Source organism: Anser anser (genome assembly GCF_964211835.1).
Source record: "Anser anser genome assembly, chromosome: 9".
Lineage (NCBI taxonomy): Eukaryota > Metazoa > Chordata > Aves > Anseriformes > Anatidae > Anser > Anser anser.
The window spans coordinates 2,755,208-2,899,386 of NC_139729.1; the positions used below are offsets into that span (position 1 = coordinate 2,755,208).

Sequence of the window (144,179 nt, forward strand, 5' to 3'; positions counted from 1 at the left end):
GGTTGTTCAGTCTGGAAAAGAGAAGGCTCCAGAAAGGCCTTACAGTAGCATTCCATCCTGTAAAGGGGAACCATAAGAAAACTGGAGAGGGACTCTTTGTCAGGGAGTACAGTGATAGCACAAGGGGGAATGGCTTTAAACTAAAAGAGGGTAGATTTAGGTTAGATATAAGGAAGAAATTCTTTACTCAGAGAGTGGTGAGTCACTGGAACAGGTTGTCCAGCGAAGTTGTGGATGCCCCATACCTGAACGTGTTCAAGGCCAGGTTGGATGGGGCTTTCAGCAACTTAGTCTAGTGGCAGTGGCCAGGTTGGAATTAGATGATATCTAAGGTCCCTGCCAACCCAAGACATTGTATGATTCTGTGATTCGATGATAAGGAAACCAAAGCAGTAAGGTGATTTTAACCCTAGGGCAGCCCCCAGGAATACAGCCAGATATTATCAAATGTGTGTAGATGGTAAGATAACTCTCTAAACCCCACAAAGATCAACAAACTACATAACTAGCATACTGCAGCTGAGTATTTTTTAAGGAAAAAAAATGAAGGACAGGGCTACTCTAACAAGTCAGATATTAAACAATCTTTATAGAAACTCCACTGCTGATTTTAATGTAAATGTGGCAGTATAACAGAGAACATCTTAGGCCAGCTTTTGCAAACTTTCTCTGTTTCAGGTCTTCAGAAGATAGAAATTGTGGTTTTTTAAACTGTATATCGATTACTCAAAATAAAAGCTGGCTTTGCCAACATTTCAGTTTAAAACATCACCCTAAAAACAGTTTCAACTATACTTGCTAAAGTATAGTTGAAGCGTTTACACTTGGAAATGTTGTATATTTAATATTAGTTTTCCATTTTCTCCAAATTTCTATGAATCAATCCTCTGCCTTATTCTGTCATTAATTGAACATAACTCAGCTTAGACATTTTTGAAGACCTTATGATTAGCATAACTTACAATGGAGGGGATGAAGCTTTCCAGCTATTGAGAAGATAAATTTAGGTAACATGATATTACGAAAATTTCACTACACCTGGTGTAGGCTGTGAAATAGAAAGCCAAAGGTTAAGTACCCTTCCCTATGGTTACAGTAATGATATTATACTTTTGTCAGGATGATTCAGATTAGTTTATTGGATGAAAAAAATAAGAGTGGTTAACCTTCACCACCTCAGCTCCACCCCCTTCAAATAAGCAATGTAGTGTGAATGGAAAAAAAATAAAATATTTTTGGTGGTTTCACAAACTTCCAGTCTCTTGAAAAACTAATATTAACATTCCATCGTCTGTAAAGACTGCACCATGCTGTGCTAGGTTTGTTTTTGTCACATCCCACCTTAGACTGTAAACCTTCTTTGAAAGCAGCCTTGCTAATTTGTTTTCAGCAGGTCAGCTAGGGCCAGAGCAGGACTTGGCTTTTGCTTCTGAAAATTATATGTGAATATAATGTCATACAAACAATGAAAAATGTAAATGCTCTCCATTCACTGGAATATCCCCAGGTCAACCAAACTCTTGCTGCTCTGTGATTAGTGGCCTATTAATAAGCACTGTGGCTATATCATCTTTCTTTCCCATGGTGACATTATAGGCCTATTAAATGACTAAGAATATATGTAAGTGTTGGGGATGGAGGTGGAAAGCATTAAAACATAAGGAGAATTGATTTCTTTTTTGTTTTTTGCTCTTGTTTTTAATGACAGTGCCTTTTTAGTTCTCACTGTAGCTCATGTCCCTCAACCTTCAGTAACTTCTCCAGGCAGTCAGAACAAGCATCCACTGCAGCATAGGATCCTCTCTTTATAAAGCTTATTGAAGACTCATGTGTTGGTCTGACTACACTTTCTGGTCAGAGGACCACTTGTTATCAGAAGGGAGGGAGAAGGAAGTCTTTGCGATAAGCTTCAGAAAACTCTTCTTTTTTTTTCCCCTTCCATGCAGCACCAAACTGATCTCCTGGATAAGCAGATAATGTTGGATTCTGATCTGCACTTCCATGCCATTGTGCCATGCCATCATGTTCATGTGCTATCACATCCATCATGCATCTTCTAAACTCAGCAGCAAGGCCTAGTGTAAATCCTTTCTGGCTTTGCTGGACTGTGCATACAGCAAGATGGCTGACAAGATGGGCAGCACTCCAAGCTGGTGGTCTGCCATAACCTCGTATCAGAGGCTAGAGACTTCTTTGAGTTGATTAAAGGAGGCACCATCCACCCCCTCACCATGACTGGTTGGCCTGCTACCATGATGACACCCTCACTGACCTCTCTTCTCTTCCTGTCCCTCAGACTCTCACCCAGCCTGCTGCTCAGCGCTGCTCCATCCATCTGAGCTGTTCCTTCATACACAGGCAACCCTTTGGCCTGCTCTTCTGTTCCTGCCTCTCCTGAAGCGCTAGTGTCCATCCACCACAGCACTCCACCCACACAACTCTCCCACCAAGTCTCAGTTATTCCAACAATACTGAAGTTCTGTGACTGCACACACAGATCTGGTTCCTCCAACTTGATCAATAACCTCTCTTGCCACTAAGTTTCTACTTGAAAGCACTCTTCAGTTTACCAGTTCTGTGATTTTTCTATTGGGTTTCACTGTAAATCACTTATTTAGGCCTAAGGGTTTATTGCTGGATAGTAGGCAATGCAGCAGAGGGAGGCATCATTCAGACCACTCTTCCTCGTGTTTCTCCAGGAAAACTCATTTTGTGCCACAAGCAAAGTTCAAAGCTTCCATCCCAAGAAAGAACCCTGGCAGGGTGGTGCTTGCAAAATAACCGTGCCTCTCTTTGCTGTTTTGGCAAATATCTAAGGGGTAGTTTTCTCTGTGTCTCTGGGAGGGAAACAAACTAAGCATGCAAATAGAAACCAGAATATGATCACTGCTAATTTATGAAATATGAGTTATTATAAACAATGCACATTTCCCATTAATCTCATACAAAATCTGTTTTGTGTTAGGAAAGTAAAGTAATTCGTAGTTTCTGGGGTGGCAAGTTTACGAAATTGAAATATAATTTGAATTCCTGTAGGTTTTATCAGATATAATTTACACAAGTTACTTAGTTAAAGTCACATTTTCTTGTTTTTACTCTCTTATTAGATGACTAAATTATGATGTATAACAAATTAACCTTTAATCAGTAAAAGCTGTGTTCTGACACTATACTACTCTGCCTGGCAAATGGTAGCAAGGAAGAAGAGCTTTCTTGTTAGCTGGGGCTTTCATGCAGAAGGCTTTGTCCACAGCAGCAGCTTGCTGTTCGTTTTAGGCAAGCAAGGGTTTCTCCTTATATAGGCTTGGAAATACCTAAATACAGCATTGTGCTATGAGTCCTTGTGAAAGAGGAACCTCAAACTCCTGATTTGGAAATCCTGACTTCCATCTGTCATATCCTGTTAAAAGCAGGCATCTTTTCAGGCTCTCCTTTCCGTAATATGAAAGGTATTTATTGTATTTTTCAGAACTAATCCAGCCCAGAGCTGGTTTAATTGTGGTTTAATTGTGTCATATTCTGCTAATTACACAGTCTTAACATTCGATGTTCCTGGCTGTGAAATCTACCCAGTCTCAACATCTCCGTTTGATGGACTTATTTGATGTTTTGGCTGCTGATGCTCAGACCCACCTGTTTGAATGGCTTTATGCCCACTCATCAATTGGTTGGACCTTTTCATTACAATATAGATGTCTATCATTTATGAGTTTATGTTAGTTCTCCAGCTACCAATCAACTCAACAGTCATGTAATGTATTATGGAAAACAAAAGATGCACATACTGACACGAAAAATGAAATCTGGTTTAATTAATGATGCAGGTAATACATTTAAGAGAGGGAGATTTACATTATTCACTGTGAACAATATATCGGCTATATTTAGTCCCTTTTCTTTCTGTTAAAAAAAAAAAAAAAAAAAAATGTACAAGCATTTTTTTCCGTAGCCTATTCTTCACTGAGTCAGCAATAATATATATATATAAACAACAACATGGCTTTCAAAGTTCAGTCTGTAGGTATTTGTATGTTTTTCACTATATATTTATCTGAATTCACATTCTCCTGTTTGTTCAGACAGTGAAAGAAGAGAAATTAAAAAAAAAATGCATAAATAATGAATGTCTAATAATGAGTAATTGGTTACAAGACATCATGTTAAGGCAAGTATGTGAGAATTTGGGCCTTCGGCTAGAGAATATTTGTTCCTGAATGTTACCTCTAGCTAAATCCCTCCTGAACAAGTATTCACAGACAAAAAGAGGGATGAATGTAGTCAAACTACACAGCCACTTGGGACTTTAATTCAAGTTTATGAACTTCATTAAAGACACTTTACACCATCCGTGGATCTACTCAGTGTTTTTGCAGAATTCATTTTACTTTATTTAAAACTAGTCCCTGTTTTTCTAAATGGAAGATTGAAATTGTATATCAACATCATGTGTTATGTTAAGTGCTAAACAAATATAAATCTTAAGACAAAATGGTGATGTGGAATAAACTAATAATAGAAAAGCAACCAGACAAGAGGTAATATTACTGAGGTTATTTTAGATGATCCCCCACTATCTTCTGTAATGACATAATTCAAAAGCCTTTAAATAGCCGGTTTTCTCCCTTTTTTTGGTTACCTCTCAAAATAGCAGCACCAGGAAAGGAATTTCAGACTGACAGTGTTTGTGTTGTATCACAAACATAACAAAATCATTTCAAGCATGTTTTAAGATAGGTGTCCCTGCTCGAAGGTTTTTTTTGAGGAAATGGCAAAGGATAGATGAGGAAAGCTATATATAAAATTATTAAATGAGGCAGGAAAAAAGACTTCTGAAAAGTGATCCAGATCCTTCCAGGTTTGCCAACAGCAGTGTGTTAGCATTTTGTTTGCTTAGTTTTTGGAATCTGATTTTACTCCTGATGTTCATGGAGAAATCCAGCAACTCAGCAACTCAGCTTAACAGCTCCCATGTCAACAGATAGGCCTGCTTATAACCAATTCTCTAGTCTTATCCTTCTTTCTTTCTTTCTTTCTTTCTTTCTTTCTTTCTTTCTTTCTTTCTTTCTTTCTTTCTGTCTTTCTGTCTGTCTTTTTCTGTCTTTCTTTCTCTCTTTCTTTCTTTCTTTCTTTCTTTCTTTTCTCCCACGTGAAACACATGTAATGTATTTTAGCCATTCAGCACTTCGTTGGGAAGTTTTTATTAAATGTTCCATAACACATGCTACAGTGATGGGTAAAAGCCAGCCAGAGGCGCTCGGCGCAGGGGTAGCACATTGCCACGTGCAATGCTAGGTACACCCAGCTCTCTGGGGAGCGAGTGGTGGTGTCCGTCCTCCCATGGCAAAGTCACGCAGGGCCCAATCGATGTGCTTTCGGGTACTTGTGATTGCAGCTTGTCAGATACTGTCAGCTGCTATCTCATGCGTGCTTGTCATGAGTAATGAACACTCTCATTTTGCTCTTTCTCCCCCAGTGCAGGCATGGGGAGGATACAGGCTATTGTTTGCTGTTCCTCCCTAGGAGCTATGTCAACATGCACTGAAACTATTTCATGAGTGGTTATAGAGTGATTTTCAGACTGTGGAACTGGGGAATTCTTTGGCCAAGGGTATATTTTGTGGACTACAGCCAGGAAATTATCATTCCCCCAGTTAGAAAGTCAGTCTTGAGCTGCCACAGAAGTCCAGTAATGCTGGTTTTGGGGAACAGTCTGTCTAAAAGTGATGACACTGTCTCCTCTGGAAAGTCCCCTCTGTGCTGAGATACTACTGAAGAAGGAACACTAATTTCTTGCTTATACTTAATCAGACTTGCTGACATTTAAATGGAGGGGGAAAAAAAGCAGCCCTGAATACATTAATAGTGTAGAAAAGAAAGATATAGATTACATGGACCTTCTATATAAGCAAACCTTGCATGAAATTCTTGTCATTTGATTAATAACTCAAATCAAAAGTCTTACCACATTGCAATCTGGGAATCAAGCCAGCTTAGAAACTAAAACATATATTTGCAGTATAACTGTGTTCCTAATGACAGGACCACATGGTCACAGCTTCAAATTAAATAAAATCTTTTTATTAGTGTCCTATTTCTAGGACACCAGGCAGCACCTTTAGAAACAAAACAAACTACATCAGCTTGTAGGAAGAAAGGTTGTCCTTGAGGAAGCTGGTCATGGAGTCCCGTACAGTGCTGGAATCAGGAGTACAGTAAGGCTCCTTTGGGATTTCCTACCTGGTGGGGCAGGGAAAGAGTAATTTCCACTAAATTTCCAGTTTTGTAAATCTTGAATCACCTTTTCTTCACCATTGTTTTGAGTAGATGCATGCTAGACTGTCCTGGCTGTCCTACTGGCAAAAAGGAGTCTCATCAACTCATCATGTGTCTATATAACACCAGGTGGTTGCTTAACACCCCACCTCTAACTGCTCACCTGCATATCTGCTGCAGTTACTACAGCTTTGTTTTCTGTTTCCCAAAACAAAACATGCCCTCTACAGCCACAAACACTCCTATTTTAGAAAACATTTCTTTATATAGCAAGCCTCATGAACTTTGACACAGATGACGATGAACTTATTTCAGACTGCCCTAGGCAAAACAAATCTCTGCCTGCTCTCTCCCTGTGCACACGCTCCAGCACCAGGAGCCTCCCCAGCAGCATTGTTTCTGGACAGCACAGGATCCTGCATTGCATGCCGAGGTTTGTGCTGAGGCTGCTCAGACACGGAGAGCTGGTCCTTTCTGCAAAGCACTTATTATCTTGCTCCTAATCACAGTAAACTTAGAATATATTTCACGTTTCTGTAGTAGTATTTATCTTTAGGAAGAATTAGTTTAGGAACTCAGAAAGCTGTATGGAGGACCACAAGGTGCATTTGAAACACCAAAGTCTTTTTCTAATTTTAAAATATTTTGCAAATATCTGACTATGTCTGGAAAAATATATATATATTGTTTTAAAATAAATATTGCAAAGAGAAAAATCTGGATATTATAGGATTGTTTTGCTTGTTTAACATTATATAAAGTATGAAAATTAATGTGACGTGGGTAACGTGTTTTCTCCAGAACGTGCTTTGCAAGTCATAGATTCTATATGATGTTGCTGTTGCTATAGTAACTCTTTTTTACAGCAGAGCAAATACTCATACAAAACCTTTTGACTTTTAGTAAGGAAATTTGCATTCTCAAAATGTTTTCAAGTAAAGTTTATGACCTAAAAATAATAGATTCATTGTTTTTCCCATCCCCCAGATCTCTCAGCTAGATGTAAACAATTAAAAATATGCTTCCTTGATCAAAGACTCATCCTGTGATCTAAAAAGAGATTTCATCCCATGGCTACATTTTATGAAACCCAGCAACTTAGAATAAAATCAAATGAGGCTTCCTATGTTAGCTACTGTAATAGATTTCCCTCTTTCTCTCTCTCTCTCTTTTTTTTTTTTTTTGTTTAAAGGTGATTAATTACTCAAATGCAGTGTGAATCATTCACTTAATACATGGTGTGTAAGCTCAGTCCTTTTTATCTTCTCTGTTTTGAACACCCAACTGGCCAGTTTTACCCCACTGAACTAATGCAAAACAAAAAAAAAAATCAATGGCACACACTTTGGATAAATACCTCTACACTGTACATTAGCCAAGAGAGCTTCTAAGATCAGCTCTGTAAATGTCATGATCCTTAATGCTATTGTGATATAACTGAAGAGCGTTCCTTGAGCCCATTTGGCTAGGCTGACTAGCGCACTTTGTTTTCCCGGGAGAAGAAAGCAGAGTAGTAAACCATTTTTGCAGAATGTCATTCTCCCACAACAGTTTATGAAAGAAACATCTGTGACAAGAATCTTTAATGCTTTTCTCAAAGGCAAGCTGACAGTAAAAGAGCATTGCTAAAAGTGGCAAATCAATCCCATTCCATTCCTTCTAGAGCAGGACACCTAATTTGCTATGTATCACATGTATTTTCTTCGCATGTGCTGAGAGGCTGTGACATTGATGTGGTGGCTGTCGTCCAAGCTTCTGTTGAATAAACACTTTGGCCATATAGCAGGCAAGCTGGCATGTTTAGCAATGTCTGCTGTCCGGTGCAAGTTTACTTCACCTCAGGGAAAGGTTTGTTTAGATTACAGATTGCAATTTTGGGATATAAACCATATCTTTGAAGGCTGATTTGAAAAAAAAAAAAAAACTAAGTCATCACATTGAGTGCACTCGGTAGTTTTGTGGGTTTGGTTTTTGCTTTTTTTATTATTATTATTTTTCAGTTTACTTACTGTAGTGTGAGGGGTTTTGTACTACCTGGAAACACAGACAGATCAAGCAGAAGATAGTAACAGCAAATACAGTTCAACAACTAAAATCTATTTCATTCCTGGTTTTGTGTTGCTTGTTTTATAAAAATAAGGTGACTTAGCTGAAATCAACCTCACAAACTGTATCTGGATTCAGAGAGATTAATTCATATATTTAATTACATAAAATATCTGAAAGCTTTTACTGGCATTGGACAGTTAATCAAAGTCCTGATCAATGGTGTGATGAGGAAATAGAGAGCTCTGCTGTGAATCAGAATGATTACTGTTATTTTTAAGAAGATGTAACTCTCCTGAAAGTTTTTCTTATCCCAAATTAAAGCAAACTGTTAAATAAACTTCTGATGCCTGGAACATTTAATGAATCTATTTTGAAGTTTTCACAGAAGAAAGGAAAGTAGAAAGGGGACTCCTGCTTTTGGAATGGACCCTACATTCAATAGCATTCCTCTTTCCTGTTGTTAAATATAATGCTTCTCTTGTAATTCTTCCTGGCACAAGCACGTGGGCCAAGCAAGCTGTGTAGTTTTTCAGCACTATCAGCGCTCCTACTGAATCCTGTGGGAGTCTTGGCTGAGCTGGAGTACTCAGTGTAATGAAATTGATCTAGATAGCAAATTAATAGTTCCAAGGGCATTCACTGGCAAAGACATGGGTATCCACAGCTCTAAAAGATGAGTGAGATTAAAGAACGATTCTATGTGGGCTACTATGTACACAGACATAGCGAACAGCAATGGTGGATGGGTAGTACCTCATTCATTGCGGGGAACACCAGTGAGAGTCCTGGGACAGATACCTAGAAACTAAATTTTACACTTAAAATAAGGAAATGCTATAATGGGTAGCCATAGGAACATCTTCAGAAACACAGGGGTTTCTGAATTCGGGCTACAGCATTCAGGCTGTTGTGTGTTACAGAGTGAGAAAGTTCTCAGTTCCAAGGAAAGCAAGTCTATTTATTCCATTAGTTGCCATGGATAACACTTGTTTTTATACATCTTAGAGCCAAAGGAGTGGAATTGCATAAACAGTGGGGCTGGAATTCAGAATACTTTCCAAACAGATGTAACTGGCATCTCCATAGCTGCTCAATTAGTGGCACTTGATCAGATAATCAAGTTCCTCTGAGTCCTCCTGAATCACTCCATGATTGTAAATCAAGTCAGTGACCTGTGGGCAGAGTCAGAAGGTGTGAAGCAAACTCCATCACTAATGATATTTAGTGACAAATCACAGCTACTAAGTAACACAGCAGACCGAAGACAGAGTCATCTCGATATTGTGTGAATCACAAGGAAGGGTTGTTTTGCAACCAAAACATGGACCTGAAAGATTTTATGTCAATGAGAACCAGCTACCACAAACTCTGTTCTGCCACATGCATTTCCTCCTCACTTCTCTTACCACCCACGTTACGGAGAATGGTAGGATCTAGCATTTTCAGGAGGCAAAAGATTCAGCTTTACACTTTTTTTTGTTTTTCAGGAACAAAGACCTTCCACACAGTGGAGAGAAATATCCCTTGCACTTTGCAAGCTCATCTGAACTTGAGAATCCTCTGATTTGACTTCAATGGGACAATTCTCTGGTAGGATGTGCTTGGCTGAAGTGGATCCTCAGTGAGAAAACCACTGTCTGCAACCACCTCTCTGTTGCTGTTCTCCTTTCTGCATATTCAGCTCTTTGAGGCTATGACCCTATTTCTGTGCCTGAACGCAGTCTGTCCTGATGGAAGTGTGGGGCTCACAAGCACTACCCAAAACAAGTGAATTTTTGGAAATGTAGCAATAGCTGCAGTAATAGGCAAATAAACAAATCCTCACCAGGTCAACCCTGAGCCCTGAATTTGCCTAGAGTATAATATGAGCAGGTAGTTTGCACACTGCTGGGATTTTTGAAGGAAATTAATATGGTGCAATATGCACTAAACTGGTTTGCTTTGGTTTGGGTTTTTTTTCCTTGCTCTTTGCTTCCTGTTGTGTGGCTCTGCTCCCATATAGTAGATACTCAAAACATCAAAACACAATTTCATTTTATTTTTCAAAGTTCATTTACTTACACTTGAAGGCTTTTGTTACAAAGAACAAAGCACATGTGTCGAGCAGTTTGACCCTTCCTCTATCCTTCCCTAGGGGCTGCAATTAAACTTTATTTAAGTAGTCATTTGTTATGTGGGATACTATGCTAAAATATTTTGAGTTGCTGGTTTTCCAGCTGAGTAAGGCCTCCAGCTGCTCTATCCACAGCACCCAGTAATACTTCTGAACAGATTGGAAAGACTTTGCTAACACTGCGTATGCTTGGGAGGCCTGATTATTTAGACAGAAGAAATGAAAATAGAGAAAGGATTCCTTTTAGGGAAAGGCACTGACTGCAAAAGACAACTGGAGTGTGTATTATGTGCCTATCCATTTCTTGCCCATCACTTTGTTTCTGCCATGGGAATACATCAAAATATTGGCTTCCTGTGAATAAGGCGCTTATTCATGTCTTAGGACCTTGTAAATTCCATATGTGATTGTGTTAAAACGTCCTTATGTTTCCCATGCTCATACTAGATTTTTATGTGTGCCAGCACGTTCTCCTCACCCCTCCTCCTGTACCGCGGTACATGCACAGAAATGGAAAATCGGGCTTCCTGACCGGATTTGTGCAGCAATCCTAAAAAAAAAAAAAAAAAAAAAAAAAAAAAAGCTGATTGATATGAAAAGAGAGAAGGGGTCAGAAAGTCCCTTATTCCTAACTATACCAGCTCTTCTTTTCTCTCCTTGTCTTTGTCATTCTTTTTCCACATTTTGGAGGAAACAGTTAAATTTCTTACTGAGGGGTTTCAGAGTTTTTTCCCTCTGCCTTGCCCCCAGTTTTGATGTTTTTCTTCCTCATCTAATTCATTTCCTTGGAAGCATTCACAACAGAGAAGCTTCATTCACCAGTCGATGGTTGCCAAACAGATTCCTTTGGAGGAAACGAAGTCTAAAGCCGAGCTTCAGCATGAAAGTGGTACTCGTGTCTAAACCAGAAGGAGGCTGCACCATTAGCAAGTTTTCCAGTGCACAACTAATACATTCCTTTCAGCATGTTTTACATCCCATGTGCAGTGGCGACATACAACCTAGAGGTCCAAACTCTACTTAATTAAAAATAAATACTCTAAACCACATGAAATGGAGTTGTAAGGAGCCGAAGCACGTATTGGTCTGGTCTACAACTTCTGTTTCTATAACACTGGATTGTAAGATAATGTGAGGTATATATTACATGCAACGTCTGCCAAGTCTGCGGCCTCCCTCTCAGATGAATCACTAAGACTCTCTGTCCTCTACAAGGCTATTTTCACAAAGAATATAGGAAGTTTGAGACTTCTTTCCCTACAGGTTCACAATTTCTGGACGGACAAAAACACTGATACTTTTATATAAGCTGCGCTTCCTTAGAAAGCTAGCTAAAAACTCCTGGCGCTTATGTTGAGATATAAGTCCATGTCTGAATAGTGGTATCAATAACAGTTCTCCATAATTATGCCAAAATGTTTTTCCATGAAGATGTTGTAGCTGTCGGTTCATATGTTTCCACCAAATGTGCACCACAGGACTAAACTGAAACTCTGAGTTCGCAATTTCCTAAACTTTCAGGGGCAGGAAGGAGTCATTTGAATCTTGTATGTGCATTTCATGAAGGGCTTAATCAAAACTCAATCAATTCCCACCTCACCAACTTTAGAAAGGGATTGAAATCCAGTACCAGATTTGGATCTGAATGTTGTGCCTGGGGGCTCATTTCTGTTATCAATTAGTAGTTGCTCTTGTGATGTATCAAAAGGCAGTAGTGTATAGGCTGTTGTTTAGAGGTGTACATAATGTAGCTTTAAATTTCATTGGGAAACTAAACAAAACCTCTGGCCTTAGGGCTGCATGTTCAAATACTACAGTCCCATAGTGCATTACACCAGTCAACACTTCTTTTCAAATACCACCCGCATAACAATTAACCTCACTTCAACCTTGAGGTCTCTGATTAGTGATGGCCTATTGTTTAAGTTCCATTAACATAGCCCCTGTGTTGCCCTATTCTCACTCAAATGGACTAATCAAATCAGTCACCAAGGACTTAAGCTGAGTCCAACTTCTTTAGTAAGCAGCGATTTTCAATTTAAGTAGAATGGTGGATGTCATCAACACAGTCACAATTAGTATAGCTCTGGCATGGAAACATTCTTAATGATCCCCAATTTGTGAAATATCAAGGGCCCCAGCAACTTGCAATATGAGAATTTCTATGTATACTAGAAAAATTACAATATCAATAGGGTAGTCATTAATGCATTACCTTGTTCCAGACTAGTCTCTGAAAGGACAGAACCTCAACTGGATTCCATTTAATTTCAGGAAGCAAATGCTGTTTTGAACTAGTAGAAATAAAAACATGTTACAGCATTTTTTAAATGTTATTTTTCACTACCCACACCACATTTGTTATGTAAAAAGGAAAGTGTTGTTTATTTTTCCAAATATAGTTGCAGAGTTGTTATTCTTGATATTCTTCTTTGGATTACACAACTCTGTTTTCATTCACATTAGCTGATACTTGCTGTTTCAGTCACTTGTAATTAAAAATTGTGTAGTGTTACTTCTTTGGATTATTTTTAATACTGTCTTCTGTTTCTGTCAAGGTAATTGATGATTCAAATCTTCAAATAGGCAATACACATGTGAGGAGAGTTATTTATCGGCATAGATACCCACTGTGCACAGGCAACAAATTTTACTATTTTCATGCACATGCCATTGCTGCATGAGCCGCATATGCATTTTCCAGCCATTCAGATCTTGCCTCCCATTGAAAATGCAGCAGAGTCAAAGTGGGAGTCACTGGTCATTGAGCAGGATCTTGAGGACACTGAGAATTTTCAAAATGGAGCCTGTGTGACAGATAAGAATTTACAGTGATTGTTAATTCCTACATAATGAAAAATAAATTTTTATTTTTTTCTTGTCTTGTTTTCTTGCCAAACTGTATCCACTTTCACAGTCAAATACTTTTTCAGAGACTGCAGCAGAATCATACTCTTATCTCCTCTGAATATGATGAAGTTTCTAGATAATGTTCACACATAGCTTTTCTTTTATGATTAGCTAGAACATTGTGCACAGAATAAACATTGCCAGATAAATTAAATGTTTTATTTCTATGCTTCAGAGAATTAAATTTGGCAGAAATATTCCCTAATTTAAATCCAGCTTTTGTCTGCCTCATTGCTTTACACACCATGCAGTGAAAGAACTGGCTTCAGACTGCTCCCACACCACCAGTCCATCTGACTGACAATAGATCCAATCTGCATTACACGGGAGGCCATGTGAGTGCTCCATTCTGCTCCTCCATCTCCACCGACAGCTGGAACTGGACTTCGAGTAAATGCCAAGGGAATTTGCATGATAGTCCATTTGGAGCACACATGCTATAAATTCACCATTGCTGCAAAATGGAAAGCCATAGGCCTCGTCTACACAGAAGTTACATGAATTTAAATTAAAACCAATTTAGTCTAAACCAGAATGAACTTCTGTGTGAACACTTGTAATAGTTTAAAATCATCTCATTTCTGTTATCTGGCACTGATGGTGGCTCCCAACAGACAGTTAACCAAGAGCAAGAGAAGCACAGATATTATTGAGCAGTCTCTATCTTTAATTAAAATCTCTTTGAGGCCCAACTCTAGCCCCTTTGCTAGAGGCTCTGCTGAAGTGGTTGGGGCTATTCATACCTGTCATTCAGAGCCAGATTCTCCTGCAGTCCTTCTTTTCTTGTTTGCCACACTCAATCATTTCCTCTTTCTTGGAGGACTCCAGAAGTGGCATCAACACATTGCCCAGCCTTGGATCGGGTTTGATCCTTCCAGCTCACCAGTGAACGCACTGGGGCAGTAGATCCTGGAGTGGCAAAAGCTGCACATTCTCCAGCCATTGTTTTGGCGAGTTACCCCTGGGCACAGACCCCCCGCCTGCACTGCCTCCTGTTGCTCTTTTGTTCAAGAGGAAACTTGTCATTTAGAGGCTGATTATTAGTTTTCTTTTCTCTTCTCCCCCTTCCCCAAAGTCCCCCTTTAACTGGATCATCACCAGTTTTAGAAGAGTTGCCCCTTTCTAAAGAAAACAAAACAGAATAAACAACCTCTTCCCAGTCCCTGTCAGAGCTCTCTTCTTTTCACCAACATCCATTTTCTCCCCAGCAAAATGAAAAGACAGGGAGAAAAAGACAGCTTCTTCCCTCTCCCCACAATGAAACAACAAAGAGCACAAACAAAATTAAAATTAGGCATTTAAGCTGATTTTCACCACTTAACTTTTGACATGTTTTTGCAAATTTCCTTCAAGTCCCCTCTGAAGACTCAACCAATGAAACCCACTGCATCAAGTGGTGTTTCTAAGCCTTTTTGCACAACTTCTGTGAAACAACCCACATGTTGTTTGGAGCAGCAAAGGCACCTTTCTGCTCATCGTAAAATTGGGAGGATACAACAGAACAAAGTATCTGTCCCTTTAGAGAGAAATCAAGAGTGAATGCATAATTTTTCAACTTTATGTAACTTTGGAAATATTTAGTGTCTGAGACATCCAAACTCAGTCTGCAAAAAGTCTTTCCAGGTGGGAGATTTATTAGAAGTTAAAGCCATTGCCCGAAAGTTCTGTTCTATCTTATGCCCATGTAGCGTCTGTTCAGCTCCATTTTCTAGCTTTGAGAAGTAATTGTTTTTCTCCCCAGAAATATATTTTTCTTCCAGTAAGTCTGCATCATATTCATCATCTGGAATGCATTGGGAGCGCTGCACTGGGCTGAGCTTGCAGCTGCTCCTAATCATAACTGATGTGCTCAGAGCAGACCTGCAAAATACTTGGCAGGCAAGGATGGGACTGCCTGCCCTGGTACTGCTCCTCCTCCCCACAGTTGTGCCCGTGCTCCAGAGACTTTGCTGCTCTCCACTCCATTTCCAGGTGTAATTCAAAATGGCATTTTTGATCCACAAAGCCATTCATGGTTTAAGAGCTTGTATTTCTTGAAGACTGCTTCTCTGTTTCAACATCATGTTTCAGCTGGCAGCTAAGATTGGCTGCAGTTGCAAGAAACGAATAGCAACGTTGACTCTGTAAAATACAGAGTTTGCGGAATGACAGGCCATTCTCCTTGGATATATAGCATAGGAGCAATGGAAAGAGGAAGACTGTATCATTTCATAGAGGAAAAAAGAAAGAAAGGTTTCTTTTCATTTGAAAAAAATTTAATTATTTTTTATTAAAAAAAAAAAAATACAAAGAATGGAACCACTCCCCTGCAAATATTCTGTATTCTTTTAAAATTGCTGAGAACTGGGTGTATGATTTATGTCCATATTTACATTGTGGGTTATGCCAGCAGTAGTAGCTTTCCCTTAGAAGCTAGTAGGTGCTTTAATTGTACTATCTAGATTTGGAGTGAATTTGGAAAATCTGGGGGGAAAAATTACATATAAGCAAAAATCATGAGGTATTACCAGCCCAGGATATCATGTAAATGGAATCTTGGTTTCTGGTGGCAGAAGATTAGAATCTTGTGTAATATGTTTAATACAACCAAAAGAGAGTGTATAGGAGTGCTAGGCAGGTGGCTGCACATTTCTGCACTGAGACCTCTTCCCTAGGTCTAGAAGAAACCTTATGCTCTTTATTATATTATTATATATATATATCCATATTATGAGATGATAGTATGACTCCATGACTGCAATTGTCCAGCTTCTCCTGGGGTTAGTCTCTGCTTTATTAGCCTACCTGACCGAGGCAAAACTCAGAAGTTGTTATAGTGCACTTAAGAAATTCCTCCTTCTGTGCAACACCCAGTGTCTGTTGCCTCCAACCAAAATTCCATTTGAAGAAGCCGCCATGTGCCCTCATTCCTTCTCTTCCTTCTCACCTTGAGGTCTCTCATCGTTCTTTGCTGATGTTGCAGCCAGACAAGGATCTTCTTTAAACTAGGAGAAAAGTATTTTTCTCAATCAAATTAACTGCTTTGAGTTAATTTAGCAGCCTGAGTTATAATATACACAATATTGCCAATGGTTTTGATTTCACTGCAGGTTGAGCAATATTATGTGGTTTCTCTAAAGGTGGAAGGTCTTCATCACTCCATCTTCTTATCATAAAAGGAAATGTTTCATGCTTATGCTTGCAATGAAAAGGTTGAGTAGAGGACTTAAAGCATTTCAGAAACAGAAGACAAATGGAAAATTAGGATTTTTTTTCTTTTTTTTTTTTAACATAAACCCTTTTAAAAATCAATTTTTATGCTCAGTATGGTGGCAACAAGCTGTCACATTACTTTTTTTTTATTTTTGGGACTGGCAAAACTGCCCATAGCACTGTGTAGGCTACAATTCAACCTCCTGTATTTTGCACTATGTTCATTGCAGTAGTTTCAGTTGCATTAAGCCAGCTCAGTAAAGATAACTGAAGAAAACACAATTTTTCTTCTCTTAGACAAGACTCGAGTGGAAAGGGATCATGAACACTTAGCACTACGTACAGCAAGGGGATAGGAAAACGTCTGCTCCACCGCTGCCAGCTTCTCTGAGCCTAGGGACATGAGAGATGCCCCAGGCTCCTCAGCAGCAGTTGCTAAGGAAACATTTTAGGGAACCTTTTTCATAAATTCATAGTAATCTCCATTTCTCAAATGTCAAGGCTAATGACTCACCCTTTGATTGCAAATGGGATTTACTACCACAGAATTGCTGGCAGCCTTCAAAGATAAATTGTATTTGTCAGCATTTGAAGACTTTTAGTACGTTGGTTACCACTGCTCCCCTTGAGTGAGCAGAAAATGTAGATACATGATTATCTGGCAGAATTCCTCAGAAATATTCCAACCCTTCTTCCTAAGTTTCCACACAGGAAAGAAGATGGGGACTGGTGTCCCTGGGGCTGGCTGCAGTGGGAATCCCCACAGTGGAGCCTGGATCTTTGGGGTTTCGGGCACATGGCCTCCCTGGGTGGAGAAAGTCAGGACCAGCCTCAGCTGTGCCTGGGGACAAGCAGTGGAGACACACAGCCCTCCTTCTCTTCTGGAGGTCAGTTCAACTTGCAGTCAGCTGGACGTGCTCGTGGACTTTGTGCAAGTTACACATGAATCAGTCTGGGCTTTCCTCTGATTAACCACTGTGTAATCTAACAAAGCAGGTCTACCACTCATATGTTTGGGATATCACCTGCAACCAGACCAAGAGCCTGATGCTCCATTGCTTTGTGCCTTCACAATCTTCTTTCTGAAAGTGCCAAGTTTCCAAATGCACCCTGAGACTTCCTTCTTTAAAGTATTTGACAAGACCAGACTTTAGGAATGGTATCGATTGCTTTTATGGCAATACATATTTACAAGAAAGATTCTCTCTCAAGTAATACAGACTTAATAGCTTATAGGTTGGAATATAATTTAAAGATCTAAATTTATTTAGAGACATAAAAAGTCCTCAAAAGAATTGTGGACCTAATTGCAAAGTTTCTATAAATGATTTTATGTAAACATTTCATATATATATATAAACGCATATTATAAACTAATTTGAATATTGGTATGTAGTGTACTTACTAAATCTCCATTTAGTATAAATTTTACAAATATAATGCAATTTGAATGGATTCAATTATAAATCATTATGAATTTATGGAAAACTTTTCTCCCTGGAATTGCTGGTCACTGATATGTGGAAAGTATCACTGATGAGACCAAAGCCATTGTTGTATGTAGCACTGGACGGTTAGGTGGTGTGTTCCATGACACAATAGCAGTATGGGCCCTTTTAAGAATCTGTATCTAAAACAGGTGGGAATGGCTGCAGAAGCACATTTACAGCTAATTTTGAAATGTCTCCTGGTCGCTTTGAACACTATTGATAAAAGCAGGCAGGCGGAGGAAAACACTTATCCAACTTTTGCTTTCTCTGCCTATGGAAAATATATCCCTCAACCATATTGTGTACCAGTCTGCCTAGAGACAGATAATTTTGCTTTCCTGTTGTGTCTAGCTGCCAGATTTCACAGAGCAGATTTACTCATTTTTCCACTGGTATATTCAGCCAAATTGCCAGAAAATACATATCCTTCCCTAGATCCAGGTGCTCGGAGAAGTCTCCGCTGTAGAATTGGTTTTGCCTAGAATATGAAGAGAGGAATGACTTCTGAGATGATAACACTGGTATTTCTAAGGCCATTTTTCTTTCTCCATTGATTGGCTTCTACTTCTATATTATCTCATAGAATTTTACTTTTAGTAATACTGTAAAAAAGAAGTACTGAAAGTGCAGAAATGGTTTAAGGCAGTTACCCTCTTTCTTAGTTTCCAGCTGGCTGTATCTAAACTAATAGTAAAAAATACACTTAGCTCAGAAAATATCTCCAAAACTTGACTGAAAACATGTGGCTCCAAAATGTAGGAGAAAAATGAACAAACGTCTGCATTATCATCCTCTTTACTATATGTTAAAAACAACATACAGTCTATGCAGTATTTCCTCTCTGTAACCAAAAAGTTTTTCCTGGTTATTAGACAATTTAGCAAAAAAACTGATATCAATATATTTCCATCACATTGGGTCTTATTCATCTAATGATTATTGACATCATTTTCTGAATAAATAAATAAATAAATAAATAAATAAATAAAAATTATAGTATGGCTAGACGGTTCTGTCTTCTTCCAATTTTAGATTCATCGCTACCTGTAGCTTTTTCAACTATATGCCTTATATCATGTGAAAGGAAGTGCCATGTGTACTGTATCATGTGCCAGGGTATATCTGAATCATTTGGGCTGATCCTTACTGGCATCAGCTCCTTTATTTGTATATACTGAGGTGGGACCTGCACACTTAGAAGCAAGGACAGTTGCATGGGCACAAGTATACACATGATTGTGCTTTCAATATTTTAAAAGACTTGGGCTGTTGGTTCTATTAGAAAATGAAGGTACTGTTTCTGGGAGGTTACGACCAATTTTATTCCCTTACCTGAAATGCTGAGGACTTTGGTGCATTCTGTAATTCAAGCAAAGTTTTATTATTTCCTGAAATGCAGCAACTGATAGAAAATCATCTAGGTGGATTAACACTTTGCTGTCTTCCTTGTTAGAGCACTAACAACTTGTTTTACAAGCACAGTAGATGTTGCTAATGCTCCCTGTGCAGTTGAAGTAGGGAATTTCCTCTAATTTTGGCAAACAATATGCTGAAAAAAATGTTACTTACCTTACTACACAGCTGTAAATCTGCTTTGTAAATCTTGCACTTTTTGGGGTAGCTTACTGCTAAAAGTTTTGCTTCAGAAGCACATTTAAAGGTTTTATATTTAATAAGGTTAAAAACCATCTGAGTATTTTGAGACTACAAAGGAATAATATATCTGTAGTGTCCCTTGCGATAGATTAGAGACAGGACTTGGTTGCAGTAATGAATATAAATGGGAGTCTTTATTAAAGCCACTGGACACAGGCAGGACTGCAGCTAGCTGCTCTCCAGCTCCCAGGCTAACTGCACACAACCTATGCTTTCTAATAGCACCACGCAGGTCTGCCTCAAGTCCTGGCCTAGATCGAGCAGTCTTGGAAGGGATTGCCAACCTCTGCAAAACCTAGCCACCTAAATCGTTCAGCAGTGGGAACAACGTCCAGAGCATCTACTGCCAATGCTTGCACAATCCCTAAATTTGCATGCATGCGAATTAAACAATGAAAAAATTGTTGGTTCTGCAGCTGGGAATAGAAATATCCTCTGCACAAAAATCTCCCTTTTCTTTTCAAGTTTGTGGATAGAAAGAGATGGAAAGAAGATGTGGAGTTGGATACCTAGGGTGGTTTTATTTTGTATGTTTTGTTTTGTTTTGTTTTTAGTGCCTCTTTAATTACAAAACTGACTTGGACAGTCCATGTAAAAATACAGTGAAGAGGGGCAACCCCCACTCTGTAATCTGTAGCCAACTTGATGGTCTTTATACTGTACTGAGTCCAGAGCAAGCTCAAGGCAGAGGTGAAATAGGTGAAACCTAATCATCTGCTTTGCTTGGGCCAAGGCAGAAAGGAGCAGTGCAGTCTATCTTCACTGGCACACTGCAGCCCCTGTTTCAGGTGCTCTGCCACCTCTGAGGCACCAAACCTGGAGGTGCGAATCCCCTTTGAGATATGTTCATGATGCTGTTATCAGCCCTTGCTATTAAGGATGCTTTTAGCTGAGAAGCAGCAAACATGGGGACTTTCCCTCATTTGCTGAGGAGTGATGAAGAATGTTTTCACTGCTCCTCACTCACAGATGTAGACAAGCCACCTGGGTCCCACCCAGCCTGAGCAGTATCAGCCAGAAACACTGCGATCCCTCAGAAAACACACCACTAGGGTCAGACATGTCCAGCTCAGCTTTGGGAACAGGGGCAGATTTTTAGGCTGTGGCACAAGTTCTCTCAATGGGATTATGCCTCCCTGGTGCACATGCACACACAGACCAAGCCACCTTCCTGGGACAGCCCCCATGTGCCCCACTCAGCAGAGTTACCCCGATAAGCAGGAGAGGGCTGTGTAGGTGTGGGCTCTCAGGATATCAAGAGGTGGAAGGGTGACAGTGCTTTCTGATTTGAAGAGCCAACTTGAGGAAAGCCTCTGATCACATCAGTGGGCCACATGTACCAAGTGAGTGTTGCACATGTTAATATATTAAACATATGTGTTTCTTATTTCCTATGTTGAAGGAATACAGCTTGCAAGCATCAGGGTGCATAGTTATTTCAAATGCATGGTAAATGTGGATTAAGGGCACCAAAAGATTCCCATGGTCCAAAGACTATGAACACCTGCAACATTCAACTTTGTTTTTAAATTTTCCTGTCACCTTTAAAGTGTCTGCCTTGCCACACTGGTGTAGAAACAGGGTTCATTTTAAAGGCTCTTGGAAATGGCCAGGGCAACAGGAACAATAACAGCGTCCTTTTAGGAAAATACAGGAAATCTTTCCAGCCAGATGTACTGCAGCACTGGGGCCACCATGAAAGTCTCGCAGTTAAAGAAACCTCACAACAGCTTCTAGGCAAAAGCCAAAGGGGATCATCACGTCTACCAACACTTTGTCTTGCATTAGAAATAATTCTTGCTCGAGGAAGAAAAAAAGAGCCAATAAAATGTTTAAACTTCATTCCTTTATTGGCTTTTTGTTGCTTTATGTTATTAATAAGAATTTACAACCTTATTTACAGTGCAAATTTTTAGCATTGACTGTGCTTGTATATAATTTGAATTTTAAAAATCCTCAGGGCATCATGAATTTAATAAAATCTTTTAAGAATTAATGGAGTGTTGTCCAGAGACAGGTTTTTCAAAAATGCTCTCAAACTGGACCTCCTTATTTTTGTGTGAGAGGAAGTAGAGTCTCCTGGGCACCTTATGATTGGGGACTTGGATATGAAAATATGGGATTTGCATGTTGCAAACATTGCTCGTGACAAAGTGCAGGTGCAGAGCGAAGGGCCAGCTTGCAGCCACTTTGAAGAAGACTTCCTGAATGTGCTTTTAAACGCCAATTGGATGGGTGGGGGTGCTGGAGGGATGCTCTGAGGTTTTAATATCACAAAACAGTGGCATAATCACTTTGTTACTTATTTGACCGAGAGATAAAGACTATTGAAGCAGTGAGTGTAGTCATAAACATTCAGAAGCCTTCTCTGACTTGTACAGTGTTGAAAATTGGTAGGGTTATCCTACCAAACAAACAAGCAGCCAAAATCTGAGGCTCCTAAATTAGAGAATACACACTAAAATGTTGGCCGGAGGCTTCTGATTTGTATATTCCCATCCCCCCCTCCCTCTCTCTCTTTCCTCTCCAATACCAGTGCTGTATTGAGTTGGAAATGTATAAATGTTACATGTAAGATGCAGCCTTACTGTTGCATCTTTATTCAACATCAACTTCCAGATGGGAACTATTTTTCATGGTTCATAAAGCCAAATCCAGCTGCTACATTTGGACCTACATAAGGAATCCACATTTTATTGCCTTAGCAGTGCATATAAAACAATTGCTGTTGTTTCTTTAGTACTGGTGCACCTCACATTTCTCAATACATTTTAGATATTTAAATTTTAAAAACTGTATTTTATAGTTGCTCATTTAGCTGTGCACTATAACAAGATCCTGCTTTTACAACATTTTCCAGATATCTAACGTAACTGAAAGAAATACAATCTTGGACACACAGTATTCGGTATAGCAGCCATCTATTCAGTTACTTACTAAGACTGTTCAGACAATTTCCTATGTAAACCACAATGATATTAAATACTTCTGGAATCTCAGCTTTATTAACAGACAGGAAGTGCAAACTCAGGAGCCTTTCCCCTCCCCCTGCGCTAATCTGACTCTTTGATAGTCATGTGTTAGGAATAACCATGGAGTTTCTCCTAACGTAAAATATTCCCACAGCTAAGAGAAATTAACCCTTGCGAAGCCTCAAAAGAGAGAGTGGAGTCCATGTGTTCGCAGAGAGAGAGAAAAAAAAATCATTAGGAGGAAGTTTGTATCAGCAGCAGGTCTACCCAACACTGCCAGCTATTATATTCAGGCATAATTCATTTGCATTTTAGATGGTATTGTCAAAGCAATTACAGCACATCCATTGCAGAGGAGAATTATCCAGCCTTGCAAAATTAGCCATCTTTGTGCCTTTATCACTAGCCACGAATGGGAAGCACACTGCATTCACTCAGCCGTGTGTGCTGGGGGTTTTCTCCTCAACTCCCAACTAGCAGATATCAGTCCAATTGCTAGAAAGCAGACAAATCCCCACAAAAAGTGATGAGGTGGGACAGAGAGAGTTAATGCATGCGTATGACAGGGAAGCAAGTTTGCTGTGAATTGGGAAGCACAAACTATAGTAATCCCCACCCTGCTGAGTGGCTTCCCCAGAGGTCTGATACAGTGCCAAAGCCTCTTACGCATACTGAGACAAAGCTTATTTCAAGCAGAATTCAGCTCCTGAAGCCACCATACTGCTTCCTGACAGCCTCCAATTGCACTGCCTCTGTATTTGTGTTTCCTGCTGTTTATATTTACTTGTTCCCAGAGCCACAACAGCTACAAAAACAAATAGTTGCTATTTGCAGGGCTCCGTATCAACACAGGTAAAGTGTTCTGCTTCCCTTTTAGTTTTACAAAGATTGTGCAAATAGGCTTTTAATACCTCAGAGAGATTAATTTGGTGATTATAAACCAGTTTAGGAACACATGCTAAACAATTGGTCATATAATCAGCATCCTTGTTTCAGAGCATTAGTGTGGCTGAGGCAAAAGGTTTTTAAATTACAGTTTAAAAGGGATACACAAACAAAAAGTTTAAAGGGATACACAAACACTCCCTTGATTATATCGCTATTATTTCACCATTCCACCGAGACATGAGCTTGAAATATTACTTTTTTGTTTGTAAAGTCCCTGTGGATACTCTCTGGATCTGTGCTTCTGTCTCTTTGGCTTTCTGTACAGCTATTGTGATGGTGTCTGATTTGGGTAATGGAGATCTTGCTTGATACACTTGTTTAAAGGATCAGCTTAAGGAAGCTTAAGAGCCATCAATTCTCTTAATTAACTGCAGAGAAATGATTAATGCTATAAATATGGAATTGATCAGGAAAAAAATATAGTACAGAGGATTTAATACGAGTTGTTTGACTAATATTTAAGATATTCAATATGATAAATCTGGTCCTGGGTAAAGTGCTTATAAGTACTGAAGTGATTTATGCACCTCAGAAAATTCCCACCACAAGACACTAGGGCTGCCTAAACAGAGCTGGGCAATGTTTTTCAGGTAGACAAAAAAACTCCTTTAGGAATGCATCGAGCACTGCACTTCTTCAACAAAACAGAGCAGAAAAGTTTCAAAGCATTTTATTCTGTCCTTGTCTGAAAAGAATATTTTCATTTCAAAACAGTGCCATTTAAAATTCATATTCTTTCATGCACATTGATGTCATTGTAAATAATGCAGAAGCTTCCCTTATAAGGAAATTAAAAAAAAAAAAAAAAAAAAACGATTTTGATCCAGGCCAGAAGATAGGTCTCCAAGCCTTTCCTTTTAGAAACACCAACCAGGAAACCCAAGTGGTTGTTGTTCCCCATCCTTCAATGTCTATCTATGAACTGAATTAAAAGCTGAGGCAACAAACCTAGTGAGACAGCAATATTCCTGACTTTTGTACACATTTAGAAATCAGTACTTTGAGAGCTCAAGCATGAGGCATAAGAAGAGATGAATTTATTTATTTATTTGCTTTTTATAATAGCTACCCTCAGATATTCTCCCCTCTCCTCTTCCCCTAGTCCCTAAGGATGAGAGTTATGGAAATAACATCTCCTGAGACCCTTTCCCAAGAACTCTGTGCCTCGGTCCACAGAAATTCAGTGCCAGATCCACCCACATCCAAGCAAGACATCCTGAAGTACAGCTTTTGGAGGGGATATTGGAGAGACAGAAATGTCGCTGCATTCATGGACAGAGCGTAGATCCACCCACAGAGGACTAACCTCCGTCCCTAGGGAGTCCGCCTGAACTCTGCCCAGCCTCAGCTCCCCATTTACTCTTCCCTCAGGATTATTCACTGCCCAACATAGGCTGGGAGGAGATGTCAGAGATCAACCTCCCTCCGGACAGCCACACTTAGCACAGGGATTCTCAGAGCCTGTCTGTGACCTGCTCAGCCATTGCTGCAGCCCCAGCATGGGCAGAACACACAGAGGAACCACCAAGAGAGGTCACACAACAGGTAGAAGGGACTCACAGCTTCAGGGACAATGGTACCACACCTAACTGGCATGAAATGAAAATAAGGGAATCTAAGGAACACTCTGTCAGCCTATAATGTGATAGATCTCCACAGAACTTAGGGGAGACGTGCATTGGCTGGTGGCATGAACCTTCCTCTTGAAGAAGCGAGCTCTCGAACTTGGGAAGTAGCTGAGGACACAAGGGCAATTACAGACCATCAGGTCACCTGAGCTTCTAAATGGGGCATATAATGATTGTAAATGCAAGGTGTGTTAAACAGCAACACAAGTTACACATTGCATGGGGGGGCAGATTGTATCACTGAACACTCAAAATCCATCTAAACCCCACACTTAAATTTGTCTGAATACAGGCATCCAAGAGTTATAGACATGGAGTAAGACCGTCTTCAGAAAACTGCAGAACTACGACTCCCAGTGTTAACAGACCTCTCAGCTGCCACCATACTGTGAGCAAAAAGCTGCATACTGGGGATTGCTGTCTATAATGTGTCCCTTTCTGTGACCTCCCATGCTATGGGACTGAGAAGGGACGATGAACAGTGGCAGCAGGGTGCAGGGGCAGTAGTACAATGCCTTTCAGTAGCCCCTGAAATTGAGGGGCTCAAGAACTGATTTTTCAATTGGATCCTCAGGCTTGTTATAATTTCAGGGATGAGACCAATTTAATTTTTATAGAGATGTGTAATCCGCCATTTCAACACACTAATTGAAATAGGCTGACATGCAGCTATGTGCCCTACGAGTCTTCCAAAGCACATATCTTGGCAGTTTCCACTAGAGGGTAAATGACATGACTAGAAAACCATACCAGATCCTCTGTGTTAACAGGGCTCTGCTTCTACATTATTATTGTGATTGCTGGCTTTACCAACAAACATCCAAGTGGCAAAATCCACTTGGAGAAAATAACAGAAAGCAGAGCTGAAAAAGATTTTAGGAGGTCAAAAATCAACTATAGCTATGCTATTTTTGACAGATGTTTATTCAACTAGTTTCTAAAGTCCTTCAGCATTAAAAATGCACACATTTTTCCCAGTGCAATCAGATCTATTCTTTAATCATGACTTTTATAATGGCTAACCTAGATTTCTCTGGGAGTTCTTCAAGTCTGTATTTTCTTACAAATGCAGAGAGAAAGTGTTAAACAGTTCATTACTTTCTTCACTGCAGCAACTTTGTGCATATTTGAAGGCCATTAGGTTCCCTCTTTGTATACCCTAGACAGCCCCTGTTCTTCCAGTTTCCTTGTCAGCCATTCCGACCACTTAGCTCAAGATTCTCTTTTGCCCCACATCCTTTTTGGAAAGTAATACCATATTTATTTATTTTTTCATGCTGAGCAAGCTAGAAAAACACCTGCACGTGTCTTCCAGGTTATGCTCATTAAAAAATAAATAAATAAAAATAAATCAGTAATACACCTGTCTTTTTCACAACATCCTTTTGTTGAAGTCTTACATAGAGGTTGAGCCCATCATAACCTCTCCATCCTTTTGTTTAGAATCAAATATTTTCCTTTCCATCCAGCAATTCTGCAGCTGATTTTTCCTGTATATATAGTAAATGCATATTTCTTTCTCTCCCTGTTCAATAAGGTTCTTTCCAGTCATTTCACCAACATGATTTCCAGTTCTACCCTCCTTAAAAAGCAGCAACTTGAGTTCTAACTCAAACTTTGCTCCTCATTATGTGAGCTTGTCAGGGACACTGGGACATGATTCATGTGATTTTCCTCCTATTTCCATCCCACCTTTCAGGGAAACTCATAACAGCCAAATTTATGAATAACCTTCAAGATGTTTTTGCAGAGACTGTGCATTTGTTTGGAACTTCACAACACAACTAATAAAATCATGAATAGATTTCATAATATTTGCTTAACATTAAGCTATGTTTAAAAATAATAAAAGAAGAACTACCTGTCCACTTACGCAGTAGGAAAAGACAGTAATTTCATTAGGAAAATTCTTACACTTCTCAGAAAGCCAACACTGGACAAATGGTTGAACTTATGTTTAATGAGCAGTATAAACTGTGTACATTGGGAAATAAATTAGAGTTCAGTAACTAATGTGAGTTGTAAAATCTTGTTTTACTCAATGATAGCAATTACCATTAAAATTTTTTTTTATTCACATTTAAAATACTGGCAATTTGACAGGCCTTTAAAACATCTATTTTGGTTGCTAGTTTAATTATCTTTTCAGCTGATACAGTCATTTGTTTCACAAATTAAAAAAGAAGAGTTTACAGAGGAAAAAGCACAGTAGCATATTAGTGAATGTTCTTGGGTTTATCCTCAGCCAACAAATTTCTGTTCATCGCTCAAGCTGTCAACCAATCTCAGATATGGGATTCCAGTTTCACGTATTTTATTTCTGAGGAGTCATCCATGAACTCCAGATCCAGATGTTAGTTTGGTTTCTGTAGGGTCAGGCTACACAGTACTCCCATTCAGGCTGCAAAACATTTCTAGGAGAACTGATTTAAGTCACGTAGAGAAAATGAAGACAAGAATCCACGACGACACCTCATTCAGAACAGCAGCTATGCCCTTCCAGCTCCTGGGTCATTTTCTTGGCCCTTCATTTCAGAAAGAATCAATATCGTACTTTTTCCTGTTTTTCATCCTTTCATCACACAACCTTTTTGTCTTCTCTTGTGTTTTGATCCACATTTCCCTGATGATCTCATTTACCTTGTCCGCTCAGAGGCACAAACATACCTTGTATCAAGTTCTTCTATATTTTCAGAATGACCCATTTTCTTTCCTCAAATTAATCTGGTAGTAAGTGAAAGAGATTATCAGCTACACCTTGTCAATTTGATACGTGATAGCACATAAAAAGTGTCTGTATGAATTCACAGAAGAATGAAAGCAAGTAAAACGCTATCTACATAATAGCTCCATGAGTGGAAATAAAGGCCTTATTTTACCATAATGCTTCTTTAACCCTGCTTTCCTCCACAATTTTAATTTCATTTGAGTTCTTCAATATATCTTGCATTCCTATATGTCTCTTGCTGTCAAGAAAGCCTTCTTTGCAAAGAGAAGTGCATGCCTGAAACATTCTTTTCTCTCCACTGGGGATCCACCAAAGTACATTCATTACCTTAAATTAAAAGGAAACACTCTAAAATAACGTATTCAGGAATGTGTCTGCAGCAGTTCAGGGTGGCAGATCGATTTGAACCTGAATGTGCAATATTTCTATACATGAAAGATGCGATGGTCCAGTGGAGCAAGCACACTGCCAAAAGCATGAAGGACATCATGTCAGCTACACAGAAAACTCATGTCAGTGTCAAGAGGAGCAACTTGCAGAGGGGTGCGCACCATGGGCCAGGGCTGACCAGCTCTCTGTTCTGCCTCCCATTGCAGAGGGCACACCAGGGGGCATGCCAGAGTGTGCTGGGAAGAGAAGAAAGCAGAAAAGGAGAGAAGAGGTATTCAGACCATTTGTAAAAAGGGTGGGATTGATCAATATCCATCTACTAGCCATAAGTATTGTATGATTTACTGAAATAAATGTTGCTTTCTTTTATGAAAAAAATGTAGATCTAGATGAATGTGAAATAACAATCAAAAACTAACAGCTGAAAGTGAAAGGCACGACAGGGTCAAAAACACTGAGCGGCACCAAAAATTTGTTTTAATTCCTACAGTTTGTGATTTTGGCCTCAGCACTTCATTCATCCTATGTGAGTGTTTCAGCTAAGATGGACTCCGCAGTGAGCCACGCAGCCAGGCTCACAACACCTGGCTGCATGGGCGGGCACACACCATCGCAACAGACACCCAGAACAAAAACAAGCTTCCCCCTGCAAAGAAAAGTCCAATTGTCCTACAGCCCAGCACAGTAATAGCACAAATAAACATCCACAACAGCCCTCCATCTTCTGCTTTAAATGAAATAAAGGAAAGACCTTTATGAGGCTTTTAGGGAGACAGAGAAGAAGGGCAGAGCAGCTTTCCTCTCCCTCCTCTGACTGATGTCACAGTTCCTGTGGCCAAAACATGTTTGTTGCTAAGCAACTATGTATATATTACACCCTTCTGCTTCCATTTGGGATTTAACATATGCATTTTCACTTTCATCTCTGATGCATAGTTACATTTGTTTGCAGTGGGTGCCGGAGTGAATGGAAGCTGTCCAGTACGGGATATGCATAAGAACTGAAAGGCACACACAGTGATTTACCAATGTGCATCTTTGTTTCGCAGCACAGTTCAATGGGAAACCTACTGAGTGCCATTCACCAGTGGTTGGGCCAATTTTTTCGTTCAGGAGTGATGCTGGTTGCTATATAGCAGCTATTGGCTCAAGAAGTGCAGCCATTCTCAGATGTCACGAAGTAACATAGCCTGCAGATAGCCTGACTGGTAATTATTGCAGATGGATTCTTTCTACAGTGATAAAAGAGGTCCGTTCTTTCATCTAGAGTTTTACGTTTTATGCATAAATCCACTTTTTCCTACACCTCTCCCACTTACTTGGCAGGCAATGAAAAAAATCACCTTTTCCTTTTGAATTGCGTACAGATGACCCAAATCAGTGGCACACATCGCTTGCATTTTCCTATGAATCAAATCTAAAAAGAAATGAAAAGAGGGTAAGGAGAAAAAGAAGGCAGGATGTGAGTTCATTTATATTATAAACACTCTGTAATAAAAGAAAAAAATCAGTTTTATAAACCACATGTCTATTACCCTGTAATGAAGTTATAAGAGAATGCTATTAGTCATGTCTGTACGTTTATTCACATTGTGAGTTCAATAATTAAATTAGAAGATCTGACATGGAGTTTACTAAACAAAAATCCATGCTATAACAAAAAAAAAAAAGAAAAAGAACAGGATATTAGCTTCCTTTTGGGTTTAGCATTGTCTCTATTAATAAGCATTAAAGAATAAAACACTGGAGGAATTCTTGCAGTCTAGATAATTTGGGTTTTGTTATGCTTTTCAGTTTAGCTTAATTTCCCACTGGAAGCTTCCCTCTAAGTGCAGACCTAGGATTATTATCGCAAGGATAACAAATATCTTCAGCTCAGTTTGCTGCTTTCTGCTACTTTCTTCTCCCTAGAACCCCAGACAGGAGAGGGAGCACAGAGAGGGGGAAGGGCAGCCTCTAAACCAGCCACAGTGGGTACACAACTTCGAGGAAAAACGGACATTTTTTTTCTTTCCCGTGAAGCTCTAGAAAAATGAGTTTATGAAAAGAGATATTGTATGAAAGCAACTTGCCCATTCTCATATACATTGTTTCAGGGAAGTTCAGATTCACAGCTGAAAGAAAAAGTTTGCTCTGGGTGTGCATTGGCACAGTGAGTTAGGGTATGGTAACTCTCGTGGCCTCTTCCTCCACAGAAGAGGGATAATTCAGTCAGCGGTATTTGATGAGCTGGCCCCTTTTGCTCTGGGAGTTTCGTGCACCTCGGGACCACATCAGGGCCATGGGAGGGTGTGTGCCGAGCCCCTGGTGGGAGCAGCGGCCCCAAATCCCCACACGGGGAGCTCCTGCTGCACTGCTGGACCGGAGAACAGCAGGCTCAGCTTTCAGCAAGAATCAGGCCCAGCAGTTAAAAACAAGATTTGCTTTATAACAGCCATAATCAATTTAAAGCAACAACCAATCGTCCTGCACCTTTAAACTGGCCTTAGTTAAGGACCAGCTGCTGTCTGAACACTGCCTTCAAGCAGGACAGGATGCATTTGGCACTTCCCTACTGATCTCAGTGCCACATACACAGCTATTCAGCTGGCAGAAACTGTGACATGTGGAGGTTCACCTCGAGCTCACACTTGCACAAGTTAAACTGCTACCAGGAGCCTCAGAGATGCACATGCTCACCCTGCCACCGCGCACACAATTTGAAATTCACTGCACAGCCAAAGGACTGACAGCAACTTCACATTTAACTTTTGATCTCAGGATATTTTGCCACCCTTCAAAAAGCACTGCTTTTCTAATTCACATTCCCAGGGCATTTGAGTCTACCCAATATTAAAAGAATGTGGCTTAGAGGATGGTTTATGATAATAGATATATCTATATTTCTGCCACAATCTCTAAGATGATCAGTAGACCATTTATTAAAATATACTCTTGATCTCATTTTTTTATTCCTGAATCTTGTTTAAAATACAATAAACAAGTAACTGAAGTCTCTCATATGATTCTGTGGTTATTTTTTAGCCAGCTGAGCTGTGTCTTAGAAAGCAAATTAAGTTGGTATCCACAGTGACATAACCAGCTCACAAGAACAGCATCTTTGTTCGGCAGCTGAAGCAGCTACCCCAGGGTGATTCTAGAGACATCAAAAACTACCACCCATGCTTAGTGAACGTGTTCCCCCTCTTCTCCAAATTAGCACATCACCTCCTAATAAAATACAACAGTAACATTTATAGAACTGATACTATACTGGTACTATATCTTCCATTTCAGAAGTCATCCTGAAGTGTTCAGATGAAGAAATGATTTTTCATTGTTTTCCCGCAGAGTCTACATTTGGAGAATATTATGGAAAACTGAAGCTAACACGGATGCACACATTCCAGGGATTCAAGAAATGTCCTGCCACTGCAAGTCTGACCAAGGCAAGGAACCTTTGTGGACCATCCAAGAAGCTTATGAATTTTGTTGCCAAGTTCAAACAGCTCTAAAATACATAAGGAAATGAGATCCCATGGTATTCATACAGATTCCCATGTCAGACATAAATGAATACCTTTGTCTACTGTCCAACAAAAAAACAAACTTCCATGAATGTTTCCCAAATGTAAAAGTGGTTATATCATTACAGTGCTAAATCTGGCAAAAAGTACATGAAATATCTATACGGAAACATGGGGGGGGGGAATGTTGCACTGTATTTTTGCTCTATCTGTGGTTAACTTCATTTATATATTTTATATAAATATATGTAAGATAGTCACATACAATTAATAATCATACTATTCTAATATTAGTTGTAATTCAGCAAATATGCAGAATAGAATAGTTTTTTGTTTTATTGTGCTTAACTCTAAAAAAAAAAAAAAACATTCCCAACAATTCATCCTGCCTTTAGGAAAATATGCATGAAGCAAAACTGGCAATAGAAAAATAATTATTTGAAAAACATTATATGAGGTGAGTTGTCGCTTCCCTACTGGATGCCAGTTTAAATTGAGCTAATTTGTTTTACCAGTAGCTTAAGAAAACCCCAGCACAGCAGCATGACAATTATATCCAGGTGCAAGAACTTAATTCAACAAATTCTAGGTGGATCCTTCCAGTCAGCTCTGTGGGCCCCATCCTCAGCTGTGGCTGAGAACAGATGCCCTTGAAAAAACTCTGTAATCATGATCCATTCAATCCTTGAATAGTGAAGCTGAAATGTCTGAAAAAAAAATATAGAACTAATATTTCTATATCCAGAATATGAATTGAAACACGACAAAAAACATTTGAGGTAAGTAAACCCAAGTAAAAGTTTAGATGCCTTTTAGTACAATTATTACATTATACATTTAAAACAATAGCTTGTCTGCAAGATATAAGAGTTTCACCAGTTCTCTAAGGTTTAGAAATGACACCGGAAAAAATCATAATCCTAAATCTCGTGTTCCTAATTTGAAGTCTATATTAATAAAGGGAATCAAATTGCAGTTTGCTGTTTTAATTGGTCTATGTTTCAACATAAAAGTTAAAACATTATCTTGAAAGGCAAGAATTTAGGGAAGAATTACAGATAAACGAGCACTTTTTTAGGTATAAATTGTAATAAAAAGTTTAGATTTGTACAAGTTTTTGATCTTTTGGAGCCACACAAGTATAGTAATTAAGCTCCATTTTTCCCCCCACAATCTGCAGTAAGGTTCTAACGGTGTTTCTGACTCAGGCAAGCCTACATTGATTTCAAATGAAGATACTTCTATAATACTTTGTTTGCATATCATTACATATGTTGAATCTAAGAAACAACTTATGTCTAGATGCAACCAAAAGCATCACATGATTATTTGGTAATTTCTGAAATACAGATGTGTACACTTGTATTTTTTTAACCAGTTTGTGCACAAAGTACAGTTACAGGCAATTATTAGGCTATCAGGACCAACAATTAAAGTTCATAAATGAATTTATATCTACACATTGTGTATATGTATGCATGCTTAAATGGATAAAGATTGTTTTTCATGACATTTGTTAGGAACTTAGCCTCAATTTGTTACCATCGTGTTATTGTCATAACTTTTGTATTCCAATTTTTGAGTAATATTGCAAAAAGATTTTCCCTCCTACAATTTTACATTCAGGAGTTTACTAAATACATTCCAAATATGCACCATTTTATGTTATTATGAACTTCAACTTTAACTAACACTAATTAGAGATGTACCAGATGACTCTGATTAAACTAGTGGGTAGTGCTTATTCAGATTTAATGTGAGCAGTCTGGACATTTTGAAAAACAGCCAAGCTGGGCTCAAATAAAAACCTGCCACAAATCCAAAGTCTGAATTCAGCCAGGCATGTAAGACTGGTTCCCATGAACATTAAAAATAAAATTAAAATCAGTTGGAAGTCTTGGTTTCCTTCAAACAAGAGAACATCCTCCCTATACCCTAAAGAAATATTTCTGCCTTATACATACAGCCCTTTCAAAGCCACCTCTCAGCACCCAAAACAAGATGAGGAAGATGAACCAACAAGGTAGTGTTTGTATCAGCTCTTATGTCACTGGATACTGGTTTGTTGGTGAGGGTGGAGTAAAACAGGAAGAGGGCAGCTGCCATTTGAAACACGTTTTCCAAGACTGTCATCCAGAAATCAAGAGACGTGTTTTTCACTAGCTTTTAATTTAAAACACACTTTACAGAGACATATCTTATTCATCTGAACCTTTGAACATCTGATGTAAGGTGAGACTTAGGAATCAAATATAGTGGGGGCTCAGTTTTCTGGTGGTGTAAGATGACATGACCACTTCAGATAACAGACTTGTGGCTGCTTATACCCACATTTGGATTTTATAGATTTCCCACACACACTACCATTTGTTCACTTGTGATGCATGTTTTCTATTTACACTGGTGTTAACTTGGACGGAAAAATCAGAATCTTACCCAGTGTGAGATACTGTATCTTAATAAGACCCCAAGTAGAGTTAAATCCATCAATATGGATAAGTAAGCAACATTCGGGTCTCGGGTCAAAATTCAAATGGCAATCATCTTTTTTTTTTTTTCCACATATACCTCCAGATGCCATGGTTTGAAAGAGAACATTAAAGACTTAATGAAATGGCTACTTTTACACTGTCCATTGCTGCATAGTGCAAAACTCCTCTAGGTGAGCTTATTTTCAAAAGTTAAATTTCCTTAAATCAAGATGTTCAGAGAATGGTAAGGACAGTATAGATGTTAACCCAAACTACCCTGCATATTAAGGTTTGCTAAAGTGAAAGTGTGCTTTGTAAGGCCAAAGGGTCAAATATTTAAGATGTTTAAGATGTCTAACTCCTGTTAGGAACAACCAGATTACGGGGTTTCTGGAATACTTTCCCTAAACTACATTGTTTGAAAAAAATCATGTTTTTTGAAAAAAATCATGTTGTTAATTTAGTTTTTTGAAAGTTACTGGATTTTTTTAATATATATTTTTTTTAAAAGAAATTGTTACCCTAAACAAAAGGTAGGGTCTTGCTTCATTAAATGTGAAACTAAAAAGATTGTGCATGTTTTATGCAAAACATGTTGGCCTCCTGGAGACTCACCACCATTAAACCTGTTGGTTCTGTATGCAAAAGCCACCCCAAAACTGTGCAGATACGGGTGTCTTTTTTCATCTGCACTATTGTTTTACAAAGTAAAATTGGCCAAAAAGGTTTGAATTTGAGCTTCTCAAAAACTCATGCTTATAAGTTCTAATTCTGGTTTGAAAATTCACTTGCAAAATAAGAACATTTAACAATATACTGTAACATACTTAAAGTAGATTTCTTCAAAAATAATCATAGAATGTGTAGGCTTTCTTTTTCACGTATCAGCCTGTTGAAAAAAGTGTTTTGGAAATAAAAAAGAAAAATGACTAACATTAATGTATGATTAGAAGAGAACTCACTATGTTTTTCTGATCAACTGCTAAAATAATTTTAGCATTGTTTAACAGTACATTTTCTTCAGTGTTGTTTATTTTAAGCTTCCAACACTTCTTAATATCTGTTTTTGCTTATATTTCACAATGGATAATTACATCTATAATTGTTATTGGTCATTGGTCATTAATTTATTTCAGAGTATGTACCTCTGTGGGCAGCAATTACTGCACAGCCTTCAAAAAGATATTAACAAAATGAGAACAGAAAATACATTAATTACTGTAAATGTTCTACTGATTTCTCCCTGAAAAAAGCAAGCATTGAGATTAAGATCACACTTTGTCCACAGACAATGTCATGTAGCGAAATAAGAAAAATAATTTTACATGACCAGGAATGCAGACTTTTCCTGGCAGTTCCAAATTTCATTTTAAAAGCTTACAATAATGTTCATGAATCAAAATTAAATATATATATTTCATTGAGTCATATTTCTAATACTTTCAGTAAAACTCCTTTTATGTCAAAATGCTGTAAAAGTGAGAATTTTTAAATACTTGTGCACTTAGATTCAGTTTTGTATTTGCAAATTTGAATCATATGTGTTTGTGCACCCTCCACTACTGAACCCATCCATGTATATTTTCACCTATAACAAATGAAAGCAGCTTGAAGGTTAGCCAACAATATGGGCATCTGTAGGACATTTTCTACAGGTAGAAGTCTTTGGTGAAAGCTATATATCTACATATCCTACAGGGAAAGTCCTGTTTGCCTGAACACAGTAAAAACAGATTCCAGACAGAACTTCCCAGTGAACACTAAAATATGATGAAAAAATCATTTGCATTTGCTATGTGAAGCTTTGCTATCACATAGCTTGTTTTTCAGAGTTGGCTGCTTTTAAAAGGGTCAGGGCAGGTTTTGGAGAAAGAAAAAAAACTGAGGTGATTACAATTTCTGACTCATTCTTAAATGGAAGATCTCCTAGACTATCAATACAGGAAGACAGGGAATATATTTTTCCCTAAGATGCCATGATGGTTATGTTTCCATTTCTTCAGGAACACTGTCTGAAATAGCATGTTAGAGAAACCCTGATTTAAATCAGAGCCTCTCCAAGACAAACACATTTACAAGCCACAATCTAAAGATGTATTTTTTCTTCAAGAGCAAGAAATGACATGAACTGCAAGGTAGGCACTTCTGTGCCACCAGTGCCCTGCACATGCTCATTGTTTATAGCCTAGTTCACAGACTTGCATGCTCATAACCTACGAGGCAAAAACTCTGCCTACTGAAAATGCGTGAATGTGCATGGTAAGAAAGAGTGCCAAGAGGGAAAACATTTTCAGAGATTTGACTATAGAACTCTCCAGGCTTCCCCAGGAAGATATTTTATTTGAAATTGTCTTGGGGAGGGGGGAAGGAGCACAGAGACAAAAAAGGCAGAGGGTGACTTTGAATCTACAACACCCAAATGAAAGCTACAGTCATTCCAGATTTACATCCATGGGACTACACAGAAACTGGATGTGTGAATGTCTGTGGAAAATAGGCAAAGAAAGCCTAATGATTGCTGACATGGATATGCAGGATTTATCTGAACAGAGATTTGCCAATGTAGTTTTTGAAGTATATACCCAGCTCTGTATGAGACACCACTGAATGAACTAAACTTAAAAAAAAAAAAAAAAAATCCCATATGGCAAAAAAAATACTACATGGATATCTGACTAGCCATTGTGACTCCCTTAATGCCCTTAAATTCATAAATTGGCTACTTAACTGTAACTGAGATAGATCAAAAATTTAACTTCATACTAAGAGTCCAAGTTCCCTTCAAACTGAGCAGATTAAGCACCATCCACCGGTGTCCTTTCTGACAGCTCCACACTTGAGTGGATCATATTGACTGAACATCACAGGCTAGACAAATTCTTAGCTTTTGAAATAACTTCAGCTCAGTTTTTAAGCTCTGACATTGCAGTCAAAACTCAGCTGAAATGATTTACAGTGAAATTAAACATGAAAACATCATTAAAATAACTGTGATAAGGTTAAGACCTAATGCGCGCATGCTTTCTAAAGGCAGCCACAGATGTAAGCACTTTGGTCTGGGTGCCCAGTCAGCACAGAAACAGAACCATGTACACTGTGCTTATGCAGCATGTATGAGTTACAGGCTTTCAATATTTTATAAAATATTCCCTTTCTTCAGCTTGACTCTGTTTACCATTTTCACAATTATTCATGCACTATACGTTGATGTTTTATTTTAAATGTAAAGCTCCACTATTTTTTCTGTGCCATTTCTTCAAGTAACATTGCAAGAGAGATAATCAGTATTTTGATTTTTAGAGTACAGTATAGACAATAAAATCAGTCTATTTATTAGGAGTGATAGCACAGTATTGATTGCAAAATGGCTTTTTTATTTTTCATGAAAGAAGAAACAAACATGTTTCCCTAACAAACATTTTCTTCCAAACAAATGTTTATCAAAATGTGAATGAAACACTAAATTCTGCTATAATCACACATGTCCAGCCACCTGGTTTATGATCAAGACAACCAGTAGAATAACATTGATAATTCAGATATAGTTTTAATGGTCCAAAATCCTTTTAAAATATATAATTGACCTCAAGATACTCATCTCTTCTCAGAAAGACTACTCAAAAAGCAAGAGATTTTAATACACATATACTGTCAGAAATTATCTTTTCACTAATATCTCAACAATACCTTGGCTTATATCCTATGCATCTGGTGAAAATATGTCCTTTCTCCCATTATTCTTTCTCAAAAAGTCCAGTTCTTTGTATATCATTATCAAGGAGGAATGACAAGATTTAGAAATAAATTGCTTCTTCCTTCCTTCTACCTCAAATCTTTGCCCATTTTCAATAGGTAAAGTGGAACATCCTGGAACACTCATGGATATTGTCAGATGGAAAAATCTGTAATAATAATAAAATGCTAATTTCTTGCATGCATTCTTCATCAAAGGATTTCACAGGTGGTGTCATCCTTCCCACTTCCTCTAACAGAGGAACCAAGATGCGGATATGGTAAAGATGACATGCTTACAGGTCTACATCAATGTACAATAGCTGAGAATCTCAGGTACCCTTTAACTTTTCTAACTAAAAGCATAACTCAGAATCATCAAACAACAATGAGTGCTAAGACAAGCTCCACACATATAAAACTTGAGCTAATTATCACAAAGGAAATGACTGAAGTCAGGGAAGGCTTTCCTGGAGAAAGAGAGCATCTTCCATGAGGTTCTTTTAATGAGTGGTGAAGATGAGGACCAGCCCTGATCTACCCTCAGTGTGAGGAAGACAGATGACAGCTCACTACAACTCTCCCAGAAATACTGACAGATGTTTTCTGACTCCACAAGTAGTGTCCAGCTCATTGGACAGACTTCCTAAAATCCCTGTCTTTTCTAGCAGTTGATGTTTTGCAGGTCTCTTCAGATTTCCATAGCTGAATCTAAGCACCAGACCTTTCAGCATTAATATCACAGTAACATTTAAGGACCCCACACAATGATAGGCAGTATGTTAATTTTGCATTTTTATACTCTTCTCTGTGCTATGGAAGACTTGGAAAATACCTGAAAAATTATCCTAAATCTGCTTCCTTCCTGGTCAAACTAAGAAGTATTGCATAATCTTTCCCCACTTCTCAGCATACATTTTCCCCTTCGAGTTCCTTCAATGGCTTCCCCTTCACCTTTTGTATCATATTCCAGTATTTCATCTTCACTTCAAGGCACTGCACTCCACCAGTCCTTCCTGTGTGTCAACCCTCCTTTCCTCATAGTAAATCTCCCACTGGCTGTGCTCTTCTCATACTGTTCTTCCTAATGCTTCTTCATAACCTCCTCTCATGATTTCTCTTAAATGCTGCCACTTTTACACAGAAAATCTGTTCCAGTTCTTAAGCACCAACTACTCCTTTTCACTGAATTATTTCCATAAAAAAAAAAAAAATCATTTTCAAAGCTTAGGGAAAAAAAACTTAAATGTAGAAAAATAGGGTGGGGTTTTTTGTATGCATGTTTGTGAGAACTGGGCTTGATAGGCAGTTGAAAACAAATATGGACCTACTGAACTTATGAAATAAGCTGAAAACGAAAGACAAAGAATGAATGTCAGGATGATATTTCAGGAAAAGTAACCAATAACTGGGGAGGAGGCGGTGAACACGACTGCATTACTAATATGGCAGTCCAAGATAAAGTAATGCGATTAAGATAAAGTAATATGTGTTGTGAAAAATGTGTTTGCTCCATATATAAAACAACTGGTTCTGAGCTAGTGACTTTCATATAGACATCACAACTAGGAATTATTATATTTCCATGAGAATATCAGCTTGATAATAGTTTTAAAGGTCATTCTAATGTTGGAAATAATTAAGAATGGGACTGGAAAAAAAAATAAACATACTATTTTACTGTTCAAACCCATGCTTCTACACTTTGTAAACCATGTTTGTTTCTAAGTCCCACACCTCAAGAAGTGTCTTTAGACTAGGAAATATTCAGAGAAAGGCAGTGAAGATGAATGGATTCCATACAAGGAAAGACTGAGTAGGCTAAGACAATTCATCCTGGAAAAGGGATCACTTAATGGGGAAAAAAAACAATGGAGGTCTGCAAAACCATGAGTGACCAAGACAACAGTGCAGAGATTCATTGCACATTGCCTCCTTCAATACAGGAAATAAGGGCCATCAAGGGAAGCTAGCTGATCCAAGTTCAAAACAAACAAGCTGTTCTTCATTCATATGTAGCAGAATTTTGTAAATCCTTGCCAAAAAAAAAAAAATGTAACAAACAAAACTTTACTGGGTTCAAGGACAGGCTCAATAAGAATTTGAAAAAAAGAGCTAGGGAGTGTTAGTAAATGGACAAGCCACAGTAGGATCAGAGTCAGAATAGCTAGAGACTAGAATACTCAGCAGAAAGATTTTATTCATTTGCCTCATTCATACTGTATGATCTTCCTTCAGCATCTAATCCTGGCCACTGCCGGAAAAAGAATAAAGCTAGACAAGCCCTCTGCCTGAACTACTGGAGTTTCTCTTAGGAATAATTTCTGAGCATTATAACAAAAATACACAGGACAGTTCATGTTTCTGAGCAATGTCATCTCTTGAAAAAGTGTAATCACAAGAGGAGAGAGGGTGATGCTTAATTGGGCTGTGCTATGATCCAAGGGCAACTAAGATTTTAATAGCAGGAGGCAAACTCGGGATATAAGTCGGTTTAGAGGTAATCTCACATGTACAAGACTGCTTATCTAAACCATTTCTGTATGTTACATCCAATTTGGGTTTTATACAGTTTAAGGCTGACTGGCACTCTCTCAATTTTATAATGGATTATGCCTGGGCTCATTCAGAAACACACTGAATCTAGGTGAACTATCCCTTGGCTCTGAGGGGAAGCTGAAGGGCTGTGAGCCTGTTTACCCCATGTCCTCAAACATACCCTGGAGACTGCAGCGTAACGAGATGCTGTCAATCACCTCTTTGAAAATCTCAGTCAATAAAAAAATATAGGTCTCTATCAACAGCCATGTCACTTCTCCATGTTCTGTTTGCCACTTAAGTGAACAAGTACCATCTCCTTTCTTGTCTCATACACCAGCAGGGCACCCTGTCAGGGATTAATAAAGAATAATCCAGTGATAAATTATAGGCAGAAAATCTGGAACAGATTTCATGAGATGAAACTTTGGCTAGCATACAGCACTCACAACACTTGGAACATCTTCTGTGTCAATGATTAACACTTTGCTGAGCATTCTGAATACATAGGATATTTCACATGCAATCACTGACCTTAATGAGAGCAAAGGTAAGATTTTCCAATCTTAGGGAGAAAAAAAAATGATCAAGAAGCTTTCAACCATAAAAATATCCTGAGTCAACACACAGACTCTGTAGAAGCAGGACTTCTGCAAAAAATTGCTTGTGAAAAGTTTCAGAATACCACCAGCTGCAAACTTATATCCCTTCTTGACACACTACCCGTAGTTAGAGAAGTCTTGAAGTGGGTGTTACTGTGGGTAGACAAACACATCCAAGCATAATCCACACTCCAGTAAGTTAGGGGAACAGACCTGCAGTGCTAAAGGTGGTGCTAACCGGAAGCTGTTCCAATATGACACATTGCAGCAACCTCTGAATGTCTTGCAGAACATACAGGTGATGCTTATGTTTTTTTCCTAGACTTGTGCAAAGCATCCCAGAGACCCTTGTTACTTATACAAGGAATGCAATACGAACTTATACAAAAAACGCTAGAATGAGGTGCTAAACAGGAATGGAATTAACTATGAGGAATCCTTCCTCAGGTACATGCTATTTAGACAGACATTGATGAATGAAGCCTGTGACATCCTCTCTCTGGAGCACAGTAAAGAGATGATTCACATTTCAACAACAGGAAAGTCATTGCCAGAAGAGGAATGAGTGGATGTAAATAATGGCTGAAATATGCAGACCGTTTCTAAAGTACAGTCAGAGCAGAATACGTAGCAAGTAAACATACTTTGATATTTAAAACAAGGTGCTGGCATTGGTATTTTACATTTATGCAGAACTTCTTACCCTAACCAAATCCCATTTCTTCAGGTAAATTATGCTGAAACCTGGAAAATCCTGAGGCAGATAAAAGCAACCCACCAAGCATGAATGGGGGAAACACAATGATGCTCAAATCAATGTAGTCAAAACTAGTTCTTAAAGAAGGTGCTACAACACCATCGCTGTCCCTGTAAAACAAGCTGCACAGATTTCTGACAAGAATATTCTTATTCAGAGATAGAGACAGAGGAGGGAAACCCACCCTGAGGGTAAGCCAGACACTGATAAATCCTGTTGTTAAAACCATTCAAGTATCCAAGGAAAGCAAGCAATCCCTCTACCATCTGCAAATCACATTCAATTGAAAAACATGATAAAAGGATGTACATTGCAGATCTGAAAGCCAGGTATCCTTAATAGATTGTGATGCTCGCCCTCATATATATAAAGAGATTTCCTCTAGCACCCCCAACACTGTTTTTTCCCACTCCCATCCACTCCCATCCACCACTCTTCAACTGGTGTTGGCTGAACCATGCCTTCCATCCACTGATCTCCCTTCAGCCCAGCTACATAGCTGTCCTGGCTTTACAACTGAACATCAGACAAGAGGTTCCATTAAAAGTTGGAAAAATAAAATAGAACAAACAGAAATAGCAACCTCTTTCCTCAAAGAAACGCAAAAGATCTTTATTTCCTCACTTGACACCCAGAAGAACACAAGAATATTAATTATTTATTCCTTCCAACTAGTCTTTCCCACCTAGGTCTTCTCACAGCTACGATAACCTACCCCCCCAAATTACCTCCTCCTCCCTGAATCACGACAGGATTTAGAGCTACCCTGTGGTACCCCTCTTTACAGACTGGTGGGTGAATCAATTAAATTCCCACAGCTGGCTACCCTGAAAATCCCTGCACTCTGTTCAGGCAGCTGTGGCCCTTCCTCTAGCAAAAGGGAGAAGATTAACTCCTTCCCTACCATCCCCTGGTCTTAGTTTATGTAACCCATTTCATACAGCATAACCACCAAACAGGCACTCAAAGCCCTTAAAGCCTGAATAAAATGAAACCTGAAAAAATATTCCAACCACTATGTTGCATCTGTGCCAGGAAAGTGCCAGGAAAGCTCATGGAGCAGATTATCTTGAGGGTCATCACGCGGCACTTGCAGGGCAAGCAGGCGATCAGGCCCAGTCAGCATGGGTTTATGAAAAGCAGGTCCTGCTTGACGAACCTGATCTCCTTCTATGACCAAGTGACGCGCTTGGTGGATGAGGGAAAGGCTGTGGATGTGGTTTACCTTGATCTCAGTAAGGCTTTTGACACAGTTCCCCACAACATTCTCCTCAAGAAACTGGCTGCTCGGGGCTTGGACTGGTGTACGCTTCGTTGGGTTAGAAACTGGCTGGATAGCCGGGCCCAGAGAGTTGTGGTGAATGGAGTCAAATCTGGTTGGAGGCCGGTCACTAGTGGAGTCCCCCAGGGCTCGGTACTGGGGCCGGTCCTCTTTAATATCTTTATCGATGATCTGGATGAGGGCGTCCAGTGCACCCTCAGTAAGTTTGCAGATGACACCAAGCTAAGTGCGTGTGTCGATCTGCTCAAGGGCAGGAAGGCTCTGCAGGAGGATCTGGATAGGCTGGAGCGATGGGCTGAGGTCAACTGTATGAAGTTCAACAAGGCCAAGTGCCGGGTCCTGCACCTGGGGCGCAACAACCCCAAGCAGAGCTACAGGCTGGGAGATGAGTGGCTGGAAAGCTGCCTGGCCGAGAGGGACCTGGGAGTATTGGTTGATAGTTGGCTGAATATGAGCCAGCAGTGTGCCCAGGTGGCCAAGAAGGCCAACAGCATCCTGGCCTGCATAAGAAGCAGTGTGGCCAGCAGGTCTAGGGAAGTGATTGTGCCCCTGTACTCGGCTCTGGTGAGGCCGCACCTCGAGTACTGTGTTCAGTTTTGGGCCCCTCGCTACAGGAAGGACATGGATGTGCTCGAGCGAGTCCAGAGAAGGGCGACCAAGCTGGTGGGGGGTCTGGAGAACAAGTCTTACGAGGAGCGGCTGAGGGAGCTGGGCTTGTTCAGCCTGGAGAAGAGGAGGCTCAGGGGCGACCTTATCGCTCTCTACAGTTACCTTAAAGGAGGCTGTAAAGAGGTGGGGGTTGGTCTGTTCTCCTACGTGCCTGGTGACAGGACGAGGGGGAATGGGCGAAAGTTGCGACAGGGGAGTTTTAGGTTGGATGTTAGGAAGTACTTCTTTACCGAAAGGGTTATTAAGCATTGGAATGGGCTGCCCAGGGAGGTGGTGGAGTCACCATCCCTGGAGGTCTTTAAAAGACGTTTAGATGTAGAGCTTAGCGATATGGTTTAGTGGAGTACTTAGTGTTAGGTCGGAGGTTGGACTCGATGATCTTGAGGTCTCTTCCAACCTAGAAATCTGTGATACTGTGATACTGTGATCTGATTTTTTTTTTGATTTTTTTTTTACTGCAGAGACCTAGTCCATTAATTTCCATTAAGAAACTAAATTTGATAAATAGATAATATTATAAAAAGAAAATGTAATTAGCATGTAGCCTTGGTAGATGTAAACTTACTAGTACCCAGGAGTAATAGCAGTTTATGTGAAAACTAGAATATTACTATAATTATGAAAATGAATGTATAATTTATGCACAGAAGATGGAAAATATGCAAGGTGTGTAAAGGATATGATTATATTTTCTTGTTTCTATTGATAGCTGATAAATCTTTAGAATATGTTGAAACGATGCATTATTCTGCATGAATTTTGGATGGCCGTGATTTCTGATAAAGTTTTTTTTTCTTTTGTTTTTAATTAAACTCCATTTTACAACAGCAGCCCTTCCCCTGCTTTGTTATGCCAAAGAAGCATATGGAAATATAAACTCTGAGATGTTACTGATTTATTTTGATGTTGGAGCATTTTGCTCTTGTGTAAACATTTTTTGTGACATGAATATGGATAGTTTCAAATCTTAGAAGAGTTCATTACTAAAGGTAGCATATGTTTTTGACTCCTGAACCATGAGGGAAATGAGAACACCCAGCTTGCCAAACAGTAAATTGTAAACAGTTGGTACACCCCTAAGCAAAAGACTGAAATGATTCCTGTATCTGTGTTTTAGAGTAGCCAGCTCATTTTTATGTCTCATTTTTGTTTGTTTGTTTGTTTTTTCATTTTGCTGATTTAATGTTTTTTTTCTGCTAGGTTTGTAGATGCAGTCTAAACATATACTTTGGGCCTGCAGCATCGTGATTCTACGCATACAGATGTCAGTGTGGATTCATGGATTCCTGGATACCCTACGACCATGTATAAAAGCCTGTGCTGAAGGAGTCAGTCATCTGTTTCACTTCCAGACCTACTCATAAAATACGTTTGTTTGTGTTTTTTTTTTTTAACCTGGACTCCATGTTGCAAGGTACCAGGCTTCTCTAGTCCATCAAGGGATTTTGAATACTTTCACCACTTTGAATATCATGAGAAACTGAGGCCAGTAACTATTCTGGCACACTTACACAGAGCTTGGCCAGAGCTGAATGACATGAATGGTTATTTTATGTGTCATCTGTAAATTCTCACTGAGTTTTTCCAAGGAGTCTGGCATCCTCATGCCCCCGCCCCTCGTGGAGCTGCCCTTCCACATGGTTCAACTCGTGATAGGATTGTTCCTGGTGCTATGGCAGCAAGGTCCAAGGCTGTGCTCTGCTGTCCTTGGGGATACCTCCACACACACAAATACTGCCTTGGAGAGTGTCCCCTTCTCTTTATGAACCAGCAAAAAACACAGAGCTGGATGGACATACAGAGATACATCGATAAATATGTTAGATATTTAGATATATGTATAGATTTTCAGAGATACATAGGCTTTTAACAGTAAGCTCACATTCCCCTTCTTACCCTGCCATGTTTTATTGTTCCTGCTGAAAATTAGGCTCCCAACCTTGTCCTCAGGGCAGGGAGGAGTGGGGTGGGGGACTGCACACACCAGTTTGAACATGGAGGTTAACAGATGAGATTTGGGTATATTTGCTATCTGCTTTGGTGTGCCTGCTTGGACTTGGCCATAAATGCTCTTCTGTGGCCAGGTTCCTATGCTTGATTTTCCTTCTCCTCAGCAGTCCCCCATATTTTTCCATATGCACAGCAGAGTTCTTGGTGCCCTCTGCTACATTATTTAAGGATTTGAATGGAGCTGAAATGGTGGACATAGATGAAGCACAGATACAGCTTTAAAAGTAGGAGAGAAAGCTGTCCAGGCACCCAGCTGCAACCTTATCATATGATAGCTTATGAGTTGCATTCAGCACTCCAGATAAATCTGTCCTGGATGTCAGCATTTAAAGATCTTAGGTGTTTATCTATCTTTGGGAATCTGGGTCAAAGGATTTGCCTTGGTCCAAGCAGCAGGTTGATAACACAGTTAGGATTAGGAATCCTGGGTCCTGAGTCATAGGTTAGTGCTCTTTCTAGTGCCAGATACACAACCAATCACACCAGATTCACACTTGGTGTTGGCTGGAGTCAGGACTTGAGTTTATGAACCACTACACTGTATGTAATACCATAACCACGTATAGGTGCATAAGGTTAAAAAGAACAAGAAAAAAAAAAAAAAAAAGGCAAGACACTTCTTTATGTGTTCCCCTTTCCTGGGGAAAAGGAATGAAAGAACAACATGCTAAAGATGTGACTGACATTGTTTAACATATTAATGGGTGACAGTCAGGCATTATGGTAAAGAGAACAGGGAGAGACACCACACAGCCTTGCATGCCCTCCATCTCCTGGTCAGTGCCACTGCTCGCTCAGCACCCAAAAACCCACAGAGTCAAGCAGCTCCACCTCACAGGCATCCACTGAATGCTCCTCTTGACATACATGTGCATGGATTTACCCAACTTTGTTACATTAGAACTGTCAAGAAGAAGCACTTCCCAGGAGCATGTATAGCATTATACACCATCAGCACAAGCATAAGCAAATCACTTTTTCTTAATACCGGGCTCAGTGGTCTAACACCTGGGCCTGGTGTCACATTAAATACTGTTGAAGAAAGGCAAATGAGCTCTAACATTCAAGTTTGTATCAATACACTATGTCAGGCATGCATCATAAACCTTTAACAAATCTCCAGAAATTCCTTTTGTCCCCACAAGAGTTATATATTTGGCAAATTCATCTCTTGTGTAACGTTATTGTCTTCCGGTGTAGTTACATGAAGGATGAATTAATCCTGTTACAAAAAAGATTTTTTACAAACAAATAATTGAGGTTAACTGAATGAGAAATAAATAGACTCTGCTATTTAAAAGCCAAAGTGAGACAAAAACTGCTTCCCCTGTTAACTCCTTTAAATCTCTGCAAAAAAAAAAAGTGTCAAAGGTCAGGAAATATAACACAACCCTGAACTGCAACGTTGCATGCTCTTTCAGCAAAAGGAGGAGCTCAAGTACTAGTGAAGGACAAGGAACTGATCAAGCAGCAACAAGTTCATTCTTCCAACATATAAAGAGTAGAACATAGCTCCTTTGTTCCACATTTGTTCCATGCAGTTATCAACCAGCATTTACTTAGGGTTTCATTCAATGTCATTGTATGGACTCATTCAAAGTGTATGAACAGAGTGGTGGCACAGAGATAACGGCCCCATTTTTCTCTCTCTCATCCCCACATTTCATGGACTCTGTTAAGCTTGATCCACCTTGGGCTTTTAGGTAAAACAAAATGTAAAGCAGAAGTGAAGAGCGAAGAAAAGGTTCAAGAGAAATAAGAAGGGTGTCAAATGTCAGAAGTACAGATTAGCAAATGCAGGCCTAGCTTAGGCAATGGCAGTTTGAAAACTTGGAAAAGATCTGACATGTTCATGACTGATGTTGAAGTTATGTGACTATAGCAGATTTCATGTTGCTAGGTAGCATTTAGATGACAGCTGAGGCTAAAATCTGTTGTAATGAATGGGTACAGCACAGGTATAGCTTAAGGAGTGCTCTTAAGAGAGATTGCTCTTCACCGAATGCTTGCTGATGTTTATTTCTTTGGTCATGAATCCTTCACTCTGCTTTAGCTCTTTTACTCTAGCTGCAAGTTTTGGTATCACCTACCAATCATTTTAAGATCTTACAGCAGAAAGCCATTTCATTTGGTTCATACGACTTGCAAAATACATGGTAAAACTTACATCACTATTTACTATTTTACAAAGATATACCCGAGACAGCTGACAGTGTTCTCTGCCAGCACATGGAAAATGCATTGTGGAGAAAGATGGTAAAAGCTGGCATCGCACAGGCTACATTTGGCTCAGTGTTTGTGGTAAGCTTTTCCTCCAGTTAGAACAAGTTATCTGTCCAGCTCCCTTGTTTCTGACTTGAAGGAAGTTTTCATCTTCATTAAAATTCATTGTTCCCTATTCTCCCTCCAGGGTTTCTTATTGTTAATTCTATCTTCACTATCGTTATACATACTATAAATACCCTAGATCTGCTTGTCCTCCCCTTTGTACTCTCTCTGTTGGCTTGGTCACAGCCACTTCCTACTACTTGTGTTTTGCTACTAAATAATTTGCCAATCAATTTTAAAGAACACTACAACATTTGATCTCACGGGGAAGATCTACAGGACTGTGGCCACATCCTACTTTCATTGACCTCCATGCAGCTGCTCCACAGTCCTTTCAAGCATTTTCTCTCAGAAGCCTCTTGCATCCAGACCCTCATACCTCACCTTCTGCTTTCCATTTTACAGGTAAGAAACTCCAGAGAGACCAGGAGCACACAAACAGCTGTACCCAGGTTTTCCAGATCCTTGGCTGGTTAACTACAAACTAAGCCACTCTTCTTTCCTTTGTGATTTCCCACACCACATGGATGTTCTTTCTGTTTCTTATACTCCTGCATTATCTCCCTCTCTTGGAAATGTTTTTGTTCTTAAATCTCATCTGAAAACTTTCCATTTCCCTTTCCATTTTTTTGTTTTTACATAACTCATTTCCTTTTTTTCTTTTCTCTTCTCTTTTTCCCTTCTACTCTAGCCCCGAGATCTATGTTTAGAGAATAATTGTGTTGCTATTTTTTCTTTATTTCTGATTTCCTTATGTTCATGCTACTCTATCCTCAGAGATTGTTTTTCATTTTTGCCTCTTTGAGAGTCACTGTGGCAATCTGCGTGAACACTCCTTTTTTTCTTTATCTCTCTGCAAAGCATTTTGTGCTATTTTTTTATTTTTTTTATTTTATCGAGGATGCTTTTATATAAATACATTAGATTCTGATTGTACGGAAAATGAAAAGGCTATAGTAAGCATGCTCTGAGGACACTGGAAGTATTACAAGTAGCAAAATTTATTCTTTAGCCATCCTTATTAAAAAAAAATAAAAGCAGAGATAACATACTTAAAAATTTTGGTACACAAGATGTAATTTGTGTATCCTCATAATAGTTGGTGTAAATTCAGTTTTGTACCTAGGTAGCCCACTTTGGGAAAACACTCAAAGCAAGTCCTTAAAGAAAGAAAGTCTCAGAGAGAGAGAGTCTTATCTGTAGTTAAAATCCAAGTCTGCACTTTCAGGGACTGCAGTGGTTTTCCTCATCCTCATTTTCACTTCCATGTTGTGCCTCATTACATTCTGTTTTTAATATATAACCTCTCCAGTATAGGTATTTTTTTGCATCAATGTCACCAACAGGAAAAGAAAATAATACTTAAATCTATAACAGCTGCATAAGCTTCCCCCGAAACTTAACACACTGTAGATGTGTGAGCCTTCACTATTAAATATTTTCAGCTGCTTATGTGATATACACATGTGGGAATTTAGCAAAGCGTTAGCTTGCAATGCTTCCAGCCAATCATATATCTTTTGTCTCCATGTGTTGTTGTCTTCTATCTCTTGCACATCAATATAATCTTTACTACCTATCTTCACTTTTTATAATGCACCTAATATAAATCTACCTGAGTGTTTGCATAATCAAGAAAAATATGTACCTTAATACGGAGAGTTAGACAATTAGATGCAGAAATCATTTTTATGAAATTTCAACAGTCTTCAATGTAAAATGGTAGATGGGCTCAATTTGGTTATGGAAAAAAAATGGAAGATTTCAGTTGCTTACGATGAATTCTGGTATTTCAGAAATAAGACAGTCCCATCAGCTCTTGTACATACACAGAAAAATGCTCACATGACTCTGGACCTCAAAAGCTGCTCACCCTGCCTGCATCATGTCAGGTGAGGAAGGGTGATGGACTGCTCAAGATAGACAGGACTCTTCCACCATTTAGGCAAACCTTACGCCATGCTCCCTTCTGCAGTGTATGGATCAGGTCTGTTACTGAGGAGCATCACATGGGGCCACCATCATGCCTGCTTTACACCTTCCAATCATTTTCCAGAGAAAATGGAGGTTGTACTGGATGGAGACTTGTAACCTTGACTCCAGAAACAGAAACATCCACAGATGTCCACAGAATTAATGCTGCAAAAGCCATTTGTGCTGCTCTTCTCACCAGCCACGCAGGAGCAGCCCACCCTTTCTGTTATACAGCACCTGCAGCAATACAGTGGGTTAGCATGGTGGTTTAAGGATATAAACAATGAAAAATAAGGACAGAAATTCTCTTCCTGTCAATTTAACACAACATTTGATAAAGGCGGACAAGCCCCTGGCACGCAAGCCTTTTACGGATCATGCAGGTGAACTGAACCCCCAAGTTTTTCCTGACACTGTCACTGAGTCTAATAGGTCATAATACTTTCTGCAAACCTGGTTTCAATAATTTATGGCTCTAATACGTTAAAAAAAAAAAAAAAAAGTTTCAAACACCAGTATCCCTTGCACGCAAAGATCCGTCAGAAATGATCACAGCGCTTTGGTAGTTGTGAAGGCAGTGAGTGGCTGGAGACTTTCACTCGGGGGCCAGTCTGCTCACAGAGCTGATGACATGGTTGCATTGGCCTATCCTATTGCTTCTTGCCTATTAGCACTCGCAGAACGGATTGTTTCCTGTCACAGCTCAGCTATTATCAAGTTCTGCTCTTCATATGTGGACCACAGTGAATTTGAACCAACTCCAGCAAAACATAAAGAGAGTTAGTTTGGATTCCCATATGTGTTGGGATATAATTTGACCTGTGTGGGTCACAGCTCTTACTCCTTAATCATGAAAATCCCTTGCAAAAAAAACAACATATAAAGCTGCAGGTAGACTCATTAAGATTTTGCCCATGGTATTATAACACTAGGAAAATCAGACACTGTCTTCAAGATTACAGCTAATTGAAATACAGGGTGTCCTGTTGATAGTAACTTGTATAATTTCATATATTACTCTAGCCAGAAAAAATTACAGCTCCCTGTGAGAAGACCTCAGGTTAGCCAGAGCACTGAGGTCATTTTTTCTAGACCTACTTTTTATATTGACCTCTCCAAATAAGATTAAACTTTTTAAATGCAAAAACCAGGCTTTGTTACAATGTAAATTAGAAAACTTAACTTTTCAAATGGAGAAACATGAAACTAAACACAATTATAGACACCCCAAGTCATAAGTCTATTATATCCAAATTTAGGCTTCTAAACAAAATTACTTGATTATTCACAGGCTGTGACCAACTAGAAGCTCTGACTTCAACAATTATGAGTATTATGTACACAGCCATGCATAGTTAGGAAACCTAATGCCACTTTAGGACCAAATTTTAATCTTAAACATTTGAAAATTTTAGTCAACGTGTGAATGTACTAGCTGTGCATGTAAGGTTTTGCTCCAGTGTGTCCAAATACGTCTTCAACAATTCTGCGAAAATGTAAATTCAGCTAGGCCTCCCTAGTGGCTTACCATGTTTCTACTGTTAGTGGCAAATGTTTTTAAGAGTTACCCATATGTTTTTTGTCAATCTTCAGCTTTCTAGGATTACCTGTGTACCATGTCTCAAATGACAGAAATATCATGATCTCATAATTTATACATTGTTGAGTCACTATGTACTGTGCCCGTGTGAAACACCTTAAAAACTGATATTTATGTTTTAAATCAAAGCAGATTTATCTTGTGCCTTTCCCCAGATGTAGCGACCTGAAGGGAGATGGCAGTATTAGTACAGCTGTATGACAAAGGAGCAAGGCTGCGAGCAGAAAAAGTCACAATTGTGTCTCAGTTACAGCTGCTGACCCAAGCACATTGGCATTGTACCATTCAGAATGGACTTTCTGTTGCCTATTCCTTAGATACTACCATTTCTTATAACAGCATTTAAATTTACAGATTCAGTAAAATCATAAAAGCAGGACAGATAGTGACGAGATAACATTCACCTTCTTGCCTGTTAATTCAGTCAGTGTTTCTTCTTCAAAGAAGATGTAGTCATAAATGTGAAATTAGTATGCATTTCAGGAGTCTTGCAAGCACATTGCTCCATGTTTAAGAGTCACAAGAATGTTCTCTCTCTTACCCGTTATTGCTTTAACTAAATATCTTCCATTCATTTCCAAGAGGACTTTTCTGTGATGTATATCAATAGGTAATGTTCAATGTCAAAACACAGGGCCATTGTCCAGGAATGAGAAGATTATGTAAATATTTCTTTTATTTACACAACACTAAAAATATTCTACAGAGATATTATATTTTTACTATAGATTACAGAGGTATTATATTATTATTGTTATATTCATATATGATCCAGATTTATGTCATATTTTACCAACATTCACTGCAAACCTAGGCCAACATTTTCAGAAGTGACTAGTCCTTATAAGTCATTTTTCACCAACAGAAGAGACTTAAAAATTGCCTGTTCCCAATGTCCTTAAATAGATCCTAGCTTGGTCACCCCAGAACTTCAGGATGCTGAAGCTAATCCCTCTTTGCAATCTTGGGAAAAGTGACATGATTACGAGCCAGTTCGGGCTTTTTGAAACATATTTACTCTTCTTAGCATTCATAAGCACCAGTGCTAAGGGTTTTGTATGTGGCCTATTGACTGCACACAGAGGTTTTACACTGGTCATATTCACTGCCAGCTTTCGGTGAGGAGGGACCCAATTCACACAGCATCACCTCTGCCCCGTGACTGGCCAATTAAAACCTTTTTGAAGAGGTGGGAATCAGTTGGTCCATACAGAGTGAGGAATGTATACTAAAAGCTTTATATGTATTTTCAGACACCACCAATACCATTTTTGAAACATTTGGATTTCACATAAGCCTTCACAAATATTGGCAGATTGTGGAAATATCCAGTACAATGATTAAAATAACCCCCAAATTATACTGGGCCAGTCCAGCATTATTTGCAATTAAATTCTTCTTTCCTTCGATTTTTTTTTTCCACCTGATATCATTAGAAATAATTATTACTCTTCCAAGTTACAGTCAGGATCAAAGTTTCATTGTGCTAAGTGCTGAATATTCAGAAGACAGTCCCTGCTCCAAGGAGGCTGCTAGCTTAAGAGACCAAAAAAAAAAAAAAAAAAAGAGAATCCAGATGGGGAAATGCGATATAACATACAAGCACAGCGGTTAAGGTGATGATAGCTTCACATCTTAGCCAAGAGCCTGCAAACTGAACAGAAATGGTTGATATCCACACCCATACAGTAACCCATTGATTCCAGTGGGGCTCTGACAGGTAGCTAGAGCTTCCCTTAAAGCTCTAACACTGAAATGGGGGTATATTAATACCTCCACGAAGGTTTTTTTTCCTTCTATTTTATTAATTCTATTTGTCTTATTGCTACTTTTTACTACTTTCATTTTTACCCTCTGTCTATACTCTTGATCAGACTAGGTTGCTTCTGGTTTCATATAGCTAAAACTATTTTATTTTACTTTTGCTTTTTAATTAAAAAATAAACTAGCCATTTTCAATTTTAATTTTCAAAGCTCCCTTTCATTCTTTCAATTAATCCATTTTCAGCTAGTTATGCCCTTTACAGTTGTCTGCTTTTACTGTTTAATTACACTGCTTCCTCCTCCCCCAGTCTCAGAGTTACTTTGAACTTTTAGTTCTGGTTCCCTCCCCCTCGCCAAATTCTCAAAGAATCAAATTACTTCTTCTACAGTCAGTGCAATGTCTTGATTATCATTAAGTTGTCTAATTTAATCTTTACTAACCCATTCAGCAATATGAATTCCAAAATAAAGTACTATATGAAAAATAGTGTGAAAATAAACTATCTAGTAATGATTAGAACTCCTGCTGATTGCCTGGCTTTATGTGAAATGATGGCAATCACATGTTCAAAGCATGCCAACTGAAGTGTGGCTACCATACTTAGCAGTTCAGTTTCTTATGTGACAGTAGTATGAAATACAGAAAATAACCTTTCCGGGGCTCTAATGTTTTATATAGTGCTTAAAGAGGAAACTGTGTCAGAACTGGGAGAGAAGATGAATCTTTAACATAACAACACAGAGGCTAAGCAATGTCAGAAGAAAAGGTTTTGTGGTGGAAAAAAAATGCTGTTTGTTACTTTAAGAATGTTTGCTATTGAATGAGGACCGGTTAAACTAGACTGCTCCTCAAACTAGACTTATTGTGTATCAGTCCAAGCCTGGAAGGGTCAGATATTTCTTCAATGATGAGTTAACAAAATGTAAGTTGAAGAAATTAAATGTCTTTCTGTTTAAAAGATGAATCTGTATCAAGTTGACCACAGATACCGCAAAGGGAAAAGTTAAAGTATCAGGTATCAGTGGCATTATTTTGGGTCCTCCTGCTCTGTATAAATTTTACCACAGCCCTTCTTACCATAACATTCAAGGATCTTTGAGTGGTTCTGACTGGAGCATGATTCTCATTAGCTGCCTCCTCTGCTCTGCATCCCTCTTCCCCCATGGGGAAAGAGATGTCAGAAGGGCAGGACTTGGAGTTGAGGGCTTTTGCTTTTCTCTGGTTTTAAATGGGCAAACGTGGTCTTAAGTGTTTATGGCAACAAAGACTACATAAAAGATGCATTTGCTCTTGGACGGGGAGGTAAGTTTTCAGATGCTCCCTACTTCCAGTAGAAGCATACAGGACAGGTGTCACTTTAGTTGTTATATCTGAGACAGAAGTCGTGATTTTGATGGTATGATGGTATAGTAAGAGCAAACATTCCTACTGTCAAAAATGTCCTTTTGTCAGCATAGTTTTCTACTTGGGGAACTAGTACAAACTACGCCAGCAGAAGGACATTTCTGCAGGTCTACAGTGAATCTACCTTAGGAAGGTCTGCTAATAAAGCTACTCTAACAAACATAGTACAGGTAGACAACGCCTCAAGCTGATTCTCATGAAATTTCTGCCTTTTGCAGAAATGAGTTTCTTTTCCTAGTAGGCACTTCTGTTGCTCTTTAGGAGACACAGTAGATATAAATTTCATCCCAGGAATTAAAATGAGTGTAACTGAACACAGTATTCGTACTTATTACAAAAGATCTAAGGGGTGAGTGGATTTCAAAGTCTCTACAGCATAGTCAGGAATCAAGAAATGTATAAAAAAACTCATGATATAGATGACTGTAATGTGTTTCTATATTGATAGTAAAGTACCATATACTGCACTTGACATTGTCCCTGTACAAACCATAGTCTGTTCCTGTGTGTATAATAAGCCTCAGAAGTTGCCTTTTTTGCATGTAGAGGCCCAATTAAATTCTCCAGAATCCACTTTCACAGCAGCTGATCATGCAATGAACTGCAGGATCAGAGCCTAAGAATATCAGTAGGAATCTGTATTCTCACAATGTTTTATAGCTCTTACTAGCTATTTCAGGGATAACCTATTTCTAAAGCAAGTGTAAATCTCATGGTATAGCCAAAAAAAAAAAAAAAAAAGTGACAGAGGAAACATTTTATATATGCTGTATTGAAAGATTATTCAAACCTTCTGAAATTTGAGTTTATTTTATTGGTATAATTAAACATTCTTGACCATTGGCTTATATCATACTTAAAACCAATTTTATAGTTTCTGTATTAGAATACTGCAGCTTACTTATGGGTAGGGAAAGACACAACATCTAACCCATCACCTCTAACTTACAACTGTCGAGTCAATGCTCTAGTTGCTAGCATAATTATTGGTTCCATGCAAAGACCTTCAACAGCAAACTAGGCTTTAGCCATGTAACTCTCATTAAAAGCAGCTGGGAGAGTAAATCCTTGTGTGACTAAAGTGCAGCAATACATGTTTGCTAGTAATATGCCTCTCAGTCTTTGTGACTAATAAATCTCATCTATGATAGCATGATACAGGTAAATCTGGTGGACACACTTTCATTTTATTTATACATTTATACAGTTCATTAAGCTGTAAATCAGTCACCTTTTGGAAACTGACAGTATCATTTTGGCATATGAGTGCTACCTCAGAGGTCTGCAAGGTCACACACTGCAGCCTCATTTTGCACAGTTTATAGATGGTCTTAACCATCTTGCGGCTCTTCCCACACTCAGAGGATGAAAAACAGATAGAGGATGAAAAACAGATATAAGTTTTGCTGAGAACACTGTACCAATATATTTTTTCAAATGTAATAATCCTACTGTTGGATGTTCATATCTATTTGTGTCCTCTGCTGGCCATTTTTTCCCAGGGTGTACATTTATAACCTTAGGTTATAAATAATTAATACAATTTAATTTTCAATACTAATGAAAAGGATATAGTTGCTGTATCTTTAATAAAGTATGTTACCACAAAATGAACATGTGAGCTTTGAATGAACAGAAGGCTAAGATGACCTGTGATATTTTCCAAATGTCAAAAAAATATACTGGTTTGCTAGTTAGTGTTGCATGATGTAGCTATTAATTTCAATGGGATTAAGCCACAATAGAATCAGAGAATATCCCAAGTTAGAAGGGACCCACAAGGATCATCGAGTTCAACTTCTGGCTCCACACAGGACCACCCAAAAAATCAAGCCCTATGTCTGAGAGCATTGTCCAAACACTCCTTGAACTCTAGCAGGCACGGTGCCATGACCACTTCGCTGGGTGGTGTTCCAATGCCTGACCACCCTCTCAGTGAAGAATCTTTTGTTAATATCTGACCTGATCCTCCCCTGTCACAGCTCCGTGCCCTTCCCTCGGTTCTATCCCTGTCCACTGAGAGCAGAGTTCAGCGCCTGCCCCTTCGCTCCCCTCACGAGGAAGCTGCAGGCCGCCATGAGGCCTCCCTTCAGCCTGTTCTGCTTGGGGCTGAACAAACCAAGGGACCTCAGCTCCTCCTCATACATCTTGCCCTCTAGACCCTTCACCATCTTCATAGCCCTCCTTTGGACACTCTGATAGTTTTATGTCCTTGTTTGATCATACAAACTTATCTGAGGCACCCAAAATTGGGGAATATGAATGTACACTTAAATATGTGTGCGTGTATACACACATCTATAACTGTGTATGTGACATATATGCATACTACGTATATTGTTATTGTATGTATATATAGTACTTATGTATATATTATATATGTAGTATAGTGTGCAATGATTACATACATATAAACATTGCAATCTTCTCAATAGTTTTAAATATATTTGCAAAAATTGACCCCAGCAGCTGAGAGAATTAATCATATTTTTCTCCTACAAAATCTAGTCCAAAATTAATTTCTGCACACAATTTATTTTACTAATCAAAATTCTTAGTTTAGATGTAGAGATATGAATATTTACATATAGATTTCCGTTTGCAATTTCCAGTGTATAAAGTCAAATATATAAAAGTATGGCTGATACAATTTGGGTAGTTTCATCAAGATCAATAGTTATGCTGATTAACACCAGCTGAGGATCTGGCCCAACAAATAACTAACTATATAATGAGTAAAATAATCCACTCTGCTATTAATTTAAAAAAAGAGCTAATAAATACTTAATCCAAATGTTGGGGTTTCCAGAGAGCGTTCCAAAGCACGTAGGCAGTTGCGGGCAATTTGGGAGTGGATCAATGTGTCAAGCTGTGGAGTTCCCACATTTCTCTGTTCTCGGCTGTAAACCCTTTGCATATTTTGGGAGTAAAGAAGGAGTCTACATTTTTTGCAGATGCTGAAAGCATGCCAAATCCCCCTATTACAAATATTTCTACATACTGCCAAATGCTCCCATTGGGCATACTCCTTGTATCCCCTACAACTACTGGTTTTGCTCAGTCCATTATTCAATAAAACTAATCACCAGTCCAGCTGGAATAGTCTGGTCAGAGAAAAAGGGTACCAGAAATTCAGACACATCTAGCTGAAGAAACGGGGCTGTTAATAAATCCAGCCAGCTGAGATTTATTACATAATTTTTGCTTTAGAAGAAAATATAAAGCACTGTCTCACAGGTGCAAATACGTTTCACTAAAGATCATGTAATGACATGACTTGAAATGATAGCAGTATTTAAAAGTATGATGTGAGAGAAATGATCTAGTGATAATAGATATAAATTTCTCTTAGACCCGTATTTTCCACTCATTCATCTATCACTGACTTCTGTAGGGCCAAGAGTTCAATCCTGATGAAATCCTAATGATTTGGGAAAAACTGAAAGTATCTGAGCTTTAAAAAACTTTATTTTCCACCTATAAGCAGTACTTGAGATCAAGTATGTTTTCCCTGGTGAATCTGAAAAGAAGAGAATTCATGTATTTGCTACCTTCTACTTTCTACATGCAATTTTTCTATTTTCTTATCATTCTGTAACAATGAAAGATGCCACATTAGTGCATACAGCCTTAATCTTAACCTGTCAGGTGCATTCATTCCTTTCACTATAAAAAATTGCATTTCACATTTTCTTTTCTTAGACCCCAAATTTACAAACACTTAAGCAAGTGCTTAATATTAAGTCTCATTTGGTACAGAATGGGAAAGCAATGGACTATACTTAAGAGGCATCAGTGCTCTACAAAAATATTGTATAGCTGTTTTTCTAGACTACATTTAATTATTTTAATACCAAATTGAACTGTTTCATCTCATCAGCAATATACCACAGAAATCTTGATGCTGCTCTTTAGGCTTCTTTTGATCTGGTGAATATTTTCTGTTTTTGAGAATTCTTCGAACAACCCAATGATTTAATTGCAGCTCCTTTTCCTCCAGCCTAGCAATTAAGCCAGAGCTATCCCACATTAAAGGCAATGAAAATAGACTAGACAGATTTACAATAAAAATATTTATTTTTAATATTAGTATTTCTATAGTAGGTCACTAAAGGAATAATAAAAATGGTAGGCTGTTGTTACTGCTTTTAAAAAAGGGGATTTTTATTTAAGCAAATCATGTCAGTGTCTGAAGCCTACTGGATTATCTTCTAACATATGGTAAGTATTGGTTATGTGGTGTGCTGGCTTGCATTTCATTGTTGGAAAAGCATAGAAAACTGATTTTAGTATGCCTTTGCTCTTAGCAGCAGGGTATAATCATTTTTAAAAGAAATTATGGAATCAAGCATTAGCATACTGTGTAAATTTAGGATTTATGGAAGGATGTCATATATCACACACATATATTGCTTTGGGATGCTTAGGAAATCTTCAGTACCACATGTCACTGTTTTGTAGTTGTTTAAAATGATAACTAAGCACATGCAAAAAGATAGCAATTCTAGGATAAATTCTTCTAAAAAATTACTTTGTTAAGTATTTAATAAACATACTGAAACATTAATATATTATCCATTTTACAGCCACTGAACTTTCAAGTATTTTCTTCTGCTAATGCGTCAGTTATCATTATCCCTGAGGGTATTAGTTAAGGCCCAGGTATTAGCACCTTGCAGCCTTGCCACTTTTACAGGATTTTGTTTGGTTGCCCGAAGGTGGGAGGTTGCACAGGGGTGGAAGTAGAGTTCCTGGCACCCACAGGAGAGAAAATCATCCCCTTGAGAAGAACGATGGGCCAACTCCTGCTCTTTTCTACATGCACTGGGAACAAATGTAGTGCCAGCAGGTGACACAGTCTTGCTGGCCACCCCCACATACATCCTGATGGACAAAGGATGAATGCACAAGATTTTTACACAGCAAAACCCTGTGAAACAAGCCGTGCTCCAACACTTGCAGCTGTCAGGCCGATCTTTTCAAACAACCTGTACCTTTTCACTCCAAATGGGAAACCAAAACTGTAATTAAAAGGTGAGAGCATGGCACACATTATGTACTTGCTAGCTCACACTTGTTATGGATAGTAGACTTGACTTGATCCTTAAGATTTCAGGGGCTTAATTAATCTACTAATGTCAAAAGGAAAATAACCTGTTCTAAGCATTTATTCTAAATGCTTGACGCTTTGAAACTTCATTTCAAAATCGATCTCTCCTCCAACAAAATTCAGAGACGAGAAGACTCCTGTCCTGGGACCCTCCACTGCTGTCACTTTTGTTCCACCAGTTCTCTGTAACTTACCACCTCTCATTTGATCATTGCTATTTCTTCTGCACTTGTGTTTAAATAAGGCTGTATGTTATTCATCCACACAGTGACAGCCAAGCCACAAAAACCCAAAATTAAGAGGATTTAAGGGTATTGCCTGTTACAGGCCAGTTTTGCTGGATTCTGGCTATATGGGGTTTGTAGTGAAGCCACTGTGGTGGTGAGTCCTGGCAGCAGGCTATGAAGAGAGGGCACAAAGTCAGGATAACCCACCCTTTTTCATTGCACCATGTCCCATGCTTTACTAGTGGCAATGGGCTGCCTGTCATAGATGCTCAGCAGAGAGTGACCAAAGTCCTTTTGAGATATGGGACCAACACATGTTGTGGGTGTCGAGTGTCAGGCAGAAAATGACACTGCATGAAAAATGAACGTTGCTAGTTCCTGGAGACAGCCAAGGTGAGAGAAGAGGGGATTTGGACTGCAGAAGGCTGTTCCATTTAGAGGCCAAAAAGCCTATAATGATGGAAGCTGCTCTTGGTGTAAATGATGGTTAATAGACATGTCGTGGTCATATAACAACTGTTCAAATGTGATTGCTTAAGTATACTACATCCTGACATTTCATTAGGTGCCAGCCCTGGTCTTCTGCCTTCAGCTAGGTTCTTGCTTGGCGGGAGATAGAAAAGTAAATCAAGACTCAACAATACTGACGCATTGGATGTCTTAAACTTTAAACCGCTAACTGTTCATAGGAGAAACAGACACAGCCAGAAGCAAAGCAATATAAATTATTTAATATTATATCTTTAGAAAAAAAATGGTTAATCTGTAATAATCTAAAGGAATCCCAATTTTTGCTGTTGCTCCATGTCCTGCCAGTGCCACAGCCAGGTTCCTGGGTCAGCCAGGCTCTCCACATTTAGCACTTGAATAGACCATGAGGTAATTTGCCTCTGTGCAAGAAAGGGGATATGTGGTAAAATCACAGGAAAAACACCTTTGCTGTCAGATGTGAGCCTCCAAGTTCTGCCCTGCTAGAGAAGTTTTCTTTCTCCTTTTTTCCCTGACCTGGCCCCTCATTCCACGCTGGTGTCCTGCAAAGCCTGGGGACGTGGGGGGAGAGCTGACTGCCTCTGCCCAGGTGTCCAGGAGAGCAGTGCCAGAGAATGGTTCTCTGACCCATTAAATCATTTTGAAAATGCAATTATAACTAATTAGTGTTTAGCATTAGCTGTCTTTAGTGTTTACATTGGTTTGTTTCCATGAAGTGAGATTTCTGGGTTATTTATTACTGCTAATATTTTATGCCCTGCTTTGACAGTCACCTTATGTTCAGTCAGTTGTTGTTTTGTGTTGTAGTGGTGTTATTTTTTTTTCAATTATCCTGATTTCATGTACAATTCCTGATCTTTATTTGACCTTTCTCTTCAATGAGTCCTCTCAGACCAGAAGTTTGTCCTTGTTGCAGTTGGATTGTAAGGGCTGGACTGTAGAATGACTGCACAAGAAGTAAGGAATTTGTTTACAAACAGTTTGTCAGGGTAAGTTTGCCCAAGCATTCAAGCTATCCAAATTTCACAGAAAATACACCTCTTACACTGAAGGAGAGTAAACAAAAGCTGTGGTTCGTGGTTGGTTTTATATTTGCATTTTCCATCAAGGGGGTTATTTCATCATCTCTGCAGGGAGTATTTACTTGAAAGATGGGTCTCAGCCACAAAGTGTAAATTCCATTTCACCCTTCCAAAAAATTTGGGGTTATTCAGAACTCCCAAGTTTTGATCCTCGTCCATTCCAAACTTAGTCTGTGGAACATGAGCTACCTCCCTTTACATTTCAGCTGTCTTTTTAATATACACTTCTCTCTTTCACACTTGATAATTTCTCAGCCTCTTGCTCAAATATGACAATGTCAACTCAAGCATATGCAACAAACTCATAATTCAAAACCACTTGGGTCTGCAACACAAGATAATCTTAAGGAACAACTGCAAATTAAATGCTGTAATACAACATTCACATATATGTTATCTGATAATGTACACTGTGATTTAAATCCTACTACTGTCAAATTCTTTGAATCATTAAATGCACAATACTCTATGGACAGTATATTCATTCTAGAAATGTTTTGACATTTTGGATCAAAACACTTTTTAGTATGGCTAGCTAACTTTCTTAGCAATTGTTCTCTGGTGTGCTGCATAAACTAAGAACACTTTATCAGTTATGGTGAATTAACATTTTTATCTCAGGACTATGGATGTTTCTAAAAACTCACATATTCAACAGTGGGTGCTCTCTAGAGAAGGATAACATTTATGACTCATTAAGAACTAATGGCTGTTGTGTCTTGATGTTATGGAGGGCTGGGATACTATGAACCCAAACTTCCACCAGTAAGATATTTTCTTTTACATTGAAAGAAAGTAAACAACAACATTTAAAAAAATAAAAGTAAAAACACCACCAACAAAAAAAGTGTACAGAGATTTGACTTCCTGAAGCCACCAAGGTTGCTGGCATTTCAGTGCTATGAGCTATGCAGCTGGATTAGATCAATTAGTCCCAAAACGGAACATTAAATAATCTTTTACTAATATTAGTTTATGCAGTCGCATTCTGTTACAAAAGCAATATTTTAAGGGTGAGCAGCAATACGTTTTCAATTTCCTTATAGGCACTGAGTACAAAGTCAGAATCTGGAGAGTAATGCATTTAGAAGTGTAACAGTTCATCCTGCTTATTTTCCTGAAAGCTCTAATAACATTTTATTTTTACTTTTCTGTATCCCTACCTAGTAATGGTTGTTTAACTGCTGTTACATCATCTACAGCAAACACTTCAAAGAGGTGAGGGGAGAAGAGAAGGGATGTGTTAAAAAATGCAGTTACATCACTGTTGTGTAGGTCTTGTGTGGCCTTTATATTAAAACATGCTAATGGTTCAAACATGCATTCAACCCTATGTTGAGTTTACAACAACTTCCCTGAAAAGCTATTTTTGTTTAACCATAGACTCCTGGGGCCAGCTGTGGCCCAAGCCCTGTACCCCACTCCTGTCCACTTTTGAATGGGACCAAGCACCATGATCTGTGCCTTGTTTTCTTTGAAGGCAAGTGAGAGCTACCTCAGATGTATGCGGGAGCAGAACTGGTGTCACTGGGAACTGCCAAGAAGAGCACAGGGCTCCTGCAAGGCAAGCAGAGGTGACATCTCCCAGTGACAAAGAGGTGTGCGGGCACGGCGCTTCTGAGAGGTGCACTCTGATTTCCACCACACTGCCGATGTCTAATAGTCTCCTTCTGCCTTGGCACCAGGGAGGTGTTTGTTTGCACGTAGATTGCAAGACTAAAGATTTTAATGTTAAATGTTGTTTTGCAGAAAATCAGTCAACACTGATGATGTTTTCCAGGATCGCTTTTTTTTTTCCATATATATTAACATTGTGCCTCACATTTCAGTGACTTTTATTCAAACTTCCTTCAGCTGAGTTGCAAAATGTTGTCTTTGTCCTTAAGACCACGACAGAGAACTTTATCTGCATTCAGATGCCTACTGGTTTGTGGTACTTCAATAATAAAACAGCAGGATTGAAGGCTCATGATGAGAAATCTGACTAATTACCTGTTAGATGATAGATGGTTGTAACTCGGCAGTGCCAGTCACTGAAAACAAAACACTTCTAGATATCAATCAGCTTCCCGACAAATTCAATTTCCATCACATTCAGTGGACAATAAATGTGAATTTTATCTCAGCAGCTATATAGCTTTGACTTTTAACTTTCTAATATGCATAATGATATTTTAATAAAGTAGAGATTTTTTAAAGTAAATTAGTATTTAAATACCTGATATATTCATATTTCAGGCTTAAAGCTGGTGGAAATAATTAATACTGTAAATCTGTCTTGTGTTCTACTGCAGACAGCAAAGGTGCACTTAATAGCAGTTTTCCTGTTTTCTCCATATATTTTTATTTAAGACCAATTATTTACAACACTTGTAACAGAGCTATTCACCCTCTTTTTCCGTCACCTTCTTCATCCATATGTCAATGAGTTGGGTGCAGATTCTACATATGATTCAAAAAAAACAAAATGTCCAATTGTCACCATGACATATCAGCATGTGGGCAAAGTTAAAACTAAGAGGGATTGAAGCGTGGAAATTGAATATGGGCTTGAAGAAACACCTCTCTTTCTTTCCACATAGGGAACAATTGCATTGTCAACATCTGGAAGTTGTGGATAAGCTTGTCCAACTGAGAATGAATCTGAGTCCACTTACTCTGTTATAAATCAGGAGAGGTCAATCACAGTGTCTTTAATATCCAGATCAACTGTGTGAGATGAGAATTAGGCTCTAGAGGTCATCACCTTTTGTCACATTGGACACAATAAAAAGGAAGCTAAGAGGAAACGTTAGCATTGCCCCCGCACTGTTATTCGTGTCCTGATATTGCGGCAACAAATCACCCCAATGAACGACCCACTGCCCCATGCAACATACATGCCTGCAACAGCCATAGCAGGCTCCGTCCCAAACATCTGAAATCTTCATATATTGTGGGATACAAATTCAGATAAAATCATTGTCTGTGCTTAATGACTGGTGGCATCAATAAAACAGAAAGGAAGGGCAGCAAATAATACATGGTTTATAGTTGTAGTTAAAACGTGGTTTAGAGCACTGTGGCTTTCCCATTCTATTTTACTGCATCAAAAATAAATAAATAAATGAATATTTTAAATGGCCCTTAGTAAAGTTGTCCTTCTTGGAGGTGGGAACACTAGGTGCAGCCATTTCACTGAGCCCCATCAGCTGCCCATGGTGAAGCAGAGCTCTGAGGAGCAGCCATCCACCCTTGGTGCAGGAGCTGCGGGAGCTTTGTCCTTGGGAAATGGGATAATCATTAAGCAAGTAACATCTGGGACCTGCTTCTCTCAAAGAACGTCAGGGAAGGACAACTGTGTTAGTGTAAATGACGGTCGAGGGTTTGCAGGGCTGGCTGCTGGCCTGTGTGTTCAATGTGATTGATTGGCGGATGCTGGGAGAAGCCCTGTGTGCTCATTTCTCCAGACCAGAAAGAGCCTCAAACTTTATCCAGAGCTGCCCTCAGGATCCCCCACTCCACAGTGGGTCTCCAGGCAGCTGCTGGACCAGGGATGGGCAGAAGACACCTGGGGACCACCTTGCCCCAGGTGTGAATCCGGCATCCCATGGAAGGGCATGGTGGCTTGGGGAAGCCTGTGCTGGAGGTGAGCCTTACCACAAGGTGCAAAGAGGTGTGCGGGATGAAAGGGCTGAGAAAATTTCACTGGAGTAAGAGTTTAGCCAAGAGAATGGCACAGCCATTTCTCCTGAATGTGGGTTTATTTCTTTCCAGGTCCCACCTCGCCATCTTACAGCAAGCGTTCTGGGAACAGCTGTCCGAGCACACACCACAGTGTGCAGGGCTCCCAGGGCACTGCAGGTTGCACACGTACGGATCAGATTTGGCTGCCTGGTGTTATAAACATAAATGGTTTTACAATGGAAGCTGTGGCCAACTTGCCCTCCAAACCACATTCCTTGCATTTTGCAAGTACCTGTTATTTTCCAGTTTGCAGCAATACATGTCACTGTTTCTGAATTTTCACAAATTATTTCTACTTTGTGTTAACAAGGATCTTTTTTTACTACTACTGGGGTTTGTCTCTTGCTTTGTACACAGTCAGGCTATCACTGTAAAAGGCACCAATATATCTGTGAAATAATAGCTTTAGTAAAGCAGTGAAAAATGATATTCTTAAAAACAGGTTATTAAAGATTATGTCAAACTGCATGCGTGTATGTACATATATATACACACATATACATACATATATGCAGGTAATCAGATGAGAACAGTTTATATTACATCTTTTGGAAGACAATGATGGTTGTAACAACAAATTCTTCAGTTTCTGATACCAGCAATAAATGACCAGTCTCACATCTATATACTATATGTAATTACATATGTATTGAAGACTTTATAATGATTTATTTCTTAATCAAACCACTATAGTGTAGGTCTACTTAGGCTTTTCTTAAAGCTGCCTGATATCAAAAGATTTCAAAGGACAAATGTCACCTTTAAAAGCTAACATACTATTTATGATTTTTAATGGCAGAGGTATGATTTAGCCTGCTTTATTACAGATGTTATAAATGATGTTTCATATAAGAATATTATTCTCTCATGGCTTTCTAGGTAGAGTTTCCACTGGCTTCATTACAAGCGCTGAATGTAAAACAGCTGCAAAACCATGAATTGGGTCCTGGCTAGTGAATTTTTTTTATTTTTTTTTTTTTAATCACTTGACATGGTAGCATGGCAGCTATTTAATTACAGTCATACAAGAACAATAAATAAAATTCACATGACCTTATCTTTCAATAAAATAAAATCCACTTATTCTTTTTAACTAAAATGTCATTTCCCATTTATTTTCCTGTGATGTGGTTGCCAGTGCCAAAGTTTTAGGCTCAGTGCACAACAGTGATAAGGTCAAAACCTGAGACAGGGTGATGTGATTAGCCCTTTCCTAGGCTACCTCATAAAAATGTCTGCCACAGCAGATGCTCTATCATGCAAGAAAAATTGTTTACCAAAGGGTTCAACAGAACAGAGAGTTATATGAAGATGCAGAAGATGCTACCCTCACTTTTTACAGTCTCCTCTCAACCAATTTGTACAAGGGAGGTGTAGGAGGAAAAAAATAAAATAAAAGTAAAAATAAAAATAAGAGAGAGATTTTAAAATGGGTAAATAGAAAATAAAAGTAGGCTCTCTAAAAAAAATCAAAAATTGAGGTGGGTGGTCTGACAACTCAAATAACTGTCGCAGATGACCTTATGAAGTAGAGGTGTGATTCATCAGCCCCATAATACTTGCAATATGAGATATTCTCCCAGCTTCAGAACAGGCACCAGCCCAAACAAAACCTGACCTGACGAGGTTTGGTTCACAGAGGTCTCCTCTCTCCATGAGAATAGGTGGGGTTACAAGCATCAGTACCGAGCACTAATATGGCACCATAGACAGAGTCTTTATTTATCATGCAGGAAGTGAAAACAAAGCTTTCTAATAGATTTATTAGTAAAAGGGAACAGAAGAATCTAGTATGGACAAACTGCATGTTCCCCACGTCTCAGCTGCAAGGACTTCCTGCCCTCAGGCTTAGATATATTTATCTGGTTATAATTCAGTAAAGTTGTGTGATTTCAAGCCATTCCAAACAAACAATGCATCTAGGATATCATTCAAGGATGTCCTGACAATGCAATATTTCACATTTCAGTTTAAAATAAAAGATGGAGATGCTAATTAAATGCTTTCACAAAGATAAGTTGTTCTTCTCAGAAATTGTTTTTATTAATTTTATTTTTTAAATGGTTTAAGGACTGTAAAAATTAAAATGATGACAGTTTTATCTGTATGAAATTACTACAACATGTACATCACTGGGAGAGAGAGAAAAGCATATGGAATATATATATATATATTCAGAGACTGATTGTGCTGTTTCTTTGTATTCAAAGGCCTCTTTGACTTCACTGGAAATTTTACATATGTGGCAGTTGCAGAAATAAGTCCTCAAATTGTAGAGAAATCAAATTTCCATGTTAAAGAGACCCTGTTTCTAATTTCACTCAGAAAAATCACAGTTTTTTGTATGTTCCCCCCCCCCCATCTTATTATTTTCCAGCCTTTCTAACATTGGAACTTTTTATAAGTGAGGGATACTGATTTTAAAAAATAATAATAAAAATAAAATATAATGAAAGAAAGGAAGGAAGAAAGACTCTGTCTCTACCAGGGGAAAAATGTGCCACTGGAAAAAGTGTTTGGTGTCAAGTGCGCTGTCAGGAGTAGAGAGAAACATGGGTAATACTATTTGCACCCCAGTGCTCAAAATAAAATATTAATGGCAGCATTTCCTGAGAAATTAAATTACTAGGAAAAAAAAATCCAAAAAATATGCAATTCCACTGCCTTGTTGAAAACCCTCACACAAATTATGGTAAAATTAATGTCCTTTTGTATTCGGCACACATGCTTTATGACCTTGAGGGATGCTCCCATGTAAATGTCTGAGGTTTTCTTATTTAGAAATAGTCATATTTTACATGTACTCAGTGGCCAAGGAGAAGAGCACAACCAGTAGCTAGGTTCGAGTGGGTGAAAGTTGGTATGTTTGCAGCAGTCGTGAGATGATGTGGCATCTATTCAGTCCCCACTTAAACCTCCAAAATGATTCATCTTTACTGAATCTTGAAGTGACACAAGTGCACAGACGCCAAAGCTTTAAGTCTGGTTTAAGCTAAGCCAGTTTTTCTCCATCTCCACTGACAGACAGTTGGTAGGACTTAGCACATGAGGAGGGTTCCCTTTTTGTTGCATACTCAGCCATTAGCCGTGACTCACTGGCAGTTGGGTAACTTCCATTCTCACTAACCTGAAAATAAAAAGAATCAAGGCCCATTCTAACACTGGCCCTCCATACGTGATAAATCTGTCTACTATACCTCTAAGAAGAATATGACCGTCTTAAATATAATTCCACAAGTTTCTGATGCACATCAATGTGAGTTAAACAAAGAAAAATAAAAAGTTTTCTAGATTACTACTGTTTCAAAAAGCCAGTCATGATGCGAAGGATGGAAACATGATGGCTCATGTCTGTTGATTTTTTATAACTTATATTTAATTCTATCTGGAAAACCAAATACAAAAATTTCAATGACCTGCCAGCAAATTAAAAATGCTAACACATTTTACACACATTAAAATTATATTTCAAGGCATTTAATAACATCCCACCAACCTCATAAGCAGTAACAGACGTAGCCCTCATTCGCTGCCCTGGATGACCGAGGAGCAGGCTTGTTCCCACTGAGACTAAAAGGGGGCTAAAACTTTCCTTTCTCTGACAATAAGGTCACCAAGAAACACAGATATTTGGTACATAAACCTGCAATTGGTTGGATAATGTCAAATCTGTGTGTTTAGCATCTTGTAAAACACCAGTGCACTCAAGTAGGGTCAGAGAAGCATCTGCCTCCTACTCCTACCTTTACAAGAAGAACCTCTCTAACACTGTTACTAATAAAAAGCTATAAATAAATATCTTTCTCAGTCATAAATATTTTTTCCAGCAAGCTTTTTAACTGTTTTCTCCCATATTCAGTTATAATTCACTCTGCTAAATTTGAAGGACAGTTTTGCAGAACTGATGTAAACATGGTTAAATCTAGATCCCACAACAGTATAATAAATATTTATCAATATTGCATTACCCTTTATGCACTTCCCAAGATTAAAAAAAGAATAGCTAAATGAAACAAATTTGTTATAGTGGCAACAGCAACACAATTATGGTTAGTGGCCTGTCCCTGCTAGCATCCAAACTTCAGCTCACAATAATATAAAACTCTTGACAGGCCATTCATGTCTCAAACTTAAAGAAAAAAGAGAAATGGTTTTAAAGATTGAAAGTTTATGGAACTACCAAATAACAGATGAACTTGTGGAAAAGAAAACCAAACGTACAGTGAGAAATTTTTTTAAAAAAAAAAAAAAAGTACACTTTTTTAAGGAATGGAAAGAAATGAAGAGCCTGAGGGGATGTTCTCCTCCAAGTCAAGAGTCCAAGCTGAGCTCAGGAGAGACAAAGTCCGTCCCGCGGACATGAAATGCATGATTACTGCTGGGTGGCAAGCAGTGCCTGATGCTAGCAATGGACATTTCGGGGGGATCCATTGCCTTCCTTGCAGGGAACTGTCCCCTAGTAGAGAAGCTCTCACTCCCTGATTTGTTACGAGGCTCTTCACCAGAAACAAAATGAGTAAAAGACACTGTTTGGTGTTATTCGTGCCACTGCTTTTAGTGCTCTGGCCTGACTGGGCGTGCTCCATGGAGTGGGGAAGGAGGAAGAAGGGGAGAGAAAGAGGAGAAGAGAGGTTTTCTTCGGCAAGTGGTTGAAAGCAACCAAGCAAGGTCCTCCTCCAACCTGCCAGGATGAGTTTCTGTCTCTTCATCGTCTAAAGAGCTGAGGAAGAAGACAACACAGCAGACGCCTGGCTGCGACGACCTTCCCAAGGAGCTGCAAACCCCGCCCCAGCCTCTCCACCAGCCTGGACTGGGCTGGCCCCAGGGACTCTGGGATGTTCTTAGGGATTATCTCTGAAATGAGGTCATTCACTCAAGGAAGAAGCACTCGCTCATCTTCTCACAAAGGATTGCATCTCTGAGTGCTACAATGGGGTCTTTGGTTACTAAAACTTAATTTTTTTGAAAAACACATTCCATATCTCCATGTGCTAGCAGCCAATGAATTACTAACATAAATAATTAAAACTAATATATGGTTGTAAAAATAAATGAATAAGTATCCTTGATTTTTATGGTGTTTGATTACTCACTAATTTGCAAAATATGGTAATCTGCAGTATGCATCCCAGTCATTAGTGAAATCATACTGTACTTTAGTCAACAGGCTGATGAACTGACATGTTGCACCAGCAGTCAGTGCCCCTCCTAGAAAAGAAGAAACAAATTAGAGGGCCTGATTCCTGTTTTTATAAAAGCCAGTTTGCACTCAGGCAATGAAGGGTAACCACTGCTGCAGAGGCCTTTAGTATAGTATGGTGATACAAGTGACCATCAAAGAAAATAATAGTCTGACCAAAGACACTCTGGTTTTTGGTTTTTTTTGCACATATTTTATCTTCTGGTATCTCTGATTAAAACTGGTGAAAATATTTAGGTGTCACCCAGAGGATAAATATAACACAGTATGGATCAACAGCATAAGTTCCAACACCCATTTTGAGAAACATATGTTCTCCTGCACAGATATATGGGTGTTATCATTGGCACTGCTATAAATAAATGTTAAATCCTCTTCAGTCAAAATATGAAGTACTCCAAGGTTTCACTTTCATCAGATAACAATAACACCTCTGGAAAAACATTGTCTAAATAATAGCATATTTATTATTTGACAAAAACTATCTTACAAAATATTTTGTTTTAATTCCTGGATGATTTACATAATAGATTACAACAGCTGCTATAACAATCCCACAGTTGGATTCTTTTTCTTTTTTTTTTTTCTGAGAAGTCTTTGAATCTTCTAACACTATAAATGTTTTTCCAGGTCTTATTTTTTTTTAATTAGCATGTCATGAGAAAGTAGCTGCACTTATTTTCCTAGAACCACACTGGCTATTGATCTCAGCTCAGCAAAACTGGAAGAACTCATAGGTCATTTCAAAGTCACCTGTTGAACTAAGGTTCAAAGAAGAAATATTCTGTCTTCACCAGCCCAGAACCTGTGCAGCCTGGAGGGCAGTGAAAAGGTTTTCCAGGGCATGGACATACGCAGTGCACAGCCAGAGCATGGCTCCTGTCCTATCTCCATAGCTGTATTTCAGCATTTTAATCAGAGCCCTGAAATAAATGGTTCTATCCTGAGTTGCTTCTCAGGCAAAACTCCTCCTGAAGCAGCATTGGGCCCTTTGTTTAATTTCTATACACGAGCAAATTTTTTTGGGGGATGAGCAAACAATTAGTGTATTAAAATATTTCATGGGACATTCTGAAAGTTGCTGTGAAAAATTATTGTCAGTGCGGAGCTGAGATGCTGCTTTATAGAATTATCTCATAAAATAGTATCATGTGTAATTGCCTTCATGTTGTCAATGTCTCTTTGCAAATCTCTAGAGATTTACAGCACCACACATTGGAGCAAGACTATCTAATATTTATAAAGTTTCATTATTTTCATCTACTTGGAAAAAAAACTATAGACTTACATGAAATCCAACATGATGTGTCAGAAATAGTAGTGTCCACTTGCGGGATTTATAGCAGTACACAAAATGCAGGCAGACACAATATCACAGTAATTGCAAGCTACCAAACAGCTGCATGGCATTTACTCAAAATACTTTATGCATTTAGCACACTTATTGAGCAGAACTTGAAATAGGCTCATTGTTTATTTGGGCATGTCAGAGGGGAAATTTTGTTTCTTTACTAGACCTACAGAATATAAACAGATCTGAATTATAAAACCCTTTCATCATCCTTCTACAGGTAAAAATAATATTTTAACTAATGACAGTTATGGCTGGGGAAAAGTTAAAAGACAGCAGAACTTTCCCTACAGTTTAAGTCCTGCTTGGAGGAGGACAGTCAAATGGCTCTTGCATAGATTTCATATCAGAAGTGTGTTGTTTACAGCCTTTTGAAATGTTTTGGATTTCATATTAATATTTCCTAATTTATGACCATTAAAAACTATGAGAAGGCAGCTTTCAGACTGTTACTGTCAGCCTGCATGCAAACTCTGCACTAATAGTAAAACAACTTCCTTGTAATCAGTGTGGCCTTAAAGTATGTGTCCGAGCTTCGTAAAGAACATAGTGCTGATGTCAATGGGAATTTTGCCAGATTAAGAAAAGAAGAATTTGGCCCTTTCTCTGTGACTTCTGACAACACTGCATAATTTCGTGTCATTAGGATTTTTAATTAAATGTGTTGCTGTTCAGTACACAATAGAACTTGAAAGCAGAAAGCATCTAAATATGAAACAAAGTTTGTAAAGGAGTCTGGAAGGACTTTGCGACTGAGGGGAGAAAATTAAAAATTCCACTGATAGTGAGCCTTGCTAGATAAGCAAGTTCATATATTTCTTAAAGGGGTGGGGTGTTTTGAATAGCTGGCCTTTTTGCTACAGTCAATAAATATCATGAGAAGGAGAAATATGATATTAAGCAGGATCTGATCCTAAATTTATGGCTCCAGTGGGAGCAGACTAAAAACCATTTATAGCATATCCCAACAGAAACACTCCATTTGCTATAGCAGTGCTTACTGCAACTGAATTCTCCTAGCAGAAAACAGCATTTTCACAGTCAAGTTCCAATATCAGCAGGGAATTAATTATTACGTTATATTTGTAGAACGGGGCGGGGGGGGGGGGGGGGGGGGGATTGCCCCTTCATTTCTGTTACTCCTTGGCAAACAAGATGACAGAGCTGGTAATCTGGTCAAATTTCAACTTGTAGCCATGTGTCTGAAAGAAAAGATTTACTGGAGAGGACCAGACCAGTTCTCTTAGGAAGCTGCTGCATTCATACAAAAGTACATCTTCATGTAAAACAACAGGAGTTTATGAAATACCCTAAAAGGAATCAAGACAAGGTGAATCTTGTGTGAAATTTCCACCAACTCTGCAATACCAATCTGACCTTACTATGGGTACTTACGTCCAAACACAAGTCTTTTTACCCGAGAGATGAATCAATAAATTTTAAGCCAGATCAAGAATATTACCTGCTAATAATGTGCAGGAAACCAAAGCAAAACTGGAAAGAGATGAAAAATGCTGTACCTGTACAGTCGTTTATACCGAGCCTGAAGCCTGTTCCAATTCGTCAGGACTCTCCCATTGATTTCAGTGTGTTTTGGTTCAGTCCCTTATTCCAGATCTCCTGTGTCTCACCAGCTTAATGTAGTTACACCTCCTGGTAGCCTCTCTCCCCTGCTTCTTAGAGGAACATTTAACAATTTGCTATATGATAAAAAATATTTGGGGATGCATGAACCATTTTGTATATTGATCAAACATACAGACTAAGCAACTCCTACAAATACCACAGCAGAAAACTAATCAGCATAGAAAAACATTTTCCTTTTAGTTTTTAAAAATATCCCAAGCATCTTAAACAAACTAATCAGGTAATTCTAAGTGATCGTGTTAGGGATATTCACTTCAGTGAAAGTCCTACTGCAAGTGGTAATGGTAAATAAAAATAAATAACTGAATTTACTTGGATCAAAAAATCTGACTGATACTAAAATTGCCAAAAGCAAATAACCTGCTTCACTCACCTGCATGAAAGATAATGATTTTGATTCAAACAGAGACACTTGCATTAGCTATGTAATTGCGTTGTAAATCCACTTCTTAAACCAAACATGCCAGTAATAAAGAGTTGAAGGGGTCAACAGCTTCCAGTAAAACAAAAAGTCACAAGGCAAACTGGAATAATTAAACAGACATATTTATAAATATGAAAAAATATCTTAAGTGTTGTGACACGGCATTTACAAATTACTGATTTATCAATAACATGATATTTGCTGTGTTTCCTGGTTTATATTGCAGAGTTGATGGAAATGTGTTTCTATTTGGCACTTGCATTACCTACCAGGTGAATATTTTCCGAGTATTTTCTAGATGATATTTCTTTTAGATAATAAGCAAAAACTACACTTGCTCTGTTCAGATATTTTTTCTGATGTACAATACTTTAAAACCTAAAATTTCACTGTAACCACCCTCCATTACAATGTTTCATGCTGACTTCGGTGTAAATCTTCACAATTCAAGCATCAAAGAAAGGTGAAATTTTAAATGGAAAATAATATGTATTTGCAGGAAAAAAAAATGTTGTTTCAGAAATATTACGTCTAGTCCAAGTTTATTTCTAACATTCAAGCTTGTTGATCTCTCTTGGCCTGCAACCTGCTAAGGTATCTTATCAGGGTAGCTGTTCCTTTATTTATTTATGTATTTATTTCTGTGAATTTTTAGTAAAATCTACTAGAAATAAAATGGAGGAAGAAATATAAAGCAGGGTCTATGTGGGCTTTTTATCAGCTTCTGAGGTGACCATTTTACATTCTGACTGTAAAATATTCACCAAAAAAAAATGGGCCCGAGAAGGAATTTGGAAGCTTACAGCATTCAGTTTATATTTTTTGGATAGAAGCGAAGTGTCTGGCACATCATTCATTTGCTCCTGGAAGGTGAAGATTTGAGGACATGTTCAACCCTGCTCTAAGTTTAGAAAGTTTCAGTATAAAAAGGAACCCAAAGTCCCTGCCCTCTAGCCTCTCTTTTAGATAATGGAAGATTCTGAAAGCATTGCTCAACACAGACCAACTGAGGAGGAAAAAAAAGGGGGGGTGGGGGGCAGGAAAATGACAGAAAAGCATATGCTTTTGCATTTCTTCTTCGTTTGTTCAGAATTATATCCATCTGGGTGAAACAGCTAGCTCCCCAGCAAATTAATGGTCTGATGATTCAGGGAAATGTCGAGCTAGGTTCTTAGTTGTAAAATGCATGTAAATGAAGAAAGGGGTGCAAGGAGGTGAATCTAGTTTGGTAGGATGCACATTTTTCATAGATTAAGTATTAATTTAGAAACAATAAGCTCCTAATAAGACGCCAGCGTTACGGCAGTTTTATTAAAACACATCTTCAAATAAAGGATCGGACTCTCTCGGACTCAGCTGCAGACCGCTGAGGAACCTGAGCAGATGCATCATTTATTAGCAGAGGCGACTCATTAGAGGGGGAGATTACTGTCGGCTTGAACTCGCTCCTGCTTCAGGGGGAAGTTTTGCCCAAGCAGCTCGGGATCGGCCCCTCCGCCGTGCCCCTTCCCCTTTCCGCCCCCGCTGCAGGGAGGGAATGGCTCTCACCTCTTCCAGCGGGGAAAAAAGGACTTTAGGCTGCACTTGGAAAACGCTCCGTTGTCTCTAAAACAGCAATCCCCTGGCAAGTCTGCATGAGCAGAGCAACAGTGTCCGCAGATGCTCAACAAATGATCGGTTAAAACCCGGAACGCGGTTTCCTTCTTTTCTTTTTTTTTCTTTTTCTTTTCTTTTTTTTTTTTTTTTTTGGACAGCAACTTCTGGGGATCAAGCCCTCTCCAGAGTTTACCATGCCTTGTCATGTGAGTAACGTCCTGCCCAGCTTCACGCCACCAATCCCGCCAAGCTCCCTGCCCCGGCATCCCGGGGGCCCGCGGAGCCGAGCCCCGCTCCCGGACCCGCGCGGGCGGAGGAGCCGCGGAGCGCCCCCGCCTCCCCTCTCCCCGCGGCCGCGCAGCTCCGGCCCCGCCACCCCTGCGCTCCCGCGGCCCCTTGCGCGGTGCGGGGATGCCGGGTGTGGGGCTTCGGGGAACGGCCGTCGGGCCGCGTTCTCGGGGGCGAGCCCTGAACTTGGAGGTGCCCCCCCGCCCCCGAGCCCCTCTGGCGGCCTCTCGCCGCCGCCCCGGCTGCGGGGCAGCCCCCGGCCGGCTCCTTGCGGAGGGAGCCGGCCGCCGAGTCTCGGTTCGCCCGGAGAACTAGAGGGGCTAATGGATCCGGTCCTCTTTTGCGAGAGGTCTTCTGCTAAATTATGTCAGCCAAAGGTCAGCCGGACTCTGCGGTCCTCTTCATTTTCTTAATTAAAAAAAAAAAAAAAGGAGGGGGAGGGTGATGGGGGAGGGCGGGGAAGAGAAACCATCAAGTTATTCAAATTCAACCTCATCTGAATAATCGCGAATTTGATCCAGTCAGAGCTGCAGACTGTACATTAAAAATAAATGTCCAGGAGGCATTCACTGTAGTTGATTTTTTTTTTTTTTTTAATATAGAGGTTCTGAAAATACAACGTCTCTCCAACCCCTCCCCCCAAAGATGGAGTGAGTTTTCAGGTATTGCACAAACCTCGCGGAGTGGTATCAGTGTGCTTGCAACACTTACGTTGAATGCATGAACCCCCAATCATAATTGTATGTTCACAAAACACATATGGCAGCTGCATTCTCTGTATAGTTTGTTATGGTCTGGTGTGTAATGTAAATATAAAGATCAGACCCAAAACACAGGTTCATTCTCCCAACAACAATCAAAAAACATCAACAACAACAACAACAAAAGTTGCTTTGCGAACTTAAAAAGAATGACTTTCGTGCCATGCTACTGTCTGAGCCAGCAATGATTATTTGGTCTGTTTGCTCCCATTCAGAGTTAATACACGACAATAGTTTTACTCCGTGCTGCTTGACGTGAAACCACTGGGGTTGGGCAATTCTGTTCCAAACAAATACAGCTTCTACACCCATCCCTGCGACAGCGAGCCGAGAGCTGAGCGAGTTGTGCAACGGAGAAAAGCAACACTTACCACGGCGGGGATCTAGATCTCGGCAAATGCTGCCAGTAGGTCTGAGAAGTGAAAAACTGGAAGGGAAGCGCAAAAGGCAGAAAGTTGGAAAGGGGATTTGTGTGTGCGTGCGTGTGTGTGTGTGTGTGTGTTTAAGCCAGAGGGAAATGCGAGCACAGCGCTCCCTGCTCTCCCTGGTCGCCACCAAAACAAAGATCCAGGCGTTAAGGGAGCAAAGCTGTGCCAGATCTATGCACACAGCTCCTCGGGGCCAAACCTCAGCTTCTCACTCACTCCAGCTAGTGACAAGGGTTAATGCTCCAGAGGGATAGTCTAGCCGGCCCCTGCCACCATTGGCTAGGACAGAAAGCAGGTTTAAGGTAAATTCACTGGCGCTTTGGAAGTTACAACGGGATAAATTTAATTTGGATAATAATAATAATAATAATAATAATAATAATGGTAATAGAGCCCATCTTGGTTCAGTTGGCTAAAAAGTGCCAGGGCTGCCTCCTCCCCTGCCTCGGCACCAAACGCTCCCGTCCTGTCCCGACAGCATCCCTGTACCCGCCCGAGCCCCGGGGGTACCTGGGGAGCTCTGGAAATACAAAATCGGGACGAATTCGGGAAAAGGGACGGGGGGGTGGGGAGGGAGCGTCGCAGCCATGAGCACTGAGTGCAGAGGTTCAGCCTGGCACTTCGAGGAGATCAACAGTTTTCTGAGGAGTTAAAGGATGGAGAGGGTTCCCATGTGGCTCAGGTGTGCGCCACTGTCCCCCTGAACGCCCTCCGCGGCCCCTGCAGATACCGGGGAGCTTCCCCTTTGGCCAAGGGGGAGAAAATGGAAGAAAGAAAAAAGCTTGGTTGTTGGTTGGAAGAAAAAAAAAAAAAAACACAAATCGTGTCTCTATGCGTTCACACGCATCTGTGTAAAGGTTGGAGTAAGCGGTGCCCACAGCGCGAGCCCGAAGCAAGCTTCCACTTGGGGAACTGAGGTTAGGAAGCGCCCTCTTTGAAATGAGCAGGCGACATGATGGACATCGGCTTTCTTGTCGCCTCTTGTAGTTGGCTGGGGCGAGCGGCGAGCCTCGGCCGGCGGGCAGGGGGGCAGAGGCGCTCCAGGTGTTGCTCCGAGACGCTCGCCGGGCACCCACCGCCGGGCGCGCAGCTCCAGGCGGCGCTGGGCGAGGAGGAACGAGGGGGCGATGGAGAGGGTGGGCTGGGGCGGAGGGGGAGCAGGAGCGAGAGACAGCCGACAGGCAATTGTCGCCGGGCGATTGCCAGCCACCCGGCAGGGCCCCGCCGGGAACTTGCGAGGTGCCGGCTCGGGCTGCACGGCCGCGGCCGTGCCCAGGTGCGCCCGGGAGGGAGCTCCCGGCTCTGTCCTGCATGCTGCGCCCGGCTCTGGGGGGCAAAGCAAAACCCACCTCGTTAGCAAGACTGAGAAGCATATTTCTGATAACACGGGATGTAATTTCGCCACTTTACAAATGGCTTTACAATCACTTTGTGCCGCCGAACAATGAGTGCTGGGAATTATTACTATTTGTTTAAAAAATCCCGCAGCCTGCAAACGGAATAAACGCCAAGCCTGTGTGTTTGTTACTCGGATCTATCATGTAATGTCAATATATCAGCAATAAAATACGATGGGCCGGACGGGATAATGAGATGTTACCAAGAGGAGAGAGGCAGAAAGGAATCCATCACAATAACCTCTCTCCCTTCCCACGAGCCCCTACTTTTCTGGCAAACGCGCCACTTAGGGTTTCCCACGCAAGCCCACGGAAGGCAGCAGCTCGGCCCGCGGCCACCGGAGCGCAGAGCTGCCGGGAGGGCCGGTGGTCTCCTAAAGTGTCCCTCAAATTACGGGGGTCGCCCTTGCCCTGCGTGCCAGGGAGGGGAAAGACGGGGCGAGCACCTTCCTGGGCACCCCAGTGAGGGCAGGTGGAGGAGAAAGCAGGGCAGGAGCAGCTCCAGCCGGGCCGGGATGAGCAGCGCGGCGGCTCCGCTCCCTTGTGCGGGCGCGGTTACCTTCCGCGGGCAGGGGGGCGGTGGGGAGGGTCATAAATATTCAACAGCACGTGGAGCCCGGCCGCGGGGCCGCGCATGCGCCGCCGGGCTTGCCGCCGGGGTGCGCGCACACCCCGCCAGTGCGCGCACACGCACAGACCCCGCGCACGGCCGCGATTTCTAGGAACCGGCCCCGGCCCCGCAGCCCTGAAGCCGGCCTCTGCCCCCGGGACCCCTCCGAAAGGGGCAGCCTAAAACACGTGTCCGGGCACTTTGGGGAGGGGGTGTCTGGCTGATGTCCTTTTTTATATATATATAATTATTATTTTTTGTTCTTCAGCCTTCTGCTATGTTCTTCATGGGATTTGGGAAGGGAGAATGATAGGAAAATATCTGAAAGTTCTGACCCCGGCCAACAGCCAACTTTCCGATTTCGCTGAGGAAAGCCCTGCCCACGGGTGGCGAACAGGCAAGAGTGGACATGGGCTTGAGTGAGCACCGCTGCTCGTGTGCTCTGCCTGGCTCCAGCTACCCCAGACAGCTAATGCTGTGTTTGGGTCCCAAGATGTAAACACATGCACAATCACACATGCACACACAGCGCATTTTTTAATAGCAATTTCATAGAGAGGTAGTATGATCGTATATATCTAAAAGGTAATTAATTTGATTTATTATACTTGAAAAATCCTGTCTGCATTACGGGCGTCATCTGGAAACTTCATGCTATTTTATACTATCGTTCTAAAGCCGAAATAAATGTTACGAATTGATGACAGCTTCCAGCTGCATGATAAAAATAGCCCCTTCGCTTCACAGGATCGTGTTTCTTGTTATCGAAGATGAACCAAACCTGACCCATAGAGGTTAGCAGCGAAAAAAATATTTTGGTATAAAATCAAAACCTTGGCTATATTTAAGATACAATGAACCCTAAAACGCCGCCTGGTTGTGCTGAACCCACCTTAATACGCCCAGCAAGTGGAAGAAATCTACCCTGCGCCTAGCTCAAAATAAGAATCTCTATTATTAATCTCCCCGGATTGGTTTGGAGAATATGCCCATTTTGTTAGGAACGCGATCCATTACACGTAGACGTTCGCCTGAAATAATAGAGCCTTCCCTTAAAGCCTTCAAAACTACACCTCCGCGTAAACACACGAACCCGTGTCTTTCTAGAAACATCACCGTTTCCCTCGGTACAAATGCAGAGAGGTGGCCAGCGGTGCCTATTCCTTGGGGTATATTTGTAATCCAAACAGGACCGCGAACGGTGGTCCCGGGGAGCGGGTGTGCATCTGCAGCACTGCCCGCGTGTCCCGTGGGTCGTGCCAACAGCAGACTGTGCATCGCTCGTGGGTTGTGCCCACAGTAAACCGTGCATCACCCGTGGGTCGTGCCCGCACCGTGCGCCTGGCTGCGGGCTGCGCCGTGCCGCGGAGCTGGATGCTGCGGGGCCGCGCTGCGGGCTGCCCTCTGTCTCCCGCTCCTCGGGCCGGGCCTCCCGGTGCCGCCCGGCCTCTCGCCGGCAGCAACCCCCCTCTCAGGGGAGAATGGCCCCGTTTGGACGAAATCGCAAGGGTTTCCCACAGAAACGCCGCGCTCGGGGCGCCACGCCGCGGGGACCGCTGGCTGATATGGAGGTGCTCAGCGCGCACGTGTGCGCGGGTGCAGAGCCGCGGTGCGGGTGTGAGCGGGGTGCCCGTGTGTGCACACGCACATGGACGTTTTGTAACCGTGCCACGTAACACGTCCAATAAAACAGAGTGCCCCCGTCCGTGGGGAGAGCGCTCGCAAAATCATTTTTTCCGTCAGAGCTCTAGCGGTAAAACGCACACCGACTCCTCCAGTCAGCAGGTCACTCGAAATACTCTGCCTCGTACCAGCAGCATGATCCGGAGGGGGGTCTTTCGGCCCCCTCCTGCCTGCAGAAAGTGGGCTCCGCGCCGGGGCTGCAGCCGAGCAGGGCGCGCTCCGGGCTCCCTGCGCTCCAGGCGGCCCTGGGCCGCGGCCGTACTCGCGTTTGCACCTCTTGCTCCCGAAGGAGCAAGAGCCCTGGACGTGGGGAAACTTACAAAGTCGAGGCCGTTTAGCAGTGCTGCCAGGAGAGCAGTAAATAAAAAGTCTCAGCGTTTCGTGCGGCAGTCCAGGGGCTGCCACTTACTTACAGCTTTAAAAATAATAATAAATAAAGGGAGATAAGCAGTGGAGTCCAGCGCGGAGCGTGCGTCCCCATTTCACACAGCGTCTGCTTTAAAGAAGCTAACATTGTCTCATGAATGCCGGGCTCGCCTTTTAAAAAATTCAAGCGATCATTCACAAGCCATTAAAGCGACCTGAAAGGCGACTCTTTCGGGGGGGAAATGGAAGCATCCGATCCTTGTTTTATATTTAACTTTCGGCGGGCGAACGGCACAAGCACGGCCAGGGGCTGCCGTGCGCGCCCCTCGGGCACCTCACCCGAGCGGGGACGAGGCAAACACACCCAACGCACCGCAAAAACGCACCTCCTGCTCCCTCCCGGGAGCCCTGCTGCACTGCCCTGCCTCGCTCCGGGAGCTTCCCTCGGCGCCGGGAGCCTCCACACGTCGGGCCTCGGTGGAGAGGCTGCGCGGAGCGGGGCCGGCTGCCGGCACGGCCTGCCGCGGGGACAGCCCTCTTGCCTCCAAAGCCACCGGGCCACGGAGGAGGAGAGCACCCCGACATCATCTCAAGAGCCAGGCTTTAAAGGCAGAAAGGAAATAACGAAGCCCGTCGAGGCTGGAGAGCTGGGGGTCGTGTTTCTCCCCGCAAGCCTTCGCGAGGAAATCCGCACAGGGCGAGCTGCTGGAGGAAAGTTGGCTCTGGCGAGCAAAACAGCGCAGAAACAGCCACCAGTCGCCTCGCAACCTTTCTGCCTGCAAAATACCCCTCTCTCTGCCGGGGATTTCAAAGCACTGCTCCCCTCTCCAGAGTCAAGAGCACAGCACAAGCATGGCGTGGACTCGAATTCTGCATCAGCAACTGCAGCCTCAGCGATCCTCGCTAATTCAGAACATATATGGGACGGCGATCAACCAGCATTGCCCCCTCCGACCGTCCCCCCCACATATAAAACAACACCAGCAGCAGCAACAACAGTAAAAGGCTCCTTCATGCTGTAGGACGCTCAAGCAAACCTCAGACCAAAAGTTTAAAAGAATGCTCATTACCCAAGTGCTCAGATACACACAAGTACAGATCTGTGCTAAGCGACCACTAGGGACCCTACACAAGTTCAAAGAAACTTGCAATACGCATCTTTAAAATACATCGCCCACACCACGTCTCTCCTGGTTTATTTTACAGTGGGATGGCTATCACTATCTCTAAGATTTTTTTTTTTATTTTCTAGCAAAACTCAGGTTATTTTTCAAAAACTCCTGCCTGGTCTCGCAGGCGGGACATTTTACCCGAGAGCTTTGCAGAGAGCAACGTTTTCGGCGCGTTAGACAATTTTTCCTGCCTTTTTTTACCCACTGGCTTACATTTCCTCAAGCACCAGCACTTTCTGCCTAGGTCCCACCGGTCTCGAACTTTTCCTATCTCGCCAAACCCTGCAAGGTGGCGCTCTTTTCATTGAAAACTGATATTGGGCTTATAATAATAACATTTTGCAGAAAGTAAAGTTAAACCGAAGCCTTCCCCCGGGTGCTGCAGAGAGCAGACGGCGATGCCGAGGGGACAGCAGAGGGGCTCGTCCCAGCAGCACAAACGTTTTTTGTTTTTTTTTTTGGGGGGGGGGGGCGGCAGAGGGGGGCTTTGGGGGGGCGAAAAATCGCCAAGGGACGGCCGAAAATTTTCCGGACAAAGCAAAATACTTGTATGGTTTTGCCGTAAGACAGCCGGGCTACGCTCTGGCTGGTTTACAGACAGAGCTAGGAAGCGGCTGCATGAATATGAACACAGCCCCGCTTCCTCCGCCGCCCCCTCCCCCCCACTAGCGGTTAATATGCCTATTGACTCACTGTACACATAATATTTCTTTAAAGAAGCTGTTAAAGTGTCATCTTGGTCTACTGGAAGGTCAGTTCGTGCAATTCACTCTATGACATATCACAAGCACTCACAGCTTTAGCCAACCTCATGATTTGTGTTGTCTGTTGATATGTTGTCTGCTTAATGGGGCGATCATGCAAGCTACAACCAGGAACAAAGCCCAACAGTTCCAACAACCGTAGCTAAGTTAGTGGAAGCAGTACAGCTTGCAAATCTATCAAACTAAACTGCAAGAAAGACAATCTGATTTAGAGAAAAGGCGTTCTGCTACAGTCATTAAGCACAAGTAATTTAGATTTTTTATATTGTCTTCTCATTTACAAATTTACTGTATCAACGCCAGCCAATGGAACGAATTTCTTAAGTAAATGAGAAATAAATAAAAGAGATAGAAAGATAATCAAATTACATAAAATAATTCTTATCCCCTAGATTTATTTTTTAGAAAGCTATTAACACTGGCAAAATTATAGTAATAATAACATAACATAAGAAGTAATTGATTTAAATTAACATCACGTTTTAAGGAATATCAGCAAAAAGAAAGAAAGAAAAAAGACTAAAAAGAAAAGGAAAAGAAAAAAATATACCCAACAACAACAACGGCCTTCATGAAACAGTGCTGTACTTCTTGGAGTAAAGGGCCCAAGGAAAGTCATGAATCCACTGCCTGAGAATTAGTTATGGTCATAAGTGCTTTAAATTAAAATAGCAACCAAAATCTCCTCTGTTTTAAATCTCCTAATATATGTTAGCCGAATTAATTTAATTTAGAGACCCGATCTATGCAGATTCATGGGCAGTGCTGGGGTGGAGTGAAGCACTTCTCGTGTAACAATTCCCCACATTAATATTTATGTAGCATATGCAATCTATTTCTGTTATTTTTATGGTTGTTATTCTATGTCTGCAAAGGTCATTTAAATTATACTGCGGCCGAAAATTTGTTTCATAAATTTTGATATAAATACTAATTACACACTATAGTAATACCAGCAGGGATCCTTTCATTTATCACATTTATATCACCTTCGCTGCTTTAGTGATAACATAATGGAAAGCAGTGAAAAACTGGGACAGTTTTATTCTAATATCCTAAAGCTAGTTGGAGTTGCAGCAGGTTGACTGAGCGAATAAGAATTCCTACCACAAATCATGGGATTTAAGAATCTTTAATAAGGTATGAAATGTTACCAAACAGTTCTGTAAACTAAATTTTACATACCAATTCTTCTAGCCATAAATATTGAATATCTTGTAACATGTATAACCGGACCTTTACATGCGGATAAATATGGAAATTAGGATTTATATACATTATGTTCTTGTATTTGCCAAAAGCAATGGACAGATATAGTTTATATCTTTTTTTTTTTTTAATATCACTTTACATAAACAAATGTAACAGTTTGACACGCAGATCCAGGCTTTCACTATACGAATTTCTTGACAGGACGTGTAACAACATTTTACTGCACTACTTAGACTGGACTTTGGGACGAAATGTTGCACTTTATACAAAAAAGCACATTAATACCAATAATATTCTGTTAGATCGACGTTTAGACTGTAATAATACAAAGTAATTCACATTTTGGTACACATTTACTAGAACATTCTTGCCATTCAGTACAAATAGTTGAATTTCTACCTCTTCCCTCGGCCCCCCCACCTCCGCCCCACCCGCCGCCGCTCCCGCCCGCCCGCCCCTCCCCTCCCCCCACATATATGCAAAGACCACAACTCCACACATCCCCGTAGTCAACTGGCGATATAACTATGTACAAAATCAAACAGTACATTTCTGTTTTCTTTTTTTTTATGGGTTTTGTTTCCTTTTCTTTTTTTTTCTTTTTTTTTCTTTTTTTTTTTTTTTTCCCGAAGCTAATAATTCTGTATATACAAGGGGACGGGGAAGGCCGCTGCCCGAGCAGACATGCAGTTGGAGAGCTCTAATCAGTGGTTTCCAGTAAAGCCCTACACGGTTGGCATTTGCCCTGGTAACCTTGTCTTCTTTAGGCATTCTACTAACCCCTTTCGCCTACCAAGCCTCAGAGCAGAGCGGAACAGTCCGAAAGTGGAAAAAAAAAAAATAAAAAATAAGACAATAAAAAAAGAAAGGAAGAAAAACAAACAAACAAAAAAAATGAGTATTCATTTTACTCAGTCCTGGGTCTACTGGCAGCATTTTGTTTTTGTTTGCCTTTTTTTTTTTTTTAATCTGATTTCAAAGTGTTCGTTATTTTTGGAGTCTTTTAAATAGAGTACTGGTTTGCTCGCTTGGGGCTTTTTTTTTGTTTTGTTTCGGTTTGGGTTTTCTTATTGTTTCGCTTTAGCGTTTTAAACGTACCATTCGTTAAAATTTGATGTAAGCGTGCTGTGGCTGGACGTGTGGTGGACTGCGGACGAGGAAGGGGATAAGGAGCTGGTGGTCTGGTTTTCTGTGGATGGCGACACGATGGTTGGAGGGGTGGAGGACTCGTAGCCTGAGCTGGCGGCGGGAGAAGGCTGAGACCCCTGCGAGGATGATTCATGGACCTGCAAGAGGAAAAATAAAATAAAATAAAAATAAAAATAAAAACAAATCAGGCAGAAAATCAGGAGCAGAGGCTGCCGGAGTCCCCGGCGGAGGTGGCTCCGAGCCCAGCACGGGCTCCCGGGGCCCGGGCACCCCTCGGGGGCTCCCCGTGGCCTCTCCCCGGCTTCACGGGCAGCACTCGGGGGGGCTTCGCGCATCGACCCCCTCCCTCCCCACGAAAGGCGCTGCCCCAAGGGCTGGGGTTACAAGGCCCGGCCTGGCCCTGAGCTACCGGGGGAGGCTCCAGACCGGGTCCCCCGCCGCCGCCGGCCGGGCTCCGGGGCCGCTCTGTTCCCCCAGGGCCCGGCAGCTCCCGGTGCCCCCGGCGGCCGTGCCCGCTGCCCTCCGCCCCGGCCGGGCCCGAAGAGGGGTCCGAGCCCTCGCGGGGCCAGAGCCCCCCAAGTTTCCATGCAGCGCCCTCCCTCCATTTACCTTCATGTGCTTTCTGAGGGAGCTGGGGTGCGTGTAGGACTTGTCACACATTTTGCAGAGATAGGGCTTGTCGGAAGTGTGCACATGCATGTGCTTTTTGCGGTCGCTGCTGTTTGCAAAGCGCCTGTCACAGCCCTCAAATTCACACTTAAATGGTTTTTCACCTATTGCAGAGGGAAGCGGGGGGGGGGGGGGGGGGGTGGAAAACGGATCTGATTAAGCAGGGCCGGCCGGCTCCCTCATTGTCCCCATCGCCCCGCCGGACGGGAGCCCAGGGCTCCATTTCAAACACTTGCAACTTTCTAAGTTCAACGAGGCTCGGAGCTCAAAATCCTTCCTCTCTTCCCTGTCCCATCCGCGCTCCTGACCCCTCTCAGCACCCTTTCCGCAGGGGCGGGGGGCCTGGGGGGGCGAAGGGAGTGCAAACAACTTTTCCTCTCTCTCTCTCTGGCTGCAGGGGCGAGTTTCATTCGCAGCTCCAAGCCCCGGGCACGTCTCCCTCCTTGAAAGGCTCGCAGAGCAGGCGTGCTGGCATTTCCACACCATCCTCAGCGCCTAGTTTCCGTTTTTATAGCCCATTCTCGTGATATTTTACGCTCCCACCCACCCCAGCCCCCTCCCTCGTATTTTCTCGCAATCTCGAAAATTATCGGGCCGGGGAATACAATGCGAGGGCAGCTCCACAAACCCTCGGCGAACCCACTCGGGAAAGCGATGCTGGCTTTCGGCGCTCGGGGGTGGGAGCTGGGGGAGCGGGGCTCTGCGAGCCGGGGGCAGCGTCGCCACCTCCCGCGGCTGGGTAAAGTTCGCCGGGATCCCGCCGCCCGCCTCCCGCACAACAATGCCACGCTACGGCGCCGGCCTCGGTGCATTTCCAATCGCTCCTCGGAATTAAATATTTACCAGCCCCCCGGATCGCAGAGGGGAGACGGATGAGCTGCCTGGAATATTTTTGCACGATTTCTCTTCGCGCCGCGGTCCAAACCGCCGAAGAACTATTAATTAAAACCTATAAATTTACCAGGACATGTCGCTGCGATTTTTTTCCCCCCTGCCATCCCGATCCCGGCAGCAAATCGCCTTTCTCCCCCTCCGCCTCGTCAGGGATAATCGGTTTTTGTTGTTGCTGCCGGCGCGGCTGTGACCGAGCTTGCTTCGCGGCGGAGCTCCGAGCCTGCCGCTCCGGGAAAAACCCAGGGTGGCCCCGGAGCGTCCCTGGCCCCGACCCGCAGCAAAGCAGCGCCCTGGCCCCTCCATCCCGGCCCCGCGTCCCGCTCCTGCCCCGGCGCTCGGCGCTTCCACTCGCAGGCAGAAAAGCTACAGAGAAGGTTACCGTACCTGTATGAGTTCTTTTGTGTATTTTGAGATTCTCTGATCTGGCAAACACTTTACCACAGCCTGGGAAAGGACAGGGGAAAGGTTTTTCACCTGTGTGGACTCTGATGTGATTTACAAGTTTGTATTTGGCCTTGAAAGGCTTCCCTTCTCTTGGACACTCTTCCCAGAAACATATGTGATTGGACTGCTCGGGTCCTCCAACGTGCTCCACGGTGACATGAGTCACCAGCTCGTGCATCGTGCTGAAAGTTTTGTTGCAGGACTTTTTGGGGTTTGACAATTGCTCGGGCTCAATCCACTTACAGATGAGTTCCTGTTTGATGGGCTGCCTCATGTAACGAAAGAAGGCCCCTGCCCCGTGGTGGGCTGCCATGTTCATGTTCATGTGGCCGTAGCCGTGCAGCTGGGTCGAGGCATAGTGCTCGGAGCGGGGGCTGGTGACCTGGCCGTACTGGTCGGGTCTGCCGTACATGTCTCCGGAGAAGCCCAGGCGCATCTGCCCGTTCACCACGTTGGGTGAAGCGTGGCTGGCGGCTTGCTCGTGAAGCCCGGGGAAAAGTATATGTCCCGCGGCATCGCTGTGTCCGTGGGGGCCGGCGAAGCTGCCGGCGGCGGAGGCGAAGAGGCTGTGCTGGGCACTGGCGGCCGCCGCCTCCCCGAAGCCGCGGTTGCGGAACAGAAAGTCCCGAGTGGAGTTGAACGCGGCGCTGGAGTAGGAGCTGACGTGGGTCGGGTGGTGGTGGTGCCCCAGGGCCGCTGCCGCGTAGCCGGGAGCCTGCGAGGTGAAGGCGGTCTGGCCGGCCGAGGCCAGCTCATGGGTGCTGGGGTTGATTTTGAAAGCGCCCATGCCGTCGGCGAAGGGGTTGATCCCCAGCCCCACTTCTCTGTCCGTGACATCGGCCGTGGAGTGGTGGCGAGACGATCCGAAGGTAGTGACTCCTATGGCGGGATACTGCGGTCCAGCATCCAGAAGCATCTTCCCAGCGTCGATGCAGCAACCAAAAAAAAAGCACGCGCGCACACACACAACGCGGAGAGAAGCAGCAGCAGCAGCAGCGGCGGCGAAAACACCCTGTTTGGAAAGTCAGCGACGATCACCACCAAAGCAACCACATCAAAAACACCCCCTTCGGCATCAGCGCAGGGAAAAAAAAGGGGGGGGGGGGAAGAAGGGAAAAAAAAAAAAAAAACGGAGGCTGGTGGAAAAGGGGGGAAGAGATCTTCGCAGTCGCAAATAATAATAATAAAAATGTGCCCCAAAAAATATTCCCTGTCTCTCTGCTTTGACTTTTCAGGGAGGTTTAAATGGGGGGGGAGGGTTGGGTGGGCTCAAAAATAAACTGACTGCAAATAACAATAAAGGAGAGAGATCAACGCGGGCAGCAAAAAAAAAAAAAAAAAAAAAAAGGCAAAACAAAAAAGGAACTTCCTTCAGTGATTTTTTTGGCTATAGGAATGTTGCGAAGTGGCCGAGAGATTGTTTCTCTCTCCTCTTCGAGCTTCCCCACACTCTCCCCGATTTTTTTTTTGGCCTTTTTTTTTTTCTCGCTCTGCAAAAAAAAAAAAAAAAGGCGCAAATCATGCACAATATTGTCTTTTGCGGTTTATCTTCCTGGGGAGAAACTTTCACCTCCTCAGCCGGGCGGTGAACGCGAGACTGATAGCGGCAATCATTCCTGCAGATAAATGAATTGAAAAGACGACACCGGCCCCCCCCCTTGATGAATGGGAGCCGGGGGCGGGGCGACGTGCGGGGCGACGTGGCCGCTCATTGGCCGCCGCCGGCTCCCCCTTCCCCGCGTAACTCCCCCCGGCCCCGCCAACGAGGGGCGCGCACGGCCGCCTCCCGCCGCCCATTGGCCCCTGTGCCTCATCAATCGCAGGTATTGTGAGCGCCCTGACAGCCCCGGGGACGAGCAGGGCTTCCAGGAGTAGCAACTTTTTTTTAAGGAAAAAAAAACCTTTTTTTTTTTCACGAAAATATTTCCAACGCATCTTTTTGTGTGCATACGTGCAAGGAAAAAAAAAAAAAAAAGTCTTCCATCGTTGTCCCGGTTCCTCTCCATCCCCGTCCCTCTGTCCCTGGTAGTGGTGGTGAGGGGGATGTCGTGGCGGGGCAGGATTTTTAAGATCGCTGAGCAACTTTGTAGGCTTTGAAAAGGGGAGCCCTGTCGTGGCTCGCTCCATTTTAAGTTGTTGTTTTCCTCTTGCTTAAAACTGCAGCTCTCCGAGAGTAGGTGCTGGGTGCGCTTGATTTGATTTTTAAACATCAGGCGTGATTTCTCTGGGTAGCTGACTCTGTCCCTCCACCAGTTTTCTGAAATAAATCTTGTTTTCTGCACCCATCAAAACGCAGGTGGGTGAGAACTCTTAACTTTCTACTTTTGTTGTTGTTGTTTCGCCTCTTTTTTGTTATTTTCTTTCTCCTTTCTCTCTCGCTCTGCCTTTCCCTCGCTCTCTCTTTTTACGGGGACTCTTTCATTCAGGTAAAACTGTAAATTTCCCAAACCTACATTGTGTCTCTTCCTGCAGCATGAAAGTCCCAGATAGCTTTTTTTTAATTATTTTGAAAAAATATATATATTTAAAATCCTCGATAGGAGCAATGTAAATTTTCTGACATTCAAACCTTTTCTAGTTCACAAATCAGTCACCCTTGTCACAGATATTGAAATTCCTCAACTTGCCACACCAGGACGGTGGAAAAAGCAGGCGGTGTCTTTGTTGCTGACCAGGCTTTTGATCGCCAGAGAAAATTTACTTACCTTCAGATGAGTGAGCAGAAAAAGAAATAACACTCCCTTTGATTTAGTTAGAAAAATGTAGACACTTGGATTCAGTGCAAACATACAACACTTGGTTGTTTTCTAGATGCAACCCTCGATTAACCTGTCTTTCCCCAGCTCAAAGTCTATTGAAAAACTGCGGATAGTTCTTTTTTGTTCTCGCCACAAAGAGCCATTGACTATATATTAAAATGATTGTTGAAGTGTAGAAGTATGGTATTTAAAAGCAGAAAACCTTTGTGGCTTAATCAATTAAGCTAAGCAACATTTGTACCATATTTTAAACGATGCTTCGGCACCGAAAAAAAAGGTCTCACGAAACTTTAAAATATATGTGTTTGCATACGTATGTACACATACACTTACGTATGTGCACACGTGTATGTGCGCCTATATAAAACCGGCGAATTATTTATTTATTCGGTCGCCTGCATATTAATTAGGTCTAATTATTTTCTAGTAACGAAAACACAAAAAGCTCGCTAAGAGTCGGAATCCTTCAATTTCGCCTTTGTTCAGCCCTTCACTTGGCTTATTCGCAACTAAATCTGAGCCCCTCAAATTCGTGGTGGCAAACAAAGAAACTTTAAACTCATCCTGTGGGCTGAAAGGCGCTGGGAAGCAATCCGCAGCGCAGGTACTGGGCGATCAGATAAGCAGCGACACTGCGCAAGCACTTCTCGCTTGAGAACTGCATAATTTCAGGAGCCATTAAAATGGCCATTGCCTAGAATACAAACAAACAAGCAAATAAGCAAACAACAACAAATAAACTTGGATATGCCTTGAAGGAGCATTTCGCTGCACTTTATCTGCAGATGCAGTTTGCCTGTGCTCAATGCATGCAGCTCGCTTTCAAAGCAAATGCATTATGTAATTTCCCTTGGATCTTGGGAGGCTTTACAGCTTTTCAGGATAATGATGGGCTAAATCTACACGTTTGCATTTATTCTGCAAAATCCACTCGGAGGAATTGCAGTAGCTTATAGCAACAGGTATACCCGCTCTACGTACGCACCTCAGTGGGGACATGGTCTTTAGGCGGACGTTACATTATTCTCTGTGTATGTTTCTAAAATTAACCTGGGCAAAGGACAAAGTAGGCAGCATAACTGTGAAATCTGCAGGGTGATGGCATTAGGAGATCCTGAAAGTTAGGTAGTCCAGTGCTAGGCTTCCTCCAAGTGCAGGGGGGGGACCCAGTGATCATTCCAGGTCCGTACAAAATATAGGAGAAGGCAGACGACAGGGTACTTTTAGGAAGCGTATCTAAATATACAGTGTAAGAGTGAATGTAAAAAAAAAAAAAAAAAGTGTTGTGGGTTGTAGAAGTTATCAAGTGGGATTTGTGGCGCGCTCTCTGCAGGAAACGAAAGCTGCTCCAGTTCAAAGCCACATGCACCAACGTGACATATAAGCCATTAAAATATCATCCTGACGGCTCATTTCTGCTTCATCATACATTCCCTAACTGCTTCCAGAAAGCAAGAAAAGAAGAAATGAAGGATGACCGCCTCGATGGAAGCGCCAAAGAGGTGGTGGGTTCTTACGGGGGGGGGGGGTATTGTTTTCTTCTTTCATTCTTTCTTCCTTTCTTCTCCCTCCCCTCCCCCGCAGCCCCCCCACACCCCACACCCGCACCCCCTCCCAACGTTAATTTTTGCCTGTTCAGAAATGAGGAGAAACCTTCAACAGGTCGAAGGGGTAAGTGCCTGGGAGGAGGGGGGACCTTGGCAGCCCGGGCACCAGGCTTCCCCCATCGCCTTCCCCGACACCTTGGGCGACAGCTCCCTGCCCCCGGGGGGGCGGGACACGGGCAGGAGGAGGCTCGGCCACCCCGGGGGAGGAGGGCAGGAGTCCTGCGGTGCCGAGGGGCAGTGCCTCGGCGCCCCCTCGCCCACGTGGGGCCAGTCCCCGGGGCGGGCGGAGGGAGAAGCCCCCGGGAGCCGTCGAGGGGGGCACCGGCACCCTCCGACAGCTGCACGCCCTCCCTCCCGCTCCCCCCTCGGCCCCGAGGGGGCGGCCCGGCCCGGCACACTGCGCAAGGACGGGCGGCGGGGGGCCGCGGAGCGGGGCGTGGGTGCTCCCAGCCCTAAGCGGGGTCTCGGCAGCCCCGACGGCGGCCGGGCTCGGCGGGGAAGGGCAGGCGGCGGGGCCGACAGGGTCCTGCGGCCGACCAGGAGGGACCGGTGGGGCCCGGGGCGGAGGGCAGAGGGCGAGGAGCGCTGACAATAGCGAGCCCCGTGGGGAGGCGTCCCGGGGGATGCGCACCCCGCCCAGCGCCTCGCCCACCGCCGCGCCCGGTGCCACGGGGACACGCCGGGGGAGCCGGCGCTCCGGCCCCGCTCTCCCTTTTTTATAGGCGGCTGCAGGAGGGACGGAGCTCGGCCGGCCCTCTCCAACACCCCCTACCTTCCCACCCCCCGCGGGCAGGGCCGGGGGAGCTGCCAAGGAGCTGGGCGCTGCCGCCAGCTTCCCACAGCGCCCTCGGAGGGGCTGGGACCCCGGCCCCAAGGGCTGCCTGGGATAGGGGAGAAGCCCCCACGTCGCCACCCAGGGTGACCTCTGACCCGAGCCCGGCTCTGCGTGCCAGCCCCGTGCACCGGGGGTTCCTCGCTTCGTCAGGCACGGCCCCCAGCACCAGGCAGCACGGCCGGGGGCGAGCAGTGCCGCTGTCCCCTCTCCGGGAGCCCGATCGTTGGGGTGGGCTCGGGGCTTTCTCCACCCGGTGTCGAGGAACTTAATTTGTGCACCGAGCACTCCCTCCTGCCCGTCACCCCGAGCAGCACAGGTTGCTTGCCCAGCCGGGCACACGCCGCCTGCCTGCCACCCGCTCCGCCCGAGTCGCGCACCCCGGGGCAGCACCGCCGAACCGGGCACCGGGGCTCCCACGGGGGCTGCGCGCTCCCGGCCCCGCGCAGCCGGGGGGCCGCGCACCTCTGGCCGCTAGTCTGGGGAAGGGGGGCCGGGTCTCGCCTGCACCCAGCCAGAGGCTGCCCCGCGGGAGCCCCGAGCCCCCCGGTACCAGCTAGGGCCCCCGCGGGGGTCCCGCACCCCGCACCGGAGCCCCCGGGCTCGGCCCGGCCGGGAGCCTGCGGAGCAAGACGGGGCCATCCTGCCCGGGCACTGGGCGCCCTCCGCGCCCCTGCTGCACCAGAGGCACTCCGCGGATCACAGAGGCTGCGAGGTCGAGGCAGAGTTCTAGCCAATATTTACTCTCAAATCCACAACTGTTTTGCCTTCTTTTTTGTCATCTGGTAACCATTTGAAATATCAAATGCAGCGATTTTTTTTTTGTCCAGTTTCAACAAGTTTTTGGCGAACGCTTAGGAGCTGAGCACTCCTAACTCCTCCAGCCTCCCATCCTAACCAATAAAGCACAAGTCCTGCAAAACTCTCGCTAGCAGGACACTGTTTGCTGCTCTGGCTTCATAAACTTGTGAGCATGAATGGAAGTCGACTCGCAAAAATAATTCCTAAGGGCTTCCTATAGTTCTTTTTATTTCGGCAGTAATTTTCGTCACAGCGGTGAAAATATTGAGGGCATCAAATTATTTGTGATGGAGTATGCCTGTGATACTCTGATGAAGTTTCATAATTAATCCCATCAATTATTTGTGTTAGTATAGATTTTTATTTCCCAGCCCTGGAGTCCCAATAATAATAGTAGCAACTGCAATAGTAATAATAATGTCCTTAGAAAAAAAAACACGTGTGAGATTCTCTTCTGCTTTTCTGTAGTGCAAAATACCTGAGAATTTCAACAGTATCTGCAAAAATTCGGACTCGGTCATTGTATCAAACCCCCGATCTGCATTCGGGGTTATTGCTGCCGCTCAAAGAGAGATGTGCCAAGTTCTGCCTGCAGCAGTGACAGTGCTCTGCCTTGCGGAGTGCAAAGAGCAAGCTGAAAATTATAGGCAGGGAAAAGTGCTAGGGTGGTACTATACTAATCCTTGCTGAGACAACAACTTGTGTTGGAGGCTCGCAGAGAGTCCGAAATTTAATTTAGGGAAGGAAGGATCTGTAAACAATATAGTCGAGTTGATAAAAACCCGCCTCACAACAGCCTGCCAGAAGGTGAATGTCAGATCAAAGGAGAATTTGGAAATATGTCCTTTCATAATTTTTTTCCCTTAATCAGCCATGGAAACTTCATGAGTCCATAAAACATGTGCCGGTTTGCTGAGGAGACAGCCTCCAGTTTCCCTTCGGAGCAAGCCTGTCTCTCCCCCAACCCTCGCTGCTTAACACTTGGGTTTTGGTTTTTTTTTTTGCTTTTCTTTTGTTTCCTTCTTCTTTTTGAACCCACGATGCCCGAGACATATAGCGCCGTCCTCTTTTTATATCACACACACAAATGTTTTTGGTCTTAACTTTCCACCCCTCTTCCCAAACAGGAACAAAGTCAGGAAATGAGGCACAAGACTCCCCTTGTAATGAGGAAAAGAAAACGACTTTACAGAAACATCCTGGAAAAGTCAAGTAAGTTAAAATATGGCCTTTTTTCAGTTCAAAGGAGACAATATTTTTTTCAGCTTAGTACTTGCATAAACACAAATCAGCGACAGAACGCCCCACCAGCAGCTGCCTAATCCTGCTCAATGCCTATTCATTTGGAGGTTCTAGAATTAATATTTGACGACTCTCTCATTGAAACAACAACCCCTGACCCCATGTGATTGCACTGTCACATTATTCTATGACATATTCATCTTGAATTCATTTACGGATGATTTGATTGGAATGAGGTTTGACATGTATTGGATCCTATTAAAGAAGAAGACTTTGATCTTGTTGATGGGGTTTACATGATATGTATCATCTTTACCAGGGATACCAGGCTTCTACAATGTGTTGTCTAAGTAGCTAGTGACTGACAGCTTATCTGACAGGAATACCTTAATCTTGAGGTACTGAATTAAATATTCTATTTAAAATAAGCATATGATTTGCCTGTCGTAGGGTAGCTCTAGGTTACAAAAAGTGAGAGACGAACCTAGGCACCAGCCCTAGCTCGTCTGATGGCTGAATTCCCCTTAGTCGGGAACCCTGAAATAAGTCCCCGTGAGCGGAGATGGAGCAAGGAAACAGAAACAAAGGAGTACGATGATCCCAAGCCAGTCGGTGCCCTTCTCTCCGAGGAGATGCTGAGCTTGCTGAGAGGCTCCCCTGACCCACCTCCTCCTGGGCAGCAGTGCCTTCTGCCGGGGCTGCCAGAGGCTCGGGCTCCGCTCCTGCTCCCTGCCCCTGTGCCAGCCTCTGCCTCCCTTCTGCCTCCCGGCCAAAGGCGACTTCGATGGCTATGGAACCGCGCAGGATGACTGCTCGGTCCTCTCTTTCTCTTCCTCTTTCTCTCTCTCTCTCTCTTTTTTTTTTTTTTTTTTTTTTTTGTGCTTCCTTTGAGTAACTATTAGGATTTTCATATTAATCCGTTCCTCTCGTCCGGGAGTTGAAACCTAATGAAACCCCCTGGAAGCTGCTGTATGGAGGTCTCAGGGCAGCCCCTCCCAGCCCGGGGCACCGGCCGGAAAGTTGCCGGCAGCTCATCGGGGAGGGGAAATGTTCACAGAGGCAGGGTTGGGAGGGCACAGCCAGGGGGCTGGAGGTCAGCTTTTGCTCTTGGCCACGCTTCCCAGGGCAGGAGCCGGCCCTTGCGCTGAGCACCTCTCAGGGGTGAGCGGGTTTTGGCCCCAATTCAAGGAGCACAAACACGAGCAGCTCCTGCTTTCCTGGGACTTCTGTATCACCTTCCAGCAAGCCCTGTCTCCAGCCAAGGTAGCAATACTGATCGGCGCCTTGCTGCTTGGGTAGATGTCTACCAAACACAAGGCAAACCACTGTGGGTCAGTAAAGCAGCTCCGCGCAGCTGGGGTGGCACCCATCCCCAGGGCTGTGCGGCTGCTTTTCGGTCCCCTAGGCCATGGCAGGCGCAGGTTGCGGTGTAGGGGTGCGGGCAGGATGGACCCGAGGCGTGGGCAGGAGCTACAGGGCTGGGGCCAGTTGGAGCCCTGGGTCCCGCAGGGAAGGGGCAGAAAGCAGGAAAGGTGCCTGGGACTCGACTTACAGGAGGAAATCCGGGTGCTCATCCCTGCCACTTGTCACCTTTCTAAAGCAGACCCCCAACACAGGCGGGATTTGGGGCCGGGGACTGCGGTTGGGGTCGCGGTTACTAGCAAAATCGTACTGGGCACCAAGCTGCCCTTCTACACACGTTGATTCCCCCTGGGTCAGGCACCAAAGAGAGCACCATGGTCCCTCTGAGTGTACTCTAGCACCGGACCTGCCCTGGTGTCTGAGTTGCGGCTTTAGCTCAGGATGTTTCTGCTTTGCTATTTGAGCGTTCTCGCTTTCTGCCTGGAAAAGTTCAGCTCGTCCAGCTCAGGAATCCCAGGGGAGTCCCGAAGGGGATGCCCTTACCGTAAGCAGGTGGGTTGGAAAAGAAACTTAAAAAAAAAAAAAAATCTTGGCCCTGCACAGGCTGATGTTGATACATTTGAGAATGTGCCGAGAGCCTGGCTTATCTGGTCCAATACGGCTCAGATCGCTGCCAAGAAGCGGGAGACCTTGGTCACTCCTCAAGTGGCAGCCGGACGAGCTGAAGCTGCCAAAGGGCCACGTAAACAGGCAGGCAACTTCTCCCAACGCCCTGCGAGCTGAGCAGCCTGCAGCTGCCGGCTGGCTTCGGCCCCGCTCCCCTCCTCTCGCCGTCTCCCCGCCTCCCCGCCGCCAAGTGGCGGCCCGCGCCCGCACCGCGCCGCTCCCCACGCGTGGAGCTCCCGCTGAGGAGGGCACCCAGCACCTTCACCTGCCGGGGAGGGACCCCCAGCACCTACACCTGCCGGGGAGGGTCCCCCCGGACCGGGGGCTCTCTCCCTGTCCGCAAACGGGAGTGGGAGGATGCCCGGAATGAGGGACGAGCCGAGAGCCATTAGTGTCTGGCGAGAAAGCATTGCAATATCTTCAGGGAGCGTAGGGCAAAAGCGGTTATAACATTTTTTTAATTGATAAACTGTTCCAGATGTTTCCTCCCTTGACTGGGAAGTGTCAGAATCGGTGGATAACAAGTATGTAGAGATGAAGGGTTTTAAGGAGGTAGGAGGAAAGCAGCTTTATTAGGAATGCACACTCTCAGTACATTTGTAAGTAACAGATTCATACTTACTAACGTTTGTCTCTTCCGTGCACTCCTGTTGAGATGGTCATGAATGGGACTGTCAAATCCATTCTGTAGAGCAAGTAGATTTGAAAGTTAAGTTATTGTGAGGATGGTGTGTGGTGTAAAATGCCTGCGTAAACATGTTATGTAAGGCTGGAGAGCTAATTGCATCATTTGCCACTTTTCATCATCTCCACTCAGAAAGATGTACACGAGGATGTATCTACAGCTAGCTACCTAAATATTAGATTTGTGTTACAGGGGAAATAGGGTGAAAGCCAACCAGAGCCAAAATATTTAACTGCAGCCAGCCGCAGTATAGGGAACTGTGATAAAACGTCCCCTGTGCAGTTATGTATGTCCTAGGCTTTAATCTTACAATTTTCTATCGTTTGCTGGTAGCTTCTGTTATGAGAGTAGGTGGGCTGAGAATGCCAGGCGTTTTCTTGCTTTGCTACTTGTCGTAAAGCCAATCAATTGCCGATACTGTTAAACTTTTCTGGAAATCCAGACTTCTGGGCGGGGAGCTTCACCTGGTGTGTGTGCGAGGGAGCATCCCTTGGGAAGGTAACACTAAGGTGGTGGACCCAAACGCTGGGAGTTTGTCCGACGGTTAGAGAACTAATTGCTGCTCTATTTGCTCTATATGCCACTCAGAGTTTATTGGTGGACTCACCTCTATGTCAGGACCCGAGCTCTGGGGTAATGCTGTGGGCAGATATTTACAGTTGTGTTTTTCTTTCTCGAAACGGAAGCCCTCTTTCTTCCGTCTTTTCCCAGTTTTCATTGCCTTTTTTTTTAAGTTCACAACCCTATTCTTAAAAACTTAAACCCTTATTCTTAAAAACTTAAAAAAGTAGGAGCTTTCTTCTGGGCAGAAGCCCTAAGCTTTTCTAAACCTACAAGGCCTCGCCGTGAAGCCGCCTGAAGCCCCGACCCGCACTTTCATCATTAGCAACGCAAATCCCACACACCGCGCTCACTCCTCCAGGTGAGGAGCATCAGCAGCGAGGCGTTCACGAACGTATCGCGATGCTTTTTCCTCGAGCCAAGGATGGGGATTTTACGTGGAAGTCCCCTGCAAGTGCTAGAGAGCGAGCCGGCAAGGGAGAGAGACTCCCTCTTCTGGGTTAAACCCTCCGATTCAGTCTGGGCATGCCGGTTTCTCGCATCGCCCCGGCAGCCAGCCCCCAGATAACCCTACAACCTGCCGGGGGCCGGCGGCGGGAGCTCCCCGAGCCCTTTGTGCGGCCCCGCGCCTGCCCCTCGCCGCCTGCCCCCGACCCCCGCCCGCCTGCCCGCGAGTGCCGCGGCCCTCCTGGGGGAGCCCCGACGGGCAGGGCGCCCCCGGCCAACAAAGGCGGAGGCCGGTATATGGATGGGGAGCAGTCGGTGCGCTCCCTCCCGGCCTCACCCCGCCCGCCGCGACTTTGTTCCCGCGACGGCGGCAGCCCCGGGGGAACCGGGCCCGTGCCCGATGGCGGGGAGCGGGGGCAGCCCCCCGTTTGGACCCCAGCCCCGAGCAGGGCTGCGGTGCCGTGCCGTGCCGTGCCGTGCCATGCCCCCGGACCGGGCCGTGCCGCCTCCAGGGGCTCGGCGGGGCGGGGCAGGGGTGAGGGGGAGGGAGGCCGGCGGAGGCGCATGCGCAGTGCCCCTCCCGCCGCTCAGCCCCCCACCCGGGCCGGGCGCTAACCCTTTCGGTCGGCGGCGGGATCTGTCATCGGTGACGTCACAGCAGCGGCAGCCAATGGGAGGGCGCGGCGATTGTTTGCCCGCCGGGTCCGGCGCTGCGGCCCGGAGGCGGCGTGCGGCCGCCCGCGCCCTGTCCTGACCCGTTCGGTCCCGTCCCGTCCCGACCCGACCCGACCCGTCCCGTCCCGACCCGTTCCTCTCCGTCCCGTCCCGTCCCGCACCGCGTGGGGCTGCCCGGCCCCGGGAGGAGGCCGGGCTCCGCGTGGGGACCTCCCCGTCCCGCCGCCGCCAAAAGCCGAGCCCCCGCCGCCCCCCCAGCGCAGCCCACCCGCTGGCAGCGCCGCCGCCCGTGCGCGCCGCCGGCGGGGGCAGCGGGACGGGGAAACTTTTTTTTTTTTTTGGGGGGGGGGTAAGAAAGAAAGGAAAACAGTTGTGGGTTTGTTTTTTTTTTTCCTGTTTTTCCCCCTTTCTCTCTCTCCTCCCCGCCGTCAGGTGACTTTTTAGCATTAGAAGCTAATGAGCGTGGATGCTTTGGGGATCCCAGTGATGGACCCTGCTGCACTCTCCCGGCGGAGCACGGCGCTGAGCTTAGTAGACTTGGCGGGGGCTCCTCGCCCCCAGCTCCACCACCGCCCCCCTCCGAGCATGCCGGCCTTCCCGGCCTTCGCCGGGCACCCCCACGCCACGGCACCCACGCCGCCGGGGGAGCACGCCGCCGAGTCCCGCCTTGGGCCAGAACACATGGGGCACCGCCACCATCCTCCTCCTCAGCCTCCTCCTCAGCATCGCCCCGCGGCCCTTAAGCTCAGCCCTGCCCCTCAGCCCCGCCACCAGCTCCACCACCACCACCACCACCATCATCATCATCATCATCCTCATCATCCGGCAGGCCAAGCCCAGGTGGTCTCTAGTCAAACAGGAGCGTTTGGCCCGGCGCAGTCACCAGCACTCCCCTACCCCGTCTCTCACACAGCCCAGGCTCTGGCAGCAGGTAGGGACTTTTTCATACGCAGAGACCTGCCGGCCCCACTCATGCCAGGGCTGACCGAGCAGCACCCCGCTGCAAGTTCTCACCACGGACTGTTTGTCTCAACAACAGGTAGCTACCCCGGACACCATGGTCACCACCAGCACCACCACTCAGAAGCTGGGAATCCCTCTCTGTTCACTGGACTCCATGAGCAGCCTCCCCATGCAGCTCCAGGTGGCCATCTAAACGGACAGATAAGACTGGGGTTACCTGGAGAAATGTACGCCAGGTCTGAACATTTCACTCAAGTACCAGCCTCCAGGACAGATCCTTTTGCTGCTTCTTCACTTCATAGCTACGGTGGCATGAATCTGAACGTGAACCTGGCTCCACACCACGGCCCGGGTGCCTTCTTTCGTTACATGAGGCAGCCCATCAAACAGGAACTCATCTGTAAGTGGATTGAGTTGGACCAGACTCCCAAAAAATTATGCTCGAAAACTTTCAGCACGATGCACGAGCTGGTGACTCATGTCACCGTGGAGCACGTTGGAGGACCCGAGCAGTCCAATCACATATGTTTCTGGGAAGAGTGTCCAAGAGAAGGGAAGCCTTTCAAGGCCAAATACAAACTTGTAAATCACATCAGAGTCCACACAGGTGAAAAACCTTTCCCCTGTCCTTTCCCAGGCTGTGGTAAAGTGTTTGCCAGATCAGAGAATCTCAAAATACACAAAAGAACTCATACAGGTCAGTATGTAAAGCTCTCTTTACTCTCTGTGTTATTCAGCATACGGTTTTGCTTTATTTTGTTTTAATGTATCCTTTGCGTTGTTATTGAATGCACGCCAAGTACTTCTGGAAAATAAATTCTCAGATTTGTTTGCTTCTTTACCGCTTGGAGGGAGGGGGGAGAAATGAAAAAAAAAAGGGGGGGGGAGGTGAGCGAGAACAAATCTCAGAATTCTCGTCCGTATTTTTGCTGCTTGTGCGGAGAGTGCTGTACCGTGTATGCGGGTAGATCTGTGAAAATACCGAGTGACATGGCTACAATTTCTGTTTCTTCACACATGCGAGAATTTTTTTTTTTTTGGCAGTTTAAAGTAGTTGGAGAAAAAAATGAAATTATTGTGTAAGCTCACAAATTAAATGCGAACAATAGGAGTTACAACTTGTCTAGTCAGTTTTGACTGATGTCGCTGAGATGCTGCTGCTCTAACATTGTGAGAATAACACAGCTGCGACCTTTTCGTTCAACAGTTTTGTTTTGGTCAGAGGGAGTTTCAAATGTTTGATCTGAATAACACTGACATTTTTAATGAGCATCGCCAGCCGAGGACTCCTTGCGTTCGCAGATATGGGGAGTTGCGAGTTCTGATTCTCGGGAGGGAAAAAGAGGAGAAGAAAACCCGGTATTGTTTCGGCCCGTACGTTTTGAAATGTCATTTGCAGATCTGTGAAGCGAAATTGGGACATGTGTCAGAAACGTCTGGTAGTTCTAGCTAAGAGAAAATAAAGTAACTCGCTGGACGATCTCGCAAAACTGTGTTTGAACTCTTCCGGGCAGGAAAGCATTTATAATTAATGAAATTACACGTAGAAAGTTTTCACACTTCCAGAAGCAGCTTGTGAAGTTGTATTAATTATTTTAGCAGACGGTGTTCGTAGTCTGTAGCGCTGGCTTTTTTTTTTTTTTTTTTTTTTATCTGAGGAAGAAGATAAGAAATAAGTCCTTTTTTGGAAAATGTAATCAGTTCTAGTGTAAGGTTTTCCACCTCCCACCCCCTCCTGTACAGCCTTATGCACTGCGAGGGGAACTACATAATCCTATTGTAAGACCTGCTTACAGCCAAACGATTTTTTTCGCCCTCCAGTTCATAAAACTCCCCTTCTCCCACGCCCGGTGCGGTTTGACCTTCGAGGAGTTGCATTTTTATGCTATAACTCGACGTAGTATAATATGCATGACATATATACTAATTTCGTATCGCTGTCGTCTAAGGATAGCACGGAGATTTTACAGCAAGCATCACTCGTCACCTAATTATTTTTCCATCGCTCTGTGAGTAGCTCATCTGTGCGGAGGGGGGGCAACAGCGAAGTTGGGTTCCTCTGCTGCCTTCTCAGCCCCCTTTTCGAGAAGAAAGGAGTATCCCCGGGTCACATAACTTGTATCCGAGCTAGCTCCTTGGCGGATCAGAACAGGTACAGCCATTAACCGGGAGAGCTCATCCCTTAATGACGGTGTTTTTCTTAAGTAAACAAACTTTTACTGCTCTTTAACGGCCTCACAGTTTGAAGTATCTGAAGCAGAAAATGGTTAAATTCTTGGGGAAAGTGACCTACATCGGAGAGGCAGGTTCAGGGCAAACCCGAGATCGGAGCCTTGCGTTTATTAAACATAATTCCGTGCGTCTGTACTTTTCACTTTAACTTTCCCGGTGATTAATTGCTGTATTGTGAAAACTCCTGCAGGGCCTTTATGGTTCCACCGTTTCTGTTAAACACCCAGAAGTTGTCAAAAGCGAAATGTTTCTGAAACCCTAATAGAACTCGCTACAAATTATTCATGAAGACAGTCCTAGGTTCAACAGGAAAATTATTGCCTCCTCAAATATTCATGACTTCGGATTTCTCCCAGGCCGGGGAGCAAGCGGAGGGCTTGCTGGCGACGGCCGAGCTCTCCCCGCTCGGGGCTGGCCCCGAAGCCGGCAGCGGGCCGAGGGGCGCGACCGGGCCCCCCCCTGCGCCTTCCCAGCGGGGCCGGGAACAATGGGGCGAGGCGGGCGCCGCAGCCCTCGCCCTGCAGGCCGCCCCCCGCGCCTCGCCTGCAGCCCCGGGGCCACCACCGCCGGCCTCCCACCCCCTGGAGAAGTTGGTAAATACCTTAATCCACTCCCGGAGCCGGGGGATTATGCCCCGGTTTCGCAGCCGAATTGCACCGACCGCTTTGGCACCAGCTACAAGTGGGGGGTTAAAATGGCGGGGTTGGGCTCCTGCGCTCCTTCCATCGCCCGGGGAACTTTCTGCGTGGCTGCATCGCCGCACCTCGGTGCCCGGGCTGTAACGTGGCCTCTCCCTCGCGGGTAGGGATTTCCACGTAAGAAAAAGCCGCTCTCGCGAAAGGAATACTTGCAAAAGGCTCGGCTGGCTCCTCTTTAGCGAGGCGAGGCGTTCAGAGAATGCAGAGCAGACGGCTGCGAAAACGCTGCCCTCTTCCCCGTCGCTGTCTGAGCGCACGGAGGGGCTTTTCGGCGGCTCTTTCACGGGGTTAAGTCAAGTTCCACATTTTTCAACCCCGGAGAAAGCAGAACGTGCCGCAGCCCTCTTTTACCTGAATGCAACTCAATTTGCACAACCGGAGTGCTTATGACGACGGCTTTCCCTGGGGTCTCCTAACTTACTGCTTGCTTGTACTACACTAATATCCTTGATTTGTTGTCTCAACTTAGATGCTGAAGGTCAAATTGTTTCCTTACGTGGAGCTATAATTAGATTATATGCGTGCGTGTGCCTATGCATATGCACCAGTGTATAGGGACAGTATTTGGTTACAACCCGCATCATTTTCTAAGAGACCTTATTTTTAACCTTTCCCCCCTTCTCTCTAATGCCAGGTGTTTACCAATACTCTGTGCAAATGTTAGCGGTGCACGGTGTGAGAGATCGGCATTGATTATTACAGTGGAGAAGACACACTTCAAACGAGAAGCCATGAGCTTTTTCCCACCTACCTTGCATAAAGTGCATTCATGTGAAATATTTGGAATGCCTTCCTTTATGTGCCTGTGTTCAGACCCGTGTGAGAGGTGGGCTGCGTCCCTCCGAAATTTAATCGTGACGATCGGGGGGGTGGGTGCAGGGGGCAACAAATTAGAACACAAAACCTCGAAGGTTTTATACATGTTCAAAGTCCTTTCCACCATATACACCATGACGGTGAACACAGTGGCTTTGTTTGCTCTTCACGTTTAAGGTTCGGCTGTATATTTTGTGGTGTCCTCTGCTCCCCGATACTTTTGGGCTTTGGACGGATGAGAAGTTTATTTTCATACTCGGATGCTGCAGGACCTGCGTGCTCCTTGGCAAGCAGGCTTTTGTAGTTTGCTGTTATCAGGGACAATAACGTAGTCATCACTGCATCCTGAAGCTGTCTGTGGCACGTTTCCTCGAAAGCCTTCTCTATATCGTGTACCATGCCCGGTCCACACCATCCGAGGTTAAACTCGCACACGACTCTGGCAACACGATTATATTTCTATTATGCTTAACGTCACTTATCGTATTACCCGACAAATTAATCCCGATTGCAATTCCTTCCATGACTGAGTAGGCTCAAATGAAAAGAGGATCCTACCCTCCCGACAGAACCGTGCACCGGCCTAGTCATCCTCCAGCCGAATCCCTGCCGTTTCGCCCCCCACCATCGCTGTCTTTTACCAAGATTTTGGGCTTTAACGCACGGCATCAGCAAGCAGGGCAGCGGGGAAGGGCGCGGGGATGCAGGTCTTCCCCGGGATTGTAATCAGCGCGAGAAAAGAGTGGAGGAGATGCGATCTGGCGAGGTGATGAATAATATTCCCACGTACACCTCCGGTAGTGTGAGAAATGTATTTAACGTAGAAACGTTCCCGTGGATAAATCACTGACCGCTCCTTCTGCGGGACACCGGAGTCCGCAGGGACGGCGCACATTGTTTACCCGGACAGAGCACTTGGCCTCTAAGTTTTCCTTATCTCGGGGCTTTGTCTTTTGCACAAAACCCCACGTCGACACGGAGGGCAGGGGAAGGAGTGGCTTGGAGCTGGCCGGGCAGGGAGCTCCCGCGGCGGAGCCGGCGGCGCAGCCGGGCGGGCAGAGGGCGGCGGCCGGGGCAGCTCGGCGGGGAAGGGCCGGAGGGAGAGCAGCCTCGGGGGGAGCCGTGCCTAGGGACGGAGGGAGGGAAGGCAGGGCAGGGGGTGCCCCGCGGCCCCCTTACTAACAGCTGTGCTCGCCCGTTCCCTCCTGCAGGGGAGAAGCCGTTCAAATGCGAATTCGAGGGCTGCGACAGACGCTTCGCCAACAGCAGTGACAGGAAGAAGCACTCGCACGTCCACACCAGCGACAAGCCCTACAACTGCAAAGTGAGAGGCTGCGACAAGTCCTACACCCACCCCAGCTCCCTGCGAAAACACATGAAAGTGCACTGCAAATCCCCTCCTCCCAGCTCCGGCTACGAGTCCTCCACGCCCTCCTTGGTGTCCCCCTCCTCGGACTCCGGCCGGGAGCCCCCCGCCTCGTGTTCCCACGCCGAGCCCTCCGCGCCCGCGCCGCCCGCCGCCAACCTGAGCGAATGGTACGTGTGTCAGGGCGCGGGGGCCCGCGGCCCCCCCGGGCCCCCCGCCGCCCCCCCGCCGTCGCGCCCCGACGGGCAGCCCCGGCCCCACTGCTAGGGGCGGAAGGCGGCGGCGGGCGGCCCCGGCGGGCTGGGGACCGGGAGCGCGGCTGCAGGGCACGGGGAGATCGAGCGGGAGAGGAGGAGAGGGGCCACGGCGGGAGCTCGGCCCCGGGGAGGCAGAGACCTGAGCCTCGGCCCCCGTGCCCCGGAGGGCTGTTGCCTCCTTCCCCCCTCCGCCCCATACGCCCCCCCTCTGACCGCCTCGCTCCCGTTTGTTTACAAGCCCACAGAGTTTCCTTTCCTTTCCTTTCCTTTCCTTTCCTTTCCTTTCCTTTCCTTTCCTTTCCTTTCCTTTCCTTGCCTTGCCTTGCCTCGCCTCGCCTTGCCTTGCCTCGCCTCGCCTCGCCTCGCCTCGCCTCGCCTCGCCTCGCCTCGCCTCTTCCTCTTCCCCTCCCCCTTTCCTTCCCTTCCCCTCCCCCCTTCCCTTCCTCTTCCCTTCCCCTTCCTCTTCCCCTCTCCCTTTCCTCCTCTTTCCCTTCCCCTTCCTCTTCCTCTCCCTTTTTCCCCCCCTTCCCTCCTCCCTCCCCCTTCCCTCCTCCTTTCCCTTCCCTTCCCTTCCCTTCCCTTCCCTTCCCTTCCCTTCCCTTCCCTTCCCTTCCCTTCCCTTCCCTTCCCTTCCCTTCCCTTCCCTTCCCTTCCCTTCCCTTCCCTTCCCTTCCCTTCCCTTCCCTTCCCTTCCCTTCCCTTCCCTTCCCTTCCCTTCCCTTCCCTCTCCCACCCGAAAAACCAAAGCGGTTTCACACACATTTGTAGCCATACAGACTTTCTCTTGTCTACAGTATCTCGTGCTGGAGTGTTCTGTTCACCCACTATTTTCTGTGCGAGTGTGTTTTTTTAAAGAAATATATATATATATAAGCTATTATTTGTTACTGAATTGTACAAAATGGATCCATTAAATTTTTTTGATTAATTAACTCTCTCGATGGACGTTTCTGTAAAGCATCCCCCCACTTTTCCCTCTTGCAGTATAGAACTATATATGCATATATACACACACACATATATATATATATATATCCCCGCCGGCAGTGGCTAATCGAGGCAGCCCGGGGGTGGCAATGCCCCCGTCAGCCCTGGGAGAGGGGGCTCCGGGAGCAGGGGGCCGGGGGGGGAGGGCACAGCCGGCCCGGTGACGTCACGGCGGGGGGGGCCAGGGCCGGGCGACCCCCGGCAGAGCGGGGGCCTGGGGCCGCTGCTCCACGGCCCTGTGAAAATAAAGACGGGGATAAATCCTCGTAGCGAGCAACACCGCGGCTTTGGCAGGTTCGTCCTGCCCCAGGACTAAAAAACTAGACCCTACACAAACGTGCCGGGGTTGCTCCTCTGGACGAGAGAGAGAAGGAAGGGGGAAAAAAAATCACAAAACCCTCCGGTGGGGTAGCTTGAAACTGCCGAATGGTGCCGTGTTAATTACTTTAATGATGTTTAAGAATAGCAGATAGGCAAATAAATAGCCGGGGCTGCTGTAGGAGGTTTCCACGGCTCGCTCCGTGCAGGCAGAAGGCTGCTGGAGCCACTTCCCCTCTCCCCTTGTGCACCACCTCTGGGCCCAGGTGATGGGCTGCCGTGTGTGCAAGTGCACGTGCACACGGATACACAGATGTGCGTATTCGCATCCAGAAATGTAAAAGCTGGAGGAAACTAAACAGCCGGTCAGTGGCACAAACACCCCCGCAGAGAGCTCATCCCCCCTGCCGCAGCTTAATTTTCCTCCTGAGGCACTAACTCGGGGTCCCCTGCCACACCCGCACGAAGTGCCCAACTTTTTGGGGTTTTATGCGCCGTTCATTTCTCTCGAGTGGTAGCACCGGTGTGTCCGTGCCGGGAGGGGCACGCAGCGACTTACCCAGTCGAGAGAAATGCGAGAGGAGCCCAAACTGGGGGGCGAGTGCTGCCCTCTGACCTTGCAGCCCCCGAAACTTATGCCGTGGAAATGGAAAGGTAGGGGAGGCAGCTGCGGGCAGGGAGGATGTTTCCATCTTGTCCTGAGATCTGTTTATTTCTTTATTTCTCTTTTTGCACAAGTGTTTGGATGTGCGGGCTAATCACCTTTAATTTTTCATTTGCTTGTTACAGATGTCTACCCCGTTGCTCTCAAGGTAATCTAGACAGACGCAGCTGAAAGCCTGAATCTTATGCCTTAGACATCAAAGAAAGCTCGCACAAAGAAGTATTTCTTCACAACGGTGAATCTTCATGGTAAGTTAGGATTTCTATGGCAATAGGCAAGTCATACTTAAATAGTGAAAGGCGAAGTCTGGAGCCCGTCCAGTCTTTTCATTAAGGACATAATATTTACGTCTAACAGACCCTTTTTCTTGTGTATACAAGTATATATTTTTGTTTGACGCAAACTAAATCATTTTCATTTAATTTCCGGTAAACAAAACCCACGCGAACAGGGCACTTGTTCCAGATCATAATAAAAATGGATAAGAATGTCAGGAAGAAAAGGCCCGCTTGAACCTCTCCTCAGCTCACTTTTGTTTCTGCTTTCTGCCGGGATCAGAGAATGCATTTGGGATTTGAGGGCAAGTTTCTAAAGGCAAGGAAATGGTTTTTAAGGGGGAAAAGAAAAGGAGAAAGGTCTAATCAAGCTCGGGTTGTTCAAAGGGCCTGATTTTGGGGTTGAAAGTGTGAGTTTTATGGTGCATCAGCATGCCACGTTAGGATCGCTATGGTAATGAGGAGAGCAATAGCAAGCGGCCTTCAAAGGAGGCACACTCCATTTGAGACAGTCTATTAAGATACATTTGCACTGACCTTTGGTTTCATGCTAGCTTAGTACACTCAATCTGCCCCTCGCTACGGACATCCTTCCTCCACCCCCGGCCCTTCGGCGGGGTTGCGGCCCGCTCGGCTTCGCCCTCACCCCGAGGCGGGCTCTGCAGCCTCCAACCCCGGCCGAAGGGAGGCTGCGGCCTCTGGCCTCGCTCGCCGCCAGCCCCCGGCCAAAAAACCTGGCCCCGGAGCCCCCGGCCGCGCACCCCTCGGCCCCGGCCCTCCCGAAGGGTGGTAGGACGGGAAGCGGAGCCCCCCCGGGCCGCCCCCGACCCCCCGAGGACCTCCGGCCTCGGCAGCCGCCCTGGCACCCCCGGAGGCCCGCGCAGCCTCCACGGGGCACGGAACTTGACACCCGGCCGGCCGGGGCCATGGGCACTGGGCCATGGGCCCGGGAAAGTTAGAAGTCCATGTTCCAGTAATTGTCTTGTTGTTTATTTTATCCAAGTACCCCAGTGAATAGGGGAAAAATAAACACGATGAAAAAAAATTCAAACAGTTGAGTCGTCTTTAGTGCCAGCCCTTGTGGTTGAATAAAAAGGATGGTCCAATTTCTATTGAGCTGAGAAATCTTTGAAGTGGGAGTTATTATCTGAGAAATTCCTGCTCGTCGTCCTAACAACGCTGATGAAACGTAAAAGGTTCTTTGTCAGCGATTTGTTCTCCTCTCTGTCAAACTCACCCTGCCCGTTAGCTTTAAACCGTTTCTAAAGAGATAAAATCAAACTTTTAAAGATAACTTTAGGGGCCCAGAGGGTGCAGAAAATACCAAACTATCGAATGCTGTGTATAGACATACATCTGGATATATGTGTCTGTGTCTGTGTGAAACTGTCTGTGTACAGATGTCCATAGATGTCTGTATGACCTTACTGCTCGAAAGTTGAAATGATGTCCATTTTTGCATTTTATCCTCTGAACTTTTCTGTCTAATAAATTATTCCTACACATATGCTGCACAGAATGCAGCTCTTGGGGGAGGCAGAACTGTTGAGTTTCATTGCCACCAGAATGTGACCAACAAACGTTTTCTTTCCAGTAGAATGAAAGCAACAGCACACACATAAGAGTAAAGGCTTTGATCGTTTTTACAGTCCGAATACCTATTAAGCGTGTATATACTGCAATGTATCGAAGTTGTTAACGCATTCAAAGCGATGGCTTCCATATGCTCCCATGTTTTATTGTCCGTAAGTGTAAAGATAGTCAAACTACATCTCTTTTGTATCTTCATTTTATAAACATCACCGTGTGAACTGAAACCATTCCCTTCTAAGGGCTTATTTAGGAGTTTCTCATTGGAGATCATTAAATGCTCTGTTTGTAAAACGAATTCCTTGACCTTGTAACTCATCAGTGTACTTCTATTTTAGTTGCTACAGAATGATCTGAGCCCAATCCTGCCATTCTAAGCAACCCCATTAATTTAATGGGACTTTTCCTGAGTCAAACTGCAGACCGAGTCAAACTGCAGTGGAGTGGGTATTATTATTACTATTATTGTTATTATTAATCCCGGGTCTTGTCATATTTATGGGAAAATCTACCACATGTGAATTGTACAGAGAAGAAATGTCTCTGAAAATGTAGCTTACAAGAACATTAGCAATGTTGATATGCTGTATCTCTTTTCAGACTTCTTATATTCCATATTTTCCTTCATCACATGTTTGGTAATGAAGGAACGTGCTGTTGTGTGTTTGAACATACTATTTATTTTTAATATTTGGACTTTTTTACAATAAATATTTATAAACCTATCATTTCTATGGTTATTTCTACAAATGTGCACTTTTAAAAATAGGTGTTTGTACCGGTGATACCGAGCCATTCCTAAAACACTGTGTAGACGACCTTGTCTTTCTGTTGGTTTTTATATTAGTTGGAAAAAGAAATTGTCAAACTGGTGTATATGTGGTGTACAATCAAGTCCTAACGCGTGGTTTTTGTTGGTCTTTAACCTCTCCTAATGTTAATCGTTTTAGGTTGGCGTTTGCATTAAAAGAACCAAACCAAACCCAAGCACCTCGTTGGCTTCATTTCCGAGATCCCGGTTTTCAGAACAGGGGCTTCAAAAGAGTTCTCCTTTCCATATGGGCCGAAGCGCGGCGTGAGAAAGCGGAGCCCGGTGTGAGCCGAGTTCCTGCCTTGGCCAGCCCTGTCCCTTTGTCGTTGTGTCGCCGGGTCCCCCCGCCGGCGCCCGCCGAGCCCTTCGCACACGCGTCCCGTCGGAGGTCAGCGGCGCTCGGCGGGAGGTGCCCGCCGGGGCCGCCCCACAGGGCTCGGCTCCCCCTGCCCGCAGGGGTCATTGTGCCGGCGGGGCGGGCGAGAGCTAAAATTGCTCGTTTGAACGACTTTCCCCCCAAAAGGAGTCCCCGTCGCAGTGACACTTTCTGTGAGGGTGCTGAGATTTTTATTTTTTTCGGAGAGGAAATCCTTTCATCGCCTGAAGTACCCAAAGGTAACCCCGCTTCGCCTTACGTGTTGCACTGACCGGGTTTAATATGTTGCAGGGTTTCGCAGCTCCTGAACTTGCTCAGAATTTCTTCGCGTGACTTTGTAAGGCTCGGCGTTGCCATTTGGACAGCTGCAGCCCTGGGCACACAGCAGCCCTAACCCCGCGGGGCGCATGCGCACTGCCGCTTCGCCTTTTTTTTTTTTTTTTTTTTTTTTAGGAGGAGGAGGAGGAAAACTTGAAAGAAGTTGCCTAACACCCAGAGACGACAAAAAGTTGGCTTTGTCTGGCAGCAATATTGTCAATAAAGAATGCATTCGACTGCAGAAAGAGAGAGAGAGAGAAGGAGAGCAAGAAAAGAATTCAAGAAAGAAAAGAATTCAAGAAAAAGAAAGAACGGAAGGAAAACATTTTTGCTGATATATAAAAGACAAAAAAATGGCACATAAAGGGAAGGAGGGCTAACAGTACATGCTAATTAAAGAATACAATTCTATGGTCTGTAATGATTGAGCGAAGACATGTACTTATTACACTTGACTGTCAACAAGGGAAGGAATGTCCCCTCAGACAACATGGTGAGAGACGTGTGGGCATTATTAGTGGCCCTTTCATAGACGCTGCCTTTTCTTTCTCAATGCTGACAAACCATTTTGGAGGGAACCATCCCCTGTTGCTTCCTATCATCGATCCCCATGCAAGTCCCTGCATTGTGCAAGTGCATTAATTAAAGACCATTCATTTAACAAAAGAACATTGTATGTTCAGGAAAGGAAGATTAGAAATATGAATCAGCAACCAAAGCCCATTTCTGATGCGTTATCAAGAGAAGCAGAGGGGCAATAGGTGCAGTGAGCTGCTCCATGCGCTTCACCTCGCCAGCCCCGAGTGGGGCTGAGCTCGTTGGGACAGAACACCTGAAATGGATTACAATTGGAAAACAGCTTCTTGTCAAGTGTCTCGGTGTGCGTCAGTCTGCTGAGCCCTCCCTGCCTGCTCAGAGGAGCTGGCATGGCCTGGCATGGCCTGGTCTGGGCCCCCACTGCAGCCAACAGGGGCTGAGCCCCCTCCCCAGAAACAACGTCTGAAATGGGCCCAGGCTGCCGTGTGTGGGCACTCACACTCACATTTGTACTCACGCTCACTCATACACTCACACACAAACTCATACACACGCTCCCCAGACTCCCACCCATGCACACACTCACACTCACACACCCATTTGCTATGTCAACGGGATTTTTCCAGCTGTCTGTGCACACGCACGTACAGGCTCAGACACCCATACATGCACTCTTCCCTCCCCACCCCTTCTCTATCTCGATTTTTCCAGGCCCAGGGAAGAGCCAGCTGCTCCTGAAGAGCCGGTTGCGACACGAGTGTGGCTTGTCACGAGAAGGTGGAAGGGGAGTGCGGAGAAGCGGAGCTTAATGTGGAGTGTGGGCAGAGAAGTCGGATTCCCAGTATCACCCACATGACTCGCTAAGCGGCTCCAGCTCCGCTAAAACCTCTGGGCCATATGGTAGTTTATTTACACCCTTTGTCTTTTCGTGTGTCGCCTGGTGCAAGAATATTCCTGGGATATAAATGAAAGTAAGCTAGGGTAAACAAACAAGGGGAGTGCCCGCTTAAGGGATATGTAACATTTCTGAGATCCCAACAGAGCACGTCGTTCCCATGGTTATAGTGGGGCAAGAATAGCAAGTAAAGCTTCTAGTTAAACCCCCCAGATTTTTAATGCCGAATGACACATTGACTCCATTTTCTCGTAGATGATTTAGAGTTTTTGCAGGATTGCTCTAGGGAAGGGGAAGGAGTGGGATACGACAAAAGTCACCGCAAAAATAATGCTTCAATATAGGAAAAAAAAAAAAAAAAAGATTAAGGTGTTCCTAATGATGGCAACAGCTTAGAAAAACCTCTGCAGTTCTTCTGTGAGGCTGCATTTGGTCTCAACCCATTCTGCACTTGGAGCTATCTCGGTCCGAGGAGAGGACCAGGACCTCGCCTGGACCAGGGGTTGGGATCCCGCGGCACCGGGCACCACTAGAAATCCGTACACCAGGCTCGATTTCTTCCTCAACTGCGGCAGTAGCCCACTGGCCGGACTCGAGCATGCCGGGCTACGACGAACATTTTTGTTTTCCCTAAAATAAACAGGACACCCCAATGAATCGGCTGATTTTTATTATTATTATTTTTCCCCATCCAGTCTATGTCACCCAGAGGATCGGCTCCTTACTGCTGCGAAACCTGTCTCCGGGTCGCTCTGCTGGTGATGCGCGGACTGAGGAAACCACCCTGGGGTGCCGGGGGGGGGGGGGGGGGAGCGGCCGCGGGTCGAGCTGGGGCGGCTGCTCCGCTGCCTGGCCGGGGAGGCCCCACCGGCACCGCGCTGCTCCCTGCCTCTCTGCTGCCCCTGGGATACCTGCCCGAGCCCTCACTGAAAGCCAAACAAAAGCTCAGATCTCCACCCTTCCTCCCCAACCAGCTGTTTTGGGAAGACCAAAAAAAAAAAAAAATATATATATATATATATATATATAAAATATATATATATATAAAAAAAAAAAATATATATATATTATTCTCCAACTTTTGACTAGTCACTGCTGGCTTAAATTATCTTCTGCCGTGGGGCGGGCAATAGTGAAGCAGTGGGAGCTCCTTGCTCCACCGCCTGCTCCCGCGAGAGGCTGGGAAACTGGGTGCATCTGAACTTGGGCACAACTGTGCTGCTCTGGTGCAGCCCTCGTCCTCCAGGGGCCGGGGGTGGCGGGGCTGGAAGTCCCGGAGAGGGAATTCAAAGGGAGGTTTCAAGGGGGAGGTTTTGTTCTCTCTACCTGAGGACAGATTAATCCCCGCATATGCTTGGTAAAGATGAAGATCTTGCTGGGAGGAAGGGAAAAAATATCGGTACGAAAAGACTGAAGGAGTCACTGGATTGTTATTGTCTGGAAAACAGGCCACCTTTTAAAACCTGTTGTAGAAATACAGAGACTCCTTTAAGTGTGAAATATCATTTCATTGTAAATAGTCAAAAAAGAGTCGGTAATCCAACTTCCGGAAACTGTTCTGAATTATTTCAGCAGACTCTTTTAAAAGGGGATTAGCAGGGCTTTAGGGGCAAAATCCTTCTGTTTTATTCAATCTCTGATTTTATGTTATAATTACTAGATGTAAAGACTCGCGAATTAGTATGCAGGCGTCGTCCAGACATTATGCAGGTGCTATTCTAATCATTCAGCTTTTTAATTAAGGAACGAGGTAAGAAAACAGAATCATAAAAACACTTTTGTGAGAGCTGAGAAAATCGTGAGCGACTGCATGAATAAAGCCTTTATACCTTATCCTGACAGGTCAGACACCAATTGCCTGACTTACGACCTTTTCTTGCTGAAACAATGGTTAACAGCTTTCTCACCTTGTTCCCATTATAGCCTTTATTTTCGTATAGAATTTATGGAAATGGCCCCGAAATGCTTACACTAAAGAGTGGTGCAAAAAGGTATTGCAATTTTAACTGGTGCGTATCCCGTTTAAAGAGACTTTCGGGTCGCTCGGAAATGGAGGGTCTCGGTCCGGCAGGAAAATTTGAGTAGATCGAGGCGGTTGGAAGCATAAAATTCTCCTCCAGGAAAGGAGGGGAAACAAACAAAAAAAAATGCCACCCAAAGTTGCCGGAATGCCCGGGCAGCCGGAGCGGCTGGGACGGCGCCGGGTTCCCCTTTTTTCGGTGCATCAGAAGGCATCGTGCTCCTTGATCCCGCAATGCAAACTTAAAGCCTTTGTGGGCTTTGTTATTATTACTTAATTTCTTTCCCTTGCCTTCCTTCCCTCCCCTCCTCTCCCCCCTCCCCACGCCTGGCACTAGTGCATCACGTGTATTAACATATGAATGAAACAAGCAGAGCCAATGCACTTAAGGTAATACCTATGCTCCGTTCTCGCCTGATTATCTTTTTATAGAAAGTTACATTAACTAATGACATTTACATAAATATGAATAATTAGCAAGGTAAGTAATTCTGCTCTGACGGGGGAAGGCGGAGTAGGAAAGTGCCTGAGACCTCAGCCCAATTTTCGGCTGTGCAGTCCTGGGTGCTGCTTCGCCCTGGCACCGGCAAGGAGCCGCAGAAATGTGTGCGGGAAGGAGGGGAACTGTCACATTTATATTGTTTTCTTTTTTCTAATGTGAAACTTTTATCTTGTGTCCCTCTTTTATCTCCCCTCCAGACCTCCAGTTCTGAGCAGAGTTCAGTGGCTGTAAATGATAGGTTCCCAAAAGCATCAATCCGCGCTCCTCTAGTACTTGGCCGAGAACAATGCAAGTATTAGGATATCAGCAGCACTCGAAATGATCACGCGTTAAATTATTTTGCTTTCACGGATGAGGGGGCTTTTTTCCAATGTAAATCAAGCGCTTTAGTTATTAAGTCTGAACACTAATCTCCAACAACCTTTACATAATGTGGCAGAATGTGCCACACCACTTCGCACCTGCACTCTGAATAGAGCCGCCTTTTCAATGTAAGACACGCTTGTTGCCCCTGGGCTCCAAAGGAGTTGTGTGAATAAGTCAAGCTTTTTGAATACCCCTACTCGCTTTCTCTTCCTCCTTTGATCACAGAAAATGTCTTCTAATTTGTCCTTTTTCTTTGTAACAACGTTTTCAAGTCTCTTTTTATTTTCCAAACCACATATTTATAAAGAACATAAATCGCCCCAGAAAACAAAAGTTCTCTCCTCGCCAACTGGCCGAGTAGCCTATGATCACTTTGTTATTCACAAGGGGAAGAAGTGGAAAACAAGGTTCTCGCAAAGACTGTTGCTTCTCGAGTTTGTCCTAAACAAACGTTTAACTTTGAGACGGGACGCGGGGGGAGAAACATGCTTGTTCCCTTCAGGAATAAGGGCAGATCCATTTGACTTGGGGATCCGCTCGCTGCTCTCTCCAGGCTGGTGGCCAGCTGCGGTTCAACCTTTCAGGCACCGACGATAAATGGCGTGGAGGAGGGCAGGAGGGACCGCTCCCTCTCCTTGCCCACTGCAACCTCCGCCTGCTTTCTGAGCTCACCAGGCAGAGCAGGGCGAAGCCAGCTGTAGCGAGGGGGTTGCGTGCATTAATCCGTAGCTGAGCTGCCTACTTTAACGACCTCCGAGGATAATGAACTCTAATTTATAAATCCACGCAGGACTTCAAAGCCAATAGGGAGCGGACCCGCATCGTTCCTACGAAAAACCCGCCGGGCTCCCCCTCCCCCCAGAGCCCCCCGACCCTGATGTGCCGCCGGGAGCCGAGCTCTGCTGCCCCGCCGTGGAGTGTGCCGTGCCCGGTGCCTGCTTTACCGGTGCTCGGTGCCTGGTGCCTGGTACCCGGTGCCCGCCGCCTCCTGCCTGCCCGCCCCGCAGCCGCTCTGGGGCTGCCCCCAGCAGGGCTTCCACCTCCTGCCGCCTCCCCGGCCCCGTCTCAGACATCTCCGAGGCTCTCTGCCCGAGTGTCTGCTACGGAGCAGTAGGTTAATGGCATCTCAGGGAAGTTGGTCGCTCTGCAGGCTGAGGCCAACCTAGGAGTTCCTCACTCCTCCTTCTCCCAGACGGGTTTCCGGACTCCTCTTTAACATCCCTATTCATTAGCAGGTTAATCAAGGCTGTAATCCCGACGAAGAGGTGCCCGTGCATTTCTGCCGCAGCTAAAACCACCTCTGGAGCGTGCACCTATGCGCAGCACTGCGCAGCGCCCGTTCCCCCCTCCGACGGTCTGCCTCCACCGAGAGGCTATTTCCTTACATTACCGTAGGCTCCGGGTAAGAAAACTAACAAACCCTTCTAATACAGTTTAAAACACTTTGATATCTTGCCAAGAAACACACTTCCTTAAAGAGACAAGTCAACATTTGTTTTTCACATTAAATGGCGTTTAGTTGCCACTGAAAAAATGATGCTGAAGGACCACTTTTTAATTCGATGTATAACAACCGCGGGGGTCTAAGAGAAAATAACGGCGAAGGCTATAGACACAAATAACTAAATTACCAAAACGTTAGTATATCTCCTAGGTTCATTAATATGTAACAGACTCCCCAGTTAATCTCCAAAAGCCAGTGTTGCCCCTCTAAAATAGCACTCTGGGACGAATTGTACAGGAGATCAATCACTGCTAATGCAGTAAGGTTTACTGCAAGGGGGGAAAAAGCTATTTACACCTTCAAATAGAAGCTTTTGAGATTTAAGAGTAAGGGTCATACATCACCAAGAATAAATGATTATGAATTGGTAAACGCGCCCTCCAGCCATTAGCTATGCGACGCGATTTATCATTTCTGGGTGTTTTTCTTTTTAAAATCATCTGGCTGTTTGAAAAGAAAAGCATGACGGAGAAAAAAAACACCGCGGGAAAGTTTGTTTTTGCATATACTATAAGTCATCAAAACATGGCTATTCAGAAATAAACGGGGTCACTTATGAACTGCTTAACGAGAGACAATAAAGCCCTTCCATTGTACACTTTTATGACTAAGGGATCGGTAGGCTTCTCCGAGCCGAGCCTCCGGCCGCTTCTGCCTTTTTTTCCCCCTTTTCATTGGAGGTTACAAAGCCGCGAGTGTTGTAAGAAATCATTTACGTCCTAAAACTGAAGTGCCAGGGTCTTGCCGTCGCCTGACATAAATTGAACTTAAACTCCTGGACGTTTTTGCCAGTTTTCAACAATTACCAGTTGTTAGCCAAGATGCTCACAAACACCCGCGTAAGGACTGGACGGGGAGGACCTGCCCTGGCAGCAGATGCTGGATGATAGGACAGGACACCTCTTGTTTCTTGTCTCCTTTGTGGAAAAAGGATGAGGGCTCGTTTGGGTGGAAAACCTTGCAGCTCAGGTCCGTGGAAGCCGGCTCAGCCCTCTACCGCTCCATGGAGAGCTTTTTTGCTTGTGTGCGTGTCGTCGGGTTTTTTTTTTTTTTTTTTTTGCTCTGATTGAAATTGGTTCGCAATGCCAAGTAAACCTTTTTCCACTTAGACTGTGCTCAGGGCGGTGGGAAAGTTGCTCATCAAATTAAATAATCTATAATAAAACGCATACTTCAGAGCTGGGAAAGAATGACAGCGTGCTCTCCGAGGGCGGGGGAGGCTGGCTGGCGGCCCCGGCCCCTGGCTGCCGGAGGTCGGGGACCGATCCCCAGCATCGGGCACCGTGCCCGAAATGCCTGCCCCGCGCCCCTGGCACCTTCCGTCGGGGGCAACAGACAGGGCAGGGGTGGGGGGGTGGCATAAAAAAGTTTTTTGGGGGGGAATGACCTGCCGCTTCGTTGAGAGCTCCTGCGCCCCCTAAATAACGGAGCGCCAGGCCAGGGGCGAGGTGCTGGCTCTGGGCAGGGAGGAGAGGCGAGGGGGACATCTATGATGGGGCCCTTGGAGTCGCTCAAACCAGGGCAGTCCGGTCCCTTCAGGCCTCTCGGGGGAGGCGTGCGAGGGACCTCCGCTCGGAAGGGCCTCCGGGGAAAATACAAAGCTCCCTAAACCGTTATGTCCCGCTGCCCCAGTACGTCGGGCTTCAATTGTGGCAAGTGCCTGTTTTCTTAGGGTAAGAGATTTAATATGTCTGGTGAAAGGGTCTGTGTCAGTGAGGCTCGCAGCAGGTAACGAGCTCTGCTAGGGGGCTTTTTAGTCCCACTTCTAACACTCCTAACATATTTGCAAGATTTGGGAATAAAGCGACTTGCTTGTGGACTTGAGGAAGAGCTGAGATTTCTGGTTTGTTTTACAAGCTCGTTACAGGCACATTTGGCCAAAGGACACTGTTTTATGTAAAGACAAAGACACAGAGCCCGTTCTGGGGAATGCGGGGCTTTTACAAAACTCTGCTCCGTCGCTTATTGTCTACTGGGTGGCTTTGAAAAAAAGCCAGGCAGTTGCACATGACGGGTTTCTGTCCCTCTCCTCTGGGAGCAATTACCTTGCTCAAGGCACCTGGAGACGTTGACCAGGCGATGCTGTCCCCTCAGTTTCTGGGCTTCTCCCTTCTCTCCGCGGCAGCGCAGCGCCCTTGGGCCAGCCGCGGACAGCCGCGGAGCCCCAGACAGACGGGGCGGGTGCGCCGGGGCGCACGGCCCCCGACAGGAAGCGGCCCCGTGCCGCTCGCCCACCAAACCAGTGGCAGCCTCGGCGTGGACTTCACTGTGGCAGCAGCAGGTTTGCGCTCTCTGCCAAGCGGGGAGGCCGTGGAAAGCTTCGCCAGGTGCTGCCCGCAGCGAGGAAAGGGCAGAAAGCGCCTGGCCCCTTCCCCGACCTGCTGCGCGCCCGGCCCCGGCCTCACGCTACGACCTCGGGGCGCGTAGGCGTACAGCATCGCCTCCTATTCCCTCTGTTCCCGTCACTGGAGAGGGGTAATAAACTGGTAATTCCCCTTTGTCACAGGAGAAGGGAGACTGACTCTGCTCCTTTCCTCACCAGGATCCCCACTGGAAGGTCCACTTCGTGGTCCACCAAAAAGGACTGGAATTCGAGATGTGTTCCTCAGAAACCCTCTTATCTTTTCCTCAGAAATCTTCCCCTCTTTAAGAAGCCTATTTCAGAAGGCAGAGGAGGGAAAAAAATTCGTAGATGGTCTAGTTCTCTGGAATAGATGAGATTGTCTCTTTGAATATCTAATGCTGCAATTCCAGTTCGAAGTAACCCCATTTCCTCTTTATTACATCATTCTGCATTTTATTTCTATGATTTTATGTTTTACTGCTGTTGCTTTTTCCTGCGAAAGTCTGTATTTTCAGCGTTATAGAAAGTCTCTGAAGATCCATAAGATTATTATTTATCTGACTTTGTGTGTCTCCAAGTGCTGTATACATTATATAATTGCTTTAAAATGTTTTCATAAATTACATTCAGAAATGTGTCATAGTAAATTACCTTTGTAATAAAATGTAAAAAATGCAAATGGCTGTTGTCTTTATTACGTTTTAAACCATTGGTTTATCTGCACTATTTCACTTGTCAGTTGCACAATATGTTGTATAAAGGGAAAGCACAGTTTGATAACAGATAGATGGAACCTCGTGTGTAATCTAGCAGGCACGTACACTTTGGGTCATTTCCTTATCTCCCGCAGAAAAGACATTATCCCCCTCATATTTACATACTTTTCAATATTTGTCAAACAATCATAAATTATAAATTAATGAAATGTTCGACAGTCTTCAGAGATCAGACTAATGAAGACATTTACCTTTTTGGTGATTTGGAGTCTCATCTTTGTAAGTTTAATGACATTTAGACTCTCACGGTTTATTAGGCTTTATTAGATTTGTCCTTCACTCCTGCTGTCATTCATATGTCTCTGCATAAACATCACCTGCTTCAGGTACAAGAACAAATCGACTTCTTCCAGGAAGGCTCCGGAGCGGTGGCACCGCCAGCCCCGGGAGCGGCGCGGAGCAGCGGGGCGCGGGGGGACGCGCAAGGCCGCGCAGGGTTCGCCTCGCCCGGCGCCCGCAGCCTGCTCGCCGCCCCGGCCGGGGCTGGCAGCCCGCTCCCCAGCCAGCTCTCGAAGTTGGGAGTTATTAAATGACCTCCCGAGCCAAGAAAGCCGTGTGCGTTTGATTACGCCGGAGACCCAGCCCAGGCAGACAGGCGCACCCACCCGGCCCAGCGCCCCCCGACTCTCGGGGCCCTCCTGGTCGGACTCTGGAGCCACGGAGGGAGCATGCCAGTGACAGAAAGCTGGAGCCTTTATTTCATTCCACTCTCTCTCTCTTTATTATTATTATTTGGTTTTTGACCGGAGGGACTTGATGCTCCAGAGCGCCTGGCCAGGCGCAGCGATGCCCGGGTGGGCAGGCAGCCTGTCCCCGCTCTGCGCCGGGCGGGGAACTCGCTCTGTTGGATGGTACCTGCCTCCCCAACACGATTAGGCTGCAGAAATTAGGTTGCCCCCCGAGAGAGGCCGGCTCTCGTCCCGCTCCACCTTTGCCTTGGGGAAGTGCACGCTGAACCGCGCCGGCCAGACCCCGGCGCCATCTTTCCGGGAACAAAGACCGGGGCATCCCCCAGCCTCACCCTCTAATCGAGTTTCCTAATTGCATTACTCCGCTGGCAAATGTCAGGAGCATGTGCTGGGGCGCCGTGCCCCCACCCCCCGCCCCCCCGCACGCCTGCCTCCCCGGAGGCTTCACGGAGGCCGGCCGTCGGGCCTCGACGCCCGGTGCCCCCTGCTCGACGGCGGCCGGCCCGGCCACGCTGCCCTGCGCCGCCCCGACGGCTGCGACGGGAGCTGCCTCGGAGCCTCATAAAATAGAGACCGGGTCTAAACCTCGCGCTCAGAACCTCGATCATTGTTTGCAGAGGCTTCCAAATATTTCCAAACAACGCTTTTTTAAAACACAATGGAGATTTATTAAAGCGCTTGTTGGTAAAGTGAGCATGTGTTCTGCAATCATCAAAAATTGATATGTACCGCCAGTAAAGTAATTATGCACCATCCTGAGGATACGAGAACAGTACATTGTTAATCCACTTGCACACCCGTTGACTTGCAGCATCAGGCTGCAAATAGCTTAATTAAGTCATACACGTGGAATATAACCATATTGTTACATTGCATTACGTGCACTATATCTCAATTTATTGAGACAATTAATGCTAGTGATAGACCTCGGGCAAAAAATATTAACCGCAAAGCACTGAAGTTGCATTCTGGTGACATTAGCAGTGCGGCGAGTAAACACTGAAACTAGGCACAACCTTCCGAGAACTGCGAGGACTTCCGAGCATGCCTCCTGCCCCCAAACCCGTCCTTAGCAGGCACTTTGGCCAGCCGGAGGGAAAGATCTCCGCAATGCTCCGCTTCCTAGCTGTGTCCCGACTTTCGAAAACACTCTCCAAGCCAAACCCCCTCGCTCCTCTTGACTCAAGGGAACTTTGTGCTGAACGGGAACTCCGGGATCGGTCCCCAGAGAGAGTCTGGAGCAAAGGAACTCAGAGTTTCCCCGCAAAGCTGAGGAAGGGTGACATAACGGGGTTGGGGGGGGGGGGGGATGAACATCAGCTTTTTGGGGGCAGAGTGGAGCTGAGAGGACCCAGCAGCCCTCCTAGCAGCCCGTATACTCGTGAACGTGACCGTATGTCGGGATTTCGCCCAGGGGAGCGACGAGATTGCAGCGAGCGGGGGGATGCTGCGGGCCCTCCGAGCCCCGAGCGGGGCAGAGCCGCCCCGGAGCATCCTCACAGCGGCGGAGCTGGGTGCTGGGGGCCGGGGAGCGGTGCGGAGTCGGGGCACAACGAATAAAGCCCCCGCAGCTCCCGACCCCTTGGCCCCTCCTGCCCCTCTCGACGCCCCCGCTGCGGGGGGAGCACCGGGGTCGCTCCCCCGAGGAGACCCCCAAGGGCGAAGCCAACGCCGGTTGCGCTCGCAGCACCCCCGTTTTCCCTCCGTCTGCACGGAGTCTCCGGGCGCCCTGCACCGGCTGCGGAGCCGGAGGGAGCCGGGAGAGGTGCGGGGCAGGGGGGGAAGTGCCGGGGGAGGGCAGCACCTGGGGGGTGGCTCTGCTCTGCTCTCCGCTCGCTTGTGTAGAGAAGCACAGGTACGCGCCTGGGAGCGGGCGGCTGGGGCGCACTCCTCTACCGCCCGATTTATCCCCTTTTCTACAAACCAACTCAGAATCGATAGTGTTTTCTGGGGAACAAAATATCCCCCAACCAAAACCAAAACCCCTTTGTCTGCCTGACTTAACCGCCTCTTCCAAATTGTCCAAACGCCCCTCGGTTGTGCGCTGCCATTCCCAGCGGGATGAGGTCTCTCCAAGTTCCCTCAGCCTGCGCTTTTTGGGGATGCAAAGGGCAATTGCCAACCTCGCTAATAGCTTTGATTTAACGGATTTCCCAAGGGTTTTGTGAAAAAGACTTCCAGAAGGTAACCAGGGTTGTCCTGGACGTGTCTCCTGCCCACACCGAGGTGAACCGCCGGGGGCAGCCCCAGAGACAGGCAGGAGCAGGGCTCAGCCCCGAGCGCTGGGCTGCAGCGAGGGCTGCAAGGAGGGCTGCAGCAGGGTAGTAGGGGGTGCCAAGTGGGACACACGTGTCCGTTCCCACCCCGCTGTCCAGCGCGGCTCAGCCCCGTAAACACACGAATGGGGGGTGCTCTGAAGCTTTTTTTTTCGTAGTTTTCTTCACCAGCTCTTCCACTCTTGCGCATCTCAGCGCTTCTTGTGAGCAGCTGCACCAGCGATGGAAACGACTGCAAGGTGTCTCCTCTTCCTGACCACTGGCATTGCCAGACCCATGGTCAGCTGGGCAGGGACTGTCGGGGACCAAGTCCCAGACACGGAGATCATTAGGGTTAGGAAACCACGCAGCAAGTTTGTGTTTTGAAAGGTGACCGCGCCAGTGCGCGATTCGCACTCCCCTATAGACAGGCAAACACGCACTCCTTCTGCCTTATGGTTCACTTTTTTTTTTTTTTTTTTGCTCGCTGTTCTCCTTCTATTTCGTTTAATCCTTTACAAATCGAGCCCAATATTACATTTTACTGCCCCCCACGCACAGCACCTCACCCACCCTCCCTGGAAAACAGACGGCTCCGGGGGTTTCCCCTTCTTTTCTCGGCTTCCGGGGTCTCTGCGCAGCGAGACCTGCGCCACGACAGGACTCGAAGCTCGACCCCCCCGCGGGCAGCATCTGCCCCCACGCGTGGGCACGGCGGTTCCACAGGTGGGGCCGGTGGGTCTCTGTCGCTGCCGGGACACAGGTGGCTTCAGCCTCTGCCGCTGCCACCGGCCTCTGGCCGGGACCGCACGGCGGCCGCGGAGCGCCGTGCGCCCGCCCCAAACCTGCGGGACAGTGCCCGACCCCAGGGCAGGGGGGAAGGAAGGGAGCGAGATCCTGCGGTCCCCGAGTGGGGGAATGCTAGTTGTGCACAGGGGAACAGTGGTGGGAGAAGGGGAGAGCGGAGACGAGAGCCCGGGCAGTTTAGATAGCAATTAACCTCCCCTCTACACACGCCGAACTCACTCTTCCCCCGGAGCAGGGGCATCAGAAACTCCGTCTGCTATCAAAACAGGTGGACACAGTCCCGGATAAAGGCTAAAGGGCCAAATCTCTGCCCTTTCTTAGAGCCAGGACAGCTTTCTGGAAGGCAATTGTAGCCTCTTCCTGGCACTGAGATCACAAGAATTACAAAGGTTTTTAAACCAGGAGAGGATAGAGTTTATTCGAGGTTTGGGAACAGTTTATAGATGTTTCCTAATAACAACTAAAACCACACCGAATTCATGCCCTGCTCCACAGAGTCCCTGGTCTGGGTTATTTATTATTATTATTATTATTCGGAGCAGTTATTATTTAAATCTATTTATTACTCAAAAGACAGGAGCTGTTTCACAGCACAGCCTGCAATCCCTGCAGTCCTTTCGACTTGTCCTTTCTGGTTACGGCCGTGCAACCCTCCCCGGGACCAGAGATGAGGTGCTGGTACATTAGAACTAACACCTTGCCCAGGGGCTTCGAGACGATGCACCTTTTCAAAAAAACCAAAAACAAACAAAAAAGATGCCTTGTCCCTTCTCCACGGGCAGGAAGAAGAACGATTCGTGACACGTGAATCGTAAAAGTTCACTTTTGTTTATTTGTTTGTTGAGATATTTATAATGGGGAGAAACAAAGCACGTTAAACAGGAAAAAAAAAGCAAAAAAAACCCAAGCAAATAGTCTGGAGGACTGTAACTTCAGTGGTTGGGTTTGAAGCGGGCAGACTCTGGCTACCTTTGACCATCTGGCTGGTTTAAGCTTTTGCCCCCATGCTTTATGATTTTAGCTTAAAATCTCTTCCGTTGCAGTGCCGCTTTTATTGAATTCATCAAAAGCAAACTTTCCCGAGTTTTTTTTTTTTTTTAAAGAAGGGCTAAAATAATAAGTCGACCACTGTGACATTCTCTGGGCTTAGGCCATTTTTCATAACGCAGCTGATACGCTTTTGTGCAGCTAAGGCGACCAAACAGATGAATAACGAGAAAAGTCTTTCGAAAACTAAAGCTTCCAGCTTTTCCCATTTTTAAAAAGTTAAGCAAAGTGAGAGGTGCATGTAGAAAAACCTCTCAAATCCAAAAAATAAACTCCACCGCTCCAAAGATCAGGGCATTACTTTTATACCTCTGAATGGTAACGATGCCTTTTAAACAACTTACTGCACATACGCACACACACACACACGCGCACACACACACACACACACACTCACACAAAACTTTAAAGCTTGTGAAACTGCCCAGGTGGTGTTTATAGGACCGTAGCCAGTGGGTTGTAAAGAAATCCGAGACATTTGAAGGAGATTAGACTATTTAGAAATATATGACACAACATTTTTTTTAAAATATTTTAGTCTTGTTTCACTGTATCCACCGTGTACAAAGCAAGGCTTGAAGGATCAAATTGTCTGCAGCGCTAAAGAAGAGTGCCACAATTTGTGATGATTTGGCAGGCGGGGGTAAGTTTATTTTTTAAAACGTGTTTTCTCATGTGTGTATGCTTGTATTTAAAGTCTGCGCTGCGAAGAAATGTGCCCTCGTGATTTTAATGTTATTTTAGCCATAAACCAGTTTTGTGCTTAGAATCACGTCTCTAACGTTGTTGATGTTCTTCCTGGAATTTTGTCAAAAAAAAAAAAAAATCCAGATTCTCTCAGCACCAGAGCCTCGCAGCAGTCAGACCCCACAGTGCAGGACTGCTAGGCGACTGCCTCTATAGCACAAGGCAACAAGTAAGAATTTCACGAGCTTTCGCTTGGGTTCAGAATAATCATTTTTAGTTAGAGTCTTTTTTTTTTTTTTTTAAACGTGTCACTTCCATGTATTTATCTATTTATTTATTTATTTATTTTGCACGTGCGAACGCCAAACCTGAGTGCTTTAAGACCACAACTGTGAAACCCGGGTTTATTATGAAAACTACTGTATGTATAGCCTGGATGGAAGCACAGCCATTGGTTCAAACAAAATGACTATTGATTCAAAGTGCGAGCCCTCCAGGCTGAACCGAGAAGGAAGGAATGGGTCGACGGCTTTTTTTTTTTTTTTTTTCCTTAAAAGAGAGAGAGAGACTTCTAAGCTGCGAGTGTGACAACCACCACCCAACACTTTGATTCTTCTGTATTTTTTTGGATGGCAGGAAGAATTTCCCTATGAGAAATAATGAGGTGTCTTTGGAAAATTCTGCAGGCAGATCACCCTCAGAGATAAATTCCAGCCTTTCCTATTCAAAACATGGCTTTAGTTTATTGCAACGACGTGGGGAGGAATGAGGATAATAAAGTAACTCGGTTCCTCCTCCCTCCTCCTCCCCACGCACTCTCAATGAGGAGTCAAACTGCACTTTCCTGCCACTGCTCTCCGCTCGTCCAATTCCTTCGGACTTGCTAACATCGCCCTTCTCCCTGCGCCGCTGCTCCAGGCACGGAGCCCGCTGAGTCGGCCAGCGACGGTCAGCCCAGCTTCGTTTATCCAGGGGGCAGGGAGGGAGAGGAAGGAAGAATGCAGGAAAAAAAGTAAATAAAAAAGGAAAAAAAAAATAGCAAGGAGAAAATTAAAAAAAAAAAAGGAGGGGGAGAACAGAAGAGTACAAAAAGCACCAGCTTATTGGAAGTAGCTTGTTAGCGAGGGGACATGATGGTGCAGGAGCTGCACCCCGGGCACCCTCGGAGCCCCCAGCCCTTCCACCCGGGAGCTGTCTGGAAGCGATCACAGCCAGCTCACAGCTAATAATGCCCTTCGCAGAGGTTTGGTCTGCGGCGCTCGCATAAAATGCAACTTTTGCCCCATTGGTTAGCTAGGTGAATTAGCACACACTGCAACTGAACAGTACTTGACCTTTGCCTTTATGTTTGCTCAAATGTTTGCCTAAAACACAATCACCCTTGACAAGAGAGCATGCTACCGTGTGACACTGCCTATTCAATAGATAGATGTTCCCTGCCACACACAACCCAGTTCAGCATTTTAAATAGCTTAGGTATTTGTAAAAGCCGTATAAATTAATGTCTGATGATTGCTAGTTGCTGGTTAAAGAGCCGACCATTTAACGCGTAGATTAAAAGTCGGCTTAAAAAAGCCCAAACCGGACCGAAACCAATGAGCAGCCGGACTAGAATATAAGGGCAGAAAATCAAAGTCGTGGTCAGGGAGAGCAACAGATTCTTTTTCTGACCCGTGCAAAGCGTGGTTTGCCGAGCCGCCCCGACGGGTTGCCTTTGGGACCGGCTGGCGGAGGGGCTGAGCTCAGGCACTGGCCGGAGAGGCTGATGGCAGAGAGATGTGCGGGCTGACGCACGACCGCGCACCTGAGAAATTCCCAGGTGACACAGGCGATAGGATGGAGGCAGGCAGATCATCCTCCTCTACACCTGACCCACGAACCGACGTCGCCGCGATTGGGCAAAGACCGCAAAACTTCAGCCAAAAAAAAAAAAAAAAAGTTGCCATTCGATGGGAGTGTTTTGTACTTGAATTTGCTCGCTGAAAGTCTCGTCTCCGCAGAAAAGCGTGAGCAGAAGGGACCTGGAGCTGGGCTGGAGCCAGCGGCAGGCGCTCCGTCGGGGCTGTCCGACGGGGGCTCGGCGCTCCCCGCCCGGTGCGAGCTCGGGGGGCCGGGGGGCAGCGGGGGTACGGGGCAGAGAACAGCCGCTGCTCCGAGGGAGCGGGCACGGCGGCGGTCACAAACAAAATGCCACCTGACGTGGGGCTTTTGTTTGAAAGGCTACTTTGTTGTTTGGAAGCCTGTGATAAAGCTGTTCCCTGGAACAGAATGTTTATCCCCGGTGCACTTTGCAATGTAAGCGGATACCTGCACATATTGCTGGGGTTTCCACTCGGTAAAATACTGCGCAGCCCAACAGGAAGAGTACAAGTGGGATTGCAAACAGTTGCTCTGCTTTGATTTACATTTACTGTCTTCATCTGGAGGTTTTTGATGACCTTTTTTTACCGTCTTTCAATTTTGGGAAACACAACTTCCCCTCCTTCTCTCCCTCTGTGTTTTATTTTCACGGCACGATTTAGTCAGGAGCATTTTGAAAAAATGAAAAAAATAAAAAAGAAGTTGATCCATATTTATATGAACATCCTGCTTTAGATCTAACGTTAACATGGCATTAAAACCAAATAGATGGGCAGAAATCAGCAACGTAGCTTAGAAGAAACGCTTGTTATAGGAGCCGGATTGCAAAGCACCGAAGGAAATATTCAGCTGTTACTAGTTGCCAGTTATATAGAGAATTTATTTCTATCAATCATTTCTTTTTTTTTTTACTAACAATTACATTATCTCGTTTACAACAATGTAGTAAATGATCTTTAGAAAAATAGCAATCGGACTTCTCAAATAATCCATTTGTAAATGAAAGGAATCCAAATCTAATGTATTTGGAGTCTGACTGCTCCCTGATGAGTTTATTTCTGCTCACACAGATAAGCGTGAAGCGTGTGTCCAGTTCTGCCAGCCCTGCTCACCCCGAGCAGTGCGCTGGGCTGCAGCACAACACCAAATCCCTGCAAAGGGCAGGGCAGCGAGGGATTTCTGTGCCCGGACACCGCTCGAGGCTTCTGCCGAGGGTTAGGAGCCCTGCATTTGGCACTTCTCGGCTTTGCTCAGTTCTGCTTTTTGCCAGAGCCAAACTTGACCTGGCGGAACCAAACCTTCCCTATAGGCTGAACCGATCCTTTAGATGATTTGCTTCTGTGTGGCTCTTCTTGATGTGGACACACGTTCGCTTGGGCTTGTAGGTCACTGGTGACCTGGAATAACAGAGCACCTACCCCTAGAGGCAAAACGACCGAAGTGAACCGTAAGGCCAGATGAGAATTCAAAGGCAAATTGTGTGCACCCCGCTCCCGCTCCCTTCGGCGGGGAGATCAGGGCTCAGCCCGGTGGTCACGGGCGCTGCGGGGCTGCAGCCCCGCACATCTGCACGTGCCCCGCACTGCCTCGTCCCAACTAACTCGTTGGAAAAGTGCACCTGGAGGAAACGGAAAGCCGGGGAGCCCTCAGCTGAAATGGGCATCGATGTCAGGAAAGTTTTTTAGGAGGGTTTTCCGTGTTTTTGCTGGGAGTTAGGGGCAGTTGGAAGGAGAATTGCCGGTGAAAAGAGAGACGGATGGCTCTGCACAGGGAGAGGGATTTCAAAACAGAAACATTTGTTTAAAGGAACGATCTCGGCATTAGAAATATATATATTCCTTTATGTAAAGAAGAGCAAGCTTTCCTTTTTATTATTTTTCCTAAAGCCAATAAAAATAGTTTTAAATACTATAAACTCTATATGAAATAAGAGCTTGATATTTTCCCAAAGCGATTGTTGATCTCGGTTAATTTTAGCCAAGCTCTCGTTTACATTTATTAACTTTCTCTGTGCTAAAGGTAATTCTCTGGGCACCTTGAGGAAAGTTGTGTTGCCAGCAGCCCCATTCCTGCCAGAAATCCCCCCCAAACGACGTGTGCTCGTTCTGCCCAGAAAAGCGCTCTTTCCAGAGGCACAGGGCAGAGCTCAGCATCACCGCCCGTTTCAGGGATGGTTTTCTTTGTCTTTATACCTTCACTTTTTAAAGGATGAGTTTTACTGGCAGGAAGATCAAGGATGTGTGTGTCTCTCGTATGTTTGCTATGCTGTGCAGGTATCTCTGATTAGAATAAGACACCCCGCACAATGAGGAGCTATTGTACGGGTGTTTGAAGCACAACAGTTCCTCTTCTGGTTCAGAATCGCTGCCTACAGTTATTCTCCGATTTCCGATGCCTATTATGTATACAATCGAGCCTATAATTACCTGCTGATTTCTTTGTAGTAGTTAAAGAGACTTTGTACTGTTCGGGCAATATTGTCCAGTCGTTATGTCTCCAGAAGCTGTCATGAAAACTTGAATATACTCTGTACAATCTGCAAGTAATCAATGAAATTTACGATCTCGACCCACGCCCCCCTTCCACACACACATTTCCTGTCCAAAGGAGAAAAACAGAGATATGAAGGTGTCTGGGTGTCCTTCGCAGCACCCTTTTACACGGCAGCTTTGGGAGGAAAACGAGTGCCAGGCTCTGTGGGTCTCTGCGGGAGCGGGAGCCGGGCGGGGACGAGTGCCGGAGGTGGGGGGGGGGTGCCCCCAGGGGCGCTGCCCGCAGGGTGGGCACCGGGGGCTACTCCCGCTTCTCCCCTCTCTCCTCCAGTTTCGGGGGGGGCGAGCCCAGCGCTGGGCGACCCCCCCAGCCCGGCCGGCCCCGGGGGCTGTGAGCACCTCCCTATGCCAACCCCCCCGGCCCCCACCGGTTTTGTCCCCGAGCCCAGCCGCCACCGCCCCCCCACTCCCCCCCCCCGCCCCGCTCCCTCCCCTGGGCAGCCGCCGCGGTCCGGGTGGCCGCGGCATCACCTGGAGGGGGACATGTGGGGGTGTCCCACTGTGCCCCCCCCCCAAAAAAAAACAGCTGCCCGGGGTGTGTCTGTGCCTGTGTGAGGGAGGGAGCGAGCTGCCCCAGGCTACTCCCTGCTTTTCTGAACACCGACCCGCTGCGGCGTTTTTCAAACACTGTTATTAAAACAACATTTAGGGAGTGTGCATAATTATACAGTTAAAAGGCATGGCTGATGTCTCGCAGCCCAGAACGTCGGAGCGGGGTAGCAGCTCCCACCCCGTAAGATGAGGGAGGAGGGAAGAGAGGGGGCCTAAAGTTTGACTGAGGTGCTCTTAAAAAAAACAAAACAAAACAAAACAAGAAGAAAAAACAGAAGAGAAAGGCACTTGCAGGCAGACACAATGGTGGATCCGCCCTGACCCATCAATTCATCCTTGGAAGAGAATGTGACCAGATAGGGTGGGAGCCAGTTCCCCGGGAAACTGGGAGGAGAAGGTGGAGGGAAGGTGGGCTGATCTTGGGCCCCAGGCCTGCTACATCTTCTCCCAGTACTTATCTTTCAGACAGGTGAAATGCAGCCCGACCCCCTTCTCTTCTCCGTCTCTCCAAGGCCCAGATACTACCTGCAAGTGGGTGCTGTGGTCCCTGAGTCCTCCCAGTGCCATATAAATCTGCTGCCTTGGGAACTGTGTTTACAGCCGGGTCCCCTCTGCAGTCCCTGGGCACAGACTCCGGGGAGTGGGGATACCCCAGACAGTGAAGGGTCTGATCCTTGGCTCAGAGCTGGGGGTGCCATGGGCTGGACATGGGACCAGGGGACCAGAAGCCCCATGCAAGCCTAAGGAAGGTGCTGGGGGACACCTGGAAGTGTGAGGCGATGCCAAACAGGTACAGCAGTGGAGACTTGGCTGGTTGGTGTGCCAAGAGCATCCACGTTGTGGTGCTTGTGCCCACCCGACAGTCTCCCATGCTGGGAAGAGGCTGAGTGTTGTCCCTGTTTCGTGTCTGTCTGGCGAAAAGGCAGGAGTGAGGCATCTGAGCCCTCTGTAGCCAGCCCAGCACCCACCCTGCTTCCAGCCCTCCAGCCAGGGTGCCTCTGCCTCCACTTGCAGACTGGAGTGAGCGTTCACCATCAGCACACAGCCAGACGTGTGGGCAGAAGCACTTTTACATTGACTTTAGCTGGAAGTTTGGAAACTGAGGAGTTCCTTTTGAAAATAAATAAGAAAAGGAAGCCAGAGACTGAACAAGCTCTCACCAAGGATGCTGAAATTTAACAAAACTTCCTCTAATTCCCACTCTCTCCCCAACCTGTTGTATTGTATTGCCCAGAAATCGACTCCAACAAAGTAGGAAACCAGTCTGTGTTGGAGTTAATCACCAAATCGTATGGGAACACGTATGGGCACCAAGGCCAATGTAACTGATACAGCACAGACTGGTCATTTCTGTTGTTTCCTTAGCTGACATTTTAAAGAAGAGGAAGTAGCTGTAATGCAATCCTTTTGGAGAAATCAACACTTCCCACTGCTCGAAGCTAGGCAAGGAACCAAGCCTTGTGATTAGGGTTAATTCCAGGAGGGTTACATGTGCAGTGTCACATGTAAGCCCAACCAGCCGCTTGTCCTCATAGATGGAACCAGGACTGGGCCCATTTTTTTCTCCAGGATTATTTGCAGCCTGTCTTACACATATGTGGCAGTGCCTGTTGCCACTTACAAACAGAGAAGTCAAACACATACTTGCATATTTGCCTGGACACTCCAGTTGCTTTGCTTTACTGGCACGTAAAGCCAAGATTTCAGCATTTCAGGTCCTCACGCTGTCCACATTTGTCTGATTTCTAAGAAAAGGACAATAGTGTCACATTGATTCCTCTAATGTTCACACAAAATCATGACTTGGAAAAAAGCCTCATTTTGCATCATGCATTACAATCTATGATAGGCATGCTGTTATTTGCACCCACTTCTGTTCTTGATATCAGCATTAATCAGTAGGCTCAGGCTATCCTAATTTGGCCCTGGGCAGGGTCAGTGCCTTCCATTGGTGGCCTGGGCCCAGCAGGTGGCAAGGTCCCAGGCTGCAGTAGAGCCCTTAGGGCCAAGGCCAGGGGACAGCTGGGCTGGGCAGCACCCGTCCATCCTCCTGGCTGCTTTGGGGAGGAGGTGGGGAGAAGGAGGGGGCCTTTGGCACATGCCGTGCCCGGGGTCAGCGGGGCTGGAGAGAGCCCAGCACACACATCAACTGCCCTCCTTCCCTTCCCCTGCAATCCTCAGGCACAAAAGTAGACCCAAATTATAAAAGCCTGTTCTGTGCATCAACAACAAAAAAAGCCCCCTATTCTCCCTTGACTTTGTTCTTTTGATTTTTTATAGATCAAAGGCAGGATAGAGAAAAAAAATTGGCAGGCGAAGATAGACATTGTTCTAGTGACAAGACGAGGGTCCTGAAAGGAGAATGCTTGCTCCATCGGAAGTGGCTGCGTGGCAAAGGGAGAAACCTCACTTTTCAAGCCCCTTTGCGAGGCATTGTCTTTGGGGCTGGCGCTGCTGCCATACAGTAGGGTCCCCATGGCAACGCAACCTGCTGCTGCTTCTGCTGCTGCCCCTCTTCCAGAGCTGAAGGCACTGAAAGGCAGCTGAAGTGACTGGGCTTAAAGAGCAACAGAATAAACAATATTTTAATTCATTGGGAGAAGAGAGAGAGGCTCCCGCCCCCCCACCCCCACCCCCCGACCCATGAATGCTGGCATTGTCCATGCTTTTCTGAATCTGATTTACCATATCATAACCCCTAGGAAGAAGAAAACATCAATATCCCGAAGGAATGGAGATGTTTCTATGGAAAACCTAGGAATTTTAGTCCATAACAGATCTGGTGTAAAAATCAAAGAGATCAAAGGAGGCGCTCCCAGGAGTATAGATGCGCCTCTGAATTAAAGATGGACGATGCAGACTACAAAGTACTTTTTTTCCACCCCTCTTTATTCAGGCCTCTGTTTCCATTTCAAGGGAAGCGCTGTCCCAACATCATATCTGAGCCTAGACAGTCACCGCGAACAATGCTCGCGAAGGGGGAGAAACGCTAAAGAAAGCAAATCATAACAACCATCCGGCCTCGCAGGATTGTTTCCATTACAAACCCGAGTGCAACAATTAATTACGAAATTGTAAAACAAAACAAAACAAAACAAAACAAAACAAACAAACAAACAAACAAAAAGCAAAAGAAGGGTGGTGGTGGGGAGGAAGGCTCAGGCAAAGCGATTGATCCAGATGATGCAGGCTGCGGGGGCGAGGGGTTCAGAGTGATGTGAATTGGTTGGGCAGGTCACCCCCCCAGCCCGGCGGGGCCCAGGACCCTCAGCTCTGCCCTGCATTTTACCTGTGCCGGGCACGGAGGCTCCGTGCGCGCAGGGGGCGAGCCCGCGGACCTTGCGCGCCTGCTGAGCCCGGCGCTGGAGGGCAGGGCGCTGCGAGGCAGCTCCCAGGGCGAAGGCCGGGTCTCCTCGGGCCGGCAGCGGCCCTCCGAGCGGCGAAAAACAAAAGCGAGCCGCCGGTGTGTGTGTGGGGGTGAGCCAGCTCACTCATCGGCGCGCATCTCTCTGCCACTGCACCACGCACGGCCCCGACACGCTGCGACAGCGGCGACACGGCTGTCCCCTCGGGGAGAGGGTCACCCCCGCCTGCTCGCCTCCCTGCCAAGCCACCCCTGCAGAAAGGTGCAGCTCTTTCCGCCCACACGCCCTTGGGCTTTTTTTTTTTTTTTTTTTTTTTTTTTTTCCCAGCGGCTGGGAAGCGCGGGGGGGAGAGCACCGTTGGTTGGAGCTCAAGAAGATGAATATTGGAGAAGTCAATTAAGTTGTTTGGAAACACATGCAGAAAAAAGTGCTGGGACTAATGTTATGAAGAAAGCCAATTAAAATAGTTTGATAAGCATATGTATTAGCAACAAGTGTAGCACAGAGGTCAGAAACAACACTAAGTAAACAGAGTTGACAGAAGAGTGAATCTTTTGTGGCGGGTGCGCAGCTGTCCGGCCTCCCTTTGTCCGGGCTGAGGCTGGGTGCACGCTCCCTGCTGCCCTCTCCCCAACTCAATGCACAAAAACAGATTGGGATGTTCTGCATGCATAGGCAACATTGCAGCTCCAGTCCTCCCTTTTCTGTTCCTTCTTTAGGAGACAGGGCTCTCCAGACATTTTTTCCTGACAGTAACAAAGCGGGGCTGTAAAACAGTTCAGAATAGGAGGGGAGAAAGAAGAGAAAGGAGTCCCCGAGGGGGAAAAAAGCGCCATGTCACGGGACAAAAGAATAGGAAGTTGAAAATAGAAATAAAACTGAAAGCAAGAATTATCTTGTTAAACAGAGGTGCTTTTTGTCCAGAGTCGTCTTTGTGAAAGTTTTTAAAGTATCACGACGTGGAACAAGTGTGTAAGTCCCCACACGTACTTCAGTCAAAGATTCATGAGCTTCCGCGAGCCTTGATGGCTTATTTATGTGTCAAATTCTGCAGCTTAAATACGTTTTAAAAAACAGATCTAGGGTTAGTCGGAGTCCCGCAGACATGGCTTAAAGCGTGCGGGGAGGGCAGGGGGATTCCTCCCAGGTCAGGGAAAGGAAATGAAAAGATCAAGAAGCAACCAGCCGCTTTCTTTTCGTTTAAAGTCCCGAGCCCAGCCCCAGGCCGGGCTGTTCGCCGCCGGTCCCGTCCCCCTGCGCAAAGCCGTGCTTGGCGCAAGTGGCACGGGATGGGGCCGGCAGCGGCAAGAGAAGGGAGAGCACACAAAAGGGCCTTTTTCTGGCAGGAGAGGTGATGTGCCAGGGCAGAGAAAACCCAACCGGGCTGCGGCTGGGGGCTTGCACCGGGCCGGCCCCGCTGGCTCCCAGCTGGTTTGCGCCCCTCGCAAAAAGCCACCGCTCCCCGGGCACCTCTTCCCGGGCACCTCTTCCACCGCTCCCGGGCACCTTTTCCTGAGGCACCTGGAGGGAGTTATACTGCCCCTCGACCGCGGGCAAAGCCCCGTTACCGCCACCTGGAACCCTCCGCACGCCTCCCTCCTCACCCAGGTCACTCCAGAAAGTCCGTAGTAAAAAAAAAGGGGGAAAACAAAGTCAAGGTGGGAGCAGTACCAAAGCCCCAAGTCGAGCAAACGCACTTCTTCCCAAAGTCTGCTCATCTCCAACCCCTCCCCAAGGTAGGCAGAGGATGTCAAAAGTTAAGCCTCGCTTGCCTTTCCCGAGAAACCGTCTTGAAGCAAAACTTTTGTCAAACCGGAGCTGACAGGGAAACCTCAGGAGAAACAATCCATCTCGGCTCCCAGGGACAACACGTGTTGCCCAGTGTTGCCCAAATTGCTCGCAACATTGTCAGAGTAGCTATGCGGCAAGTGGCTGCTGCAGTCCCCTGAGAAATTGATAGCTCTTGCGCGCTTTTGATCTTGGACTCTGGTTTAGTCAAGTTTCGGTTTGGAAAAGACAAATGGGAAAGCCTAAATTTTATGACTTCGGGATTTGAATATGAATCTTCGGTCTGGGCACAAGAACACACCAACCCACTGCAAATCAGAAGGGGAAAATCATTATAGCCTGTCATTGGAGTTGTTGTTCTGCCTTTGAAGTGGAGTCAAAGCGCAAACTTTTCTGATGAATCGAAGTCGTTAAATTTTAGTGCAGATGAGTTATGGCTGAGCTTCCAAAATAGTACAAATGTTTAACAAAAATCGTCTCATATGTGGCCTTTTAGAATTGTCTTGTTTCACCACCGAAAATTAAATCTTGGATGGCTCACCCCTTTCTAAATGCCATCTTCCCAGTAAACTCCATTTACTAACATTATCAATTTTCTCTTTCAAGTCTGTCATTGCCGTGATTTAAGGGGACTCTTTGTCTTAACGCGAAGGTTTCACAACCGGAAAAAATAAAAAAAAAAAAGCTGACTCGAGTCACGCCGCTGCGTGATTTCGGAAGCGCGTACAAACGGCCCCGGGGGCGTGCGCGCACGGTGCTGAAAACCCACGGGGGGACAAAAGCAGGCCCCAGGTGCGACAAGTCTGTGAGGTATGTGGCCGGGGCGAGCTCCCACCAGAGCTGGGCCCGCCGTGACCTCTCCTTGCACTTCCGAGCGCGGCACCTTCCCCGGCGCTGCGCCCGCGCCCCCCTCGTGCGCGGGGAGCAGCCGGGAAGGCAGGGGTAGTGTGCGCTTTCGACATGGATTTCAGTGAAACCAGATGCCAGCGTCTAAATTAATACTAGTGTTTTGCAGATTCTATAACCATTAAAGCATCGAATTAATTAAGTTCTGCGGCTTTCTTTAAGTCGAACGCTATCGCTTTATTCCCATCGAGAGGAGGCGGGTCAGAGCACTTGGGCACAGTCATCAGATACTTTCCAGAAGTTTATCTGTACATCAGAACACGTTCTGAACCGATTCCAGGAACACTCTGCTTCTTATCCATGAAGCCTGCAAGCTTTGGAGAGTACGGTATAAATAGTGCGGACAAGCCTGTGATTCCAGCAGAGCAGAGCTCAGCCCTCCCAGCCTGGCCACTTGGAGTGCTTGGATTTCATAGGGGGGGAGTGGGAATTGGGGGCTGGAGCTTTTGTTAAACTTTTGTTTTTCTGTGTTTCTTTTACTATTATTATAATATTTGAGAGGCACTTTCCTGTAACCCCGCCCCGACACAGCTAGGTAAAGTCAACAGGCAGCGTCTAACTTACAAATGTTCTAACGGGAGAGGGGTTGGCTGGGGACTTCTCTCGTTCACCACCTTGCAAACAAAAAATAAAAAGTTTCCTAGAGCACAGGAAAACCCCAATGACCTTACATTTCACCCCGCACATTAAAACAGTGGCTGCGCGGCTGCCTGCCTGAGAAGAAAAAGCAATAGACTTAAGAGGAAATTGAAACAAGGACAATTCTGCTGAGATTGGAGTTGATCTGGTACATCTTTTGGATTAGATCAAGACAACTGGGTTTGATTTTTCTTGGCTTTACAGGGAGGAGAAAACCGCATCAAGGTGGGGCCCAGGGCTTCAGAAGGGAGCAGTTGAGGCGCCCCCCTCCCCACCTCGAGCGGTGCCTTGCGCCAGGCAGCGAGGAAGGTACGGCTGAGCCCTGCAGGAGGAGGACATCTCCGGGCGGGTTTTGCATCTCCTTGCTGAGAAAGGGGCACGCACCCCTAGGCGAAACTCATCCTTGGGGCCCCGGCTGGCCCCTAGGGCCCGACCCTTGTTCCTCCCCCTCCCGCGGAGCTTCAGGGGTTGTCCTATGGGGTCGGGGCCGCCCGGCCCCCGAGCTAGCCAGCCCGCCTTCTGCGGGGGGCTCTCGCCGCCAGGTTTCCTCCTCCGAGAGGAGCTGCGCCTCGCCAGGCGTCGTTACGCGGGGAGAGCAACCAGCACGCTTTGGCACAGCTCTTCGGGGAGAAAATGACAGGTTAAACACAGGCGAGGGGCAGGGATTCTCTGGCTGCTGGGGATCACAAAGTTGTCCGCAGACTTTCCGAGAAAGCAGAGGAGGAAGGAGAAACTTGCTGCGCGGGACACCGGTGCTGGGCAGCTGTGTGCAGCGACGCCTGAGCAGCGGGAACGACCGCGCAGCAACTCCTTCTTTATTTCCCTCCTGTTTAATCCCACGACTACCATTACCCCTGCATGCCTTCCCCTGCGTGTCCTCATTCAATTAATAAAAGAAAAAAAGAAAGGAAGAGAATCGTACCAGAGGCCTTTGGAAAGCTGAGCAAATCCCGGGCTTGGCGTTAGGCAAAAGGCGTCGCGTTGCTCGCCCGGCTGGGGGCTGGCCGCGGCCGTGCGCGCCCGCGAAAGGGCAGCGCGGAGCGCCCCGCGCCCCTCCGTCGCGACACTACGCCTGTCGCGACATGAGTCGGGCCCCGTCAGCGCGACAGCAGCCCGCGGGGCCAAGGGGGAGGCTGGAGACTGCTGCGCTCCGGGGCGATTCCCTTGACATCTTCGGAAGTGGGAAGGTTTTCGGGCTTCCTATGGTCATGGCCAGGGCTGGGGCTCGGCCGAGCTCGCCAAGACCCTCTGAGGAATGTAAATATTTCAGTTTTTCCTATGAGAAAATCACCCCCTGCCTGGGGTAGGTCCCTGAGAGGGAGTGTGCTGGCCACGGCCAGCCACATCCCCTCGCTGAGGGACACTGGCAAGCCCTGACGTTAAACGGGGAACCGACTTCATTGCAAAAGGTCACACTTCTGGCAGCAAAGGGCTGTTAATATTTTAATTACATATTAAAAATATAACCCGATTAAAGGATGCGGTTTATTGGAATAATGCGAGCGTATTTCAAAGAAATCAAATACCCAGAATTAATCAATATTCAGACACTCGAGGCTACAAAGCTAGGTAAAAACAAAGCCTTTTTCAGCAGCGTAGCAGTAATGCGCGGCACCTGAAGTAAGTCACTGCTGGGGAGCTCTGTCAGACACTACTAATTAACCTACTTTTCAACTGAGTTGATGTCAACTTTTCCTAAGCCAGGAGAGAGACGCACTTTTCCTCGGGTTTCATCGTCGCCCAGCGCGGTCCTTCCCGAGCAGCACCGCCGGCTCTGCCGCCGCGGACCCGCTGCGGGGCTCGGGGCTGCCGCTCGCCGCCCCCCCAGCCCTGGCCCTGAGCCCCCTGGGCTCTCCTGAGGGCCAGGCAGCATCAGTTCAGCAGCCTAAGCGCTCTCCGATTTTTTTTTTTTTCTCCCTCGTGTTTCTTGGAGCGTGTTAGCACAGCACCAGTAAGAATGACCTTTTTCCCCCTCCAGGAGTGACCCCTGGCTCCTAACTGTTACCCGACAGTGAGTGGCCAGGGGACAGCCCTCTTTCGACCCTCGGAGTTTCAGTAAAGAACCAGGTTTTGCACAGAAAGAAGCCCATTTCCCAGAGGGATGTAACACGGTGCTGCTTGTGTTACTTTAACAAACCCCAGCCAAGAAGAAAGACGATACTAAAGTGTCCCTTACAAACCCAGGAGCGCCTCTCATGGATTCCTTAATTTAACAACACACAAGTCTAAGTCTCCTAAATAGCGCCCTCCCCTCATACATGAGCAAATCAAGAGCCCTAACTTTCTTACAATTGAAACAAATAAAAGAAACCTAACCTTTCTCCCTACCTCATCTTTTCTAATCCAACAGTGAGAAAAACTATCCCACCCACCAAATTTCCTTAGCACTTGTATTAGGCACAGCCCTGTGCCAATGTATATCACCTGCGGGTCTGACCCATGGCTATATACAGGAGAGAGCACAACCTCTCCCTTCCCAAAGCTCCTGCGAAGTGAGAGAAGACAACTGGAGGTTTAGTAGGAAGTGAGCTTTAAATAAAGGGAAATGAGGAAGCTGTTCAAGAAAATCACAAGTTTGATCACAGCTCTAGGGCACAATTTGTGAAGAAAGATAGCACAAATAAAACTCATCCTGGAAAGAGCTTAGGAGAGCCTCTGAATACACTAAAAATATATATATTGATAAGAAGAGGGGCTGAACACTTCCTAGTTCACTGCAGACAGGAGAAGAGAGAAGGGGCTTAAACTACAGCAAAGGTGGCTCGGGCTGGAGGCAGGGCAAGGTCTCCAGCTGTAAAGAGCACTGAGTGCTGGGGCTGCCAGGAAGGCTGCTGGGGCTCCAGCCATGGTGGAGAAGGCAGACAAACATCTAGGTGTGACGTGAGTGTGGGGATCCTGCCTTAAGGCAGGAGAGTCACTCTTAAATCTCTCTGGTTGTAATCTGTATCACTTAGGTAAGAGCAATGTCAGGTTCAGCACTAATGAAAAATAAAGTCAGAGAACTTAATCTTGTAGTATCAGTATGCTCAAGGGGAAGAAGCTTTTGCAAAAGGAATTGCTCTGTATGTAATTCCTCTGCTACTGCTCCCAGCAAGCAGGGCTAGCTTTGAGGATAATAAGGCAGGCTTTGGCAGCAGAGGTATTTAAGTATTTAATCATGTACTTACCATATTAAGCAATAAAGGACAAGCCAAGTGAAAGGGAGAACTTTGCTAGGTGAGAGGACTGAATGCAGCACAGGTCTCCAGCTAACATGTGCTCCACTGAGGTTGTTTCAGACTGTGACCTGAGGTACTGAGATATTCCTAACTTTGAAAATCTATACCTGTAGAGCTGATAGCTTTCCTGAAGTAAGTGACGGGTCTAACTTTTGATATCAGTGTGGGTGTTCTCGTTGGACATGTCCAAGCTTCTTAGTTTTAATTATTCTACCCACCAGATCGCTGGGGATGAGAATCAGCACCTGGCCAAATGCTGAAACCTAACTGACTTTGCACCTGTGTGGCTCTGAAATCAAACAAACAGCTCTTTCACAACGGGGGGCTGAGGAAAACCAATATATGTTATCTTGGTTCTTCATTTCTTAATGTATTGGAGGAAGTTTATGAGGGGTGGTGGGAAGTATGGAGAGAACTATTTCCAACGGAAAGCAGAAAACAGCTCAACAGTGCTCTTCCCTGGAATTTAGTTGTCATCCAAGTGTTGCCCATAAGCAGTACCATTCCAAATATATCCACCTGGTAGCAATGGATACAGCTTTAGAGTTTAAAATGATTTTTTTTTTTCTTACGTGAACCTGAAAACATTCTTTCTAATGGGAGACAAGATGTTTGGTGAAGAACTCCCACTCTTTCCTCTGCTTTGATTTGAGCTTTTTTCTTTTCCATTTACTAACTTATGGAAATAATTTGCAAACATATTGTATGTTTTAAAGTTTGAGATATTGTGCCATTTGTTCTTATGCAGGCTCTCAAGTGAAGTCATTGTGGGGGTTCTGTTTAAACAGTGGATGTGAAGAAAGCTTCATGTATTTCACAGGTTGATGGGTATGGATTTTGCTATGGTATTTCCCCTCCTGCTTGTTGCATATTTGTGGATCAACTTCTCACTTTTCATTTAAAAGGAAAAAAAAAGTGATTCTAGCAGCCTCAGTCACAGTGAACTATACAAAAATAAATTCAAATCATAAAACAATCCTTTATTGCCTTTTTGGGTTGAGGAGAGGCTGAAATGATCTGTAGGTATGAACAATTCCATGAATTTTAGAAGACAGCAAATTCGGAAGCAAAAATCAGATTGGGAGGAATGCAGTACAAAATAAATACCATATGCATGACTTATCAGCATGTTGTTTCTTTTCACATTTAATTATAGCAAGGCTTTAAGATCAGTCATTTGTCTTAAATTACTAGTAAGCACCCAGGTTTTTTAGCAAAATGCAGTCAAAATTCAGGGATTTCAGTTCCATCTTGCTCTGTGAAAATAGTTGGGGCATTGGCTATGTGACAGAAATAATAAGCTTCACTTGTGATAATTTCATTTTGAAAAGTTTGCCTTGCACATGTTTTGAGAAGAAAAACACAAGCACATGAGCAGTGCAGCAATTACGATGCCAGACAGTCGTTTGTATTGAATAGGTCGTTTAGAGTGGAGTTCTGGCAAGTGTAAATGTCTGCTGTGCAGCTTACAGCTTCTCTTGGGCACAATAAGATTTGTGAAAATGTTTTCTACTTTGTGTTTCTTGAACAAACATTTTCTTTGGAGGAGTCAGGGATGTGTGTCTTTTTCTTGTTTGTTCTCCCTGAGCACAAATGACAACATAATTATTACATGTGAGGTGGTGGTGGTGTTGAGGGACTTTCAGCATGTTCGTGATTTTTTTCTTAATTTTTTTCTCCTTTGGCTAAAATTTTTCAGAAATGTATTAATTGTCTGTATAACTCATATACAAACCCTACAATTTATGAAATTACTATTATTATGGAGGATGGATACTGACATTTTTGTTTTCATATACTGAAAACTTATTTGTTCTCTTGTTGGTCTTATGAAATGTCATGGTTTTCTGTGTAGGAAATAGTCTTGCAGTTTGGATTTTGCTTGTAGAGACACCCACAGGAAGGGGGTTGTTTTTTTTTTTTTTTGGTGCATGTGTTCTTACATAAAAATAAAGCGGAAAGTCTCGTGTAATGTTACTTGTGCAAAAACTGGCAGACTTAGCTTGATACAGGATGGCACTTTGTGCAGCTGGGAATACGATTCCTTATACTCTCTACTCTATGGCCTATCATAAGTTATTTGATGAGATTATCTGAACATGTTCAGCACCAAAAAAAGGGGGGAAAAAAAGGGAGTCTGAAGAAATAAAAAATTCAAACTTCCTCTCTGTGTGATCCACAAATTATAGAGAACTCATTAGAAAGGCAGATTATCCACAAGAACTCTGTTCTGTTACAGTTGATGTCACCTTGCAGTGCTGCGAGTAGCTGGGGCAAAAGCCTTGGCTACAGGGATGGGATGGCCTAAGGCATCCTGAAACTGAGCTCTGCAGAGCTCCTATAAAAGGCAGTAAACAAACACCTCTGGTGCTTCTCATGGGCTACCACTTCCTCATGCACTATGACTTGAAGGATGAGTCCAACCTATGGGGCAAATACTCTCCTTGGCATTCTCTGGAGTCCTGGTCTGTGATTATCCAGAAAGTAAATGCGGGCTGATGCACGTTATGATGAAACCAGTGGACAGCAGGTGGGAAAGGGTTTGTGCTTTTGCCTTGCTTTAATGCAGGCCATGGGCTGCAGGATGAGGCCATGGCATAGGCTGCAAACTGGTGATAGGGCTTGGTCCTGCGGTGCTAGGTCTTGGTTCTGGGTTCTACAGGCTGCAAATGGTGACATGTCCTTGCCTGGTCTTTCTCCCGTCTCTGAGGCTGATATCCAATTTGGTACAGAGTAGGTAATGTCTTTTGGCAAATCAATGTCATTCTGACTTATCATTCTTTTCATTCTTCATTCTTTTTCTTTTCACTTTTTTCCTTCTTTTCTTTTTATTCTCTCTCTCTTTTAGCTGCTGTTGGCTTCTGTGCAGCATGTAGCTGAGGTTGTTAGAAAAAAGTAGCTGTAGTAGCTGGTACATCTGGTTCTGTTAAAGCTCTGGTGATGGCTGGTGCAAACAGCCTTGCTGACACCTGCACAGTTAATCTTGTCCCACAAGGGCTGGTTCACTCTGCTTTCTGATCCACAGATTGAGTCTGACTGTTCAAGTACTTACTCAGTTACGCATCTGCAGCCTGGCAAGGATGAAAAATGGATGTCTGCTGATATGTCAGAAACAGGAGTTTGCTGATCGCTTCTTCAAAGAGCATTCCTTTAGCGGCTGTGGCCCTAGACACAGTAGCTTTCTTTCCGAAAAAGAGAGTTGCTAGTAATGCAGTGCCTGGGCATTTGAATGATTTATGAGGTTCTCTGTACCTCATAGAGGCAGGTCTAATCCTTACTTTTTGTGACAGGATGAGGTAAAAGGACCTTTCTAGACACCAAGATCTTCCTAGAAGTATTTCACACATTGGCTCTTCAATGATTTTTTTTTTTTTTGACTTACCATTGCCCTATGTTCAATACTTTGGGGAGAGGGGCTGTGTCTTTGTTCTTCAGGAAAAAAATGTCATTTTTCGTACATTGTTCCTTTTCTTAAGCCTGAAAGGGAATTTCCTGGTTAATGTGCCAGCCTGGCGTGTCTTGCTTGGTGTGCCCTAGGATCTGATTGCTTTGCTATTGTGAAGGATTGTGGATTTGTTCTAGTTATTTTTGCTTTGGCTTGCACCTACTTTTTTTTTTTTTTGTGTGTTCCTGACTGACTGTGTCATTCATCACATTAGATCACATACTAAATGTGTTTTTCTGAACATTATCTGTACGTGCAGGCAATGAGAAATTTCCAGGCCAAAGGTTTCTGATATTCTAGGGGCCTCTAGTTTCAGATCACTGTCACACTGGTGAATAACTGGGATCTCAGCAGACTTCAGATTTATGTGTAGAAGAGCAAAATACAAAACAAAAAGACTGGACCCTCTATATATGATATGTCTGGCCTAATTCTGGTATG

General features: G+C 44.7%; 2 protein-coding genes and 2 long non-coding RNA genes across 12 annotated transcripts in view; 2 read left to right on the forward strand and 2 right to left on the reverse strand.

Annotated features, from left to right (window-relative positions):
• Positions 1–8,657: 8,657 nt before the first annotated feature.
• On the reverse strand, positions 8,658–82,757 carry LOC310904232. 3 transcript variants are annotated; one of them, XR_014588129.1, is made up of 5 exons: positions 77,260–82,757; positions 29,693–29,766; positions 19,597–28,585; positions 14,089–16,329; positions 8,658–13,242 (listed from the first exon to the last, which is right to left on the reverse strand). It is a non-coding gene; the product is annotated as an uncharacterized lncRNA (long non-coding RNA). The 3 variants fall into 3 exon arrangements; XR_014588130.1 differs by having other exon boundaries at positions 8,658–10,985; positions 12,651–13,242; positions 14,089–28,585; XR_014588131.1 differs by having other exon boundaries at positions 14,089–28,585.
• Positions 82,758–85,075: 2,318 nt separating this feature from the next.
• ZIC1 (Zic family member 1) lies at positions 85,076–90,191 on the reverse strand. Its single transcript, XM_083848708.1, has 3 exons — positions 87,617–90,191; positions 86,279–86,442; positions 85,076–85,806 (listed from the first exon to the last, which is right to left on the reverse strand). The coding sequence occupies exons 1-3, from the start codon at positions 88,590–88,592 to the stop codon at positions 85,609–85,611; spliced, it is 1,338 nt and encodes a 445-aa protein (XP_083704834.1). The 5' UTR covers positions 88,593–90,191; the 3' UTR covers positions 85,076–85,608.
• Positions 90,192–91,273: 1,082 nt separating this feature from the next.
• Positions 91,274–111,111, forward strand: ZIC4 (Zic family member 4; the record flags this gene model as incomplete). Of its 6 annotated transcripts, none has more annotated exons than XM_083847814.1 (5): positions 91,274–91,940; positions 94,803–94,887; positions 100,353–100,973; positions 105,234–105,558; positions 107,740–111,111. In XM_083847814.1, coding segments are annotated over exons 1-5 (1,071 nt in total). In that variant the 5' UTR covers positions 91,274–91,901. The 6 variants fall into 6 exon arrangements, 5 of the variants coding, with proteins under 5 accessions (XP_083703940.1, XP_083703938.1, XP_083703939.1 ...); XR_014587864.1 differs by lacking the exons at positions 91,274–91,940; positions 94,803–94,887 and having other exon boundaries at positions 99,722–100,973; positions 105,234–105,346; positions 105,430–105,558; positions 107,740–107,862; positions 110,430–111,111; XM_083847812.1 differs by lacking the exons at positions 91,274–91,940; positions 94,803–94,887 and having other exon boundaries at positions 99,722–100,973; positions 105,234–105,346; positions 105,430–105,558.
• Positions 111,112–139,568: 28,457 nt separating this feature from the next.
• The window catches only part of LOC310904176, a 12,438-nt gene continuing 7,827 nt past the window's right edge, over positions 139,569–144,179 (forward strand). For both annotated transcript variants that reach the window (XR_014588104.1, XR_014588105.1), the window contains exons 1-2: positions 139,569–140,425; positions 140,515–141,121. This is a non-coding gene — a long non-coding RNA (uncharacterized lncRNA). The remainder of the gene's footprint in view (positions 140,426–140,514; positions 141,122–144,179) is intronic.

Bases quoted from the DNA above. Each gene is read 5' to 3' on its own strand.
- ZIC1 (XM_083848708.1), bottom strand. From the start codon at position 88,592: ATGCTTCTGGATGCTGGACCGCAGTATCCCGCCATAGGAGTCACTACC. The intron at 86,443-87,616 runs GTACGGTAACCT...CCTCTGCAATAG, and splicing joins ACACAAAAGAACTCATACAG to GTGAAAAACCATTTAAGTGT. The intron at 85,807-86,278 runs GTAAATGGAGGG...TTCCTCTTGCAG, and splicing joins CCCTCAGAAAGCACATGAAG to GTCCATGAATCATCCTCGCA.